The 138,663-nt window shown below is 43.7% G+C and overlaps 1 protein-coding gene and 1 non-coding gene across 2 annotated transcripts; both read left to right on the top strand.

The window, feature by feature from the left end:
- The first annotated feature begins 65,944 nt into the window (after positions 1–65,944).
- On the top strand, positions 65,945–66,046 carry LOC138431425 (U6 spliceosomal RNA). Its single transcript, XR_011253694.1, has one exon. It is a non-coding gene; the product is annotated as a U6 spliceosomal RNA (small nuclear RNA).
- Positions 66,047–77,212: 11,166 nt separating this feature from the next.
- On the top strand, positions 77,213–138,344 carry DRD3 (dopamine receptor D3). The gene is made up of 8 exons (XM_069554053.1): positions 77,213–79,501; positions 90,884–91,188; positions 102,348–102,460; positions 115,845–115,987; positions 127,183–127,379; positions 128,444–128,521; positions 134,453–134,798; positions 136,620–138,344. Exons 2-8 carry the CDS (start codon positions 90,919–90,921, stop codon positions 136,814–136,816), a joined length of 1,344 nt encoding a protein of 447 aa, XP_069410154.1. The 5' UTR covers positions 77,213–79,501; positions 90,884–90,918; the 3' UTR covers positions 136,817–138,344.
- Positions 138,345–138,663: the final 319 nt, after the last annotated feature.

The following is a 138,663-nucleotide window of genomic DNA, read 5'->3' as shown; positions in this document are numbered from 1 at the left end:
AATGAGAAATCCAAAGAAACTTAGACTAGGTTAAAGAATTGTTCTTTAAGCAATCAGTCCAAAGAAGAACGCAGGCAATTCTATTCTGATCAATGGTGCTCTAAACACCACTGAAGGTGGTGACTAACACCCTATGGAATGAAAGCTACCTGGGGCCAGAATTCATACTGGTTTGGTGATGTTGTGAAATTGCTCAACCTCCTGAAGCTTCAGCTTCCTCATCTGTTAACAAAAACAGTAGTGGCCCCTCCTCACCCCCACTCATGGGGTCATTGTGAGGATTCGGCGAACTGATGTCTGGTAAGGTATTCGGCACAGTGCTGAACACAGAAGAGATTACTAAATCAATGATAGTATTGCTGCAAACATTAATTGAGGAAGTGAAAGGAAGATCAGAGAAGAATAGCCCTGACTAAGTAGAGTATTTTGCCAGGAGTAAAACCCTAGTCTCTGGACTGCAAAGCCAGTGTTCTACAAACCTCTTCATTCTGGCTTAGGCATCTGATATCAAATAAAAGGATTATATGTTACTGCAGAAAAGTAGCCACTGTACCAGTCAAACCCTGAGAAGGCCTTGGAGGAAGGTGAATGATGGAAGAGTCTCCCCAGGGAACCTTCTGAGTTCCTCTGAAGCCTCCTCCTGGGACAACTCCTAGAAAGGTCACTGGCTGCAGCCAGAGCCGAGCGCCACAACCACAAGGAGCAGGTCTGAACTAACAGTTCCCCAAGCCACCCTGAGCCTTTGGGGCCCATTGGCAGTCCCTGCAGCAAAGCATGAACCCCTGTGGTTGTGTGCGTGCTAAGTCGCTTCAGTCATGTCTGGCTCTTTGTGACCCTATGGACTGTAGCCTGCCAGGCTCCTCTGTGGTTAGCTGGGCGCTAACTCATATTTGCATTTAAAGCTCTAAATGGAGCCACAGTACTTTTCCCCCCGACTTCTGGGGTTATGGGTTGGACAGGTGTGGTTCGCCTTGAGGCAGTGGGGTGGGTGAACCTACTGGGGAAGGGACTCCATTTGCATGTAAAGGGGGAAGAAGCCCTGGCCTGGAAGGTAAAACTCTCCCCAGGCCCTTCAGGTGCTTTCACAGCCCAGCCTTCCCTTTGCCCTCTAAGCCTCCCCTGAGCCCACAGCCTACTTCCCAACTTCAGCTGAAGCCCGTGGCCTGGCAAGCGTCACAGCACTGGACCCACAGGGCTGAGAGTGGTCACACTTTCCACAAGGCCATGTCTCATACATAGGAAACACAGCCTAGGTTTTTCTCGGGGCACAGGCCCATCTCTCAGCTGTGTCTTTGAACTTCAGACTCTCCGGAGTCTTCCTTCCGGCTCAGAAGGGGTGCGGAAGCCTGAGGGGTATCATGACTGTCTTCTCCCCACTCTCCCCAGCCTCTTACCAAGTGCAGCATCCAGCAGCTGCAGGGGCAGGCGCCTCCCCGGCCAAGTGCTCCCACTCTCTGCCTCACAGGCCGGCGCCTCCTGCTGTGGGCTGTACTGTGGCTGCAGGGTCTACAGAGAGCTGAGAAACTGGGGAGATAAGGGGACACAGCCACCCCGGGTACCCAGAAGAGCCTGCCCTGCCTCCCCCTCAGCCCCACACACCCTTTGCCACTGCGAAGTCATTTTACTCAACATGAAAGGACTATCTCTGACCTCATGGTCTTTAATAATTCTGTGAGCCACGAGGTTTGTGGGCGGAACAGCCTCAGGGCAAATGCAAATAGGAGGAACTCAGGAGTGGGATTGCTGTTGTTTGTCCAAGCCCCCTTGGGTGAGGTGACCCTGAGGACCTCCCCAACAAAGGCTGCCAAGGAGGTTCATGGATTATGGGAAATTCCCTTTGCCTTCCCAGCTGCGAAAATAGGACAGAGACTCCCAGGAGAGGCTGGAATGCAATCAGAAGAAAAGTCTTGGGAGGAAGCAGCTGATCTTCTGCCCTCAACTTAGGCCTCTCCGGTAGCCTCTCTCACAGCCCTCCCACCCACGGATATTGCTCCCCTCCCACCCTCCCCCATCCTGGATGTGATTTTCTTATCAGTCATCCCCTAGCCCTGTCTCCCACGGGAAAGATGTCCTCTATCCCTGGAAACTTACTTCCTACTTGCTACTACCTGCATGCCTCAGCATCCGGGACAAGGAAGATTGCGATAGAAATACATGTGAGTGTGTGGTTCAAAGAACATCTCAACAGTCAAGCATCCTCACTCCACCATCAAAACAATGCCAGAGCAAGATTGTTTCACAGGGGAACTATAACAAACCTGTAAAGAGAGGATAATTCCAATGCTACTTAAAATATACAGACATAAAACATAAAGAAACACTTCTAACTTTGTTTTATGAAGTGAATTTCAAGTTATTATAAAAATGATTAAGATTGCTCACAATAAAAGAAAATCAGATCTTAATCTCTTACCAATAGTGTGGGGGAAATTCTAAATAAAAAATGTCACAGAGATGCCAATAGCAAATTAAACAAAATACGTAAGCACCAGTTAGAGTTTATTTCAGGGTGAATAAAGATGTACGTGAATCATAAAAGGATGATTCAATACTAGGAAATCCTTTTATATTAATATTAAATACAAGTTCTACATAGGAAAAACATATGGTCATTTCCTGACACTAAAAAGAAAATTCAATCCCTATGACTGGCTGGAAAAACAAACCAGTCAGTAAAATAAAAATTAATTTTTTCTTAGCATAATTACACACACACCAGCCCCAGAGTCAACATCTCTTTTGAAGGAAAAACACTAGAGGTATTCTCAGTAAATTCAGAAATGAGACAAGGATACTCAGTATTGCCACAACTAGTCAACAAGTTATCAGAAGTATTAGCAAATGCAATTAAAAGAAGCAATTAGAGGAGTAAGAGTTACAAATAAGGATATAAAACTATTTCTAGTTATGTTATCGTAACAAGAGACTCAATGAGGGAAATATCACAAACAATAGAATTCTGTTAAATTGGCAGGATATAGCATTAATATAAATTAAAAAGTAGTCTTCTTATATATAATCATTAACTAGTTAGAAAATATTTTGGAAGAGAAATCTCACAGCAGCAAAAATAAAATATTCAGAAATAAATTTAGCAAGAAGTGGTCAAAAGCCATACTAAAAATCTTTACTCCAATGTATCAGCTATCCAAAGACATTTTCAAACGGAACCGTGTGTGTGCGTGTACTTAGTCTTTCAGTCATGTCCTACTCTTTACATGGACGCAGCCTGCCAGGCTCCTCTGTCCATGGGGATTCTCCAGGCAAGAATACAGGAATGGGTTGCCATGCCCTTCTCCAGGGGATCTTCCCAACCCAGGGATCGAACCCAGGTCTCTTGCATTGCAGGCAGATTCTTTACTGTCTGAGCCACTAGGGAAACCCATGATACTGGAGCAGGTAGCCAGTCCCTTCTCCAGAGGATCTTCCCCAGTCAGGAATCAACTGGGGTCTCCTGCATTGCAGGCTGATTTTTCACAAGCTGAGCTCCCAGGGAAGCTCCAAATGAAAACTGAAAGAAAATACGGGTAAATTCATTTAACACCTAAAAGGAGAACACTTTTTAAACTGTGATCAAAATCTGGACTCAATAAAAACAACTGGTGAGGAATTTGACTACCTAAAGATTTTTTTTAAAGAGTCTTTTACATTTAAAAAATCATAAAGGTCAAAAGACAACTGACAAACTAGGAAAGAATATTTGAACTTATTTCACAACCAAATGATTCATTTCCTTAACATAAAGCATTTCTAGAAATCAATATGAAAAAGACCAAAATTCATGAACTGAAAGTTCTTAGAAAAAGAAATACAGTATCCCTTAAACATTTCAAAAGTTCACTCTACTCAGTAAAGAGAGAGATACATTAAGACTATACTGTGATACCATTTCTACCCCACCAAATTGGCAAAAATCAAAATTTTTTCAATATATTCTATTGGTAAGGCTGTGGGAAAACAAATAATGTCATTTATTATTGTTAGGACTAAAAAAATCATACAACTCCTTTGCAGGAGAATTGGTCCATAGCTATCAAGATCACAGTACTGTTTACCCTTTGGCCCAGGAATCCCACTTCTAGAAGTGAATTCTGAAGACCTAACTGCCTAAGTAGGGAATGGCATGTGCACAATGTTATTCGTCGAGGCATAATTCACTAGCAAAAGCAAACAATATCAGGTAACAATCCAAACATCCATCAGTAGTTTCCTGGCTGAATAAACTGACACCCAAGTCCCTTATCAAATAAACTATGGTGCTGCCACATAATGGAGAACTGGGCAACCATGGAAAGAGTAAGTACAATCTCAATGTACGGATGTGGAGTGATGGCGAGGAGACTTTGTTAAATGATAAAGTGTGGAGCCAGAGTGTTAGTGTGCAGCCTTTATGGAATGGGGCAAAGGGAGCAAGAGGATGAGTAAAAATTTGCCTGTATCTTTAATAAGAAACATTAAGAATTGATCAAAATTAATTTTAAAACTTGGTTACTATTAGGTAGTCAGAGAAGGTATAGGAAGAGGGGGAATTGGAATGGAAAAGAAACTTCTTGGAATATAGCTTTGAACTTCTAAGACATATGAGTGCTTTACATATTCAAATGATTCATATTATATACAAATTAAAAAGAAAAACTCCATAAAAATCAAAGAAAAAAAGAAACAATCTAATCAAATTTAAAATGAATAACACAATCACACAGAGAAAATAATCAACTCTGTTTAAAACTTAGCACTTTGTATCTGCTCACTGGAATATATTCTAGGATAAAAACATAGTATTATAGTCCTTCCACTGTATTATAATTTTGAAATAATGATGCAACAACAAAGTCATTACATTAATATTGTTAGAAGCCAGGTTTTTCAGTGTAAGAGAAAACAGAAGTATAAATTCAAATAATTAAGCAAAACCTGGAAGGTTGAATTTGAAAATTTGATCAATATAAAGCCACAAATTATATATATAATATATATTTTATATATATATATACATACAGGGGAGCCTGGTAGGCTATAGTCCATAGGGTCACAAATACATAACTGAAGCAACTTATACAACACACACACATATAAATATGAAATCTAGTGTGGCCCATTGAAAGAGCCCCAAAACAACGATATTTCAGGAGTAATGAGTATCCCTAGAGGCAGAATGCTTTCTAAAACCATTCTGCATCTGAGGGCTTCTAAGAGAAACAACTGACTCCAAGTTTGTATCAAGGAGTATACAAGACAAGCCCAGGACATCTCACTCTTTCAAAGATTAATGGAATCATGTCAAGAAGACCAGACCAATTTGCAGGGGCTAAAAATGGCCAAAGTTGGGCCCACTAGCGTGTGACAAAGAAAAATGGCTGCAAGAATATTTTAAAGGCCATAGATCCACAAATGATACTCCAAAAACAGAAAATTCTAAACAAAGCAAGCCTCATTTGTCACTATTGGAGATAGTTACCACACCAACTCCTTGTTCTAAAAATTGGCAATTCAAGTTGACAGGATTTATCCTGTCTTTCTGTTTGTAACTGTATTTAAGGATAACTAAATAGCCCAGTTGGCTTCCTAGGTGGTTCAGCAGTAAAGAAACCACCTGCAATTCAGGAGACTTGCAGGAGATGCAGGTTCAACCTCTGGTTGGAAAGATCCCCTAGAGAAAGAAATGGCTACCTACTCCAGTATGCTTGCCTGGAAATCCTCATGGACAAAGGAGCCTGGCAGGCTACATCCCATGGGTGTCCCAAAGAGTCAGACACGATTGAGCAACTAAACAATAATAACAAAAAATAGCCCAGTTGATGAGGGAAAGCACTTGTTTACAGAATAATTCTAGCTAATAAATAGAGAACAAATTTAGTCAACCCTAATGGAATAGTTGATTCAGTTAAGGATCTCTGATGGAAATGAAAACCATTAGGTGAAACGTGATGGCAAAGCAGATGTTCCAAAGTGCTAAGGCAGCCTCACAGATTGCTTTCTGGTCACACGGGAGAAAGCGCAACAGCTCAAGGGAGGGATTAAACTATCCCCACTTTTTTCCCAGTGACTAATCTAAACAACACTCAAACTTGAACAGCTAGACATATTGTGCAATCTAATAGGACCCAAAATTAAGTGTAGCTGCCATCCATGAAATATTCATTCCCAAAATGCTTGTTGTTGTTGTTCAGTCATGTCTGACTCTCTGTGACCCCATGGACTGCAGCCTGCAGGCCCCCCTGTCCTTCACCATCTCTCAGAGTTTGCTCAAATTCAAGTCCATTGAGTTGATGACACCACCCAACCATCTCATCCTCTGTCATCCCCTTCTCCCTCCCTCAATCTTTCCCAGCATCAGAGTCTTTTCCAGTGAGTCAGTTCTTTGCATCAGGTGGCCAAAGTATTAGAGCTTCAGCTTCATCATCAGTCCTTCAAATGAATATTCATGGTTGATTTCCTTTAGAATGGACTGGTCTGGTCTCCTTGCAGTCCAAGGGACTTCCAAGAGTCTTCTCAAACACCACAGTTCAAAAGCATCAATTCTTCAACACTCAGCCTTCTTTATGGTCCAACTCTCACATCCGTATATGACTATTGGGAAAAACAAATGTTTAACCTGAGTCTGAGCAGACTTCTAATTTATAGAAAACACAGTACAATGTATAGGTGAACAGGTTAAATTACCCCCAATTACAGAGCAGAGAAAAATGTAAAATGCAAATGTGGGGCAATTTCTTTAAGACAAAGGCAAGGAAAAAGAAGGAGGGAGAAGGACCATTTTAGAGTAAAACAAATTTAGGAGACATAACAGCCAAATGCAATTCATGGTCCTCAACTGACCCTTCAGTTGAACAAAGACATTTGGGGAACAGCTGTCAGAAATCAAATACAGATTGGGCATTAACTATATTAATAAACTAATTATATTAATAAACAGTTAACTGTGCATTATGACCTGAATTGTGTCCCCTGCCCCCCACAACAAATTCTTATGTTGAAGTCCTAATCCTCAGCACTTCAGAGTGTAACTATATTTGGTGTGCTGGGCTTAGTTACTCAGTCATGTCCAACTCTTTGCGACCTCATGGACTCTAGCTTGCCAGATTACTCTGTCCATGGAATTCTCCAGGCCAGAATACTGGAGTGGGTAGCCTTTTCCTTCTCCAGGGAATGTTTCCAACCCAGGTCTCCCGCATTGCAGGCAGATTCTTCACTGTCTGAGGCACTAGGGAAGCCCATGAATACTGGAGTGGGTAGCCTATTCCTTCTCCAGAGGATCTTCCTGACCCAGGAATCAAACCCAGGTTTCCTGCATTGCGGGCAGATTCTATACCAGCTGAGCCACCAGGGAAGATGAGGTCTTTAAAGAGCTGAGTTAGTTAAAATGAAGTCTGAAGTGTGTGTGAGTGCTCAGTCAAGTCCAACTCTTTGCAACCCCCTGGACTGTAGCCCAGCAGACTGCTCTGTCCATGGCATTGTCCAGGCAAGAATACTGGAGTGGGTTGCCATTTCCTCCTCCAAGGGATTGTCCCAAACCAGGTACCGAACCCAAGCCTCCTGCATTGGCCAGCAGATTCTCTGCCACTACACCATCTGGGAAACCCAGAAGTCTTTAGGGTGGGCCCTTATCCAATATGATTGCTGTTCTTAAAAATTTAGAAATTTAGAAAAAGAGACAGATACAGACAGAGGTACACCCGAGTGAGCACACAGTGAGAAGGTGGCTGTCTATAAGCCGAAGAGAGAAGCCTCAGCAGAAACCAAACCTACGGAAGCCCTAATTTTGGACTTCTGGCCTCCAGAGTTCTGAGAAAATTACCTTCTGTTGTTTTAGCCACCCAGCTCTGTAGTCACAGAGAATTGGGCATGACTGAAGCAACTAACACTTTCACTTTCATTTTCAGTGGTATTTTGCTATGGCAGTCCTGATAAACTAATACAGTGTAACAATGATATCGTGATCATGTAGAAAGTTTTTCAGACATCTGCAATTTTTAAGAGTGAAATGTATTAATGTCTATAATTTTTAAATCCTCATATAATGAAGAATGGGTGGCAAAATGTGGATTGTTGAATTTAGGTGATGGGAATATAGGTATTAATCATTATGTGTCTCCATCTTTCTGAATACAAAATTTATAGTAACAATTCGAAATTAAATGCCAGGAAATGTTCAAGTGCGGCTGGAAGAATCAAGGCACCAGACAGGATGTGCAGGTAGTTTGGGGGAACATGAAGATGAAGGGGTCCCCTTCCAAGGAGACCCCTGCCTGTTGTGGGAATCAACTCAGGGCCTCTATCTCTCAAGCCATCTGCACGTGAGACTGGGTGATTAGAATGCAAAAGCACATTGCATCAGAGAAATTGTCAATAGTGAGGCTGTGAGAAGAGAACTATTAAAAATGAATCTGGTTTAGCTGTAAAACATTACTAATTTCAGTCACTTACATGAACTACTAAACATTTAGGTATAAATACTGTTCAGCATAATAATAATTATGCATACAACTGAAAAATACAGTTGAAAATATATAATTAATTTTAAATGTCATAATAATTAAAGGAGCTTTTCAGTATTTAGCCAAATTCCTCATATTGGATAGGCAGATCCTCGTCTGAGCTGAGGCTGGTTGATTCTGTCATAACAAATCTAACAGCCCCAACACATCTCTTCATGTCAATCAATCAACAAATATTGAGCACTTACTTTGCAAAACTGCTGTGCTAGGCATTATGGCTGAAGAAGAAAAAGTTTACTCAAGAAATTTACAATCGAGTCAGGAAGCTTTATACCCACACAAAAATAATTTAATATATAAGGTAGGTAATGGGTTGCAAAGGACTTGTACACGTGAACAAAGGTGGGTTTATAGGATAAGCATTTGTGTCAGGTAGAATGTGAAAGAGGTGGTTGTGTGGATGTAGCGAGAATGCCTCATCTCAGAGCAAGGAGATAAATAAAATAAAAGTAAATGCAGAAGCAGTAACAGCCATTGGCAAGCAGCCAGTGCCTGGACAGAGTTGCAATGACAGTGTTGATCCACACACCCAGATTCTTGTGCTCCTAGGCAGCACTTCTAAAAGGAGATGGGACACCCCACATGTTTAGACACATGTTTCCAAATATATATTAGGAAAAACAAAACATTATAAATGTGGATGGTGTCGTGGCTCAAAGGAAGGTACAGTAGAAGTCTCAGTGAAGGAGGGACCTATTAATTCAGGAGTCCCTGCCTGGTCTTATGGAGTCAATACGTGTGGCCTGCTGCTGACGTCCAGCAGGTCAAGTGTAAACACGATGCCAGATGCTCCCATAACATGGTGAGGGAGACTGTGCCCCTGTGGGGCCAGAGGGCAGGAGCTCAAGTTAGATTTCTGCAGCTGTGTGATGGTCAATGATCAACAGCAGATCTCCAAGGAAAAAGTCCCCCATCTGTAGCCTCAGTCAATGTCAGCGGTGTAATTACCCCACCATGGTGATTTCAGCTACCAAGAAGATATCACACAATGTAAAGTTAGGGAAGAGCCCGATCGTCTCGTCCAAGCCAGTACAAGCCAGCTCCAGCGCTGGATTTTTGAGCCCAAAGCTTCTTGATTAAGGTTTATTTTTCAGTTAATTCCCTTTCTTCTAGGGAACTGGTTTCCTAATTAAGCATTTTCTAATTAATGTGCTCCCTTTTCATTTCTCAAAGCCCTGCCATGGCTGAAGCAGATCTTTAGTTCTTCTGGCTTTGGTGGGGGCTTCCAGTCTGATACAAGAGCTGGATGCTCACCTGGGGTTTGTCCACTTGAGAATGAGGGTAGGGGGAGACAGAAGCCCTGCTTTGGCAATCCTAGCCCAGTGCCCTGCATCACAGATACGGGTGCATGCAGATTCACGAAGCCTCCATAAATGGGAGCTGGGTGTTAGATCTCTCCAGAACCCATGCCTCTGGCACTTCCCTGATGGTCTAGTAGTTAAAATTCCATGCTCCCAATGCAGGGGGCCTGGGTTCCATCCCTGTGCAGGGGACTAGATCCCTCATGTCACAACTGAAGATCCGCATGCCACAATGAAGACCTGGTGCAGTTAAAGAAGAAGGAAAAAAAAGAAAAAACCACGTTCCTTGACTCCAACAGTGTCTGCTCTCTGCTCCTCTCCCCACATGCAAACCCCAAAACCTGCATTAGTGAGTAGGAGGGTAGAGTCAAATGAAAGAGGACAAAAAAGCTTTTTAATGTGAATATATACAATGTAAATAGAGCATTTACTAGGTGCCAGGCATTGTCTCAACTGCTTTATAAAGTAGCTACTATTAGTATCCCCATTTTGCAGATGAGGAAATGGGTTTTGGAGAAGCTAAGACGATTTGCCCAAGGTCACCTAGCAAATAAGAAGTAATATTTGGGGCTTCCCTGGTGGCTCCGTTTTAAAGAATCTGCCTGCCAATGCAGGGGACACAGGTTTGATTCCTGGCCCAGGAAGATCCCGCATGCTCCGGAGAGACTAAGCCCGTGCACCACAATTATTGATCCTGTGCTCTAAAGCCTGGGGGCCACAACTGCTCAAGCCCTCCCGCCCTAGAACCTGTGCTCAGCAACAAGAGAAGCCACCGAAATGAGACGCCTGCACAACACAGCCAGCAAGCAGCCCCCGATCACCGCAACCAGAGGACGGCCATGCAGCAGTGAAGACCCATCACAGCCAAATAAACAAGTAAAAAAAAAAAAAAAAATGAAGAGAAGAAGTAATATCTGGATTTGAACCCAACCAGGCTAAGCGCAAAGCCCAGGCTTCCGGTGACTCACGATCGACCATCTACCTCTGCTCTCCAAGATCTCTTGGGCGGCTGATGCTGACGAGGGCGCTGCCCTGTCCTCAAGATGCTTTCCAAAAACTCACGGGCTCCTTAAGAAAGCAAGACTAATGTAAGTGAAGTAATTAGAAAATCTTAGCAGACAGCATGTAATTAGCTATAATGTAATATCCCCACGGCTAAGAAAAGTGCTTCCTGGTAGAGGCCATGAGACCTCACCCCTGCCTCCAGAGCTATAATCACTCTTTTAAAAAATCAGAATGTGGGTCAGATGGGGCCTTCAGCCTGTAATCTGGTGCTGTAATTCTCTCTCCCAAGGAATCCCACCTGACCAAATGATATCCCTACAACACAGCTGTTATATAAAGCTGCACTGTATGCACCGTTTTTCCCACTTTTCCCAGACTAATGAGAAAATATTTTTAAACCTCTGTTTAAAAGTTTCTGGGTGTTTTTTTTTTTTTTTGGTGGCTCTGCCACCAAAGCCTCAAGCCTGGACTCCAGCCTTTCACTCCATCCTCTCTCTCTCTTTGATGGTGTCAGTTCATCAAGGTTGCCCATGGTGATCCATCCTAAATTAACAAGTGTAAGAAACGCCGCGGGAAGAAGGAGCCACCCCTATGGACCGTTGATCAGGGCCTTTTATTGGGCGGTCGCTCTCGGGCAGAACTCCCGGGGGTGGGTAAGCAAGGAAGCGAGGGGGGGTCTGCGAAACAAAGGGAGTCTGTGGGGTAAAGGGAGTCTGCGAGGTGTGAGGGGTGGGGAAGGGTTTTATAGCCTGGGCCAGGGCTCCCATATAAGGAAGAAAACGCGGGCTCAGCGGTGATTGGTGTCCAAGGGCTCCGTGTCAGCTCCTGATTGGACGGCGAGGGCTTCGTGTCGACTCCTGATTGGCCGGCTTGGTTGCCGGCCCGTCTCCGGGGCGTGTCTGCAGCGCTCTCTGCCAGGACATGTCTCGACATGCCCGGGCATGCCCAGGCATGCCTCAACACGCCTGGCCTTGCCCTGACCTTTCATCCCGACCTTGCCCTGACCTTTCATCCCGGCCTTTTTGATATAGGACAAGGGGCACCGACTCTCTCTGGCTACTTCCTGCTGAACGGGGGCGACGAGGGGTAGGGTACGGCCGGGATGACAAGGGGGCGTCTGCCGTTAATCTTGCCACGGAGTGCTTGTTGGAAGCCCTTGGTACTGCTGTCGCATCACCATCAGCTGGATCGTGTTGAGCCGTTGTTTGATGAAGGCCAAAAGCCTACCTAGGATACAGGGCCCGAAAGTCAGGAGCAGTAGGAGAATGATGATCGGTCCCACTAGGGAAGATAGCAAAGTTGTCAGCCAAGGGGAGCTCTGGGAGCTCTGGAAGCTCTGGAACCAGGATTCGAACCAGCCCTGCTGGGCCTCTCTCTCTCACGCCTTTTGCCTTCCTTCCTGGCAGTTTCTGCCTTCGTCTCTCTCTCGTTTCCTTCGATTCTGTCTCTCTTTCCTCTCACTCTTTCAGTTTCAGTCTTTCTCTTCCTTCCTTCCCTCACTCTCTCCGCCACTCTATTTCTCTCTCTCCTACTTTCTTTTGCTTCCTCTCCTTTTCGCTCTTCAACTCTTCTCTTTCCTTTCTCTGACTTTCTTTTGCTTTCTCTGACTTTCTCCTCTTTCCTTCTCTGGTTCCATTCCCCCTGGTTCTTTCCTTCCCTCGTCTTCCTTCCTTTTTCTGCATCTCCTCCTCTGTCTTACTCCTTCTGTCCTCTCCCTCTGTTGCTCTCCCTAAGGTCTTCCTCCCTCTCCTCTTAATAAAAGATTTGGACGGTGGTTTCTCAGTCACTCAGGAATCGGCGACAGAGGGGTTCGGGTAATGGTCAGTTTGGTCGGCCCCGTGAGGGTGGAGCGGTAGGAGTGATCGGGAGAAGGGGTCGGGGCCAGGGCCACCCCTGTCTCTGGGAGACCCGGGGGGAGCTCGTTTGAGTCGGGTCAGGTGGTACCAGGGCTCGTGTCCCAGGAGTTTGGCTGCTGTAGGAGTGGTGAGGATTACAGTATGGGGTCCCGTCCAGCAAGGCTGTAGTGGGCGGGGACTCAGGGTTTTCAGCAGTACCTGATCGCCTGGTGCTAGAGGCCGGGTGGGCCCCTCGTCATCTGTCGGTTGTGGCAAGACCCGATCTGCGTGTTCCCTCAGCAAGGATCGTAGGAGGGAGAAGAGGGGGAGGTACCCCGCGAGTGGGGGAGCCTCTCCCTCAGGGAGGTGAGTCAGGAGATAGGGCCTGCCGTAGAGCAGTTCAAAAGGGGTCAAACCTGTTTTGGAGTGTGGTGTGGTGCGAATGCGAGTGAGCGCCAGAGGAAGGAGGTCGACCCAAGACAGCCGCAGTTCTGAGGCTAGCTTGGTCAGATGTGTCTTGATGATGCCGTTCACCTGCTCTACCTTGCCTGACGATTGGGGCCGATAGGGGATGTGAAGATGCCAGCCGATACCTAGGGCCGTAGCCACCTGCTGAGAGATCTGCGAGATGAATGCAGGCCCATTGTCAGACTGGAGAGAGTTTGGCAACCCAAATCTGGGAATGAGATGGGCCATCAAGACCTCCGCCACTGCCGCTGCCATCTCCCAGGCTGTGGGGAAGGCCTCGACCCATCCTGAAAAGGTGTCCACCAAGACCAGCAGATAGCGGTAGGCTTGATGTCTGGGCATGTGGGTGAAGTCTATCTGCCAATCCTGCCTGGGCATATGTCCCCTCAACTGGTGAGTCTCCTGTGGGGGTCGGAGTCCTCCTTGAGGAGAGGTGGAGGCACATGTTAGGCAGGATCGGTGGACAGCATATATGGTCTGTCTGGGATGTGGGGGAGAAAAGACAGGGCTGAGAAAGGAAAAGAGAGCTCTTGGTCCAATGTGGAGGGTATTGTGGATTTGGGATGTTATGGTCTTAGTCTGGCGCTCAGGAAGTACCGGTTTATTATGGAGTAGTATCCATCCCGACGGGTGCCTCTGAGCCCCTTCTTGCGCCAGCAAGGCTCTGGCTTCTTTGCTCGAATAATCTGGGTTGAGGGTGGATCTCAAAGGCAGCAGGGGCTCGGGGGCTTGTTGTAAGGTAATTTGTCGAGCCACTTGACCTGCCATGTTGTTACCCAGAGCGACAGTGTCATGGGTATTCTGGTGTCCCTTGCAGTGTATGATAGCGACCTCTTTGGGCAGGGATAAGGCATCCAACAGTCGAGTAATGTGGGGGGCATTACAGATGGGGGATCCTTTAGTGGTCAGGAAGCCCCGTTCTTTCCAGATTGCCGCGTGAGAATGGGCAATCAAGAAGGCATATTTGGAGTCTGTGTAAATATTGGCCCTTTTTCCTTCTGCTAGGTGTAAGGCTCTAGTTAGGGCTGTTAGTTCAGCCTTCTGAGAAGTCATCCCGGGTGGCAAGGGCTGAGCCTCCAGGACTTCCTGGGTGGTTACCACAGCATAAGCCGCCCTTCGGTTTCCATTGGGGTCTCGCTTTGAGCTCCCATCGACGAACAAAGTTAGCTCTGGATTTGGTAGAGGTTTGGAGAACAGGTTGTGGGGTGGTTGCATAAGGGACTCAAGGACCTCCGAGCATAAGTGGGTTGGGGGTTCTGAGGAGAGAGAGAGTGAGGGTAGTGAGGAAAGCGGGTTTAATTGTGGGGAGCGGCCCACGGAAACCTGAGGATTATCCAGAAATACCAGGTGAAATTGTTGGAGCCTGGACTCGCTGAGTTCAGAAAGAAATCTGGAGGCTAAAAAGTCACCAAGACGGTGAGGCGAGAAGATGGTCAGGGGTTGGTCATGAATCAGCTTTTTTGCATCAGCGTACAACGTTGTCGCTGCCGCCAGTGCCCGCAGGCAGGGGAACCATCCCCTGGCTGTGGGGTCAAGTTGTTTGGACATGTAAGTGACAGGCAGCAATTTGGGGCCAATCGGTTGCACCAAGGCTCCAAAGGCTATCCCTCCCTTTTCATCAGAGTATAGATGGTGCAGATAGTTGGGATTTGGGAGAAAGAGAGGGGGTGCAGCCAATAGGGTTGAGCGTAAAGGGTGGAAGCCCTGAATCACTTTGGTGGGAGAAGACAGTGGCCCTGTAGGAGTCTCTTTGGCTGCCGCATATAGAGGTTTGGCCAGGGTAGCATAATTTGGGACCCAGTGTCAGAAGAATCCCGTCAGTCCTAAGAAGGACAATATCTGGTTTCCGTCGGCCAGAGGGCAGATGGACCTGAGGAGGCTACACCGGTCTGCTGTCAGGGCTTTAGAGGTCGGAGTGATTTGGAGACCCAGATAGATGACAGAAGTCCGAGTCAGTTGGGCTTTGGATTGTGAGGCTCTGTAACCCTGGGAACCAAGGAAATTGAGGAGAGTTGTAGTATGTTGTCAGGAGGTCTCTTCTGAGGGGCTGCAAAGGAGCAAGTCGTCTACGTATTGGAGGAGGGTGCTAGGGCGAAGCGAGCACCTAGCCAGATCCTGGGACAGAGCTTGCCCGAAGTAGTGGGGACTGTCTCTGAACCCCTGAGGGAGTACGGTCCATGTGAGTTGTGTGGTCAGCTGGGTGTTGGGGTCAGTCCAGGTGAACGCAAAGAGGAATTGGCAGTTGGGGTGGAGTGGGATGGTAAAAAAGGCGTCCTTGAGGTCAATAACGGTGAAATGAGAAGTCTGAGGAGGTATGGAAGAAAGGAGGGTGTAGGGGTTAGGGACAAGTGGATGGGCAGGGATTACCGCCGCGTTGACCAGGCAGAGATCCTGCACTAGCCGGTAGTCTCCTGAAGCCTTTCGAACAGGGAGAATAGGCGTGTTACGGGGGGGGGGGGGGGTCCTGAGGATCAGGAGACCCTGTCCCATGAGACGGTCGAGGATGGGCTTTAGCCCCCTGAGGTTGCAAGTAGATAAAGGAAACTGGGACCGGGCTGGGAAACAGGTGGTGTCCCTTAGCCGGATGAGGACTGGAGGGTGGTGCCGAGCCACCACCGGGACTCGGGTGTCCCAGACCTCAGGATTAACAGAAGGGGTTGGAGGGTCAACCAGTAGCATTAGGAAGGCCCCTGACGTGGGAGCCGACCCTGGAGCTAGCTGAAGAGTGGCTTTCAGCTTAGCAAGTATATCTCTTCTCAAGAGAGGAGTAGGGCAGGAGGGGATGACCAGAAAGGAGTGGGTAAATAGACAGGAATCTAATTGACAGGATAGTGGTTGGGTTTGGAGCAGACACGAGGGTTGGCCGTCAATGCCCATAACCGAAACCTGGGAAGGACGTAAAGTGCCTCTGAAAGAGGAAAGGACCAAATAGGTAGCACCTGTATCAACCAAAAAATTGATGGGCTTACCCGCTACCTGGAGCGTTACCCTGGGCTCGGCTTGGGTTATTGGGGTCCCCGAGTCTGGGCGGTGTCAGTCACCGTTGAAGTTCAGCAGCTCCAAAGCCGAAGGAGGGCAGGAGATCTCCCTGGGGCGCTCTGGTCCCCAGCCCCTAGAGGTCGAGGCCCGAGAGGCCTGGGGACAGTCACTAGCCCAGTGTCCCCGTCGTTTGCACAACGGGCATGGCTTGGAAGGAGGTCGCGGATTGGGGCACATCCTGGCCCAGTGCCCTTCCTGGCCGCACTTGAAGCAGGCCCCCGAAGGGGGGTTTTGGTGCCCCAAGCCCGCCGCCGGCCGCAGGGCCGCTACCAAGGCCTGGGTTTGCTGGTTTAGGAGGCTTGCCTGAAATTCGGCCTTTTGCTTGAGCCTTGCCTTTCGGCTGGCCTCAGCAGTTTCCTCGTGGGCATGGTAGACCTTAAAAGCCATTTTTACCAGGTCTCGGATAGGGGTCTGAGGGCCGTCCTCGGCCTTGGCCAACTTTTTCCGGATATCGGGGGCAGACTGGGAAATAAAACGATTGGCCAAGGTGGCCACCCCGATGGGGGACTCAGGTGACAGCCTGGTGTATTGGACGAGGGCCTCGGTCAGCCGATTAAGGAACATGGCTGGGTTTTCGTCGGGCCCCTGGGTCACCTCATCTAGTTTGAGGAGGTTTACAACCTTATGAGAGGACGTTTCCATCCCGTCAAGGATACACTCGATCATATAGCATACTCACAGCTGGCCACCACCCCTTTCCTGGTAGTTCCAATCAGGGTCAGCGTCAGGAACCGCCTGAGCCCCTGGGGGGCCCTCGGGGGAGGGGTTGGCATAGTGCCACTGGTCGGCCTGAGCCTTGGCTGCCGTCCAGATGGCCTGCCTCTCCTTGGGGGTGGTGGTAGACCCCAGGATGACATATATGTCCTGCCATGTCAAGGCATAGGCACGGGTCAGACCAGTAAACTGCTTAATGTACTGAGCGGGGTTGGAGGAGAAGGAACCCAGTTTGGCCTCAATCTGTGCTAAGTCTTGGAGGGAGAAGGGGACATGGACTTGGGCTAGACCCTCAGCTCCAGCTACTTGTCGGAGAGGGAGTAGTGGGGCTGGGGGAGGGGGAGGGGAGGCTCCTGGAGGGTTGCTGTGGGAGCGAGTGTGGGAGCTAACCGGGGAAGGGGAGGGGGTGATGGGGGGAAGAGGAGGATACAGGATAGGGCTAAGGGCCGGAGGATCCGGGACCGGCGGTGGAGTCTCGGGGGCGGGAGCGGAGGTAGGAGAGTCCGGAGTGGAAGGGGAGGTAGCAGAAACCGGAGTGGAAGGGGTAAGGGCCGTGGGAGAGGTATAGGGAGGAGGGGCCACCAAATCTTCCGGGGGAACAGAGAAAGCAGAGGACTCAGAGACGGGAGGAGCTGGTTTGGCCCGGGAGGGTGGAATAGGCGGAGCCATGGTAAGCAGGATTTGGCGGGGAGTGCACGTGGTGCACAGGGTGGGGTGAGGGCGCAACGCCCAAAAGGCCTGAACATAGGGGGCCTCGGACCATTTTCCCGTTCTCCGGCAGTAGTTATCTAAATCACGGAGGACGTCAAAGTCAAATGTCCCTGTGGCTGGCCATTGTGAGCCATTATCTAGGGGATACTGAGGCCAGGCTTGTGAACACAGAAAAGTGAGCTGCTTGGAGCGGATATATCCCTTTAGTCTTAGGGTCCGCAGGTTAGCCAGCAGGCACTCTAAGGGGGTGGAGTATTGGGGATCGGGTTTGGAGGCCGTCGATCCCATGGCGATCACCAAACGTGGAGACAAACCCCCGCTGCCCAAACGTCTTCGGGTGCCAAGGGAAGCCGGAGGTCCGTACAGCCGTTCGGAACATCTTCCTCCCGTGCTGGGGGACCGGAAAGGCCGAAGCCGGGGGTCTGTACAGCCGTTCGGGACGTCTCCCTCACGAGCTGGTGACCGGGAGGGCCCAGTAAGTGGCCACTGGTTACCAGGTCCTAGGAAGTGGTCGCCAGGGAGGGCGGGCCCCAAAGCCGAAGGGACTTACTCTGTATCCTGCCGTCCGGGGGGTTGGTCAGCCGCCTGGGTCCGGGGGGCTACCGCGGCGGTGGAGCTCGAGGGGGCCTCAACGGCGAGTGCCGGAAGCCCTCACCTCGAGCCCCACGTTGGGCGCCAGATATAAGAAACGCCGCGGGAAGAAGGAGCCACCCCTATGGACCGTTGATCAGGGCCTTTTATTGGGCGGTCGCTCTCGGGCAGAACTCCCGGGGGCGGGTAAGCAAGGAAGCGAGGGGGGGGGGGGGGGTCTGCGAAGCAAAGGGAGTCTGCGGGGTAAAGGGAGTCTGCGAGGTGTGAAGGGTGGGGAAGGGTTTTATAGCCTGGGCTGGGGCTCCCATATAAGGAAGAAAACGCGGGCTCAGCGGTGTGTCCAAGGGCTCCGTGTCAGCTCCTGATTGGACGGCGAGGGCTTCGTGTCGACTCCTGATTGGTCGGCTTGGTTGCCGGCCCATCTCCGGGGCGTGTCTGCAGCGCTCTCTGCCAGGACATGTCTCGACATGCCCGGGCATGCCCAGGCATGCCTCAACATGCCTGACCTTGCCCTGACCTTTCATCCCGACCTTGCCCTGACCTTTCAACAATGTGGATAGAAAAAGAGCTATCCCTTAGAACAGGCATTTCAGAAGTCCAAGGAACTTACCTAGTGGTCCCGGGGCTAAGACTCCACGCTCCCAGTGCAGCAGGCCCTGGTCAAGGAACTAGATCCCACGAGAGTTTGCATGCTGCATCGAAGATCAAAGATCCCACATGCTGCAACTTGAACTTGGCACAGATAATTTTCTTTTAGAAAAGCTCAAGCTTGTTCCCATCCCTCTGGCTATAGAACAAAACTACCCCCAAACTTAGTGAATTAAAACAGTGCCATGTTCTTACCTGGAGAAGGCAATGGCAACCCCAAATCCCATGGACGGAGGAGCCTGGTAGGCTGTAGTCCATGGTGTCGCTAAGAGTGGGACATGACTGAGCAACTTCACTTTCACTTTTCCCTTTCACGCATTGGAGAAGGAAATGGCAACCCACTCCAGTGTTCTTGCCTGGAGAATCCCAGGGACAGCAGAGCCTTGTGGGCTGCCGTCTATGGGGTCACACAGAGTTGGACACGAATGAAGCGACTTAGCAGCAGCAACAGCATGTTCTTATCTCTCACAATTTCGGTAACAATTTCTTAGTTGGGTGAATATATTAGTTTACAAGGGCTGCCATAATAATGGACCACAGACTGGGTGCTTTAAAAACAGAGGTTAATTTTCTCACAGTTCTGGATTCTAGAAGTCTAAGACCAAGGTGTCGATTTCTTCTGAGGCTTATTACAGTAACAGATTAGGTCCCAGATGGACTCAGCCATGCTAAGCCCCATGTTTACAAACCAAAACTTAACTAAGTTTCTATGCTCAGCTCTCCCACAAAAGAAAGACCACGGTCAGCCCATGAGGGCTTGCCTGCTCAGTGTGAATTACCTGAATTTACTCCAAGAATCCTCTTTGCTTTGTGTAAGGAAAGCAACTCTGCTTTAACAAGTCAGCAAATGCCCCGTGTTCCTTCCTTGTTTCTGCTCACTTTGGTCTTAAAAAACTCCCTCTTTGTACAACTCTTTGGAGCCCCTTTCTATTTGCTGGATTGAATGCTGCCTGATGAAGCCTCCTAGGTCAGTAAATTGTGGAGAATTTTCTTATAACAGACCTCTCTCGTGGGCTTGTAGATGGCCACCATGTGCATACATCTTCACATGTCTTTCCTTCTGTGTGTGTCCTAAACTCGTCTTCCTACAAGGACACCAGTCATATTGGATTAGAGCCTGCTCGTATAATCTCGTTTTACCTTGCTGCTGCTAAGTCACTTCAGTCGTGTCCAACTCTGTGTGACCCCACAGACGGCAGCCCACCAGGCTCCTCCGTCCCTGGGATTCTCCAGGCAAGAACACTGGAGTGAGTTGCCATTTCCTTCTCCAATGCATGAAAGTGGAAAGTGAAAGCGAAGTCGCTCCGTCGTGTCCGACTCTTAGTGACCCCCATGGACTGCAGCCCACCAGGCTCCTAATCACTTCCTTAAAGACCTTATGTTCAAATACAGTCACATTCTGGGGTACTGGGTGGGAGTAGGATTTCAACATATAAACTTTGAGGGGAATACAATTCAGGCCGTATAGTGAGATTTTTGCTGATATCACACAGTACATTCACTGATATCACACAGTGGGACTTAGTTGTCAGCTGGGATGGCCTGGAGGGTCCAAAGTGGCTTCAGTCAGCTGTCCCAGCTCTAGGTGGGGATGACTAGAAGGCTGAGTTCAGTTGTGCCCATTGACTAGAGAGTCTTCACCTAGCATCTTCTCCCTGGCCACCTTGGAGTAGTCAGATTTCTTTTTGAATATTTCTTTATGTATTTGGCTGTGCAGGTCTCAGTTGCAGCACACAGGATCCTCCACCTTTGTTGTAGCATGCAGGATCTTTTTTTTGCAGAGTTGCAGCACTCAAACACTGTGTTGTGGCATGTGGAATCTAGTTCCCTGACTAGAGATTGAGCCCACATCCCCTGTACTGGGAAAACAGAGCCTTAAACACTGGACCACCAGGAAAGTCCCAGTCAGATATTCTACATGGAGGCTGGGTACCTGCCTCTGGGGAACCAGGCATGAGCCTTGTTGACCCAGCCTTAAGAAGCACATAGCCTCCGCCACGCTCTGTTGTTCAAAGCACAAACCCACCCAGAGGAGGGGACATGGACACTACCTCTCAATGGAAAAGTCGCAAAGAATCTGGGACCTTTCTTAAAACTTCTCCAAGCTGTTTATGGTTCAACCGCATCGTCCACATCTCAGTCATCCAGACACGGATGAAAAGAGCTTGATAAACCCCCCTATAGTTACTCTAAACCCTCTGGGTTCCTTTCTGCTTCTTGAGGCCTGGTGGAGATGGCACAATTCTTTAAGCACCAAATGGTCCCTTTCAGTCCATCTGACCTCATCAATCCTTCAGATCCTTTCCTAAGGGCCCAAACATTGCCAACTTGGGCTTCTGTGCCTGGTCATAGGAAATCCAGACTTGTCTCTGTCTTCATTCCCACCCCATCTTTTCATCATCGTGTTTGGAAGGCATTTTGTGATGCCTTCTGTTTTCTTTTTGAACTGTTTCCCTAATCCTCTACTTCAGAGCTACCATTTTATACCTTGCATGCTACTTGCCCTCCTCCAATCTCAGCTCCTTCTTTTTATTATAAAAATTGGAACCTGGATACATCTGACCCAGATGGGACAGGCCTGCCAGGAACCTATTTTCTGGGAGACTGACTGGAAAGCCCAAGAGACAAAAGTCAGCACAGGACACTGCTAGTCTGACTTAAGAACAAAACCTCAGCTCTCAGAATCGCTGTGATTGTCAGATCCTGAATGGCAGCTGTCACTTGGATCCATCCAAGCTCCTGGCCTTTAGACACAGTCTGGATCCTGAATTCTAGTGAGAGATAAGGCTTTAAACTGAAGAGGAAAGAGCTATTCCTGTCCCTACTTTATAACTGAGTTTATCACGAAGGAAGGGGCGGTGTTCTTCCACTTTTCCATGAAGGGGGCTTCCCAGGAGATCCTGTGAAATGCCTGTTTTCATGGGCAAAGCATCCATGTGACTCCCCCCACCCCACCCCCAGAGTGGGACCTTCAAGAAATCCTTAGGGGAATATGTTCCAGGGCAAGAAGTCTACTTTGACAGGCACAAGGGAGTTCAATTTGAATTATTAAGTTAATCAGCCCCTACTCGTGCCTACAGAGGAGGTCTGGGAAATCCAGGTGAAAAGAGAAAGATGAGTGCCTTGCCCCTTCCCTTGCTTTGTTCTCCTTTTCCACACCCGGGGGCCGGGGGCAAGGCCACCTCTGCCTCAGTTGTGATACTTGCATGTTACCAGCAAGCCGTTTCCATAAGACATAGTCAAGGAGGTGTAACTTCTTGCACAGACCCTGCCACTTTTACGTTTGTAACCTCATGCACTAGAATTAGCTGAACAAAGCTTCTTCATCCTTAAATTGTGAGTTATACCATTCATTAACCTCAAAGGGCCATTTTAAGAACCAAAATGTTTAAATGAACTTAAAATGAAGAGAATCACTACCTAAATATAGGTATTCTGACTATCTTTTGTCTTTGAATATTTTCTTTGTGACTTCAAGGAGCATGAAGCGATTTTAACAGCATCTTCTGGACTACACTCCCATCTGTGTACATCTCTCTTCCTCCACGTTGTAGACCTTCTGCATGTAGTGACAGTGACTTGTACATCCTCATATTCTCTAATACACCAACCACAGAGCTTAGCGAACTGGTGGGGCTTAATACATCAATAACCAACTTCATTTTAAACCTTCCACACCCTATCCTCTGTTACCAGGAGATATCGCTTAGATTCATAACCAACCATTACCGCTTTTCAGGATTAAGTCATAGCATTAGTGTTTAATCAATGAAATTTTAGGGGCTTCTCAGGTGGCACTGTGGTAAAGATCCACTTGACAGTGCAGGAGACGCAAGAGACGAGGGCTTGACCCCCGGGTCAGTAAGCTCCCCTGGAGTAGGAAATGGCAAGCCACTGCAATACTCTTGCCTGGAGAATTCCACGGACAGAGGAGCCTGGCGATCTACAGTCCATGAGTTGATGTCCACAGAGTCAGACATGACTGAGCTACTGAACACAATGAAATTTTAGCATTACCTCTGTGCGACTGTGGAGCCTGAGGTTGTGATCTCCTTTCCCAAGGATTGCCTTTACTATCTGGGGTTGTGGTGTGGCTCATACCTTCCCTGCTCCTGCACACAAAGGAGTTTCTGCCCCGCTTGGTAGCAGAGCTCCTGAGTCCTTCATTTGATATCTGTTGATCTATGGATCTGGATGCTGCTGGCTGCCATCTGCAGAGGGGCCTGGTGATCCAAGTCAGTTCAAGATTGCCTGGGCCATCAGAGAAAGGCACATGGTCCGGGCTCTTTCTGGCCATCATAGCACCTTCTGGAGGCAAAAGTTCCCTTCTTCCCTCAGCTCAACTAAAACTTGTGTCCTTTCCAGCTCTCACATAAGATGTCTGCTGTTGCAGCAGTGATTCATTCTTTCTCTCTCCTGCCAGATATTGAGGGGAATTTGGGGGCAAGTGAGGTTCTCCCATTTCGATTGTCTTAAAAATCCTTACCTCTGTTCACAGGTCTCAACTCAAGATGGGAGCTCCCTGAGAGTTTAATTTAATTTAATGTACTATATAGATACTGGCTTCCCAGGTCTAAAAAAGAAAAGAAATCAGGGCTCCTTCTTAGATGTGTAGCACCATGGAAAGAAAATGACTGAAAGGCCCTAGTTGAACCAAATAACTCTGTGCTCCAGGGGAAAATTATGGGTGAGTCATGACCAAATGCCCCAGACTCATTTGCATAGGACTGGGAGCCCCAGGGTGTCAGCCACATGCTAACTGGGTTCTAATCTACTACTTCCCCCTAGACAGCTCCCTTCAGACCTGGACAGCTGATAATGTGGGGGGAATTCTCTACCTGGGGAATCCACAGGCACCTCAAACTCACCATATTCATGGAGAAGTTAACATTTCCACCTTCAAATAAGGCCCTTCACCGAGCTCTCAGCCGATGACATGCCATGTACACAGCCACTCAGTTAGAAACCTACAAGTCATTCTTTGTGTGTGCGTGCATGTGTTTGGAATTGCCCACTTTATTTTTGACTGGAGGATAATTGCTTTATTATTATAACAATATTGTGTTGGTTTTTGCCATATATCAGCATGAATCAGCCACAAGTAAATGTATGCCCCCTCCCTCTGAACCACCTCCCTTCCTCCTACCCCATCCTACCCCTCTAGGTTAACACAGAGGCTCAGATTTGAGCTCCATTGAAACATATACATTACCATATGCAAAATTAGACAGCCAGTGGAAATTTACTGCATGACATAGAAGTCATTCTTGACACCTAGGTTTCTCTTTTCACTATTACCCTTAACATCAGTTCCCAAGTGATTGAATTTTCAGAATCTTTCTTCACCTCCACATTTCCAATGACCCCTGCCCACATGGAAGCCTCCCTCATCTTTCACTTGCAGTTAGCCCTTGGAGTGATCCACCTAAAACTCAAGTCTACACCTGTTATTTCCTTAAGTCACATCTGTAGCGCCTCTAAATCTACAAGATAAAGTCCAAAGATTTTTGTTAAGATGCTTCATCCAATGTTCAAGGTCCTCCATGGATGTAAGCCCTACTTACATCTTCAGTCTTCTCTCTCTTCATTCACTCTTGTACTTTATAATTCTGTCACTACATATTGATCATTGTTTTTCCTAGTATATTGGCTATTTGGCTGGAATGAGACGGGTATATCAAAAAGATGGTCTGGTCTATTAGGCTGCTCTTTTCCTGATCTTTTGATTAAAGAGAGAATAATCTTTAACCTTTTTTGTCTTTGCTTGTTAGGAGTTGTGGGTGGAGGTTTTCTCCAGCACCCTGCAGTTTGAGATATATTGGAGGAAAGCCCAGGGAACTCACCATTGTGTCTTTCCTCAAGTCCTAAAATTGGAAACAGTATACTTTCCCCTTCTGTCTTTCAGAGCGCCCCTGTGTTATTATGTCTGGGATTTTTTTTTAGTTGTAAGAGGGAAGACGATGAAAAATGGAACTATTCCATCTTGGGCAGAACGAGAGTCCGTTAATTAAGCCTTAATGAAAAAGTCGAAGAGGCTATTTAAGTAATATTTAGGGACCAGATCAGTTGAGTGTTTTAAAGAATGTATTCTCCTCTATTATGGAGAATGTTGAAGAGGGTTCCCCAGGGAAGTCTTGCTCCAGGGTTCTGGGATGTACTCGGAATGTCAGAATGAAGAAGAGCTATTCTCTATCAACATCTAGAGAAGAATTTCAGTCTGTGGGCACAATAAACACCCATAAAACTGAGCAGCACTTTATTTATTTTTATTAAATTTTTATTTTTACTTTATTTTGCTTTACAATACTGTACTGGTTTTGCTGTACATTGACATGAATCTGCCACGGGTGTACATGGGTTCCCAATCCTGAACCCCCCTCCCACCTCCCACCCCATATCATTTCTCTGGATCTTCCCCGTGCACCAGCCTCAAGCATCCTGTATCCTGTATCAAACATGAGTCTGGAGTAAGAGACTGTGCTGGAATAATTGGGCTTAAATATGCTTAGTTCCTGAGAGTAGCAATCAGTCCTACATCTGCCCAAGATCAAGAAAGTCCTATCGCATCCCCAGATGAGCTCCATTGTCCCCCTTATGGAAGGGAAGCCAAAAATTTTTTTTCAGAGGGACAGTTGAAATTTTCAAATAGTAACAGCCACATCTGTCCAGCCACTAATTGAAGAGAATTTAATTGGCAACTTCAGGCAACAGTATAGAGCAGACAAGAAAACAAGAAACTAGGACATGGCAACCCACTCCAGTATTCTTGCCAGGAGAATCCCATGGACAGAGAAGCCTGGTGGGCTTTGGTCCATGGGGCCGCAGAGTTGGACATGACTGAAGTGGCTAAGCATATCAACAACATGAGCAAAGGCTAGCATAACCCAAGATGGGAAGGCACTATTTAGGGATCCTCTACTAGACTTTAGCATGGATTGTATTCAGGGTCCTTCCTTCCTCACCTTAGCCCACGTGCTGTGGTTGGGAGTGGCTTATTGGGGAAAATGGGAATGGAAGGAGTTAGTTAAGGAGTTCTTAGGGATAGCATGATCATCCATCCAAAGGCTTAGAGACTGCCAAGACTGGACCAGACTTTTTGGCAAAGGATTTTGAGAGTTTTGGCATGGGAAACCATGAGATATATTGAGTTAAAAGGGAATGTGGTGGTCCATCTGGAGTTACAAACGTAATTATGATTCTATTAATTCACGAATTCTGCTTCTGACATTTTCAATATTCCCTTTCTAGTATGGGTATGTGTGTGTGAGTGTGTGTGTGTGTGTGTGTGTGTGTGTGTGTGTGTGTGAGTTGCTCAGTCGTGTCCGACTCTTTGTGACCCCTTGAGCTATAACCCACCAGACTCCTCTGTCCATAGGATTCTCCAGGCAAGAATACTGGAGTAGGTTGCCATTCCCTTCTCCAGAGGATCTTCCCGATCCAGGGATTGAACCCGAGTCTCCCACATTGACCCATGTCCTACAGTCTCAGTGAAAACCAACTGAGGTAGCCTAAATGTGGTGAGGGAAAAAATTCACAGATCAGAATAATCTGATCTAATCCACTCTTTTCTGTGAAGAAACCAATAAATCTGGGTCCACCACATGAGTTGTCAAACCCTCCTAGACCTAGAAGCAATGAAGCTTTCCCTGTTTCCAATTTCTGAATCTTTTTAGTGTGATGTGATAGAGTGAGACTTTGACATCTTATAACAACCTCTGAAGGATTTGCTGTTTGTGTGGTAATGGGAAATATGCCAATAAACAAATATTTATTTCATTACTTACTTATTTATTTATTTATATGAAAAACTGAGGAGTCAAGCACCCTGTCGGCAAATGACAGACAAGTAGAACAGATAAGAAGCACAAGGGAAACCTCCCGTCAGAAAGAATATCTTCTGAGGGAAACAGAAACTCATCATTCCCTACAGCAACCACCATGGGGAAGAGCTTCCAAATCTACTGGGCATCCAAGAGGCAGGTGTGGCGCTCCTGAAGCAGCCCCAGTTGCCCAGAGGCAACTCCCACGTGCAGAAAAAGGAAGAGGAGCCGGTCCCACGCTGTGGCCGGAGGAACGCTTTGCTTCTGCCTGGGAAGTGGACCGGCTCCCTTGCGACGCAGAAAGAGAGAAGTTGGCTCCCCAAACAGATAACCAACGGATACGCTTTACTGACTTCGACATTTCAGGGGTTTTGTTGATTGTTTGTTAGGCTTTATATTGTTTAAGGGCTTCCCTGCTGGCTTAGGTGGTAAAGAATCCACCTGCAATGAGGGAGACATGGGTTCGCTCCCTGGGTTGGGATGATCTCCTAGAGAAGGGAATGGCTACCCACTCCAAGATTCTGGCCTGGAGAATTCCATGGACAGAGGAGCCTGGTGGGGGCTACAGTCCACAGGGTTGCAAAGAGTCAGACATGACAACAACAACAATAAAAGGAATTAACTTGGACAGGATACGTATTTGCTCATGGCCCCCATGCAAGGCAGTGTTTCTTACTCCAGGAGACATAAAGGTGACTTTACAGGAATCCTGCTCCTGTGAACTGTGGGGAAAGTGAGGATGTGCACACAATCAGCCTCATTGCCAGGCAGACAAGAAGAGTAATGATGTGAGATTAAGGACAAAGGACTAGGGAAACACAAAGAGAGTTTATTCCTAGCCTGGAGAATCAAGGAGAATCCGCATTTGGGGGGTAAAAGGACACTGTCATTGGGCCTGGGACATTTAGAGAGGGAATGAAAACATTCCAGGTCGGGGCAAGGCACAGACAAGGAGGTGAAGGCAGGCGCTCGTGAGTCTAGAAAGGATGAGCACTTCAAGAGGCCTGATTCACAGGAGGAAAGAGCTAACTGAGTTAATCACTTTCTAGAATCTGGCAGACCACCAAAAGTGCCTAAGGAGATTTACTTGTTTCTTTGTTTCCTTTTGCTTTAAATACTGTCCTAAGCTTGGGCTTCCTTTCTCCATAAACTGGGATCAGGGAAAGAAGCAATCAAAAGACCATCAGCGCTTGAAGCTGTTTTATCTCACCTCTAAAAATACTACTGAGTGAAATGTCAGAAAGAGAAAAGCAAATACCATATATTACACATATATATGTAATTGGCGGGGGGGGGGGGGGGGGCTTCCCCAGTGGCTCAACGGTAAGGTATCCACCTGCAATGCAGGAGCCACAGGAGATGCGGGTTTGATCCCTGGCTCGAGAGGATCCCCTGGAGGAGGGCATGGCAACCCACTCCAGTAATCTTGCCTAGAGGATCCCATTCACAGAGGAGCCTGGTGGGCTGCTGTCCACAGGTTCGCAAAGAGTCGGACAAGAATGAAGCTACTTAGCACACGTGCATGTGGAATCTAGAAAAAAAATGGTACAGATGAACTTATTTGCAAAGCAGAAATAGCAACAGAAACATAGAGAACAAACCTATGAATACCCAGGAGGGAAAGTGTGGGTAGGATGAGTTGGGAGATTAGATTTGACATAAACACACTACCATATATAAAATAGCTAGCTAGTGGGAACCTACTGTTTAGCACAGGGAGTTCAGTTTGGTGCTCTGTGATGACCTTCTAGAAGGGTGGGATTGAAAGAGAGGTGGTAGGAGGAAAGTTCAAGAGGGAGGGGATATATGTATATGCATATGTGATAAAACACAGCTGATTCACACTGGTGCACAGCAGAAACTAACACAACACTGTAAAACAATTACGCTCCAGTTTAAAAAAATAAGAGAGAGAACTAACGAGAACCCACTGTATAGCATAGGGTGTGTGCTTGCATGCTCAGGCATGTACAGCTCTGTTTGACCCCATGGAGTGCAGCCCGTCAGGCTCCTCTGTCCATGGAATTTTCCAGGCAAGAACACTGGAGTGAGTTGCAATTTCCTACTCCAGAGGATCTTCCAGACCCAGGGATCAAAGCTGAGGCAGCTGGATTCTTTACCTGCACCACCTGAGAAGGCCCATAGCACAAGGACCTAAATGGAAAGGACCTAAATGGAAAGGAAATCCAAAAAAGAGGGGATATATGTATATGTATAGCTAATTCACTTTGCTGTACAGCAGAAACTGACACAACATTGTAAAGCAACTCCAATACTCTAAGAAAAAACAATTTTTAATAGCCAAAAAAATTTCAAGACATTTCCTTTTCATTAGACTTTCTTTTCTTTTTTTTTTTCTCTTTCTTCTAAAGGCAGAAAATGTGTCAGAATAAAAATATATCACTCATGTCACTCTCTTCAAAAGTTACTATTTTGATTTTCATTTTCCTGCCTAACAGTCAGGGGACCCTGTTGCTAAGAGCCCAGGGCCCATCCGCATTCTTGTTTCTCTTCCACAGTCTCCTTACTGAAGCTTAACCTTCAGAATAGCCTAACCTTCAGAAAAGTTAAAAATAAAAAGGGTTATATATGAATATCAGTATTATATAAAGTTTATGAATACATACATGCTTTCATATATATACTTAAATACAAATGTAGCAAAAGGATAAAAAAAAACTCAAGAAATGACAACAAATGATAAATATCAAATTCACCTCTAGCAAACAAGCTAGTTACTTCTAGAGGTGGTGCGAGGTTAATTGAATCAATCTGTAGGATTTTCTTTATTAAGCTGTGTCGTAAGTAAATGAGTGGTCATTATATTATTATCTCTATGCCTGAAATGAAATATTCTTTGAACATTTGAATATGGTTCTCATGTAAAAACAAAAATCTTATTGAGAACTAGGGTTCACATACATAAAATTTACCCAAAGTACACAATTCAATGGTCTTTAGTATATTCAGAGTTGTCCAAACTATCACAATATAACTTTAGAACATATTTCTCACCCTTCCCCCAGAAAACCCCATACCCCTTCGCAATCAATCCTCATCCCTTCCTCCCACCCCCACTCTAGTTTGTTTCTATAAATTTACCTATTCCAGACAACTCATATAGATAGAATCATATAGTATGTGTTCTTCTGTGGGTTGATTCTTTCACATAGAATAATGTTTTTAAAATTTAGTGATATTGTAGCATCTACCAGTACTTCACTCTTTGTGGCTGAGTAATATTCCAGCATTCACATAAATCACCTTTTGCTTATCCACTCATCCATTGATTGACATTTGGATTGTTTCCACTTTTTTGCTGTTATATATCATGCTTCTATTGACATTTATATATAGATTTTTGTGTAAACACATTTTTTTTTTCATTTCTCTTAGGTATTTCTTTAGGAATATAATTTTGGGGTCCTGTAGTAGCTTTATTTTTGTGGAACTACAGGCTGCTTTCCAAAATGGCTGCACCATTTTACATTCCCACCAGTGACGTATAAGGTTTCCAATTTCTGCTTATTTCATCAAAACTCATTCCTGTGTTCTCAATTTTAGTCATCCTGGTAGGTGTGAAGTGGTTTTCTCATTGTGGGTGTGATTTTCACTTCCCTGACGCCTAAAGATGCTAGTGCATCTTCTCATGTACTATTTGCTGTTTGCTTATCCTTTATGGAGAAGGAGCTCTTCTAATCCTTTGCTCATTTTAATTAAGCTTTTGTCTCTTGATTAATTTAGTTGTAAGAGTTATTTATATATTTTGGATACAAACCCCTCATCAAAAAAGCAATTAGCAAATATTTTCTCCTAATCTGTGGACTGTCTTTTTACTTTATCTGTGGTGTCCTTTGAAGCAGAAATGTTTTTAATTTTGATGAAGCCAAACTCAATTGTCCTTTTGTTGCTCATGTTTGCTGTGCCATGTCTAAGAAACCATCACCTAATCCAAGATCACAGAAATTCACTCCTATGTTTTCTTCTAAGAGTTTTATAGTTTTGGTTCTTATATCTGACAATAATGGGTCATGTCACTGCGTGTCAAAACCTTCAAATTTGCATCTCCTTCTCTAGTTCCAAGAAGAACCAGCTCCAGCATGAGCAGGGGAGGGCAGTGGGTCAAGGTGAAACTGCTCAAAATGCTGTCACCATCCTCCACATGACAGACAGTCTCCCCTCCTCACCAGTTCTAGAAGGACTTGGCACTGATGGGATCTTAGGTTTTTTGAAGATTCTGCAACATAATTTGGGCCCCCACCACAGTAGCAGCAGCAGCAGCTGCTGCTGCTGCTGCTGCTGCTGCTGCTAATTCGCTTCAGTCGTGTCTGACTCTGTGCGACCCCATAGACAGCAGCCCAACAGGCTCTGCTGTCCCTGGGATTCTCCAGGCAAGAGCACTGGAGTGGGTTGCCATTTCCTTCTCCAGTGCATGAAAGTGAAAATGAAAGTGAAGTCGCTCAGTCGTGTCTGACTCTCAGCAACCATGGACTGCAGCCCACCAGGCTCCTCTGTCCATGGGATTTTCCAGGCAAGAGCACTGGAGTGGGGTTGCCATCACCTCCGCCACAGTAGCAGACTAGCTGCTAAATATGTTCCATTCCTGAGAGAAGTCCTCTATCCATCCCCTTACCTGGACTCTCTCCAGGTGCCTGCTACAGTGAACCTTCTGATACATGTCTCCTGGAACCTGTGTGGGAAAGCTTTTCTTTGAAAAGGGCTTTAGGAGGTGAGGCCAAAACTTTTCAGTGTGGTTTGACTCACGACAGAAGCATCAGCAATGTAGAAGAGGTCCTGAGTGTTCAGCCTTTTCCAACTATGTAGTTGATTTGAACTGAATTTAACACCCATCCCCTGAATATGATGTGTGTCAGCAGATAAACTAAAGCAGTAAGTAGGGTTCTTTCTTTCCCTACGCCCTGCTGGACCAAATTCGTTGCATGCACGTTTGGAGTTTCTCCCTGCCGCAACTGGCAGGGATGAACTTCCAACCATACTTGTGAACTTCCTTCCAGAGTTACTGAAAATTCAATTCCCAGAGGAGCCTCTGGGACTTGTAGCCCCACGCCCTACCGTGCTGAGCACGTGGCTCCCTGGTATCCGTAGTTGAAGGTGTGCTCTGCACAGAGAGAAGCCCTACATGGGAGAGGCCCCACAAGTGCTGCAACTGTGGAAAGACCTTCACCTACTACTTTTTTTTTTTTCCCACATGGCATGACCCAAATTACACCGTGAGGGTAGAGACTGTGGAAACGGTTTTGACTACAGCTGTTCTCTCATCCACACTATAGGAGTTACAGCGGAGAGAAGCCCTATGAGCACAGGAGATGGGGAAAGGCCTTTGCCCGACACTCCGCGTTTGTCAGGTGTAATAAAAAGACCCATACTAGAGAAGAAACGGAGAAGGCGATGGCACCCCACTCCAGTACTCTTGCCTGGAAAATCCCATGGATGGAGGAGCCTGGTGGGCGGCAGTCCATGGGGTCGCTGGGAGTCAGACACGACTGAGCGACTTCACTTTCACTTTTCACTTTCACGCATTGGAGAAGGAAATGGCACCCCACTCCAGTGTTCTTGCCTGGAGAATCCCAGGGACGGGGGAGCCTGGTGGGCTGCCGTCTATGGGGTCGCACAGAGTCGGACACGACTGAAGCGACTCAGCAGCAGCAGCAGCAGCAGAGAAGAAAACCTCTGAGTGCAAGTAACGTGGGAAACCTTTCGTGACAGCTTTTCTCTCCCTTGGCATTTGCATGAGTACCCAGTCACATCATTCATGTGTAACTCGTAGCCCTCCAGGCTTCTCTGTCCATGGGATTCCCAGGCAACAGTACTGGAGTGGGTTGCCATGCCTTTCTCCAGGGGATCTTCCCGACCCAGGGATTGAACCTGCGTCTGTTAAGTTTCTTTACCACTAGTGCCGCCTGGGAAGCCCAGCTACGTCTTGAGCTACTGTTACATCCTGTCAACGAGGAACCAAGAGTTTTGGTTCCAGGAGCTGAAATACATATATATATGTATTCATATCTGTCTAGTGACAGGAGAGTTGGGCAGTTGAAGGCAGCTGCATAAAAATGTATTGAAAGCACTTTTTGTCCTAAAACAGTATCTCTAGTCTTGAGGAGCACAGGTCTTTGTGAGAAATAGAGCTTAAGTCACGACATCCTTGAAACTTTGAAGTATAGAATTCCCACGTTTATTAGTAAGAAATTAGAATATTAAAATACTGCCACATTTAATTATTTTATGTTTAAGAAGATAAGTATCCACATATGAATGGGCACATTTTACTGCATCATTCAAGACTACTGACATCCTTAAAGGGTTTTTTTAAATTTCTTTCTTCTTGTGGTTTTGAACACCCAGCACTTTCATGTTTCTTTTGATTCCGTATACTTGATGTGCTTTCTCAGGGATGTGGGGCTGCTCGTGGAGCTGTGTGTCTTTCCCAGGTGAGCCCTAACTCTTTCCTCCATAGTTTCCCAGCTTCTTCAGTCCTCTGCAAAGGGGTTTCTCCAAACCATGTCAGCAGTTTTCTAGAGGTTAACCTAAAACCACAACAAACTTAATAAAATCCAGCTAACTTTTAAGTAACAGGAAATTCAGAAAAAAAATTTAATTTTCAAAAATGCATACAATGCATTAAGATGTAAAACATGTAGACCCTTTGACATTTAATTCAATTTCTAGAAACCTAGCCTAGAGAACTTTTCTCACAAATGTGCAGATATGTGTGCAAAAATATAACTACTGTGACCTTGATTTTATATATGAAACACATTTTATATGGTTTCATTTTGAATATATTGAAAAAGTTTTATATTGAGAAAAATATAAATGTCCATCAATAGGGTAATTATGGTACATCCAGTCTATGAAATAGTAAAGTGTCTCTGTATGTAGTGATGTTTAAACATCTCCCAGATCCAGAGTTAGAAGAGCAAGTTGCAGGAAAGTTAGATCTGGAAGGATGAGCATAACATTGTTAACAGTGACTGTCTGTTGGGAATGAGATGAACCAGGCTTGTAGGGAGCTTTCAGTTTTTACTTTATATACTTCAGTATTGTTTTAATCTTTAAAAATAAAGAACAAATATTTTTCAATAAAAGTATTTTAATAAAAATGATACCTTAGAATAAAAGTGACTCCTATTATTTCTTATAAAACATAAATTTTATTACAGAATTTTTGTAAGTCCCTGTGTTATTTCCTTAAAAGAATAAAAACAACTTAGATCAAGGATTCAGAGCAGCTTGGCCACACTTAATAAATAAAGTAGTCTAAAAATAGAGTCAACATACAATAATACATGTGAAAAATGAGGGTTCAGCTTAGGAACTCTTCAAGGAACATTTATTTCCTTTAAAATCTTGGAGGTTATAAATGCCTTTTAGCAAGTGGTTAGGTTTAAGGTATCAGGTTTTTATCTCCTTGGAACTGATCACAAGGAAAGTACTTTGCTTGGTGTTACTGTATGTTGTGTACAGACACACATACACGAACACAATTGCTGGTATTGACTGATTTCTAAATGTTTCTTGCTGAATGAATGTGGTTTGGTGATACTGGATTTACTTTCAGACTTTGGATGTCTGTTAGTGTTCTGAATGAAGAGAAGGCTAGCTGCTTTTTTCCAACATAATGCAAAGTAATCAGATATATTTTGAATGTACATCTCTTATTTTCATTGATGCTGTTGAGAAGTCAGCTATCAGCTTATCATCATTCCTTTATAGGTTATTTTTCTTTTCCTGCTTCTTCCAAGGCCTATTTATCTTTGATATTCTATAATAGGATTAAATAAGATTAAAGTACCTAGGTGTGGGTTTCTAATTTATCAGGCTTGGTATTCATAAGGATTTCTGAATCTGAGGATTCCCGTATTTCACCAGTTCTGGAAACTTTCCTTCGTTATAACCTGGGATATGCCTTTCTGACATTATCTCTATTATTATTCCCATAATTCCAATTAGACATATATTCTACCTTCTCACATATCTTCTCTTTCTCTTTAAGTTACCTCCCATATTTTCAGTCTCTTTGTTCCTCCCTGCTTTCAAAGTAATCTGAAAATATCTATTCTCATATCCATTATCTCTCTTTTCACATGTATAACAGAAACTTCTAAATGCCAGTGGTTGCATTTTTCATTTATCAAGTTCTAATTGATTGTTTTATTCTTTTCAATAAATATTCTTGATAATTTCTTGTCTTTTCAAGACTTCTATTTACACATTATATTTATTTGTAGTACCTGAAGTTTTCAAAGCTCTGATTCTGCTTCTTGATGTTTCTTTTGGTTTCTTCTCCTGACATCTTATTTCCTCATTTATTTTGTGATTTGTAAATTTTGAGCTAATGTTAATCAGAATCATAACTTTCAGGCCTGAAATCAAACTGCATGCCTTCAGAGAACATTTGTGTTTGTTCCCATCTGGCACCTACAGGCACTACCCAACTCAGATTATTTTGAATTCTCAGTTTGGAAGTCTTCAGCTCATATTAATGATGAGATTTTTAGACTTAAATCCAATGAGAGTGACTCATGGTTACTAAGTTCTCAGGAGAAATTTACCCTTTCTCAAATCCCAAGGGTGAGTCAGGCAGTTTTATTTACTGGGCCCCCTTTGAGGGGGACTTCTTTTTTTCTAGTTTGTCTTTCCACCAAGGATGTCATCTTTGGGGAACACTAGCTTTAGGCAACAGTATTTGATCCTATTTTCCACCTCACTAACACCTTGAGATTTATTTCTTCTCTCCCAAATGTAGTTTTCTCCGATTTCTGCTTTCTTGTCATTTTTGGCCTCTAGGAATTTTCCTTTCTTGCCAATACAACTATGCATTTTTTAAAATATATAATTTTTCCAATTTTACATTCTTTTTTAGGTACTCTGCACCAGAAGGATTTTTTTTAATATCTAGTATTCCATATTGCCAGAAACAGAACTTCTATTTTTCATTTAGTTAGCTATATCAGGTTTCCTCAGCCTTTTGAATTTACCAAACAGTAAATTTTAACAAAAAAAGAATTGACAGACATAGACTGGCCAACTTTTTATTTTGTAAAGTAACACTTTAAAACAAACAAACAAACAAAAACCTAACTACCTCCTACTAACACGATCATTTCATAGTGGAAATTTGGGCAGACAGATTATGAAAGAGACAGCATTTAACTTAACTTTATTTTGCATTTTGCTAAGATTGATGACAACTCTGCCATACACCATCATTGGCCCATGGACTAGCATTTGGGAACCACTAAGCTATGTCACATTCCTTAAAGATGAATATCTGAAAGTATAAAATTTATCAACCAGAAGCTCCAACCACCAACATCAAGTCAATGGCCAACTGAACTAATGCCACTAAATGTATTTGCAATTGAGCAAGTAATTCCCAATTTATAAAAGAAAGAAATAAAGCAAAGGATGTGAAGTTTAAATCTTGAGTCCCACCTAAACTGGAAAATCACTTAACCTCTTAGCATCAGGTTCTTTATCTGTGACAATAATTCATTATGCATTTGTATATTCTGATGACTAATAGGAGAAGGGCTTATTGACTTTTCTGTTATTCCCCTCTCTTAGAAAATACAAAATGAATTCCCCCAAGAGGAGGAACTCCAAATTCCACTCAACACAACTCTCTTTTCAATATGGATCTAGAATAGGCAATGTTTTCCATGGGTTCCTTTTATTCCTATCATGGAGGAACAAGTCTGGGCCAGCTAAAGACTTTCAGGAGAATAAAATATGTTAATAAGAGAGAACCCAACCAAAATGTAAGCTCCACAGAAGCTGGGCCTTTGTTTATGGCTGTTTTTCCAGTACCTATAACAATGCCTGGCATGTTGCAATTGTTCACTAAATGAATGGGGAATAAGAAAACAAACCAGAGCCCTATTTAAAAAAAAAAAATGAGCCATAATAAAATTACTGCTAAGATGGGCCAACAGAAGCAGAAGACCTATATTCCACTTCATAGTCTTGCCTTCCTTCAACTCTCTTGCCCCTTCTCTGCCCTATCCTCCCCAGCAGGCAGTGCTTCTCCAAAGAGTTCTGCACAGAATCAGAGGCAGAACCTGACTTGAGAGAAAACAGGCAGAATTAGATTCAATATGTTGAACCACCTTTTCAGAGTCCTTGCAATCTGTGCATAAGTCTGTCATACAATAACTGTTGGTACCATGCTCAGTGCTGGCTCTGAAGGCCTGCAAGAGCATCCATCAACCGTATTATGGATGGTCAGCTAAAAGCTATGAATAATAATACTAGTTAACATTCACTGAGCAATTTCATTATGCCAGGCTCCATACTAATAGCCTTATATGGATTATCTCATTTAATTCTCAGAGCAACCCATCAAGTTAGGCACTATTTTTTCCCTGTTTTATAGATGATGAATCTAAAGCTTAGAAAGGTGCAATAGCTCACCTGGGGTCACATAGCTAATACTCTGTCTGTGAAATCCATGCTCTTCACTATGGCCCTAAAAAAATAAAGATTTTTATACCACTTCTGAGTCTTCATTATGGGTCCCATGTAAGCATATCCATATTGTGATGTAACTTTTATTAAATAAATCTATTTCATTTGCTTTTTCCTACACTAGGATATAAGATAAAAGAAATATGAAAACAAAACCAAGTCAAAAGTGAAAACAGAGTTTGAAGTGACTAGAGAGAAAGAACAAAACTGCTTTTCTTTCTTATACTTTCATCTTCCTCCTCTAAATAGTTCTGTCTCATCTCTTTCTCTCCTCTTCTTTATCACTATTACCCTCTTATTTATTATCAATTTTTAAAAACCTTGACTGGATAACTTCTTAGCCCTGCCAGTTTTATTTATTTATTTCGCTGTGTCAAGTCCTAGTTGAAGAACGCAGGATCTGTCACTGTGTCACATGGGCCCTCTAGTTGTGGCAGTGCAGGCTTATTTGCCCCAGGGGAAGTGGGACCTTAGTTCCAAGGCCAGGGAGCAGACTTGTGTTCCCTACAATGCAAGGCAGATTTTTAATCACTGACCCACCACAGAAGTCCCTATTATTATTTTTAAACTTCACTATCACTGCAAAGTCTTCCTACCTGCTTTTGTCCCTTCCCATTCAATCGAGAAAGAAAGAAAACATGAGATTGTTTTTTTTTTTTAAAAAAAAGCACAATCTGATTGTGTCCATCCTCCCACCTTAAACCCTTTTCGTGGCTTCCTTCCTTTCGCCCTTAGGAGAAGGTAAAACTCCCTAATGGGGCCAGGAAGACCCTACCATCCCTCATGCTACCTCTCATTATTCCCACTTCCATCACTTCTCCACCTAGGGGCCTCTGACTCATCTTCCAGGCTTCTTGCCAGTATATCACCATGCAGAGCACACACACGCCTACTGCACGACAGGGTTTGAACAGATGTGGTTGAGTGAGAGAATAAAGGAATGGCTCTAGGATGGTTCACATCCCAGGTCTGTTGGCACCAAGTTTTCATTTCGAATCCTCCTGAATGATGAGTCTGGAGCTCTTTCAGCTTCTGTCTCTACCATGATTGTCTCAGGATCCAGGTCAGACTGGGCCTCCAGGTGGGGGCTCATGACCCAATCTCACCAGGGAAGATAAAGGCAAGGCCTATCTCAGCAGGCAAGCTGCTCAGTGAGGTAATCAAAGTGAGTGATCTGTCTCTCGGGAAATCTCAAGGCTAAAATCAACCAACGAGCAGTCAGGAAGCTGGGAAGACACTGGCATGTGCTTAGTTCAGCAATGGCTCAACATCACGACTTCTAGCAGGTCAATGAGAATAACCAGTTGGCCATTCCTGGCTTCCTGCTCTTGAAATCTCAACAGCTTTGTCTTCTGCTGAGACTCTGCGCCCTCTCTGAATTCTGTATACTTGTTACCCATTTCACATCTCCCTAATACCCTGTTGGCTGTACCTGGCCCTTCCCAGCACATCCTCATCAACTCCAGCTCCCTCAGCCTCCTAAGTTCCCCCACATCCTTGACCCTTCAGGGCCAGAAGGATCCAATGTCCCATCCCCAAGTCCCTCATCTTATTAATTAACACAGTGAGAGCTGGATATGTTCTTTGGGCTTTCTGTCTCCTCATAGCACCTGGTTAGCCCTAGGAGAGATATTTTCCTGCAGCAGATACTAGAATTAGCTTGCTCCAGATTTATTCTAAGCTCCTCTGAGTGTGCTGAAGAATCCAGAAAGCCAAAAACTACATTTCCAGATTCTCTTGCAACTAGGATTCTGGGGAGACTCAAGTCTCACTGAAGAAATTTGAAAGGAGGGAGACAGAGCATCCATTCATTTGCTGGCATGAAATAAGACAGGGGTAGCATATTCTAGAATCAGCAGCTTCCTAATTAAGCAGTCTCCTGCAACAGAAATGCAACTATTATGATTATCACTCGGTCGTGTCCGACTCTTTGGGACCCCATGGACGATAGCCTACCAGGCTTCGTAGTTCATGGGATTCTCCAGGCAAGAATACTGGAGTGGGCTGCCATTTCCTTCTCCAGAGGATCTTCCCAACCCAGGGATCGAACCCAGGTCTCCTGCATTGCAGACAGACACTTTACCATCTGAGCCACTAGGCAAGCCCAGCATATTCTGGAATCAGCAGCTTCCTAATTAAGCAGTCTCCTGCAACAGAAATGCAACTATTATGATTATAATGAAGGTTTATATGACTTCCAGGACTGGAATTACTTTTGGAAGTTCACCTTAAAGCCAGTTCTTCCAGCCCTCAAGTAATTTTATAGCCACTAAATAACTGGTAATATTGTTGTTTTTGTTCAGTTGCTAAGTCATGTCTGACTCTTTGCAACACTGCATGTGTGGACTGCAGCATGCTACGCTTCTCTTCACTATCTCCCAGAATTTGCTCAAACTCATGTCCATTGACTCAGTGATGCCATCCAACCGTCACATCCTCTGTCACCTCCTTCTCCTCCTGCCTTCAATCATTCCCAGCATAAGGGTCTTTTCCAGTGAGTCTGCTCTTCAAATCAGGTGGCCAAAATATTGGAGCTTCAGCTTCATCATCAGTCCTTCCAAGGAATATTTAGGGTTGATTTCCTTTAGGATTGACTGGTTTGATTTCCTTGCATATTAGTATCTGATAATATTTCTGCTTAAATTAATAAATTTAATAGAATGGTTTTTGTTCTACGAAAATGAAATCACCGATACAATGCTTTAAGAATGAATTGTAGGGACTTAAATGGTGGTCCACTGGTGGGGAGGCCACCTGTCAATGCGGGGAATGCAGGTTTGATCCGTGCTCTGGGAACTAGGATCCCACATTCACAAGGAGGCTGGGGCCATGTGCCACAACTATTGAATCTGCACACTCCGACTAGAGAGTAACGCTCACGCAACTAGAGAAAGCTCACATACAGTAACAAAGACTCAGCACAGACAAAAAATATATATTTTAATAAAAAGGAAACAAACAAAAAAAAGAACAAATTGTAAGCCTCTGGGGAACTAGGCAGAGACATGTTCTATCAATCTGGAGGCTTTGTTCCAGGCTCAGGCCATTTCACATCTGTGACCATTAGTCCCTGGGCAGCATCCTTGAGACACCACGTAACACATTACCCTGTGCCCAGCTTTTAGAAACTGAAGGATCATTCCCAGGAATGCTCACCCACAGGCAGTTCTTACACTGTTGCTTCTAACTGCCTTTTTGCAATCCCTTGACAACAGCTTTGCACTTCCTCCCTTGTCTGCCCTATGAGTCAGCTCAAGTACTCTCCCAAAGAATTACTCATTTCCCCTACTTCTGAGCCCTGAAATAGTCTTAGCCACTTTTACCCATCACTTCTAATGTAAACAGAGACCCCTCTTCTGTGCCCCACAGCACTCTGCACACACTCTAACACAGACTTTGCCACATTGGCTTATATTACCTGCTGACTTTTCTATAACTCCCACCACACTGGACCTGCACGGGAGAGAGGTCGGCGCCTGTTCCGCACAGTACTGACTCCCAGTGCTGAGCACTTGCTTTCCATCCAATAGGGGCTCAGCAAGGGCTTCCCAGGTGGCTCAGTGGTGAAGAACCCACCTGCCAACACATGAGATGTGGGTTTGATCCCTGGGTTTGGAAGATCCCCTGGAGAAGGAAATGGCAATCTGCTTTAGTATTCTTGTCTGGAGAATCCCATGGACAGAGATGCCTGGCAGGCTACAGTCCATGGAGTGGCAAAAGAGTTGGACACGACTTAGCAGCTAAACAACAACAACAAAAACAGAGGTATTCAACAAACAGTTCTATAATTTGTTAACAAATGCATAAATGTCTGGTTTAATGTGATTGTTTCTTGCTAAATCCCAGGGTCTTTCCCTGACTCCTCTGACTAAATCCTCAGCTGGACAACAAAGCACTGCTACAGGGAGAGAAAAAAACTGCCAAAAGTTCACTGTTTAGGCAAATAGACTATTCTGAAATTGATCAATCATATAAAAAGTGCATAATTTCCCTTTTCCTCGGGGGAATATCAAAATTCTTTAAACGTAAGTTATTTGTAATGCTTGCAAAGCCTTTTCCCCAAGTTATGATTTTCTTGAGCTTGGAATTGAATATATCTCAATGTTGTCTATTCAGGTATAATTATAGTGAGATTTCTGAAATGCAAAATAAAATTCTTTGACCACATCAAAATCCTCCCTGGCAGCTCCTTGTCTTGAAGATTGGCATTCACAGATCTCCAGTTGCGCCCATGTTCCTGCTCATAGCAAGAAACACACAAACGAATAGCAAATGGTGTCAGAAAAACAATCCTGAACACCTGTGTGTGTTTGTTTGCTTTTGGCATTTCATTCAACTGCTAGCTATAAATTAATTATCCCAGTCAAAATTAATTTCTCCCTCTTCTGTTGCCCAATAGTACTTTCTTTATGCTGCAGTTATAGCACCTAGCAAATTTCTCCATGTCTTACAGAATCGAGTTCCTCAGTATACCTATTAGGGAACTACTACACCATTTATTCAAAGACTGGAAGAGAAAAACCAACATCTGGAAGAGAACAACAAACCATCATCGAGACGAGGGTCCTAGATGGTTAGTTAGTTTCACTCACTAGTTAATGACTAGTTCTCACGTACCAGGCTCAAAACACTTGAATTCAAATTTATACTATAGCAATATTATAAATGATATTTATTATCCCGATGGCTCAGCAGGTAAAGAATCTGCCTGCAGTGCAGGAGATAGAGGAGACATGGGTTTGATCCCTGGGTCAGGAAGATCCCCAGAGAGGGAAAATGGCAGCTCACACTGGTATTCTTACCTGAAAAATCCCATAGAAAGAAGAGTCTGGGGGCTACAGTCCAAAGGGTCACAAAGAGTCGAACATGACTAAGCAGTTAAGCACAGCACATTCATATAAGCTGTTACTTTACCACACTGTTACCCAAAGAGTGTGTCTCTAACCACTTGAGTCAGAATCAAGTGGGGTTAAAATTAATTAACATATGCAGATTCCCAGGCTCCGTGGTCAAGGTACCTAATCAGAAGTCCCACTGGGGAGAGAGGACAGGATATCCTAAGATACATGCTGGGTCCCATCTATCTGACAGGCCACTATTTTTTCAGTCCTAGGCCTGTGCCTCATAGTTGTTCCGTAGATTGTTTCTGCAGCTCCTTCTTTTAAATCCTTTTGCCCACTGATATTTGAAGACTGCTGATTAACTATATAACACACCACAATAAAATAAATAAGTGTAGGTAATAAAATCATATAATAAATAAGTAAACAAAATATTAATAAAGCTAAAAAAGAAAATAAGAGAGATAAGTATGAACAAAGTGTTAGGGAACACCAAAGTGGAGACAATCAATTCTGCATAGAAGGCTCTAGAAAGGCATCATAAAGCAGATTATAGCTGAATTGGTTGCACCAGAAGTAGTCAATCAGAGAAGCAACACAAAAACCCTGTGGGTGGAAGCACATGAGCTGGCTTTGAGAGGGAAATGTGTCTTGGGTGTCAGAGAGCAGCTGGTCTCGTGATAGCTTGGAAGGCAGAGGGGCGGAGTGCTATGGAGGGAAATTGGTAGGAGGTGAGGCTGTCATAACTGGGTCCACACCACGAGGCATCTGGGCCATGTGTGCCTTCCTCCGTGTTCTCAGAGCTGTAAGGGATCTCAAGAGGCAAACTGGCACAGCTACAGTCTAATCCAGCGAGAGGCAGAACTGCCCTCAGACCCAGAGCTGCCACATGTGAGTTAGCTCCTCAATGTGTAGTTGTCCCTGGACAGCATCCAGGTGACCATTTTCAGTGATTTGGAGGCCTTTACGTTACATTAACCAGTCAAAGCATGGACTTATGCTTGTCTGGCTTATGACTTATCTGAAAAGGAATCCCAAATGGGGCCACGAATTGCTTTCAGTGTCCACAGCTTTAGAACCCAATGGGAAATTCTGAGAAGCTAATTTCCACCATGGGCAGAATTCAGCTCCCAGTATCTAATCATTTGTTCAAGCTTCAGAATAAAGAAAGTTGAGGGAAGACTGGCCACATTTGCTAAACAGATTGCAGATCTTAGGGAAAGGGTAGACTGTCTTTGTCCCTCCCTCCCAGAGTAGGGTAAGGGCCCCTCCTCTTCAGAAACATTTAGACTTCATTTGCAAAAAGTTTGGCAGGAGTGAAGCCTGCAAGAGGAAGGAAAAACCTTACTGGACCACAAGAAAGGTGGGAAAGAACCCACAGGAAAGGGTTCCTCTGGACCTTTTCCCTGTGGCTTTACTGAGTGAGGAAAGCATGATGATCAAGATCCTACCACTACATTCATCTTCTCAACAGCAACTTTCTGCCTCCAGTTGGGTCCTATCCTTCCAATATCAAATAAAACAGCAAAGCATAGCCCTTTGCTCAACATCATCCCTGAGCTTGATATTTCTTGTAGAGAGGTCCACACTCAAACAGTCCAAACCAACACTTGCCCAATCCTGACCACACTCCTTACACAAAGGGTCTCACTTAATCCTCCCAACAGTCTCATAGGGTTCACACTCTTGTTATCTTCACATTACAAATTAGGAAGCTATGTCCCAGAGAGGTGATGTCATCCACCATGGTTATCATACATGGCAGAGCAGCAGAGCTGGGGTGTGAAGCCAGGTAATCTGACTCCAGACTTGTATGCTTAGCCTCTACAACAAGCAGGTAGAAATGAAGCTTGATCATGAAAGCAATACAGGGTCACTATAGGAAATTTGGAAAAACAGAAAAATCACAAAAAGGGAAGAAAAATCACCTACTATCCTAAAATTTCTGCCTTTGAGGAAAAGGGATAAAGTAAAAACCAAAAATCTCCTTCTTATTTCTGACTTCAGCTCTGAAAGCTATCCACTGTCCTTCTAGACTTTTTTCTTTAACATTTACAGAAATATGTATAGGCATAAACATCCACGTACAGTGGTTTTTTAAATATAAGACTGTGTTTGCATGTGGTACATGATTATTTTGCATATTGCTTTTTTTTACTAAATATAAAATCTATTCAAACCTTTTAAAATAATTGCATGTTTATCTACTGTCTGCTGAACCATAATTTATTCAACCAACACTGAAATAAATATCTCTGTCCATATAGCTTTATAGGTCTGGGCTAGTATTCCATAAGACCCATTGCAACAAGTGGCTCAGAGAGTGTGTGTATTTTTCAACACTAATTGTCAAATTACCCAGTGGATCTTTAGGATGACAAAAAAAAAAAGGGTTGTTGATAATAAATCTACATTATGTAATGAAAAGTACATGTGGCTTATTTAAGCATAATTGTATACAACACTGAATGAGTGACTTAAAGGGGTTTATACATTTCAAAGTCTTCCCCACTAAGAAACTGAAGAAATACCTTTGCTTGTTGTGGGTAAGACAATGTGGCCCTCTTCGGGTTCTCTGGAATTCTCCCCTCGGTTGAGCATTGCCTTTGTCCCACCTGAGTGCATGCCGGGGTGTATCTTTCTTGTGTATGTGCCGTGTTCACTGTTTCCCAAAAATGTACATTCCTGAATCCCTCACATGTTCAACGTGTACTCCAAACACCAAGTCTTTACCGACAACTCTCCTCAAACAGCTGTTCCCTCCAACACCCTTGCAAGATGCCGGTTGCTGGTTTTCTTGTTTGCCTGGCCTGCCCCTCTGCTCCAGAGTTGGCCAGGCTGATGGCTTCATGCATTCTGGTCGTCACAAGAAGGGCAACGTTACTGTTCTGTTTTGTTTTTCATTTCAGAAAGAGTAACTTCCCGATTGAGTTGGATCTGGTCCAACTCTTCAGCTTCCCTCGGACTACTGCCCACTGTCCCACTTAGCCAAGTCTGCCCTTCACTTGACCTGTGCCTCCTGATATTAAATATTCCTCCTGCCTGAGAAGCAGTGTCACCAAATGCAGAGCATGTGAGGCTTTGGAAGCAGAAATATGGGGATTTGGATCCTGACTCTTAACCCTGTTGGCTCTGTGAACCTCAGCAAAGCATTCAAGCTCTCTGGACTTCAATCCTCAATCATAAAGTAAGTAGTAATGAACTCACAGGACTGTTGAAAGCACTTGGTCTGGCACGCACATGCACACAGACTGGTGATGATTGCAGCTATTCTTAATAACAGCCAATCTTCTCGAATGAGAGTGCTCAAGCACTCAGTTGGTCTGTCGTGTCCGACTCTGTGTGACCCTATGGTCTGTACCCCTCCAGGCTCCTCTGTCCATGGGATTCTCCAGGCAAGAATACTGGAGTGGGTTGCCATGCCCTCCTCCAAGGGATCTTCCTGACCCAGGGATCAAACCTGTGTCTCCTGCCTCTCCTGCATTGACAGGTGGATTCTTTACCACTGAGCCACCAGGGAAGCCCCCAAATGAGAGCAACATCATATAAAATGTTAGAAGGGTTTCAAATCTGGGGATTTTACCGAGTGCCTTTCATACATCAGAGGCTCCAGCCTTGGAGTCCGTCCTCCCTCTGCTGGTGGCAGGTGACCTAGTGGGACACTTAAGCATGGCTGGAGGTAACGTGACTCACACAGCCTGTTCAGGGTCACACCCCCAGAGAGGAGACAGTCAGCATTTGCATTCTTTAAATACTTGATCAACCAAGAGAACTCATGCTGCCAGCCACCACCGTTTGAGAACCAGGAACAGGAAGGGGCCCCACTGAGGTCAGGCGGCTGGTGTGCAGGTTGATTTGCAGGGAGGACATTCTAGGCATGTTGCTGCTCATACTGGGGATCCAAGCCTGGGGAGGTTAAGATGTGTGGGGGGTTTTCAGTCACTCCAGCACCTGTGATGTGAGAGGCTCTCCTGACAGTAGTGGGTGGATCCACAGGCACCATATATCCTGCATTGCTTGGGTTGTGCCACCCAGAGAAGACTACCCTTCCCAAAGTGCCAATAATACTTCTTTTGAGAACCATCTGTAGACTTTAGACATCAAAAAGCCTTTACTATTGTTTCCCAACCTGGTAAAGTAGGCTTTGTCCCTTTCACCTGGAGGCTGGGTTGCAGTGACAGGCATTGGTCCCTGTGCCTCCTTGCCTGGGCACCACATCACCCTTACTTGGCCGCCAGTGTAGAGGGGGCAGGAGGCTCGTGCATGCTCTCTGATCAATAAAGCACTGACTTCAGACCGCTATGTGGTACCCTTGCTATTAACTGGCATTTGGCATCTTGCCTACAGGTCGATGCCCCAAAAAAGCCTGCTCAAGTAAAAACTCCTTGGGCTTTCCAAGGGGAATACAACCCACTATCTTTGAGGCCCAATAACGCCATTGTCCCTCTCCCAACTCTTTCCACATCCCCAGCGCTTGGAGAATGCCAAGTATGAAAGGCCCCTAAGTCTTGTCAGAAAAACAAAAGAAAATAAATTAATGAGTCAACACTATCTGTGTTCTTGCTATGGGCTAGGCTCTGTGCTAAGCTTTGTACATACCTTATCTCACTTCATGCCAAGTGACATAAAATAAAGGTCACTTTAGAAAAAGGCAATGCCAGTCATGCCAATCACACCCCTCAGTCTTTGTGGGTGAGTCTCTGTTAGACTGAAGCTGCACTTGGGCCACCTGAGTCCCCAGAATCCCTCAGGTCTCAGCAGCTGGGGAGGCAATGTGGCTAAATTCACATTTATTCCAGGGCCCACACAGGGATGACTTCTCTCTCACGTGTCTTCTGCCATTAACAGAGATAAATCCAGGGATTGTCATTACAGTAATGGCCTCTGTGTCTAAGAGGAGTTAAATAGAAAGTCAGCGAATGTCAAATATCTTGAAAAATCTATTCACCATGAAGTCACCTTCTAATGTGTTCCAAGGAAACAATAACATCCATTTTCACTCCAGACACTACTCTCCATGGTAAATAATATCACGAGGTGACTCTATCCTATAAGTCCCCAGAAATTGTTTCTAATTATTGTCAGAGGCACATCAATTACCAGTAGAGCCTCCAGGCAGCCCTCGTCATGGCTCTGATTAGAAACATGCTTTACTTCCATTTTTCCTGTCAAGCCTCTCAGCCCTCTACATATTTAATTGCTCCATCTTGGCAGTGGGCCTGCTTTCTTCACTCTCCAGAGCTTCACTCTGAAGCTCTCACGGCGAAGTCGGCGTCTCGTCCAGTCCCAGCCTGCACCTCACCCTCCTTGAGAAGTGCCTCAGCACCTGCCAAGGGCTTGCTCAGTCCTTTTAAAAACACTGGGCTCTAGTGACCCAGATAACTGATAAAACTGCTTCAATCATTAAAAACATACCACTCCAGGCCATGTACTGTGTCTTAAGCACATTTCATACATATTATCTCACTGAATCTTCAGAATGACCCTGTGAAAGAGATATGATGATTTGCTCCATTTTCCATTTGGGAAAACTGAGACACAAAGAGGTTAAATAATTCTCCCAGAGTCACTTAACACACAAACAATGGAGGACCTGCAGCCACCATGATGGAGGCTATCTGTCTGTCTTTGCTTCTGTTCTTCCAGAGGCCCTGTGTCGGGGGTGAGTTGGGCCTCCTCCCTACGTCCCCTCCTGATTGCTAACCTCTGCATCCCTCCCACTTACTACCTGAAGATTTTAATTAGTCAGACTCTTTCCAAAGCTATTTCTTCTATCATAATTCTTGGTGCCTTCCACATCCAACTAGACTTCAGGGAGTTGGGCTCCAGAAGACACCACCTATGTAAACCACAACAGGAAGTGGAGGTACCCAAGGGTAGCTGTCTGGTAGGGAGATGCTCCTCCCAAGGGCTGCCCCCCACCACGTTATTTCGGCTCCTCTCCTCCAGTGACTTTGCTGTTACCATCTTGGCCAGCCAGCCCATGTTCAGGCCCCTACCTGGACATTACCAGCTGCAATGCAATCCACTCTCTATTCTAGCATCTCCCTCTGAGACCATTGCCTCCTCTCTTTTCAGCTTATCTTTTCTAGACTCCCAGCTCCAACAGTTCTTGTACCACACCAGGACCAATGAACCATTGTTCTTGGCATCTTATTATTTCCCCTCACCCTTTCCCTACCTTCTGCCCTCTTACCCAACTTAGATTCCATCACTGGGTTACTCTCTGTGTAGCTCAACAGCCTCAACCTGCTCCTTCTTTGTTGTACCAGTTTAAGACAACTGTCCCTTTACTCCCTACCTGCATCTGAGCAGTTGAGCATGAGTGAAGGGAACAGCCTTGCTGACTGATCTCACTTTGGTCTTATCACAAGCCTCAAGGGGGCCCCCAGTGCTGCCTGGCAACCTGCTGTATTTCCCTCATCCACTGACTTTCCCAGAATCATTTCACCTGTTTGTCTTTCTCTTCAAACCTCCAGCACCCTCTCTTCCTCCTCAAGAATGCTCAGCTGATAACTTCACTTCCCGTTTCACTCAGAGAAAATCTGAGCAACCAGAAGAATCTGCACAAGCTTCTACTGTCACTTCTACATCTTTCCACACTTATGTCCATGTATTACCCTTAACCTTCCCATCTGCTGCTATGAACTGTCCATCTTCCTCCTAACGCCAGTCTCTCCTCTTTGCACTATATCCCCTCTCCTCATGCCTGCTCAATGGCATTGCTTTTGTACCAGTTTTCTTCTCCACTGAATCCGTGTACAAACATGACGCAATTTCTCCAACCAGAAACACAAACAACTCCCTTTGATCCCACATCTAAATCAAACTAAAGCTCTATTTCTGTTCCCCTTTACAGCAAAACTCCTTAAAGTCTCTTTACTCACTCTCTCCCATTCTTCTTTTCTGTCTTTTCTTGAACACATCACAAGTAGAGGTTTTTCCCTCCGTGCAACTAAAACAGCTCTCACCAAGGTCACCAATGACCACTCAATCTTAAATGCAGTGGCAAATTCTAACTTGACCTTCCAGCAGCAGATGACTCAGATGCTCACCCCTTCCTTCTTAAATGCTTGGTCCCCTTCCCTTCCAGAGCTCCACCCTCTCACCTGCTGGTCATCTCAGTCTCCTTGACTGGTTCCTCCTCATCTCCCTCATCATTTAGATGTTGGAATCTCTTAGGGTTTTAGTCTTCATGTTTTTTCCCTTCTCTGGCTACAGCCACACCTTGGGTGACAGCTCCAGCCTCTACCTCCCCTTTGACATCCAGACTCTTGTGGTCAATCAGCTTCCTCTCCATTCCTGGAACATGCTGAGCATACCTGCCCCCTGGGTCCGTGCCTGCTGCCCTCTCCTCTGAGATTCTCTCCCCTAGATGATTTGTTCCTTTCAGTCTCTACTAAAGACTCACTTCAGAAGTAAGCCCCTCACACCTAGCTGAGCTAACATGAAACTATCATCACCCTCCACTCCCATCCTCCCTGCCCACCACCCAAATGTATTTTTCTCTGTAGCATCAATCTCTACCTGGAATATTACAGGCTCAGTTGCTTATTTAGATGTGTCTCCCTTCCCTGGAAACTAAATTCCACAAGAACGCTTTCCTATAGTGTTTGATTCATACCAGGCACTCCTTTAAAATGCCCTTCTAAAAAAAAATATTTATTGGACTGCTCCAGGTCTTAGATGTGGCATGCAGGGTCTTACTCAATTATGCCATGTAGGATCTAGTTCCCTGACCAGGGATCAAACCTGGGCCCCTTGCACTGGAAGTGTGGAGTCTTGGCCACTAGACCACCAGTGTTAGTCTCTCAGCCATATCCGACTCTTTGCTACTCCACGTAGCCCACTAGGCTCCTCTGTCCACGGCATTCTCCAGGCAAATACACTGGAGTAGGTAGCCATTCCCTTCTCCAGGGGATCTTCCTAACCCAAGGAGCAAACCTGGGTTTCCCGCATTGCAGGCAGATCACTTTACTGAGTGAGCCACCAGGGAAGCCCCTTAAATGTACTTTGACTGAATGAATGAATTTGGCATTTGAACCCGTATCATCTGAATGTGGTGGCATTAGTCAGAACAGCAGAAGAGGGACATCCTTGTCATGGAGGACTCCAAAAACTATTTGAGAATTTGAAAGCTAGGAAGTCTCATCTTGTAAGGACAGAGCCAGAAAAGCAAAAGCTGTTTATTATAACTTTATTTTTGCTGCCTCTCTGGTGGGCTGAGAAGTCCGAGTTACACATCTGTGTCACTACAAGAGATGCAAAACACCCCTGAATCCCGAGAACGTGTAATATCATGTGACAAACTGCACCCAGAGATCATATGGGCTTCTTACGAATCTTTTTTTTGTAAACTCACCAATTTCAACTGACATATGCTCACCCTACCTCCTACTCCTGCCCTGAAGTATTTTCCCCATCTGAACACACCTGTGCCCATCCATGAGCAAATCTGGGCCCATACAGACAATACCATCTTGCCCTGCTTAGCTGGGAAATGTGTCCATAACACTATAATCACAACTGCCATCTGAGCAGAGCTAGATGGAATCAGTGCACTCATTGGTCTATTAAAGTAAGGATGGGTTTTTCAGCCCTGCTGCTCTCAAAAAAAAAAAAAAGAGCTAATCCTTTTTTTTTTTTTCCCCACTTTGCTTTGCATTCACCTAGATATTCGTGCCAGGACTTGCATGAGAAAAACACTTCTTTCTGACCCCTGTAGTGATCAACTGATGCCTTGAAGCAGGAAATTTGATTGCCCCCATCTCAGGCTGAGTCTCTGTTTTACCAATCACAGAATGACTCAACCCCTTTTTAAAAGCCAGCTGTGACCATTGACTCAGTGACCTCCTGTGGTGGTGAATTCCGTTTAAAAAATAATAATGAAGAAATCAGCAAGGTTATCAAAGCCATTAGGCTTCAATTCTCAATCCTTTGGGGGCTGGAGGAAATAAAGCAAGTTGGCCAGACCTGAGGAGTTGATGACAAACATCTCCCTCCTCCAGAAGCATCTTGTAACTCGTCCTACCCCCAGCAGTGACTTCCCAGGGCGGCTCTTCTCCCCGCTGCTCCCCATCAGCAAGAACGTGCTGACACACAGGCTGATGAGCGGCACCAAAGCTCAGCCAGTGTGCTCTTCCAGGCTCAAACCCCACAGCTTGTCATCTCCTGCGGTCACATGGCTCCTGAACATTCACTCACTGCTCACACGAATCGAAAAGATAATCAAAGGAAAAACTCCGCTGACTCACCCCTGCCTAGACCAGCACGGGGAGTGGTCAAGTGTGCGTGTGAAATATTAGCAGATTCTAATCTATTCTTTGCACCCAGCTCGCGCACTCGTGCTCTCACCCTCTCTCTCTTTTCCTCTCTTTCATTTTTCAAAATAAATAAATAGGTAAATGAATTTGGGGTTGGCTGAAGATTTCAGCTCAGTGACTGCTGTGCAGATGGATCCTGCTGAAGCTGGTGCTGGCTCTCTGGGGAGTAGCATGAAATGCTGGTTTTCAAAACCTGAGCAGCGTGTAAATGGCAGCTAAAAAGGAAATGCAGATTGGTGCTGAGTGTTAATTGTCTCTTCCTCTCTCCTTCACACACTTCAGAGGCTGTGTGCTGGCAGAAGACAGGAAAGCAGGCCTGCCCCCTCGTGGGGTGGGTTTTTTTTTTTTCTTTCAAGCTGGACTGAGAGAATAACACCTAGAATCCAAGTCAAAACATGGAACGGGTTTTTTTGTTTTGTTTTGTTTTTTCTTTTTTTTTTTTTCAAGTTCTCATCTGATGAAAGTCAGAGAGGTGGCACCAAGCACGTCATGAAAGTAAGATTCTGCTGGGAAGGAACTGATGAGATGTGACATAGAACGGGGAAGCAGAATGTCTTTGTTTTGAAATGACAGGCGATAAGCTACGGGGGTGCCTGGTGAGATTTTAGTCCATAACTAGGTAGCAACCTGTCAAATGCAGGCCCCTTAAATGCATCACAAGAATTCTCACTTGAGATGATTTCAATTCCAGCTCTGCGTGTGTGAGTGTGTGAGCACATGCACGCACACACAGCAAACATAATTGAATGCCCAAGCCCCAGGTACGTCTGTTAAGGGTGCAACGGTAATCACACTGGGGCCAGAGTTCTCATTCCTTCCCTCAGCTTCCTTGCTTAGGCATTGACAGGTCAGCTTCAGGACCACAGCCCAGGCTCAGCACCATTTATTTTCATCCCTGAAGATTTCTATAAGCTTTCTCCCAAGATTTTCACCAGGCAGAACCTCGATGATCTATCTTTTCTAGATGAAGTGGGGTTATTTAAATCTATGCAGCTCCAAAAAACATGAGGGCAAGGGCTTCCCTGGTGGCACAGCTGGTAAAGAATCCACCTGCAATGGAGACCTGGGTTCAATCCCTGGGTTGAGAAGGGAACGGCTACCCACGCCAGTATTCTGGCCTGGAGAATTTCATGGTCTCTATAGTCCATGGAGTCACAAAGAGTCGGACACGACTGAGTGACTTTCACTTTCACTTCCCTTTTCAACAGAGAAGCAATGGGGAAAATCAGTTAGCAAAGAGAAAAGAAGAATCTGGAACCTTCTCTTAAAAATCATAAAATCCCCAGGCCCCACCTGAGCCATGGTCCCTGTGTCTCCATGCATTAATGAAAAGGCTGTTTCTCCCTGCTGCTGTTGCCAGAGTGCCAACCCCACTCTGGCTTGCCAGTTGGAGGCAAAGATAAGCAATCATGAGTGAAAACAAGTTATTATCTGTATCCATTGTCCCCTGCATGACCAGGGATGTGCAGGTGAACTGCTCCCCACCCATGCTCTTCACTGGCAGGACCAAGAAGAGCATGTAACAGGCAGTTTCCAAAGACAAGGGTCCCTCCCGTTGCTGCCTTCAGCTTGGCTGAGCGGTGTGCTCCACACTCCAGCCTCTCCTAGCACCTTTCCTAACCAGGCAGAGAATGGTCTCTGCCGAGAATGGGAAAACGAAGAGACGGATCTTGCTCCAAGTACAAAGTGACCTCACTCAAGCTGTGTGTGTGAAGGAAGCAGATAAAGAATGTACTTTCAAGGAATTGGCAAGGACAGTTCTTATACTGCTGCTGCTAAGTCGCTTCAGTCATGTCCGACTCTATGCGACCCCATAGACGGCAGCCCACCAGGCTCCCCCATCCCTGGGATTCTCCAGGCAAGAACACTGGAGTGGGGTGCCATTCCTTCTCCAGGTTCTTATACTAGCACCCCAGAAAGAGCTTCCCAGGCTAGAAATGGAGCTCAGGTATGGGACATGGGACTAGACCACTGATCATCTCTCCTTAGAAGCACCTCTTAAACCCGAGTCCAATCAGTTACCTGCCATCTTCTGGATAAAGTCCAATTTCCCAAACCTATTTCCCTCCCTCAAAGGGAATGGCCACCATATACAGGTCACCTGGACAGAATGACCACAGTCACCACAATAAATGGGAGGCGTGATGGGTCGGAGAAGGCAATGGCACCCCACTCCAGTACTCTTGCCTGGAAAATCCCACTGATGGAGGAGCCTGGTAGGCTGCAGTCCATGGGGTCACTAAGAGTCAGACACGACTGAGCGACTTAGCAGCAGCAGCAGCAGCAGCAGTGATGGCTGCCACTGTAGACCGCGATGTTAGCTAAAGGGCTGTCGGGCAGGACTCAGTCTCCCTGGGAGACTCTGCCCCTGGAGGGGGAGCCTCAGCATATCTATGAGCTTATAACTCACTGTCCCCAGAGTAGGGGAATAGAATGGGGTGGAAGTTTTATTTTGTCTCAACATTTTCTTGATTACAGTGGTTTGTTAAGAGCCTCAAGCAAGGTCGGGAAGCTGCTTGAATGCCCCTCACTGCCTAGTGAGTGCAGACGTAGGCTGCTGTCACAGAGACACTGCTTCTGGTTAGTGACACAAGCTGGCGGCTCCATGTGTGTAGCCTGGTGCCGGATGACCGCAACAACCAAAAGAAGAGACATGGTCCCTGCTGCCAGTCCAGCCCCTCCCTTAGGTGACCAAAACAGAACCATCGTAAAGCCGTTTTCTGAAGCTATGGGACAAAAATAAAAACTGAGTATTTTGGGCAGGAAGACCTGCTTTTTGGGGGTGGGTGTTGATTGAAACAGGACATGGAGTGATGGAGATGCTCTCCATCTTGATCCTACGTGGGTTACATGAGTGTCTGTATTTGTCGAAAGTGATCAAACTGGGATTTCCTTGGTGCTCCAGTGGTTAAGACTTTGCCTTCCAGTGCAGGGGGTGCAGGTTTGATCCCTGATCAGGTAACTAAGATCCCACATGCCTCAAGGCCAAAAGCCCAAAACATAAAGCAGAAGCAATACTGTAACAGATTCAATAAAGTCTTTAAAAATGGTCCACATCAAAAAAACAAAAAAATCTTTAAGAAAAAGGTGATCCAACTGTATATTCTGTTTGTTTCACTATAAAGTGAAGTGCAGTGTTAGTTGCAAAGTCATGTCCAACTCTTTGTGACCCCATGGACTGTAGCCCACCAAGCTCCTCTGTCTATGGAAATCTCCAGGCAAGAATACTGGAGTAGGCTGCCATTCCCTTCCCAAGGGGATCTTCTCAATCCAAGGATCAAATCCGGGTTTCCTGTATTGCAGGGAGATTCTTTACAGTCTGAGCCTCTGAACATAAATTATAATTTTATTATAAAAAAGCTATTCTACTCCTAGAGGAGGCCACATGTGGGATAATTTTGATAGTCCTCAGCTTCAACCTACCTTTCTGGTACCAACTGGAAAAGGGCAGCCCAGAGGTTCCATTCCCGGCTCCCTGTGCCTTGCTCTGTGCAGTAGGTCACATCTAGGACTTGGAATCCAAAGCCTGCATCTGAAGCCTTGCATCACCCTCATCATGCCTGTGACTTCTGGATTGTCCCTCCATCTCTCTGAGGCTATATCTCGTCATCTTTCTAATGGAAGGGAATGACTCCTGCCTATAATATTATTGGAGGAAACAAAAAATAGTGTTTCATAAACTGGGAAGAGCTATAGGAATACAGATTGTACTCCACCTCAAAAAGATCATCACTATTTAGACACTTGCCTAAAATGGACAAGCTCCTTGGTATAGTGTTAAAAACTCCAACTGGACAGTCTGCTGTGAAAACCTCTACAAACAAGATATAACTAAATAATCAGAAGCAGTATGGGAGTATAAATGGTGTATCTGCCTTGGAGAAGAGTTCGTTCCTCAAAAAGTTAAACACTGAATTATCACATGACCCAGCAATGCTACCACCGGGCATACACAAAAATAATGAAATGAGAACTAAGACAAATACCAGTATGCAAATGTTCATAACAGCATTGTTCACAATAGGCAGAAACAACCTAAGCGTCCATCAACAGGTGAATGGGTAAGCAAATTGTGATACACAGTATACATATAATGGAATATTACTCAGCCCCAGAAAAGAATGGTGTTCTGAAACATACTACAACGTGGATGAACCTTGAACTTTAGGTGAAATGAGCTAGACATAAATTTTTTTAAAAATTGTATAATGTCACTTACATGAAATATCTAGCATGGGTAAATTCATGGAGACAGAAAGTCATTAGAGGTTGCCAGTGACTAGGGGAAGGGAGGAATGACCAGTTGTTCCTTAATGGGTACAGAGTTTCTGAGATGATGAAAAGGTTTTAGAAATACATAGAAGAGCTGATTGAATAACACTGCAAATGTAAATAATGTCATTAAATCACATATTTTTTAATTATTAAAATGGAAAATTTTTATGTTATGCATATTTTACCACAACTTTTAAAATAATGACTGTCTTATAGTATGGTAGGTACTCAATAAATTGTAATAGTAAATAACCATCAGCAGAGACTCACGTAGAAAATAACTTAAATGCCTTGGCCTATAGCCCTTTGGATCTGGGATGTGAAAAAGGTTATGGAGAGGATGAGGCAGGTCAAATTTGCTTTTATCTACAGCTGCTTTCAAGACCGCCATTTCTGAGGTGCTACATTATCCAAAATCTCATAGCACTACAATCAGAGAAAGAATGTAGGAAGACATTAATCTTTTCCTTATGATAGTTTGGGGGACAGACATAAGCTCAGGGTCTCAGGCAAAACTTATGCAAAAGTACAATTTGCCTTTATTAGATCATCTTCTTTCATTTTAGTTCCCTTCAGGATGTGAAGTGTTCCCAAATCCCTCAGGTGTCTTTTGCTAATGGCTACTTTCCCAAGACAATCGAGACCAGCGGTTAAGGGCTCAGGGCTTGAACCCAAGCCCTCTGGGATTTGAACCCCAGCCCTGCCATTCCTTCAGTAAGTGACCGTGAGCTGGTTACTCAACCTCTCTAATGCTTCGACTTCTTCCTCTGTAAAAACAGGAGAACAACGCCCAGCTCATAAGGTAGTGTAAGCTATAAACCCAAGAATGCACATAAAGGATTTAGGAAGGAGCCTGGCAAATATAAAAGAGTGCAATAAATGGCAGCTAATGTTATTTTAGAGCACTATTACTCTCCTACCAAGGCTTATAAACACCTGTCTGTGTAACTTTAAATGAGGGAAGAATGATTTAACTTTAGTTTCCAGGTATCTGATGAATAAAATAGGCCATTTATTTCTCCATTCAAACATTTAATGGACACTTGCTATGTGAATGCTGTTCTATTGTATGACTATACAATCTTGCTTTATTCAGCTGTTGAAGTAGGGTAGAGAAAGGAGGTGTGAACTGGATAATAGTCAGGGCTACCATCACTGTAAGAATTAGATGAAGTTCCTCAAGCAATTAAAATCTTCCTGGTAGCTTCTAGTATCCAGGTCACCTTATGTCATAAACGTTTTTGAAAAGTCAATATGACTGTGCCAAAATCTTTAAATAGAGCATAATGAAATGCTTCCTGGGTGTGAGTAATTATGAAGACCAAGTCTGTTCTAACCTTCTTGGTAGGAAATAAGACTCATTTTGGTACTGTTCATGACGATTATTCAACAGCTGGACCAGAAGGCAAAGTAACCGCTGTGTGAGTGTTCAAATTCTGTAACAGTCCAACAGACAGCTTTTCCTTCAAGAATAGAAAGAAATAGCAAGAGAGGGCAACTACAGATCTTTCTCAACTTGTGATGGGGTTATATCTCAATAAACTCATCATAAGTTGGAAAGTATCCCAAGTCAAAAATGCCTTTAACTACACCTAACCTACCAGTCAGAGCTTCACAGGTGGCTCAGTGGTAAAGAATCTGTCTGCCAATGCAGGAGATGTAGGTTCGACCCCTGGGTCGGGAAGATCCCCTTAGAGAAGGAAATGGGAATCCATTCCAGTATTCTTTCCTGGGAAACCCCATGGACAGAGGAGCCTGGCAGGCTACAGTCCATGGGGTCTCAAAAGAGTTGGACGTGACTTAGTAACTAAACAACAACAACAGCTTACCAAACATCACAGCTGAGCCTAGCCTGCCTTAAACCCACTCAAAACACGTTAGCCTACAGTTGGGCAAAATCATCTAACCCATAGCCTACTTTATAATAAAATGTTTAATATCTCATATAATTTATTGACTACGGTACTGAAAGCTCCCCCTTGCCCAAGTTCAGGGCTGGTGGCTGAGAGGAGCAACCCCACGTCCAAGGAGTAGCAGCTGTGCGGGCGCAGGAGGGCTGAGAGGAGCTACTCCACGTTCAAGGTCAGGAGGGGTGGCCATGAGGAGATACCCCTCATCCAAGGTAAGGAGCAGTGGCTGCTCTTTGCTGGAGCGGCTGTGAAGAGATAGCCCATGTCCAAGGTGAGAGAAACCGAAGTAAGACGGTAGGTGTTACAAGAGGGCATCAGAGGGCAGACACACTGAAACCATAATCACAGAAAACTAGTCAATCTGATCACACGGACCACAGCCTTGTCTAACTCAATGAAACTAAGCCATGCCATGTGGGGCCACCCAGGATGGGCAGGTCATGGTGGAGAGGTCTGACAGAATGTGGTCCACTGGAGAAGGGAATGGCAAGCCACTTCAGTATTCTTGCCTTGAGAACCCCATGAACAGTATGGAAAGGCAAAAGGTTAGGATACTGAAAGAGGAACTCCCCAGGTCAGTAGGTGCCCAATATGCTACTGGAGATCAGTGGAGAAATAACTCCAGAAAGAATGAACGGATGGAGCCAAAGCAAAAACAATACCCAGTTGTGGATGGGACTGGTGATAGAAGCAAGGTCCGATGCTATAAAGAGTAATATTGCATAGGAACCTGGAATGTTAGGTCCATGAATCAAGGCAAATAGGAATTGGTCAAACAGGAGATGGCAAGAGTGAATGTCGACATTCTAGGAATCAGCGAACTAAATTGGACTGGAATGGGTGGATTTAACTCAGATGACCATTGTATCTACTACTGTGGGCAGGAATCCCTTAGAAGAAATGGAGTAGCCACCATGGTCAACAAAAGAGTCCAAAATGCAGCGAAACTGAAAGTGAAGTCACTCAGTCGTGTCCAGCTCTTTGCGATCCCATGGACAATAGCCTACCAGGCTCCACTGTCCATGAGATTTTCCAGGCAAAAATACTGGAGTGGGCTACCATTTCCTTCTCCAGGGTTTCTTCCCAACCCAGGGATTGAACCCATCTCTCTTGCATTGCAGACAGATGCTTTACCATCTGAGCCACCAGGGAAGACATGCAGTACTTGAATGCAATCTCAAAAATGACAGAATGATCTCTGTTAGTTTCCAAGGCAAACCATTCAATATCATGGTAATCCAAGCCTATGCCCCAACCAGTAACACTGAAGAGGCTGAAGCTGAATGGTTCTATGAAGACCTACAAGACCTTTTAGAACTAACACCCAAAAAAGATGTTCTTTTCATTATAGGGGACTGGAAAGCAAAAGTAGGAAGTCAAGAAACACCTGGAGTAACAGGCAGATTTGGCCTTGGAATGCAGAATGAAGCAGGGCAAAGGCTAATAGAGTTTTGCCAAGAGAACACACTGGTCATAGCAACCACTGTCTTCCAACAACACAAGAGAAGACTCTACACATGAACATCACCAGATGGTCAACACTGAAATTAGATTGATTATATTCTTTGCAGCCAAAGATGGAGAAGCTCTATACAGTCAGCAAAAAACAAGACTTGGAGCTGACTGTGGCTCAGATCATGAACTCTTTACTGCCAAATTCAGACTTAAATTGAAGAAAGTAGGGAAAACCACTAGACCATTCAAGAATGACCTAAATCAAATCCCTTATGATTATACAGTGGAAGTTAGAAATAGATTTAAGGGACTAGATCTGACAGACAGAGTGCCTGATGAACTATGGACAGAGGTTGATGACAGTGTACATGAGACAGGGATCAAGACCATCCCCATGGAAAAGAAATGCAAAAAAGCAAAATGGCTGTCTGAGGAGGCCTTACAAATAGCTGTGAAAAGAAGAGAAGCAAAAAGCAAAGGAGAAAAGGAAAGATATACTCATTTGAATGCAGAGTTCCAAAGAATAGTAAGGAGAGATAAGAAGGCCTTCATCAGGGATTAGTGCAAAGAAATAGAGGAAAACAACAGAATGGGAAAGACTAGAGATCTCTTCAAGAAAATTAGAGATACCATTGGAATATTTCATGCAAAGATGGGCTCGATGAAGGACAGAAATGGTATGGACCTAACAGAAGCAGAAGATATTAAGAAGAGGTGGCAAGAATACACAGAAGAACTGTACAAAAAAGATCTTCATGACCCAGATAATCATGATGGTGTGATCACTCACCTAGAGCCAGACATCCTGGAATCTGAAGTTGAGCGGGCCTTAGAAAGCATCACTATGAACAAAGCTAGTGGAGGTGATGGCATTCCAGTGGAGCTATTTCAAACCTGAAAGATGATGCTGTGAAAGTGTTGCACTCAATATGCCAGCAAATTTGGAAAACGCAGCAGTGGTCACAGGACTGGAAAAGGTCAGTTTTCATTCCAATCCCAAAGAAAGGCAATGCCAAAGAAGGCTCAAACTACCACACAATTGCACTCATCTCACACACTAGTAAAGTAATGCTCAAAATTCTCCAAGCCAGGCTTCAGCAATACGTGAACCATGAACTTCCAGGTGTTCAAGCTGGTTTTAGAAAAGGCAGAGGAACCAGAGATCAAATTGCCCACATCCGCTGGATCATGGAAAAAGCAGGAGAGTTCCAGAAAAACATCTATTTCTGCTTTATTGACTATTCCTAAGCCTTTGACTGTGTGGATGACAATACACTGTGGAAAATTCTGAAAGAGATGGTAATACCAGACCACCTGACCTGCCTCTTGAGAAACCTATATGCAGGTCAGGAAGCAACAGATAGAACTGGATATGGAACAACAGACTGGTTCCAAATAGGAAAAGGAGTACATCAAGGCTGTACATTGTCACCTGCTTATTTATCTTGTATGCAGAGTACATCATGAGAAACGCTGGGCTGGAAGAAGCACAAGCTGGAATCAAGATTCTTGGGAGAAATATCAATAACCTCAGATATGCAGATGACACCACCCTTATGGCAGAAAGTGAAGAGGAGCTAAAGAGCCTCTTGAAGAAAGTGAAAGAGGAGAGTGAAAAAGCTGGCTTATAGCTCAACAATCAGGAAACTAAGATCATGGCATCTGGTCCCATCACTTCATGGGAAGTAGATGGGGAGACAGTGGAAACAGTGTCAGACTTTATTTTTTGGGGCTCCCAAATCACTGCAGATGGTGACTGCAGCCATGAAATTAAAAGATGCTTACTCCTTGGAAGGAAAGTTATGAGCAACCTAGATAGCATATTCAAAAGCAGAGACATTACTTTGCCAACAAAGATCCATCTAGTCAAGGCTATGATTTTTCCTGTGGTCATGTATGGATATGAGAGTTGGACTGTGAAGAAAGCTGAGCACCAAAGAATTGATGCTTTTGAACCGTGGTTTTGGAGAAGACTCTTGAGAGTCCCTTGGTCTGCAAGGAGATCCAACCAGTCCATTCTAAAGGAGATCAGTCCTGGGATTTCTTTGGAAGGACTGATGCTAAAGCTGAAACTCCAGTACTTTGGCCACCTCATGTGAAGAGTTGACTCATTGGAAAAGACCCTGATGCTGGGAGAGACTGAGGGCAGGAGGAGAAGAGGACGACAGAGGATGAGATGGCTGGATGGCATCACCGACTCGATGGACATGAGTTTGAGTGAACTCCGGGAGTTGGTGATGGACAGGGAGGCCTGGCATGCTGCGATTCATGGGGTCGCAAAGAGTCGGACACGACTGAGCGACTGAACTGAACTGAACTGAAGGTTAAGCAGCAAGAACAAAACTATTTTTTTATTTAAAAGAAAGAACATACTTTTTTTTTTTAGTTTTTTATTTTTTTAATTTTAAAATCTTTAATTCTTACATGCATTCCCAAACATGAACCCCCCTCCTTCCTCCCTCCCCATAACATTTTTCTGGGTCATCCCCATGAAGTAAATTCAAAAAAAATAAAATAAAATTAAATTTAATTTAATTTAATTTTAAAAAAAGCTATTCTACATAGCATTATGAATCAACTCTATTTCAATTTCATTTTTTTTTAATTTCTTAAAACTTAGTCTAATTGATGAATGGAAAAACAAAATGCAGTATATTTATACAAGAGAATATTGCTATTGTTTGTTGTTTAGTCACTAAGTCGCGCCTAAATCTTTTGCAAACCTATGGACTGTAGCCCACCAGGCTCTTGTAAAAAAATAAATAAATAAATAAATAAAATAAAAGAAAGAACAAAGTTTGAAACTTTGGAGGAAATTAATAGGGACAGGATGCTCTGAAAGGAAGAAAAATTAGTTTCAAGAGAGGAAAACTAAATCCGTCCCAGAAACAAAATTAAATCTAGTAATTAGGAAAGCTCAAAGAAACAACACAGGAATGCAAAACATTTTCACTTCATTTTCCTGAACTGTCTAATATTTTGCCTCATTATTTCAGAAAATGCTGCCTTTTCATTTCCATCTATTGTTCTAATCATGCAATGTCATTTACTTCATGTTTATAACATGACTTTATTATATGCGCTTAGTTTTCTCTGAATTTCTAATTGCATTTCTCTGTAGTTGCTGCTCTTACTATTTTTCATTCATAGAGATTTTTCTCCTTCATCTTATCAATGGCATACTTTCCACTTTCAGGTTCTTAACAATCAATTCATAATATATAGGACTCTCTTTATAGACATTTTTCATGGATCTTCTGATATTATAATTTAGACTTTAATTTTAGGCCTGCTAGTCAGATGTTAAATCAGAAGTTTTAAAAATCTTATTCAGGAGTTATTTCCAATAGCTATTAACATTTCATAATTACAGGGAAAAAAATCAATCAAAGTGACCTAGACTAATACAGATATTAAATTTGGCAGATGAGTGCATTAAAACCATTATTACAACTGTATTCTTTATATTCAAAAGAGTAAGTAGAGATATGCAAAAGTAAAGCAGGTAAATTGAATTTCTAGTAATGAAAACTACAATATGGGAGATGAAAACTTTATTGAATGAGGTTAATGGCAGGTTAGACATCACAGAAGAAAATATTAGTGAACTTGAAATAAAAACAAACTATCAAAAATGAAACCCAAGAAGAATTTTTAAATATACGTATATTTATAGAAAGACAGACAGAGAGCCAGAAGGAGAGACACAGAGACAGAGAGGCAAAGGGGAAGAGGGAAATAAAAGTTAGCCAGATTGGAAAGAAATAAAACTGTTATTATTTTCAAATGACATAATTATCTGTGTATAAAATCCAAAGAATCTACAAAAAAAAAAAAAATACCCCAAAACAAAGAAAAAATACTAGAACACCACCATTTGACACCACCAAATTTCAAGATTTCAGTTCAGTTCAGTTCAGTCACTCAGTCGTGTCCGACTCTTTGCGACCCCATGAATCGCAGAATGCCAGGCCTCCCTGTCCGTAACCAACTCCCAGAGTTCACTCAGACTCACGTCCATCGAGTCAGTGATGCATCCAGCCATCTCATCCCCTGTCGTCCCCTTCTCCTCCTGCCTTCAATCTTTCCCAGCATCAGGGTCTTTTCAAATGAGTCTGCTCTTCGTATCAAGTGGCCAAAGTATTGGAGTTTCAGCTTCAAGATCAGTCCTTCCAATGAACACCCAGGACTGATCTCATTTAGGATGGACTGGTTTCAAGATTTAGCTAGAGTAATCAAAAGTGTGTAGTTTTGGCAGAGAGAAGTAAGTCAGAAAGAGAAACACCAATACAGTATATTAATACATATATACAGAATTTAGAAAGACGGTAACAATGATCCTATATGCAAGGCAGCAAAAGAGACACAGATGTAAAGAACAGACTTTTGGACTCTGTGGGAGAAGGCGAGGGTGGGATGATTTGAGAGAATAGCATTGAAACATGTATATTACCATATGCAAAATAGATGACCAGTGCAAGTTCATGCATTGAACTTGGGGAGGGAAGAGGGAGGTGTTCATTATGGGGGGAACACATATACACCCATGGTTGATTCATGTCTATGTATGGCAAAAATCACCACAATATTGTAAAGTAATTATCCTCCAATTAAAATAAACTTTAGAAAAAGACTGTGTAGTATCGGTATCATGAAAGCTTTAATTGATAACAGATCAATGGAAAGATAGAGGGAAGCCAGAAATATACCTACACATACATGAACACTCATTTTTGACAAAGGAGCAAAGGCAATTCAGTGTTGAAAGATTAGACTCCCAAACAGACAAAGGTATGGAAAAAGTAGACATTGTGTGCCCAGCTGCTCAGTCATGTTGGACTCTCAACCTCATGGACTGTAGCCCACCAGGCTCTTCTGTCTGTGGAATTTTCCAGGCAAGAATATTGGAGTGTGTTGCCATCTCCTTCTCCAGGGAATCTTCCCAACCCAGGGACTGAACCCGCGCCTCTTGGGTATCCTGCATTGACAGATTCTCTACCACTGAGCCATGTGGGAAGCCCTTATGTAAAAATATGAACTTCAATCCATGCCTTGTGCCATAGACAAAAACTAACCCCAAATATAATATAGACCTAAATGTAAACTAAATACTATGAAACCTCTAGGGGAAAATAAAGAATATCTCTGTGACCTTGGGTTAGGCAAAATTTCTTATGTAAGAAACCAAAACACACTCCATTAAGAAGTGTTGACAAATTGGACTTCATCAGAATATTAAACCTTTAAATATTAAAACTAACCCTTCAAAAGACACTATTAAAAGAATGAAAAGACAGACATAGACTGGAAAGAATATATTTGCAAAGTTTATATCAGATAAAGAGCTTGTATCCAGAATGTATAATGAACTCTCACAACTAAACAATAAGAAAATAAATGTCCAATACAAAATGGAAAAAAGATTTGAATAGACACTTCACCAACACAAAAATATAGAGGTGGTAAATAAGCGCATTAAAAAATATGCTCAACACCATTATTCATCAGGGAAACACAACTTAAAACCTCAATGAGCTATTGCTTCATATCTATCAGTATGACTTAAAAATTTAAAAGGCTGCACATACGTTGTCATTAAGGATGAGCAGGAACTGGAACTTTCATACAGCTTTGGTGGGAACGTAAAATAACAGCCACTTGCGTGGTACTGCTTTACACCTATCACATGATCCAACCAGTCCACCCCTAGGAATGTATCCAAAGGAAAAGCACACATCTATACAAAGACATGTACGCATATGTTCATAGCTGCCTTATTTCTAATATCCAAAAACCAGATATGGATAAACAGCAGAATAAGACTCAGCATTGAAAAGCAGTCAATTATTGCTACAAACAACACCATGAACAGATAGAAAATAACTATGCCAAGTGATAGGCAAAAAAGAATGCGTACTGTATGATTCTATTTAAATAAAAATCCTTCACAATGTAAGCTAGTTTATACAGACAGAAAGAAGAGCAGTGGTCGCCTAGGGAAGGAGGTTGGAAGCAGAGAAGACAGTTGGGCAGGATTACAGACAGGCCCAAGGAGACTTTGGGGGTGATGAACACGCTGACTATCTCGATCACAGTCAAGGGTGTAAACTTATATTAAAAGGTATCACATTGCATACCAGTTTAAAAAACAAAACTCTAGGGGTGATCACGAAGCATAGCTAGCATGAGAGAGAGAGAGAGTTAGCATTAGTTCATAGATACAACGTGGCCATCCTGCTCAAATTATGCTCCTGTTCCACAGCAACACTGCAAAGGTTACAGGGACTGTCTGGGGGACAAAGGGAATATTCCCTCCCTGGTTTTGAGGACTTTTGTTTATACTGCCTAAGGTTGCACAGTTTTGAAGTTTTGTGAACATTTCCTTTACTTTAATCAGACTGCTAAATCTTTTTAAACTTATAATCCAATCATTTCCCCCAAAGACCATGAAGTGTGAAGGTAGTGTTAGTCACTCAGTCATGTCCAACTCTTTGTGACCATAAGTTTTGTCAAGTCAGATCTCCCCATCCTTTGCTTTTAGATCAATTGATATTTTACATGTGACAAGCATGTTTCATAATTTTAAACTGTTTCCTAGTATTATAAATAGAAATGCTTTCTATTTCAACCTTTTGAATCCTAGTTGAACTATCCAGCATTGCAATATACTAGCTATCCCTCCTCACTTTGAATTAACTTCAAACTTAAAAGTTAAACTTTCTAGATTTTCCAGCCACAAAATCAATAACTGTTAAAAGTCGCTTGAAGTCTTAAATCATATCAATGCTTTCTTTAGTCAGTCTACCAAGGCAATAGAAACAAAAGTGAAAATAAACAAATGGAATCTAATCAAGCTTATAAACTTTTGCACAGCAAAGGGAAGCATAAACAAAACGAAAAGACGACCTACAGACTAGAAGGAAATATTTGCAAATGATGTAAACAACAAGGGCTTAATTTCAAAAATATACAAACACCTCATAGAACTCAATAACAACAACAACAACAGAAAAAACCAATGCTTGCTTCAGTGGCACATATAATAAATTGGAATGATACAGGGAAGATTAGCAGGGCCCTTGCACAAGGATGACATGCAAATTTGTGAAGCATTCCATATTTTTATTCACGTTGAGGTTTGACAGAAAACAACAAAATTCTGTAAAGCAATTATCCATTAATAAAAAAATTTTAAAAAATCAATCAAAAAAAGGGCAGAAGGCCTAAATAAATATTTCTCCAAAGAAGACATATAGATGGCTAATAGGCACAAGAAAAGATGTTTAGTATCACTAATTATTAGAGAAAAACAAATAAAAATCACAAGTGTGAGGTACACTTGTCAGAATGGCCATCAATTAAAGTCTACAAATAATGTATGCTGGAGAGGGTGTGGACAAGAGGGAGCCCTTCTACATTCGGGAATGTAAACTGATGCAGCCACCATGGAGAACAGTATGGAGTTTCTTTAAAAAAAAAACTAAAAATAGAGTTTCCATACAATCAACAATCCCACTCCTAGGCATATATCTGGAGGAAAAAAAAAAACTGTAACTCAAAAGCATTCATGCATCACAACGTTCATAGAAGTACTATTTACAGTAGCCAAGACACGGAAGCATCCTAAATGTCCACTGACAGAAGAATGGATAAAGAAGATGGAAATACCTATACACAGTGGGATATTACTCAGCCAGAAAAAAGAATGAAACAGTCATTTGCAGCTATATGTATGGACCTAAATGTTATCATACTAAGTGCAGTAAATCAGAAAGAAAGCTATAAATACCATGTCACTTATAGTGAAATCTAAAATATGACACAAATGAATTTATCTATGAAACAGAAACAGACTCTCAGGTATAGGAAATAGACTTGTGGTTGCCAAGGGATGCAAGGGGTGGGGGAAATGACAGGATGGCAGGGGAGAGAGGGATTGGGAGTTTGGGACTAGAAGATGCAAAGTGCTGTATATAGAATGGATAAACCATAAGGTTCTACTGTATAGCACAGGGAACAATATTCAGTATCCTGTGATAAGCCATAATGGAGAAGAAAATAAAGCCACTTGACGTCTCACTGTGTCTTGCTGCCAGTCTTGGTTATTACACAAGTAATGAAGATGGCTATGGAACTCACTTTGCTTAGTGAACGTATAATTGAGGTATTTTCATAATGCTACACATTTTATTGACTATGTGATCACAGATATTTAAGCTCACCTCATTTCAACGTTCTGGAGAAGGCAAAGGCACCCCACTCCAGTACTCTTGCCTGGAAAACCCCATGGACGGAGGAGCCTGGTAGGCTGCAATCCATGGGGCTGCGAAGAGTTGGACACGACTAAATGACTTCGCTTTCACTTTTCACTTTCATGCGTTGGAGAAGGAAATGTCAACCCACTCCAGTGTTCTTGCCTGGAAAATCCCAGGGACGGGGCAGCCTGGTGGGCTGCCGTCTATGGGGTCACACAGAGTCGGGCACAACTGAAGCGACTTTGCAGCAGCAGCAGCAGCAGCAGCATTTCAATGTTCACACTTTCGCTAGGGTTTGTCATCATCCTTGGATGTGTCTGGTGACCCAGTACAATGTCACCTGACACCCTTTAACTAGACTAGGACATACTGCTAACTAGGCCAGGACATACTGGCCTTTATTTTACAGAGAATTCTGAAAGTATCTCCCAGTTACTGCAAATAATGACAAAAGCAAAACAAAAGGGACTATGCGCAATAACATTCTCCCCCTAGTAGTCAGGGAGTCATCCTCCAGAAGAGGTTTCCTGTTATTTAGCAGCAGATTCATAAGCTCCCTTATCGCCCCCCTTCCTCACCCACACTTCTTCCCTTCCTCCCCGCCCCCCCATAAGGACTAAGGCACTTGACAAGCCTCTGGCTCAGCCTCAAGTGGTTTCTTTTGAAAGAAAATCACTGATGAGTAGATTACAGCTGATTGGAGATACCTGCCTGAGGGAATTTCCTAAGAACTGAGCGCAGACAAGCCTCCCCCAAGTCTTAGGAAAGTTGCTACTTCTTCATTGTGGATGACTACATGAAGCAGATTTTGCTCTGAACATTAGTGATAAATGACTTGGAAGCAAGAGGAGACTTTCTTTTACTTGGGTGATTTCAAAAGAAAAAAAAAAATTCTTTACAATACACTCCAAGACTAAGTCTGTCTTTCCAGTGGAAGGAGGAAACGTAGGAAGTGACTTTTCTGAAACAAGACAGCATGCCTTCCTTCAAAGCAACAGAGAAATCCGGGTAGTAAGTCCAAGTTCACGGAAAACTGATGACATGGTTTTATAAGATCAGAAATTTTGGCATTCTCAACACGTCTGTAGAGATGTGAAGGGCAGAAAGAATAATGAATTCAGGATTCAGAGGGGACCTGGCAGGGAGTGTTATCTGAAACACAACTAGGTGCAAAACTACCAGTTAGATGGAAACAAAAAGAGGAAACCGAGTCTAACACACTGACTTGGAGATGGATAAAAGTCACATTGGCTGTGTCATTTGGGGATACCATTTAGGATATACTATCTCAGTCACTCGGATGAACAGGGACAGAAGCTTCTTGTTCCTCCTCACCCCCTCCACATTGCACCAAGCCATATAGGTCCTTACGTGCAGTAGGGATGCTCTGTGTCAGCAGGGCTGGAGAAAGAGAAGTCCGGTGTAGGCCCAGTTAACTTGGGAACCCCTCTGAGAGGTAGGCAGCAGGAGCCTTCCAGGTGGAGAAGCAGCCCTTCTTCAGTGAGGGCTGCCACTGCCTCTGATGGCACATGTAAGCATCAACTGTCTGCTACCCTCTTCATTTCCCTTCTCAATCCAAGTATTCTAGTGTTGGCTGCTGCAAGAAATCCAGCACCGTGCTTCTCCAATTCTATGTTAAGAAAGTTCGGGGTTTTTCAGGGTTTCCTTTAAATTTCCAACCCATACCTTGAACTGGTGAAATGAAAAAAAAAAAAAAGTCTAAAATTTAAGTATTAAGTTTAACAAAGATAAAATTATTTTGTCAAATTGTTACAAAGGTTTCTGAATGCTTACTCTCAATTTCTGTATCTATCTTGTCTCAGACCAGTAACAAAGTTCACCAAGTGGCCCCACTTGGTAAACCACGCCTTGAGCCCTAGAGCATGTTCTTTTGACAATTAGAATAGACGGACATAAAAATGTCATTAGACAGCCCTAGGTTAGAACTGAACATCAGCTAATATCTGTCATAAAATAGTCACCCAGGAGAGGTGAGAGCCATATGAGACACTGAAGGAAAGCTTAATCTCTAGAAGAAAACTGATGTTGAAACAGAGAAAGAAACGATGAACAGGTGAAAGAGATATGCAGGAGCGTGGACAAAGAAATATATAGACATTTATGCCTGCTTCAAAAATAAAAATAAGTTTAATCAAGATACTGAAAGACTGAATATATAATCAGACTGTGGCCAGACCATATATAAAAATAGAACCTTTTTTATATATGGAACTTGCCCACAAGTTCCATATATAAAAAACAGGCAGCAACCTGCCCACAAAGTCAACCAATTTACGATAAATAACCCCAGAAGACAGTTGGCTCTAAGTTAGACTTGTAGGAAGCCAGACTGCCATCTCTGGAGATAATCAAAAAGCTAAACAATAACTTAAATAACATTCACTCAGAAACAGACAGGACTTGATTAATAACTGACAGATTCCCTAATTTTTGTCCCTTCTTCATCTCAGAATCAACCAGAAGTCAGACATGCATCTCTAACTAATCACACAGGAGGCCCTGCTTCCCAGTAGCCCACTTATTGCTTCCCCAGGACAACAGCCACCAGTCAGGGCATTCCAGAAGCCTTCCCTTTGTTCACTATAAAGCTGCCTGCCTCTGGGTCTCAGCCTAACTTAGAGTCTCTACCAAAATGCAAATGTCCACGGCTGACTCCCTTGCCATAGCACGCTCTGAACAGTCTTTGGTTTTCTCATTTAGTTGGCCTTCATTTATTTCCACAAAATGCTTATTTTTGTTTGGAGACCTCAGGGCTGTTCATAATGGATAAGCATTTCATAGAAATCTGCACATTCTTAATAACGAAGTCCTATCAGGAAGTCCTGTCAAGCCTGTTTCTAAAATGTAACCCAAATGGATTCACTACTCCCCTATCCCCAGTCCCACCGCTGGAGTCCAAGAGACCAGCCATGTGCTTTGGATCGCCACAATGACCTCTTCACTGCTCACCGCTTCTTCTCTTGCTCATAAAGCAGCCAGAGAGATCTGCAAATCCAGTACATCATTTCTCCTCCGCTTAAGCCTTCAAATGGCTTCTATCCCACTCAGAAAAAAATTCAAACTCCGATAACATATGGCATACTCCCTCTCCAGCCTCACCTTGTTCCACCCCTCCTGTCATCCACAGCACTCCAGTTACACTGGCCTCCTCAAATGTGCCAAATGTGTACCCATCTCAGGGCCTCTGTGCCAGCTGTTCCCTCTGCAAGGAATATTCTTCCCTTGACCTCAGCATGGCTGGCTGCTTTCTGTTTAGATCTGAGCTTAGCAATCGCCTTTGCAGGGAAGCAAAGAAAACAGCTGCTCTACCGTAGTCACCCAGCCACTGTCACGTCACCTGATTCTACCTCTCTGGATAATGCTCACCACTACCTGAGACTGTGAATTGTTAGTCCGTTTGATTCTCTGTTTCCCTCTACCAGAGCAGGAATCTATCTGTCATGATTATCCACTGTATCCCCAAGCCCAAAAAAGGCCTAGAAGCAAACTGATGCTCAATAAGTATTTGTTGAACAAATAAATGAAGGAATTAAAAATTGAACTGCCTGAGACTTTGGACTCTGGTAGGTGAAACAAATTCTCCTTCATCACATCCCAGCTCAAATCTAACTCCCATTAACTGAAGCACCCAAATCAATTTCCAGCTTCTCTGGAAAGTCTTCCAGTTCCACTCAAAGGCTGTGCTTTTTTGCTTCCTCACATATAGCTCTGTCTGAAAGATTCATTTGAATTTGGTCACATCCACCTTGAAGCCTACTGCCTAGTCCTGTTAAACTCTTCCCTTGCTTCTTTTTTTCAAAATTACTTGATTATTTATTTGTTATTTTGGCTGCACTGGGTCTTTGTTGCTGGGTGCAGTTTTCTCTGGTTTCAGAGAGTCGGGGTTACTGTCTAGTTGTAATGTGCAGGCTTCTCTTGTTGCAGAGCATGGGCTTTAGGTACATGGACTTCCATAGTTGTGGCGCACAGGTAGAGTTGCCCTGTGGCATGTGGGATCTTCCTGAACCAGAGATCGAACCCTGTTCATTGGTAGGTGGATTCTTAACCACTGGACCAGCAGGGAAGTCCCTTCCCTGCTTCTTACTGTAGCACACGCACAAGTCCTACTCAGCAAACACACACTGCACTCCATAAAACAGTGCAGTGAGCATAGTGAGAACTCAGTGACCAGCTGTTGGATAGATTTTCTCAGATGCATATCAGGTAAAACTAGGATAACATAAGGCTAAGTTGTAAAGGACAGAGCCGGTGATGAATGAGGCCAAAGCAGAGATCTCAGAGCACTTCCTCAAATCCACATGGATTCCTTCTTGGGGTGATGGCCTGTGTTACCCATTGCCTGTTCACTGGTTTGTTCTGTGCAAAGTTATCTCATCTCTTTTCCTAAGATGCATTCTGTGCTCCAAAGGCAATGCCATGCATGGCTTAGGATAACATTATTAAGGACAGGCTTATATGCCCAGTGGGCAGCCAGCCAGAAATTGCAGCTTGAATGACATTTTTTTTTGTTTGTTTGGCAAAAAAAAAGCATTGCTTCACCACCCTGGAGCTCAAACACCAGTTCACCCAGTTGGTGAAAGCTTTTTGCTATTTTATTGAAATTATATTCCTGAAAACTCATATAGTGGTTGCTCCCATAGAGTCTGGTTTGTAATACCACTCTTTCTGAAGTATGTAAAAGAGCTAAAATAATGTTTTTAGGAGTGAATTTTCAAAAAAGATCAGCAATTCCACAGGTTACTCCGGCTTTTTTTCCCATCTGCTGTGACAGCAGGTGTGATTTCACAAGCCCACTCCCATCAATCATCCTCCCCAACCTGTCTCTGGTGCCTGACAAGGTGTTTATGTGCATAACATGGAAACCATCACTAGATCCTGCAAACGAGCAAGGCTGCCTTTCACAATCCTCTAAAGGAAGACTTCCATGGAAACCTCGGTGCTGAGCTCAGGTGGGTGATTTACTGAATCTCCACAGTGTCACCTGCTTCCAGGAGCTGCAAACTCAAAACCCTTCAGGGGCAAGTGGGTACTATGAAATTCGGAAGCATCCTAGTGTAAGACAACAGAGTGGAGAAAAAAGTGGCCAAAATGCATAGTGCATGCTCCATCTTAAAAAAAAAAAATGCATTCGCTTTACAGAAAAATGTGCTGGCTAAACCCAAGTTTAATATGGCCAGGCATCACCAGTTTTCAATCTTTATGCTTCTATTCAGTCAGTATCCTAGCCTGAGGCCCAAGCACAGATGCTTTCCACAGAATTTGAGAATTTATAAAATTATGGACAATGGAAACTGGAAATGATCTTAGAATTTACTTATTTCAACTTCATCTTTTCAAGTAAGGGAACTGAAACCCAAAAGTTGATAAACCAATCAAAGTGCGCATAGCAAGCATGTAGCAGTGTCAAGATAAAACTCTAGTCTCCAACTCCAAGTCTGATGATTTTTCAGCTACTTGCCATCACTTTTCCTATGTGTTAGTAACAACCTTAGGCTTCACGTTAGCATGCTTAAAGTGAATATTACTTTAAAGCTATTACAACATTAATAACAGTAAAAGATATCACTTTAAAGCTATAACAACAGTAATATTAATAACAGTGATAGTAACATCTGAATAGTAAAAGTTCAGATGACAGAGACTGGATTAAAATGTTATCGCATCCCTAGTGGCTCAGATGGTAAAATATCTGACTACAAGGTGGGACACCTGGGTTCTATCCCTGGGTTGGGAAGATCTTCTGGAGAAGGGAATGGCAACCCACTCCAGTATTCTTGCCTGGAGAATCCCATGGACAGAGAAGCCTGGTGGGATACAGTCCATGGGGGTCACAAAGTGTCAGATACAACTGAGCACTAACACTTTCAGTAATTTTGTCATTTAAGATAACAATAATGTTTAAGATGTGTTTCACAGTTATTTTACATGATAAACAATGACTATGAAATTAAAATTTCAACTATGCAAGAGTATGTGTGCACGTGGACAAAGACAAGAATGAAATTTGCAAAATGAAGTTAGAGTAGCATGATGATACTGTCATTCTTTTAAAAAAACATTTTAATGTGTAGTAATATTCCCCATGGCATTTTAGATTATTCTCTTTAACATGAGAATTCATTTTAATCTCAAGGGTAGTCATTTACCACTTCCTGTCTTCTTCCTTATTAGCAAAACCTCATATTTGGTTCAGCTATCTAGGAAAGGCCCAAGGAGAATGTCCTAATAGATCTGTCAAAAGCAATGTTTCCATTCCCTTTGCTACTGATTGGCTGAAGCACGGACATATGATAGAAATCTGGAAAGTGAAACACAAAAAGAATTTGTGTAGAACTACTTGGAATAGGTTTCCTAATCTTAGTAACAGGCCTCTTTCTCCACTTCTGGATGTTGTTTGAGAATACGAACACCTCTAGCTGCTGCAGCCATTTTGTGACCACGAGGCAAGCCAAACTAAGATCAAGACCTATAAACTGAGGCTGGCAGAGCAGAAAGATAGAAATGACCCCTAAAGAGTTAGTGTAAAGTCACCTACCTCTTGTACATATTTTCTTGTAGTAATCAACTCCTTATCATTTAACTCAGTTGAAAAGGAAGTTTCCTGTTGTCTTCCAAAGCCCCAGCCAAAATAATAAGCTTAATTCCCTCCTCTGTATTTTGGGGAGTGTAGCGGGATGCCTTTGTGGAGAGTGGAGCATACCTTATGTTTTCTTCTCCTTTCCTCTTGCTAAGGCATAGGCAGCATGACTACATTCAAATTCTCTGGTGCCTCATTTCAGGGGTGTGATCAAGAAGGATATAAGCACAATTCTCGTGCCTGAGCTATCAGTTATGGTTCTACTAAGCCCCCCAATATGACCAGAACCTGATGACCATCAGCACTTTAATCTGACATCTTTAAACCATAAGAGAGTTGAAACCAAAGTGAGAGAAAAATCCTCTCTTAAGAGAAAATAAGATAGAAAAGAGGAGGAAATGAGCATTTCTAGGATAGGCATGCCACCCAATAAATCTGAAATTTTAAAAACTCCCCCAAGAGCTCTAGTGATACCAAATATCCTTGTTTGGATGCGTGTATTTGTCCTATTTCAAACCAGCTAGTTTGTAATAATCCGTCATTTTTCTTTACTCTGAGAGTGACTGTATTTCAATCACAGTACTGCAGTAGGCTATCTGGACATCAATGACAAGTTTGCAAAGGGGCTGTGGAGGGGACAAAAGCTACCACTGAATGTAAGATTATTGTTATTAACATACAAAGTTCTACAAGTCTTGTCTGCTAGGGAGAACTGAACTTTGGAGGATTAGAAAATGTAACCCACAGAGAACAAACTGCAGATACATTTTATACATGCTGAGAATCTTGAAAAATCAGATATGAAGATAAAGGAGCTCCTTTGTGCTCGAGGGCAGGGATCAAACTATTATAAAGGCACTTACCCAAGAAAGGCATGGTGTGTGAACACTCAAACCTCAATTTATGACAATAATAATAGTTTATTTCTAATGGGAGAGAACATTTCCTCCTGGGAAATCCTAAAGGGTTTAAAAGAATTTTTACAAAATAAACATATATTTTTCATAGGCATTTGCAAAAAAAAAATAAAAAGCACAACCTATCCTATAACAGAATGTTATCAACTATGAAAAAGTTAAGGAACATCTATTAATCCTCCATCTTATTCCCCACAATGCCCTTCACCTCTTAATGTAAAACAGTTCAAACATGCCACACCCAGTGTAGGGCTTCCAGGCCCCTTCTGCTTTCTTAGGTATCTCTCCTTCTGTCATAACATTTCTCCTCCATCTCCCGCATCTCTACCCCCTACATACAGCCTCCTAATTTCCAGGAGAGTGGTAAAAACAAATGGAAAATAAATAACAAACTCTTCCTGTTGTATCTGTAACTTTTAGCAGGCTTGTTCTTTACACCAGTGCTTCTCAAACTTTAATGAATAACCTAAGAATCTTGTTAAGACAGTGTTTCTAGATTCAGCAAGTCTGGGGTGGTACCCAAGATTCTCCATTTCTAACAACTTCCAAAGTAAAGTTACCATTGCTTCTCCTGGTCCATGGCCCAATACTTTGAGTAACACTGTTTTATAACATCAGTTACATAAACAGCAGCTGAGACTCAAAAAAAAAACCCACTCTAAATAATTAAATGGCAATTGCTTCAGAATGTGATGGGATTTGATAGAATTTGAAATGTGCTGCTCTGAACACTAAATATGACAAGTGCTATAAAGACTGAACTCAATATATTACCTATTGCCATATAGTAAAATTATTGGCTTAAACCAGTATCAGACATTTATAATGCTCATGAATCTGAAATTTGGGCAGAGCTTTGCAGAGATAGCTTGTCTCTGTTGTACATGGTGTCTACTGGACAGCTCAACTGGAGATTAGAATAGCCACTTACAAAATGACTTACTCTTAGGGTTGACAAGTTGATGCTAGGTTCCAGCTGGAAGCTCAACCAGGGTTGTGGGGCAACTGTCTTTGGGTTGCCATTTCCCTCTCCAGATCTTCCTGACCCAGGGATCAAACTCACATCATCTGCACTGGCAAGTGGACTCTTTACCACTGAGCCACCAGGGAAGCCCTCTTTGGAAGATACAACCTGCCATACTCATCAACCCAAATCCCTTTTTAAATAAATGATGAGTTAAATTTTTCTAATTCTATTCCACCCCATTCCCATTTGTATGTAATTCGGGGAAGAAGAAAAGAAATCAAATATTGGGAAAAGTGAGAAAAAGGTTAAAGAATGAAAGATTATCTGATGGAGATAGGAAAAAACAAAAAAAAAAACAGGAAGAAAACAGGTAGAAAAGTGAAGACAGAAATATAAAAAGGGAGTAAGATGCAAGCAGACAAACTTGTGCTTGCATGCAAAAACAAAGGAAAATATCACTTATTTACTTCCTACTCTTACTCTCCTTCCTGAAAAACAGTGGAATGGGCACTAATCTGATTGGCTGGGAAGCTTATATTGTAACTTGCTGCCATTTTCTGATAGAAAGGAAGAAAGACTGGAGCACCGTTCTAAACAATAATAAATTAATTGAACTATTTTTCTCTTTAGCACATTTATTACAGTAGCAGAGTGAATTCAAACATAAAATCCAGGGCTTTCTCATTTATGGCAAGACCACTACATCACCGGTGAGGCATGGGGGCAGGGATTGGGACGATGCGACCATACTATCTGAACCACTTACTACGTTTGCCAGAGTACCTTTGCACTCTGCAACTGGAAGTCTGATTCCGGTGAAAGACATGCCAAAGGGCTATTCATTGATGGTATTTATGCAATTTAAGATCATCGTGACAATCAAATCTACCAGTTCACACTGAAAAATCCTAGTCACCTTGACCTTGACACCGAGAAACAAAATGTTCCTCTGTTTATACAGAGCCCTGAAAATTGACTCCCCACATTGCCTCATTTGGTCTCCACAGTGTCATGCTGAGTGTGAGCTCTGTGGCAGCTTAAAGTGATGTCAGAAAGTCATGTTGCACTCAGTGGTTGGTGCTGAAGGCAAGATTCCTGTAGAGAAACCGAAGAGTTGCCACCCTGGAGCCAAATTTCAAAGACTTCAAAGAAGCATTTCTACCACAAAATTCACACCAATTCCCTTTCAGACAAAACTCCTGAACACGCGAATGTATCAGAAACCTACCACCTTTTTAACTGTCGCTCTAAATCTCCCAGTTCAGCTTCAAAAGATGAAGACTTTCTTGATGAAGCACTGATGACTGGTACATGAGCTGTTCCAGTTATGCTATTGAGATGGGTTCCTGGAAAGAAAATGAAAATGATCTATATTTTTCTTGATTTCTGCCCAAGCATGTCTGTTTTGTAGGCGTCCTGGAGTCCTTCCCAGAAGGCAAATCTCAAAATCTTCAATGCCAATCATGAATAAGAGTTTCACTCACTTAAAAGAATGAAACTTGTTCAGTGTTGTATGAATGGAAAGTGCCAGATAAAAGGAGCAATTGCTGACTGTCACCTACACTGAAATCCTGAGAAAAAGGACCCCTCATTCATCCTCGCCTGCCCATTCTCTAGGGCACTGAGTTGACTGCTTAGATGTGTGACTTTGGGCATGTCAGTTAATTTCTCTATCTGCTGCATTATCAGGCAGGTTCTTACCATGGAGCTGCCTGGGAAGTCCTTGGATGGCTTCAATAGCATAAGTTAATTTTCCCATAATTCTGGAGGCTAGAAATCCAAGATCAGCTTGTTGGCAGGTCTGGTTTCTCCTAAAGACTCTTCTTGGCTTGCAGACGGCTACCTTCCTGCTGTATCTTCATGTGGCCTTTTCTCTGTGTCTCCCTGGCGTCTCTCCCTCTTCGTATAAGAACACCCATCAGATTGGATTAGACACCCCATAATGGCCTCATTTTTACCTCATCACCTCCTTAAAGATCTTATTTTCAAATAGAGTCACATTACGAGATTATAACTTGAAAAGGATACAATTCAATCCACAACAGTCTCTGTAAAAATGGGCATCATGAGGATTTATGTAAGATATAGATGGGAACATGAATTAGAGGATGCACTATAAATGATAAGTCACCATAATATTTTATCATTGAATATCATCATTTTTGTCATCATAATTATTATTCTGTATGACATATTGGGGGAAGATCCCCTGGAAGAGGGCATGGCACCCTACTCCGTTCTCACTTGGAGAATCCCACGGATAGAGGAGCCTGGTGGGCTGTAGCACATAGCATCACAGACTTGAACACGACTGAAGCGAATTAGTATGCGTGCACACATGACATACGTCAGACTCCTGAGAAATCTAAATATTCCACTTTTGAGACAACTGTAGCATAGCAGTTAAGAGAACGTGCTCCAGAAATAGTTGATGGCAAGATCCAGATCCTGGCTCTACTACACGTTAGCTGTGTGATCTTCAGAAATTCTCTAAGTCTCAATTTCCTTATTTATAAATTAGGGATGTAAAAACATTACCTACCTTTTAGAGTTGTTGAAGGGATTAAAAGAGAGATAGCATTAAAATGACTGGCTACTAGTACATGCTCAATAAATGATGGCTGCTGTTAATAGCCATACTTAGACCTTGCTGCTGCGGCCTTTCTCAGCCAGCAGAGATCTCTATCATAGTCAAACGAGGACTAGCTTCCCCATGACAGTCCACACTGCAGCTGCCAAACATAACCACTGCCAGTGGAGAGGGTAGTGAAACAGTTCCCACCCTTTCTGAAGGAAGGAAAAGAAGTCAAAAACAAGAAAGTAGGGGATAGTTAGGATTCCATGGTTAAACATTATATGAACAGGTGACCATGAATTAAGATTGTCTAAATTTTAGCGCTGCTTCAGAAACTGACTTTCACTGACTGTCCTTCATTGCGTCTCCCTTTAATCAATTCTAAATTTTTTTTTAATTACTCACATATACCTCAGAGGAGCCATAAGAATGAATTGGCAAATGTTATTGTAAAGTTCTCCGAAAACAAGTAGTGCCGCTAAATAAACATTTTCAATTTCTCATAGTATTAAGCTTATTTCATCTTTATCACCAGTTACATGCCTTGATTTTGCTTCCTCTGTAATATATTTCCTTTAACCTTCTTTTCCAAGACAGGCTTACACCTCCAAGTTCAATTATTCTGTCAGTTGTGTTTTAAATTGTACTGATTTCTATTAACCACTTGTGGTATCAATTTGTTGATCTGCTCATTCTTCTGAACCAATCATCTTTACACCCACCAAAAGCTGGAATGACAATTAAACTGAGAAAGGTGAGAATTATTCAAAAGAAATTAAAGCCATAGAAGTAAAGACAGTGGGAAACTGAGATTCAAAAGAGCATTGAGGGGAAAATACACATGTACTAAAAAGCATAGCACAAAGCACGTAGAGTCACAGAGGGAAAAGAGAAAAGCAAGGTAGAAAACGGATTCTGCTTCTGCCTGCTACACTTCTCTTTCAGCACCAAGGACAGAGCTTCTAAAGGGCTGACCCAAGCGACACTCAGTTTAGGGTCCCTCCCAAATCCTCTAGAGAAAGTGATGCATTTGAAAGCAGTCATGAAACATGCAGTAAGATCTAATAGGGAAGCTGGAAAAGCAGCACACAAATGATTTCACCTTAGAGGCAAAAATGGGTGATTTTATTTCTGTTCATTTCCACAGTTTCTGTGTCCTGAGAATGGCAAAGTTTGCTTTGCTTGGGCAAGTCTGCTGTTCGTAAATGGTTATAGGAGCTGAAGTGCTAAACCCCACCGCCTCCAGAAATCAGAAGAAATTTTCAGGGTAAGTAATTTTATTTCATTTCTAATTTAATACACAGTGTTTTCCTAAGAGGTTATTTAAGCAGCTTGGGGTTCTGTGGTTCTCTGAGACTATACATTACAACTCTGTACCCTCTCTCAAAGACCTGAACCCCTGAGGAAACTGTTTTCATTTTCTCCTCATTTTTTGGACAGTAGAAATGTATTTTCTTTCTCGTTTTTCCCCCCAAATTAGATCTTCATGGGCTCTAGAAACTATATCAAGGCAGAATTTTAAAATGAAAAATAAAAAGCTGTTACTATTCCTGAGATTTGTATGGAAGTTGATTATTTTCCTCTTAAGGGTTTTACTTAATTGAAAGGGTCTGTTATTTTAAACTCCCCAATTCAGCACCCTGGTAATCCAGAGCTGAGGGTTTGGAGAGGCACTGTTTTCAATGGTTTATTTTAAGTTAGGCTGCTTCCAAGTCAGAATCCAATTATTCCCAACAGAGATATGCAGTACTTGAGATGATGATTGTGTATATTTTCTTTAATGATGGCAGATGATTTTGAGGATATTGTTGTTTAATTGTGGGACTTTCATTACTTACAGTAGCTTATTGGGTCAATGGAAGTTGTTGCAATTAGGCATTTGTTCCAGTTCATGCCTTCAGTTTAATCAAATACTATCAAAATGAATGCACAAATAATAAGGCAGCAATAGCAAGTGAAACTTGGAATCTAGACACATTCTGCATCCTGCTTGAAATTTATAGGTGAAGCCGTTTGCTTACTGACACCGAAAGGTCAGTAAAATGCCTGTCCTTAGGTAAGAGTGAAGAATTGATGCTTGATACAGCATTGGATTTCTTGTAACCAAAGAGAAGCAGATACAATATGAGAAAGATTCTTACTCAGACACTGTTTATTTATAGTTGAACATTTTCAAGGGTCTGCTTGGCCAGCAGTGTGCAGAGGTGTTGAACAGAGTAAATACTGACAGCATCAAAATGCATACCTGATATTAATGAATCTATACAGAAGGCTGCTTATTATGGAATGTGAATTAAAACAAATGCCAAGTAGACTTTACCCAATACTAAACTCAGTTTCTAATACATTGCAGTTGTCATCAATCAATATTTGCTTATTGATTGACTAATCCATTGAGTTCCCCATTTTACCTCTGACTAAAATAGTAGGATATTCAGATATCAGAATTTGTGATGGAAAGTGGGGATGCTCTGCTTTAATGGGCAAGTTTAATGAAGAAAAAACTATATTACCTTAGCTACTGGATCTCAATAACCAAGCATGATTTTTCTCTGTATATTTGCCAACAATGTAAATGTGCCCAAATATATAAATAAGCTATGAATTTCAATTCACTTATGAATCTTCAGAAGGAAAATAAATTAGACACAATTTTGAAGAATAAAGTGCCATAGAAATACTAAAGACTATCTCTAATAATAATGACAATGTAACTCCCACGGTTCCTACGTGCAGTGTGCACCTGCGTTGTCTTCTCTGAGCTTGGTCAGGTCACATGCACAAGATACTCTGAAAAAGTGAGGTTTTAAAATTAGCCCCCATTTCTGGCTTGTCTCTCTCACCTGAATAATGGGGAAGTTAAGAACATGGGGCTCTGGAAACAGACAGCTCTTGGGTTGAATCAGCTACAGAATTACTGGTGTATGACCTCAGTGACATCCTTAACCTTTCTGTTACTTACTTTCTTCATCTGCAAAAATGGCGATAATAATAGCACCTATTTCTTTCATCAAGTTGTTATGAGGTTTAAATAAAATAATGCTTATAAATGAATAAATTAGTTATGATTATTAATTTTTTCAGGCAATATAGCAAGTCTGAATTGAATTCCCAAGCCAGAAAAGCCTTGGAAACTAGAGATCAGGATGTAACTGAGTGAAAGTTCAGAGATGGCAAAAGACAGGGATCTGTGACACAAGTAACTGGTCTTGCAACCCTGTTGTCACCTGGAAATGATTGCCCATAGCTACGGCCACCCCCAGAATGAAAGAAAGTGAAAGTGAAGTCACTCAGTCGTGTCTGACTCTTTGCGACCTCATGGATGGTAGCCTACCAGGCTCCTTCATCCATGGGATTTTCAATGGCAACCCATTTCCAATACTGGAGTGGGTTGCCATTGCCTTCTCCAGGAGATCTTCCCAATCCAGGGATTGAACCCGAGTCTCCCACATTATAGGGAGATGCTTTACCGTCTAAGCCACCAGGGGAACCAGCATAGATACATTAAATAAGTCACAAATTTTGGATTTAGGAAGACACAAGATTAAAGCTGGGCTCAACTCAGACCCCTATATTGTGCAATCCTGGGAAAGTTACTGAAATTCTGTCTCAGTTTCTTAATCTGTAAAAAGAAGATATCAGTATCCACCTTCAGGGTTATTATAAATATTAAAATGAGGTGATATCTGCAAAGTACTAGTGCCTAGTACAGAGGAGCAGCCAGAAGTGGTAGTGACTCTTATCTTCAGAAGGAGGTTAAGAACTCAAGGTGTTTTTGTTTTTGTTGTGTTTTGCTTACTCCATGTCCTCAAAGAAAGAAAACAAATAATTAAAACCGTATAAATCTTAATGAGTAACTTCCTAACAAACTCAAATGGGAGTCTGGTATGGAACCAGGAGCCCAAACAGGCAACGGACAGATATTCCAGGCAGACTGTGGTTCCACACTGAGGGACAGAATATCATCAAAGCAGAATGCATGTCATAGCTCATGGGGGCCTGACCACACAATGTCCCTCTGATTTTTAAAGCAGATTAGACACTCACTCAAAGAGATGCTGTATAATCATAAGGGATTTGATTTAGGTCATACCTGAATGGTCTAGTGGTTTTCCCTACTTTCTTCAATTTCAGTCTGAATTTCTCAATAAGGAGTTCATGATCTGAGCCACAGTCAGCTCCCAGTCTTGTTTTTGCTGACTGTATAGAGCTTCTCCATCTTTGGCTGCAAAGAATATAGTCAATATGATTTCGGTGTCGACCATCTGATGATGTCCATGTGTAGAGTCTTCCCTTGTGTTGTTGGAAGAGGGTGTTTGCTATGACCAGTGCGTTCTCTCGTCAAAACTCTATTAGCCTTTGCCCTGCTTCATTCTGTACTCCGAGGCCAAATTTGCCTATTACTCCAGGTGTTTCTTGACTTCCTACTTTTGCATTCCAGTCCCCTATAATGAAAAGGACATCTTTTTTGGGTGTAAGTTCTAAAAGATCTTGTAGGTCTTCATAGACCCATTCAACTTCAGCTTCTTCAGTGTTACTGGTTGGGGCATAGACTTGGATTATCATGATATTGAATGGTTTGCCTTGGAAATGAACAGAGATCATTCTGTCATTTTTGAGACTGCATCCAAGTACTGCATTTCAGACTCTTTCGTTGACCATTATGGCTACTCTTTTCTTCTAAGAGATTCCTGCCTGCAGTAGTGGATATAATGGTCATCTGAGTTAAATTCACCCATTCCAGTCCATTTTAGTTTACTGATTTCTAGACTGTCGACATTCACTCTTGCCATCTCCTGTTTGACCACTTCCAATTTGCCTTGATTCATGGACCTAACATTCCAGGTTCCTATGCAATATTGTTCTTTATAGCATCATACCACTGGTCATTCAGGTATGACCCAAATCAAATCCCTTATGACTGTACAGTGGAAGTGAGAAATAGACTTGAGGGACTAGATCTGATAGACAGAGTGACTGATGAACTATGGACGGAGGTTCATGACATTGTACAGGAGACAGGGATCAAGAACATCCCCATGGAAAAGAAATGCAAAAAAGCAAAATGGCTGTCTGAGAGGCTTTACAAATAGCTACGAAAAGAAGCAAAAAGCAAAGGAGAAAAGGAAAGATACAAGCATCTGAATGCAAAGTTCCAAAGAAAAGCAAGAAGAGATAAGAAAACCTTCCAGAGCGATCAATGCAAAGAAATAGAGGAAAACAACAGAATGGGAAAGACTAGAGATCTCTTCAAGAAAATTAGAGATACCATTGGAATATTTCATGCAAAGATGGGCTCGATAAAGGACAGAAAATGTAGGGACCTAACAGAAGCAGAAGATATTCAGAAGAGATGGCAAGAATACACAGAAGAACTATATAAAAAAGATCTTTGTGACCAAGATAATCATGATGGTGTAATCACTCACCTAGAGCCAGACATCCTGGAATGTGAAGTCAAGTGGGCCTTAGAAAGCATCACTATGAACAAAGCTAATGGAGGTGATGGAATTCCAGTGGAGCTATTTCAAACCTGAAAGATGATGCTGTGAAAGTGCTGCACTCAATATGCCAGCAAATTTGGAAAATTCAGCAGTGGTCACAGGACTGGAAAAGTTCAGTTTTCATTCCAATCCCAAAGAAAGGCAATGCCAAAGAAGGCTCAAACTACCACACAATTGCACTCATTTCACATGCTAGTAAAGTACTGCTCAAAATTCTCCAAGCCAGGCTTCAGCAATACGTGAACCGTGAACTTCCAGATGTTCAAGCAGCTTTTAGAAAAGGCAGAGGAACCAGAGATCAAATTGCCAACATCTACTGGATCATTGAAAAAGCAAGAGAGTTCCAGAAAAATATCTATTTCTTCTTTATTGACTATGCCAAAGCTTTTGACTGTGTGGATCACAATAAACTCTGGAAAATTCTGAAAGAGATGGGAATACCAGACCACCTGACCTGCCTGTTGAGAAATCTATATGGAGGTCAGGAAGCAACAGTTAGAACTGGACATGGAACAACAGGCTGGTTCCAAATAGGAAAAGGCATATGTCAAGGCTGTATATTGTCACCCTGTTTATTTAACTTATATGCAGAGTACATCATGAGAAACACTGGGCTGGAAGAAGCACAAGCTGGAGTCAAGATTGCCGGGAGAAATATCAGTAACCTCAGATATGCAGATGACACCACCCTTATGGAAGAAAGTGAAGAGGAACTAAAAGGCCTCTTGATGAAAGTGAAAGAGGAGAGTGAAAAAGTTGGCTTAAAGCTCAACATTCAGAAAATGAAGATCATGGCATCTGGTCTCATTACTTAATGGGAAATAGATGAGGAAACAGTGGAAACACAGTCAGACTTTATTTTGGAGGGCTCCAAAATCACTGCAGATGGTGATTGCAGCCATGAAATTTAAAGACGCTTACTCCTTGGAAGAAAAGTTATAACCAACCTAGACAGCATATTGAAAAGCAGAGACATTACTTTGTCAATAAAGGTCTGTCTAGTCAAGGCTATGGTTTTTCCAGTAGTCATGTATGGATGTGAGAGTTGGACTATGAAGAAAGCTGAGCGCTGAAGAAGTGATGCTTTTGAAGTGTGGTGTTGGAGAAGACTCTTGAGAGTCTCTTGGACTGCAAGGAGATCCAACCAGTCCATTCTAAAGGAGATCAGTCCTGGGTATTCTTTGGAAGGAATGACGCTAAAGCTGAAACTCCAATACTTTGGCCACCTCATGAGAAGAGTTGACTCATTGGAAAAGACTCTAATGCTGGGAGGGATTGGGGGCAGGAGGAGAAGGGGACAACAGAGGATGAGATGGCTGGATGGCATCACCGACTCAATGAACGTGAGTTTGAGTGAACTCCGGGAGTTGGTAATAGACAGCGAGGCCTGTTGTGCCTCAATTCATGGGATTGCAAAGAGTTGGAGACGACTGAGCGACTGAACTGAACTGAACAAAGAGATGCTACAATAAACTCTAAATACTGTGTAAGAAATTAAAAGGCTCATTAAAATTTGTAAGTAGTGTGATATATAATGATTCTTGAAAGACTAAGACCAGGAATAATCTTCTAATCCTTGCCTTCTCCACTTTCTCACTTCCATCCACTCTTAACTAACACCCTTCACTGAGGTCATCAGTAATCTCCTAATTTCCAAGTCCATTAGACACTCTGCAATTGTAGTTTATTTGACTCCTTCACCTATTCCCACTTGCCCTTAAACAATAAAAGCTACAATATTTTAAGTGAATTGTGCCAGACATGATGTTAGAGCCATGGTTCTCAATGGGGAGAGCAATTTTGCCCCCTCAAGGGACAGTGACAACGTCAGAGACTTGTTTCACTGTCACCTCTGGAGGGAGGGCCATGTTACTGGCATCTAGTGCGTAGATGTCAGGGATGTTGCTAAAAATCCTACAGTATAGAAAACAGTACCACCTCACCCCAACAAAGAATTTTCCAGCCCCAGTTGTCAATAGTGCCAAGACTTTGCATGTATAATTTTATTTGATCATTATAATAACCCTATAGAGTGGGTATGATTGTCCTCATTTTGCTGATGAGGAAATCAGGCTATTGTTATGAATTACTTAGACAGTCAAAGAATTGATGCTTTTGAACTATGGTGTTGGAGAAGACTCTTGAGAATCCCTTGAACTGCAAGGAGATCCAACCAGTCCATCCTAAAGGAGATCAGTCCTGAATATTCACTGGAAAGACTGATGCTGAAACTGAAACTTTGGCCACCTGATGCGAAGAACTGACTCATTTGAAAAGACCCTGATGCTGGGAAAGATTGAGGGCAGGAGAAGAAGGGGACAACGGAGGAAGAGATGGTTGGATGGTATCACCGACTCAATGAACATGAGTTTGAGTAAACTCTGGGAGTTGGCCATGGACAGGGAGGCCTGGCTTGCTGCAGTCCATGGGGTTGCAAAGAGTCAGACACAACTGAGTGACGGAACTGACTGACTTAGAGAGTGACTTTTTTTTCCCAGCTGGGCTGGGTCTTCATTGCTGTGTGTGGGTTTTCTCTAGGGGCAGCAAGAGGGAGCTACTGTCTAGTTGCGGTGCGTGGACCTCTCATTGCAGTGACTTCTCTTGTTGCAGAGCATGGGCTTTAGCCTGTGCAGGCTTCAGCAGTTGCAGCATATAGCTTCTAGAGTACGGGCTCAGTAGCTGTGGCACTCAGGCTTAGTTGCCCCATAGTATGTGGAATCTTCCCTGATCAGGGATTCAATCCTTGTTCCCTACATTGACAAGCAGATTCCTAACCAGTGGACCACCAGGGAAGTCCACTTAGAGAGTGAATATTAAGTTCAGAAATTCCCTAGACTCTTTACTTCTCCTACTGGAGAACAGTTTACTTGATGGCATATCTATCAAAAGAAGAAAGAAAAAAGAAAATCCAGCCCTGTTCTGTGTTATATAAGCAGTGCTGCTTAAAAAAAAAAAAAAAAAAAAAAAAAAAACCTAAATAAAATCTAAGGAGGGAGGAAGTTGAAACAATTAGCTGAGAAATAGGGAGTAACCTAGCATCTCAGTCATTTTCTGCTTTCATCTCCCATACCCACAACCCATCAGGAACTGCCTGGGCAACCAAGGCTTACCCCACAGCTATGCTAAAGAATCTAAGACTAGAGATAGTGTAACACAAAAAGTAAGTAAGTCAGAAATTGTAATGGTGATTCCAACATCAGGCTCAGAATTGATTTTCAGAGTCAAGGGTTTCCCTTCATATAATTAGTCACTGACACTCAGCTGTGCTATTTTTAAGCAGCTGCCAAACCTCAGCAGAGTAAAATGTCCAGCACAATGGTAACAAATATCCCAAGGTTTTATGCTTCCCTCCTATCCAAAAGATGAGATAAGGCCAAGACATCACTACCCAACTGCAGACCCCAGGAAAATGTGATTCCTGGCCACTGATTTCCAACATGGCCTAGTTGCAGAAGCAAAAACGTTCCAGGCCTGAGCCTGTCTCAAAGGTGAAAATATCCTTGAACAATCAGAAAGCTTTGTATTTTTCCAAAAGCTCTTGGCAGTAACAGTGCTATCTCCGGGGTAGCGGCTGCCCTTCTCCGAATAATGAGAAAATTATAATTATTATCAAAAATTATTATTATGCTTTAAAATATATTTAGTGCAAACAGTGTGCCAAGATAAAGAACATTTTTTTTTTTAAACAATCCTCTGAATCCATTCCAAACTGCTCGCCCCTTACAATTAATTATTTGTTCACTTTAACACTTTCACATTCCAGGCTGAAACATTCAAAATGAGATACAAAATGACAGCCAGGGATAAGCCAATCTCCAAATCAAAGGAGAGCTGCAGTTAGCAGAATTGAGAGCAAATGCTGGCCACCCAGCCGGGTCCTGGAGCAAGAATTCCCATGGAGGCCCATATACTACATGTCTACATAGTTCAGTTACAACTAACAAACAGTATTGAAGGAGATGCTTACTCCTCCTGCCTTAATAAAGGTACCTTTTCAAAAACCTGGAAGGCCAGGTTTGAATTTAGGATCCAGGCAAAATGTGAGAAGGCAGGAGAAACTACCCCACTCCTCATCCTGTCCCAGGCGCTCTGTCTTCTCTCCCCATCTCAGGCTACCTCCAAGCTATTCATCCAAACTCCCCTAAACAGCTACCCCGGGGGCCCATGGGTCCCAAACATATGCCGCAGTCTTCCTTCAGGGTGACAAATCCAAAATGAGGCTGGTGCTGCCCTAGAAATAGGGTCCAAGCAGTCTGGGCAGAGAATCCTGTGATCCTGATACCAAGAGTATGGTCTAGAGGGCCTCCCTGGCGGTCCAGTGGTAAAGCATCCTCTTGCCAGTGCAGGAGACACGGGTTCAATCTCTGGTCTGGGAAGATCCCACATACCACGAGGCAATAAAGCCCGTGCACCGAAACGATCAGGCCTGCGCTCTAGAGCTCGGGAGATGCAGCTACTGAAGCCCACTTACCCTGCAGCCTATTCTCTACAATGAGAGAAGTCACTGCAGCAAGAAGCCCGCACACCACACTACAGAGTAGTCCTCGCTCGCCACAACTAGAAAAAAGCTTGCACAGCAATGAAAACCCAGCACGGCTATAAATTAATAAATTAACTGAATTACATATTACACATGCATATATATACACATATACACATAGATAGATAGATAAAGAGCATAGCCTAGAAAGGGAGTGTGGGCTCTGGGTGGTTCTGCTCCTTAGTGCCGCAGGAAGGCACAACTTCATCCTCTGGGGAGGTTATGACTAAATGGGGTCCAGAGTGAAGGCCTCGGGAGCACAGAGCCCCCGGGAAGCACTCTGCCCAGGTCTCAGGGTCATGCTATAGGCTACAAGCTTTGTGCTTTCCCAGCATGTGGCATGTGGGATCTTCCCGGACCAAAGGCACTGCTACCCTTGGCACAAAGGCATTTCCCTCTTGTCCCCCATGGACACACACAGCTGGCTTTAAGGGCCCAGAGTCCCTTCTGGCCGCAACAGGTTGGTGTCGTTGGCCAACTGATGGGCTCTGTTGCCTTTGCCACTCTACGTCAAATGTCCCCACAGTTGGAAGGTTGGCTTTTCCTAGTGGGTCGTAATATGACTGCTACTATGGCTTTCAGATGCCAAAGAGCACTGGAAGGCCTGCATGCTGGTTCCCTAAGAAGCTGTATGATTTAAGATATGTTACTAATCTGTCTATGTCTCAACTTCCCTGTTTGAAAAGTGAAAGCATTGAACTAGGTCAGGGATCAAAAACTGGTGACATATGGCTCACTGACCCATGGATGCGGGATTTTTTGAAGGGGGATGGGAGACTTCATAAGGCTTAAATATTTTTTAAATTAGTAATGAGCCTTTAAAAATTAGGCAGCTTCAGCAATTCCCTGGTCATCTAGTGGTTAGGGGGCTTCCCCAGTGGCTCAATGGTAAAGAACTGGCCTGCAATGCTAGAGCTGCAGGAGACGCAGGTTCAGCCCCTGCATTGGGAAGATCCCCTGGAGGAGGGCATGGCAACCCACTTCAGTATTCTTGCCTGGAGAATCCCATGGACCTGGTGGGCTGCAGTCCATATGGTCACAGAGTCTGACAGAAAGCAGCTTAGCATGCACGTACTAGTGGTTAGGACTGGAATTTTCACTGCCGTGGTGTGGGTTCACTTCCTGGTCTGGGAACTAAGATCCCAGAAGCTGCGCAGCACAGCCAAAAATATAAAATGAAATAATTAGGAGGTTTCAAATAAAATTCCACACGTGGGTTTTTCCTAAATATAAAAACCGCTATACTGCCTCTAAACCCCGTTACTCTTCAGACTTTCGCCCATAACCCAGTCTCCAAAACCACCATGTCCTACTACCTAAGACGCAAGAGAAAGAATGGCAGACTGAAGGAAGTGAAGAGAGACAGAGGGAGGCAGGGGAGAAGGCCAGTGCAGGCAATGGGAGTGGGGTGGAGCGGGAGGGGCGGGGGGGGGGGGGGGTAAGGAAAGGGGGTGGGAAGCTACGAGAAAAGGACCAATCCGAGAAAAAGAGCTAACACGTTACTTTCTAGCTGTTGGGCATGGCTATCAATGTCTTACATATATTATAACTCATTTAATCTTCACAAAATCCCTATTTGGACAAGTTCCATTACTTCCCCATTTCACAGAGGAGGGAAATGAAGCTCAGCAAGGTGAAGTGATGTGCCCAAGTCCCCAGAGTTAGGAAGTGGTAGACTTGGGGTTGTAATCCTGCAGCGGCTACCCAGCTCACTCAGAGCCCAAGTGAGGTTCTTTCAAGGGCCCTGCATGACCTCAACCACACCCCTCCACTCTGCCCCTGCCTCACCTGGCTCCAGGCACTCTGGTCTCCCTGCAGCCCCTTCCCCCCACCAGCCGCTGCCTTCTGTACCTGCTGTTCCCCCTGCTTGGCTCTGTGCAGTCGGCTTCCTCGGGTCCTCCAAGTCATGACTCAGTGGTCATCTCCCTGAGGGCTTCCTGATTACTCAAGTTAAAATCTGTACTCAGAACCCTTACTGGGTGTCTAGTGTGGGAAAGTCACAATGTCCATCTAGATATTGGTATAGGAGAGAGACACTGTGACTTCCCCACACTAGCAGAGAATTGCACACACACACAATCCTCATCCTATGCTCACCTCCTTCCCTAATTTATTGTTCTTCAAAATACATATCATCATCGAACACACTGTTGTCGTTTTTTTTAGTCTCTAAGTTGTGTCTGACTCTTTTGTGACCCCATGAACTGTAGCCTATCAGGCTCCTCTGTCTGTGGAATTCTCCAGGCAAGAACACTGGAGTGGGCTGCCATTTCCTTCTCCAGGGGATCTTCCCCACTCAGAGATGGAATCTGCATCCCCTGCAATGGCAAGAGCCACGACTGAGCCCCCTGTGAAAATCTTCATCAGACAAACTACACGTTTGATGTACCTTACTGTTGTCTTCTCCTCTGGAATGGAGGTTTCACAAAGGCAGGAATTTTTATCCCTTTCCTCACTGCTGTATATCCAGGGCTTGGAATAGTGGCTGGCATATAGAAAGTGCTCAATAAAATATCTGTTGAAGAAATAAATCAAAAAATGTACCCAGGCAAGTCAAACTCCAAAGAGTCTAATTTGACTGACATTGTTTTCTATCTCCTCCCAGGAAACGTGTGGGGGTTACCCCGCTCCCTCCAGACGATGGCACCTCTCAACCAGCTGGGGGGCCACATCAACGTGACCTGTGCAGCAGAGAACTCCACAGGGGCCGGCCGGGCCCGCCCGCACGCCTACTACGCCCTCTCCTACTGCGCACTCATCCTGGCCATCGTCTTCGGCAATGGTCTGGTGTGCGTGGCTGTGCTGAAGGAACGGGCCCTGCAGACCACCACCAACTATCTGGTGGTGAGCCTGGCCGTGGCGGACCTGCTGGTGGCCACCCTGGTAATGCCCTGGGTGGTATACCTGGAGGTGAGTAGGTCACACGTGCAAGCTGCCCATGTGACCATGCTTGTCTTTGTCTTCTTCCCTGAGCATCTGGCGCCTGGGCTCAGAATGCTCCCTGCCATGATGCAGGGTCTGGGGAAGGAAGGAGAGTTCCTGTTACTCTCCCTTTCACGAGGGAACTGAAGGTCCTGAGAGCGGCATTTATTCAGCATTACTTGCCCACGCCAGAAACAGGGAGCCGGGAATGATTCTTCCCCGGGCCTCCAGCATCCAGGTGACTGGACCTGAGTAATGGGATTCATCCTACAAAATGCACCAGGTTTACTCCCCATGTCAGTCACGCTGCAAAGGCATGGAGGGTTGGGGGAGGCAGTCCAGTGGCCATCCTCATCAGTGTTTCAATATACAAATACCTAGGGGTGAGGATGTGCAGCAAGGGCAGAGGAATTCTTTTTTAATGAAATTTTTTTTACTGAATGAGAGGAAACAGGAAAGGGGGATGGGAAGGTAAGAGAAACAGAGCAGAGAAAATTAGGAAAAAAGAGAGAAAGAACAGTCTGTGAACAGATCAGACTTCTGATGGCTCAGTGGCCCTTGGACTCAGCACTTTCCTCCTGGGTACCAGCTCTCCACAGGAAAAGACCAAATTTTTATTTTCAATGCCTCCATTAATAGTACAGAGCCCTCACCAGTTAGATAATGCAGCAGACCCTGGAGAATTCTTCCAGAGAGAAACATTTCTTAAATTTGAAAGTATTTTCATTGGAAAGTGCAAAACAGAGTCAGGAGGTGATCAAGACAAAACATCCATTTGCTAACAAGGAGATCAGGGTGCCCACACCTGTTCAAGAAACAGACATTCCTACCAGGAAAACATGCAATTACTAAGGAGTCTTTTAAAAACACCTTAATACACTATTAATATTTCTCCTCTGCACTGTGTATCATCATTCTAAAGAGGTAGCCAATGAAGGCTCAAAATGATGCCATGATTAAGAGAAATTAAAATTCATCAAATTAATATCTCAGTTAATATTAATAGTGAAGATGACAGTTAATTAAGTATGACATATCACAGGAGAGCAAAAACCTCGAACACAGACTGCTTACCCGAGTAACCATATTAAAGAATGACTGGGAACTAAAATTAGACTTATGATCTCAACGGGGAGAGATAAAGGAACAAAATCAAGAAGACAGAAAAGGAAATTCAAGAATAAAAGCAACTAGGCTGACTAGGATAGATTTCAAGGCTAAGGGAATACTCAGAGTGAAAACTACGCATTTATTTTTCCATTAGGATGTTCCTGATGGTAAAGGGTCTTGTAATTATCTTGACTTTTCCATCAACTCAATCGCTGTGCTTAGTCACTCAGTCATGTCCAACTCTTTGTGACCCCATGGTCTGTAGCCACCAGGCTTCTTTGTGCATGGGGATTCTCCAGGCAAGAATACTGGAATGGGTTGCCATGCCCTGCTAACCCAATTAGAAACATTCTTGAAGTCAGAAGCCATGTCTTTGTGCTTTTTTTCCCCATAGTCCAAATATACTACTTGGCACATAATATGTGCTAAATAAATATTTGATGTATGAATGGTTAAATGAATCTGCTCTGAACAATATGCATTAAATAGACCATTTCTGCTTATACCATCGGCAGCTACATCTATTGTTACAATAAACTATTTACTTTAACTTTTTAATAATGATGCTGAAAAGGAGTTAGAAGCATATATTTCTGTTTAAGAGAAAGGAAGACTTTAGCAGCCATAACCCAGTGTGGATGGATCAGGCAATACTTCAGAACAACCCTACACCCCACTCAAAAGTGTTTCTGTCTGTCCTATACACTATAAGGATTTCTTCAGTCTTTCAGAAGGACGAATGTCAGGAAAAACTACAGGAACAGAACCTTCCCTCTGATGAGCATCTTTATTGCATCTGAAATAAAACCAGACTTTTGGTGTCTGTGCACTTAGGCCCTCTTTGGCTGTCCATCTGTGATTGTTTCCAGGACTCTGGATGGATCACGGTTGGAGAATCTCTGTAGATACTGGTATAGGAGATGGACAGTGTGACTTTCCCACACGAGACACCCACTGTATCCCCTTCTGGCCCCAACTGCCAATATGGCTGGTGCCCCCACTCTACTGCTGAGCATAGAGGAGCACCTGAGTCTGCAGAAGGCCAGCATGAATTCTCTCCAAAGGCCTTAGTGGACTCCCTGCAGGTTTTATCTGTGGCTTTTCTCCACTGGAAAAGCTCTTGTTTCTCCTTATCAAAACCAATACACCCTCTGTCCAACAGGTTATTTGCAACAAGCAGGCATTCAGCGGTCAAGAGGATGGTCATATAAGTCTGAAATCAAACCAGAAAGATTTGGAGGCTCAAAGCCATCTCTCCACTGGGAAATATAGGCTTTGTGACCTCTTTTTGGTCCTACCCATTCGCTTCAAGGCTCCAGTAAATGCAACTCAATAACTCTGCATCACTTTTTCCAACAGTCAACTAAGCGCCTGTCTCAACAAAAGACAAAATATGGCATTAAGTAACTATCATTAACAGACAACCAATTAAGACAACAGAAGATTCTATTCCAGAGGATCAGGTCTCCCTACCCCACCCCAATCTGTATACTTTCCTTAGTCTTAAATGCCAGCTTCCTGTGGACTTCAGAAGCAGACTGGGTGGTTAAAGAGAAATAAGAGCACTTTGAGCTCTTAAAGGAATCATGAATATATAAATCCATGTGTCTCAGGGTAGAACAAACTGTTACTCCCACTAGCTTGTCTTAATGACAGTACAGTTTGGGTAGCTGGTCTAGAAATTACAAGGTCATACCAAAGAGGAGAGAAGAGGGAAGGATACGGTGTTGACCGGAGAGACTACTGTGGACCTGGGAGTCCTCAGGGGGACAGGACGAACATGAGAAGACACCATGAGTGCGCAAAATTAACTGTCAAATTCCCAGCTTCCTGTACTTTGATTTGAATGCATCCATACTGTTTGAAGGGAATATTGGCTCACATTGGCCAGAACTCCTCCTTCAAAGGAAAATTGGCTCATCATGCCAGACACCAGTTTGTTTGAGTTACGAATGTTTTGGCTGTAAATATTGGAAAATCTGACTCACTGTGGCTTGAACAAATAGGAGTTACTTTTTTTACATAAGCAGAATTCTGGAGGAAGGGGTTGTGTGGCTATTAGGTCAGCTGCCTTAGGTGTCATCAAGGACCAGACTCTCCCAATCTTTCTGTTCACCATCCTTGGTAAACTGACTCACTTCTTCATGCTGCTCACAAGAGGGCTACTATTGCCCTCAGCATCATGGCCATATTCAAAAATAGGATGGGTGGGGACAGCAGGGAAAGAAAAAAAAAAATCCTTTCCTGGAGTAGCTTGAAGATCTCTCTAAGGGACTTCACTGAAGTCTAATTGGCCAGAACCGGAACATAAGGCCAATTTTAGCCACAAGGGAGGATAGAAAAGAAAAAGTGAAAATGTGGGTTTTATTAAAACAAGATGTGGGGGAGAGATAGGCAATAAAATGTCATATAACTTTGTGCTTCTGCTGGAATTCACTGGGATGAATGTTATTTTGATACAGTCATGCTACGAGAATGACTCAGAATTGGGAGTCAGAAGGCATGGAGTTACATGAATAAAATGAAAATGACAACTACACTTTCCCTAACTCAAAGGGTTGATTTAGGCTCAACTGTCATCACCTGAAAAAGTGCTCTGATAACTAAAGTGTGATCTGTAAGTATCTTAGTTAATACACTTTAATTTGTAAGTAAAAGAAACAACTCCAGTTGACTTAAACAATGAACATTGTTTGTCTTCAATGCATTGGCTCTCCTATCCTGCGGCAGGGTGGACTGCAGGCACAGTTTGAACAGGGTGCCAGTTCCATCTCTGTACAATTCTCTCAGCTCTGTCTTCTTCCATATTCTAGCCTTATCCTTTGGCAAAGGACCTCACATTGCACACCATGCCATTCACAGCAAGAGAGAAAAATCTATATCCCAGAATTTCTATTAGAAGTATCCAGATGTACTTGGATTGGATTGGTTTATGGCACACGATTTTCTGAATTAATCACTGAAGAGAATAATCAGTTTGGCACAGGTTATGTGTTCCTTCCGTAGAACACATCAACTGCTCAGGGATTCCAAGTGGAATCCAAGGACAATTGGAAAGAAGGAACACTGTCAGCAGGAATGTACCACAGGGGCTTTAATGGGTAGCGTTTTCATCGTGAAGGCACACAAGAAGGCTGGGCTTGGACAATATATTAAAAGGGACTAGAGGGGGCCAGTCACTATCCTTCTTCAGATTTCTCTGTCCTCAGGGCTGGCAGAGAAGTTGAGGATAAAAACCATGCAGGTGACCTCAGAGTACATTATATTCCAGAGGGCCCTGGCCATCTCTTTAATTCATTTTGCAGCATTTTTGTGAAAACTCTTTTCTGGGTTATACCAAATAGTTCTATCTCAGATTCCCTCTCAAGTTTTTAATTTCCTGCTTTAGAAGCTGCAATCTGTTTAGAGCTCCTTCTCCAAGCACAAACATCCCATCTTGTTCCACTTGGTTAAGCACCTTTTGTGTTGTTTAATGCACTTGTATCAGGGCAGAAAGGCAGCATAAGCAGCCAGGGGAACATCGAGAATACTAACCGAAGAGTATTTGGGTCCCAATGTGGACTGAAGGAAAGATTCGAGGGTTAGGTAATATAAACAAGCAAAAAAGTGTCAAGTGGGTTTAGGCAGGGGCACTCATCACAGAGAGCATGGTCCAGGTCAGAAAATGGTGACAGAAAAGAACAGCACTATTTTGGGGAGAGAGATGCCTTTGGACCTTGTAATGATCCTGATTATTAAAAATAAAGACTTTTTAAAGGAAAATTTCACCATTGTCAAAAAACCCCAAATGACAGCAATTTAAGCTCTAGAAACAAAAACACCAGGAGTCTTTTCACCAAACTCTAGATTTTGATGGAAGTCATAGACTATGAAAGCTGGAGGGGCTTGGAGAGTGTTTCTACTGTCATTTCTCTTTTTCTTTAAATATATATTTATTTATTTGGCTGTGCTAGGTCTTAGCTGTGGCATGTGGGATCTAGTTCCACCACCAGGGATCAAACTCAGGCCCCCTGCATTGGGAATGAGGAGTCTTAGCCACTGGATCACCAGGGACATCCCTCTCCTGTCATTTCTAAAGTGTCATCCAACCTCAAGAAGTTTCTGGCAATATCCTAGTGACCAGCATTCTCTGTGGGAATGGGCCTCAGGGTTGAGCTAAACCTTCATTACAGGAAGCTGCTTGTTCAAAATACAAACTGATGGGTCCACCCTAAATGTACCAAACTGGACTGTGGCAAGCAAAACTAGAGTGAAGAGGCTAATCAGAGAAGTAATTCCATATCTACCCCTTGGATATCACCCCAAAACAACTAAAATTCCACCCCTTAGAGCAGAAATTCTTAATCTGGGGAGTTCATCAACTTGGATATAAATAAAATTACTTCTTTATTTTCACTAAACCAAAATTAAGCATTTCCTTCAATTATGAATGTCAGCATCAAGCCACAGGAGAAGAAATCCTTTGTGTCACCAGTAGAAGTCACAGCTGTTTATATTTTCAAATCGCATTTCAGTTTTTACAGACACCAAAATAGCATTTACACTCATCAGTACTCTGAAACTATAGGAATTTGAAGCCTGCACCTAGGTCTTGTCATTTAATGCATTATTAAAGAATCACATATATTTTTAAAAAACTTGTAACTACAGTTTGATATAATTGGTATCCTTTGTGATTCATTGTATTTTATTTTATGCATTTAAAACACTCTTCTGAGAAAGAGCTATAAGGTCAAAGGCACCCAAGGGATAAAGGATGCTTCAGGAGCCCTAGGACAACCATTTCTTTTTCTTTTAATATTTTTTTATTTTATTAAAATACAGTTGATTTACAATGTTGTATTAATCTTTGCCGTATAGGAAATTGACTTCATTATACACACAAATATATTCATATATTATACATATATTCTTTAGGGACATATATACACACATATTCTTTAGGGATAACCATTTTGGAAGACAAAGTCATGCCCCGCCCTCCCACAACATCCTGTGGACCAGTATTTCCCAAACTTCCCAGGCAGCATGAATCACTGGAGGTATTTATTACCCTGAATTGGGCCTAAAAATCATTTTAACAAGAGCCTCAGGTGATTTAGAAAATGCTGCCTTATCAGTGAATTTGGGAAATGCTGCCCTGGCTGTGCCTGTTGAAAATCAACAGCCAACTTCAGTGCCTAAGACACTCTCCTGCTCCACCCCCTTCTGTATTGCCAAAGGGAGTCAGTCATAGTCATTAGCAAGTGAGAGTACCACCACCTGGTTGCTGTTTAATTCTGAAGTGAGTTATCCATTAAAATTTAGGGGAAAGGTAGAATCACATCTCTTAAAAAGCCTTAAGTCAATCAGATTTCTTTTTTCTGCTTTTCTCCTGCTTTAATTTCAAAAATCACTTTACCTTCCATTTTCTCCCAACACTGTACTCATCTGTCAGCACTTATCATAGATATTTTCTTAGTGTGTCTCTCCCGGGCCTTCAGTTCACCCCTTTCCATTCACACATGACTTCCTGCGCCCCCACCACCCCCTGCCATCCCCCTCCACACACGCACTGTATTCTGGCCTCACAATACAGTTTAATTCATCTCACAAGTTTAATTCATTTCAGTACACCCACCCCAGCAAAGCGTCAGCCCCATAATGGGCCCTCAATAAACACCGGACACGTGGGTGGATGGATGATGGACCAAGGCCAAGTCTTCCCCCTCCTGTGATATGAGAATGGAGTTAAATTGTACACGTCTCAGAGGCAGCGTGTCAAGGTGCTGACCTCTGAGAGGCTAAACAGAGTAACGGTTAACATTAAGGTTTGAAATTCCAGCTGCTTTTACTAGCTATGTGTCCTTAGGCAAATTATTCAACCCCTCTCAGACTCCCATTTCTTTTCTATAAATTGGGAAGAATATTTACCTCATTGGGTTGCTGTGAGAGTTACTTAGCATGTTCTTGGCTGCTACTGATTGTTCACTATTATTTACTTGGTGCAGAGGACTCGTTTTTTTTTTTAAAAAAAAGATATTTTCATTATACATACCACCAATTAGAGACACATCTTGACGAGCAAGCTCCAGAGAAGGCCAAGTGATGGCACCTTAGCGGGAATTACTTAAATAGCTAATCAGGTTGTTTTCTTCTTGACACTGAGCTGAGATCAAGGGGAGAGTGAGTATTTTGCTGGCAGAGTTGGAGACGGGAGGAGAGGAGAGCCAGAATGGGGTAGCACAGAGGGGGCCTGGAAGACAGAGGACAGCTTGAGGGCTTTGGCCCTGAGGAGCTCAAGAAACCAGGGACCTGCCCGGTATGTACTTTCACCAGCTCCAAAGTCAGCGGGCCCCCACTGTTTTGCACTGTTTTTCTGGAATCCTGGCATGCAAGCGATCAGAAGGTCTCCCATTCCCTGGAAGGGGGGTGATGTGGTCCGTCCCACAAAATTCCCTGATGAGCACATGGTTTTCTCTTCCTCCTTGTGTCCACCCACTTCCATCCCTTTCCAACAGCTGCCCCCTCCTCACCCGATACCCCCATACAGCGATGTGTAACAATCTACATTCCAGGGCCCCGTCTGTCTCTAGATCCATGCCTTCCTGGGCCAAGGTGCTGCACTTCATCAAACATTAGTCTCTTTCTCAGCAATGAAGATAACAACAGTCCTCTCTCACAGGACAATAACCAGCCCCAGGGGCCATGTATATAATTGTTAGTATTAACATAGATTATGTCAGAGACCCTTCATCCTGTCAGAATATATTTGCAGGCTGTGATTCCTCTAGGAGAGGGATGCAGCAGCAAACAAGAAAAACTCCTTGCTCCTATCAGATTGATTAAGTAGCAGTCATTTAATCTCCTATCAAATAAGTGTATAATTTGTCCTCAAAAAGTGTTGAGAGCACATACAGTTAAAAAAAAAAAAACTCAGGGATCAAGTTCCAAAGTTACAGAAATTTCTGCAATGGGTCATGTGGATTGAAGACCCACATAGACTGAGTTCTCAATAAATGTTAGCTTCTATTAATGATATTAACATCTCATGATGATCTCTATTTTATTTAGAATGCCTTGCTTCTTCAGTACTCTATAAGGATGGGGCCTGAAGAACTCTTTTTAAAAAACACATAATATACCCTCCTCTAATGAACTAATAGGAGTTTTGCAGGTACTTGTGTTATGGATGAATGAATGAATGAACAGGACGTCCAGCAAGCCTGGAGTTTGCTACTGTTCTAATGATCCTCTCTCACTTACACAGTCCCCCAACACACAGAAACAAACAGGCACTCACAATTTCACCCAAAAAAAATGGTTTCCCCCAATTTAAGTTATATAAAGAGATTAGCATACAAAGAGATGTTAAAAAAGATTTAGCATACAAATTCCCCTGGTGGCTCAGACAGTAAAGAATCTGCCTGCAATGCAGATTCTGCCTGCTGGTTAGATCCTGGAATTGGGAAAATACCCCAGAAGAGGGAATGGCAACCCACTCCGGAATTCTTGCCTGGGGAATGCCATGGACAGACGAGCCTGGTGGGCTACAATCCACAGAGTCACAAAGAGTCAGACACAACCGAGTGACTAACACACTACTACATACAAATTTCACCTTTTGCAAGAAGCTTTTATAGCAAAGAACTGTCCTATGGACTGAGCAAAACCCTCTTCTGTTCTCCTGGCTGCCTTAAACAGATGTCCCTTTAAAAATTTTTTCATTTTCAAAATTCCTCTGTATTCATTATTAGGCTTTTATTTACATAGCACTAAATGACTGGACTAAAAGAGAGAAAGTAAATCCACAACTAAATGAACAAAAATGATGACCTCAAAAATGATGACTAGTTTGAACTTCTCATTGTTGCTCTTAAAATACTTTTGGTAAGAGTTTCTCACAGTAGAGGCTGGAGATGACCGAATATAGGGAGAAGATCAAATGCTGAAAAGGAAATAATTCTATGGGGAAAAGTTATTAGTGGAGGGGAAACAGAGAGAGCCTTCCCGGAACGTGCATTAATGCCATAAAACAAGGATACCCAGTGAAGTGGTCTGGTGATAATAACAAGACTCTTGGATGAGAAAAATTAGAGGAACAACAGGATTTTCGTGCACTGTTGTTGGCAGTTTTTTCCTTGAGAAGCTACTTCAGAGGCTACTGAACCTATGTTTCACTCCCCTTTCTCTTAAATAGCCATTTGGCCTGCCAGCAGAGCTATCAAGAACACCCAGCTAAGCCTAGGGGGCCAGCCTCACAGGTTTCCCCTTAAGACCCATGGTGCCCAAGAATGGCAGCCCCAGGGGCTGGAAGCTGGCAAAAGCACAAAAGCCTCCGGGCCCCAAGAGCAGCATGTGTGCATGAAAGGGATAGTCTCCCTGACATCTCTCTCTGGCTGAATTATGTTATGCAAAAAATTTTTAAAAAATTAATAAAATAGAAAGGAGCTAGAATATAACTTAAATTATCTAAATCCCTGACTTATTTATATATGTTACTCGGAAGAGTTATGGAGCTCGGAACACATGTGTACATGCATGAAGTCAGAACCATCTTCTCTGATTCTGTGAGTAGTAAAGAGGATCTGGGCCCCTTTCCAATGCCCTGGACGCACCTTTCCCCCTACATCTTGGTGAGCAGGACCACGGTGATGAAGGTGGGGGCACTGGCACAGACTGAGTTTACATAGGCTCTTACAGATGCTGCTAAAGCTTCCAAGCTTTAAACCCAGAAGCCAGATAGACTTTTATTGTGGAGGGAAGGTTTACAAAAAATGTGTTCTCAGCTTATTTCCTGAACAGGGTGAGCTCTGCACTGGGTGGAGGGCTTCGAAGAGGTAGTCTTGGCACAGTGCACACATCTGGCAGTCACCCAAGCTCTTTTACCACGAGCTGTGCATCTACGGACACATCACTTAACCACGATGAGCTCAACCTCAGTCGTGTCCGACTCTTTGTGACCCCATGGACTGCAGCATACCAGGCCTCCCTGTCCATCACCAACTCCCGGAGTTTACTCAAACTCATGTCCATCGACTTGGTGATGCCATCCGACCATCTTAACATCTGTTGTCCCCTTCTCCTCCCACCTTAAATCTTTCCCAATGAGTCAGTTCTTCACATCAGGTGGCAAAAGTATTGGAGTTTCAGCTTCAGCCTCAGTCCTTCCAATGAATATTCAGCACTGATCTCCTTCAGAATGGACTGGCTGGATCTCCTTACAGTCCAAGGGACTCTCAAGAGTCTTCTCCAACGCCACAGTTCAAAAGTATCGAATCTTCGGCACTCAGCCTTCTTTATAGTCCAACTCTCACATCCGTACATGACTGCTGGAAAAATCATAGCCTTGATTAGAAGGACCTTTGTTGGCAAAGTAATGTCTCTGCTTTTTAATATGCTCTTCAGGTTGTTCATAGCTTTCCTTCCAAGGAGTAAGCGTCTTTTAATTTCATGGCTGCAGTCACCATCTGCAGTGATTTTGGAGCCCAGAAAAATAAATCAGCCACTGTTTCCACTGTTTCCCCATCTATTTGCCATGAAGTGATGGGACCAGTTGCCATGATCTTTGTCTTTTGAATGTTGAGTTTTAAGCCAACTTTTTCACTCTCCTCTTTCACTTTCATCAAGAGACTCTAGTTGAAACAGATCAGTGATTCACAAACCTTGGTGTGATGGGTGGGGAGTGTTCATTTTAAAAAGATGATTCATGGGCCCCAGATCCAGACACTGTGACTCAGTTGGTCCAGGAAATGGTTCAGAAATCTATGTCTTTAATGAGCACCCCACTGAGGACTGCACTTTGAGAAATGCTGGAATATTTGATTCAGAAGATCCATTTCAGTACTGACATTCTGCAAGTTTGACCTTTCTCAGGCAAGCAATCTTGGGCACCCTGACATTCGCTCAAGGTCTGCCTACCCTTGGTGATGAGGTTGTACCCACAGAGATGGCATGTCTACATCTGTGTGGGACAGCCCAGGGAAGGCAGTATAGTTGATTGGGTTGCTGTCCCTTTGTTGGGAGGAAACACTAACGTCCTTGTCTCTGATGCCCAGGTGACAGGTGGGGTCTGGAATTTCAGCCGAGTTTGCTGCGACGTTTTCGTCACTCTGGATGTCATGATGTGCACAGCCAGCATCCTGAACCTCTGTGCCATCAGCATCGACAGGTAAGGCTGGGCTTTCCTTCCAGGCTTAGGAGAGAGGTGACTAGGTCAGGTGGTGAGGGACCCCTCCTAGGGAAGCTGCCCTTGCTGTGTTGAAGGCGCGGGGTGGGCATCTAGGGCACGGGGCTCATTGTGAAGTGCAACTTAACACTGGGACATTTTCTTTTCTCTCTTTTTCTTTTAAACGGTGGTTTGTAGATGAGATGAAACTCCTGTGATAGGAGAGAAATAACTATTCTGGAAGTGTTCCTTTCCCGCAGATCCCTAAGGAGGATTCTGGTTTCACTTTTCCACCATCCTTGAGGCTTTCAGGACTCTTAACTTTGTAGCGAGAAAGCAGAGAGACAGGGAGGTGAGATTAGGAGAAAACGTTCCCGCTGCTATTTTGTTTGGTTTTGGTAAAGGGAGGGAGACAAAGGGGCCAGGGGCAAAAGACAGAGAGGAGAGAGAAAAGTTTGGGAGTATCTGTGAGGACAGAGAGAGGAGTGGATGAGGGAGAAAGGGAATTACAGAAAACGTGGCCATGACCTGTTTGTTAAATATTTATTTCCCTCATAGAGTTTAAGAAAAACAAGGATGATGTTTTGTAGAATTGCTTTTCGGTTGCTGGAGTGACTTCTACGATTTTGACTCGAGCCCGTGTGTATTCCATCAGAACAGCATCACTTTCCAGCCCTAAGCGAGCCCTGCCCCAGCTCTGGGTGCTCCGCTCCTCTCTTCCCTCCTCTTTATGTTTCCTCTCCTCTGTCCCTCCCTCCATCCTGAGTCAGATTTGTCATGGTTCCCATGGACACCTCCAGACCCGCGGAGCACCCTGGGAAAAGGAGGTCGCTGTCCAGCCTGTGGCCTCTGTAGCCGGTTAAGAGCCTCCATCTCCCCTTTTCCTACTCGCCATCTACCTCTTGTCTTCCTACACTCTTTCTCCCAGAACTTTATCCATCCACTCCATAGCTTCAACAGGTGACCCCAGATAAAATCTGCCATCTACTGAGAATTTACCACATTGTGCGAAGGCATGTCAAAACCTTAACCCATTTCCTTTTCACAACAACCCTTCAGCCAGTCGGTTCAGCCACTCAGTCATGTCCGACTTGTTGCAACCCCATAGACTGCAGCATGCCAGGCTTCCCTGTCCATCACCAACTCCCGGAGCTTACTCAAACTCATGTCCATCGCGGTGGTGATACAATAACCCTTAGGTAGTATTATTAGCTTCATTTCCAGCTTCTTGGAATAATGGAGTTTTCCCAAGTCACACAGCTAGTATGAAGCAGTGCCAGGATTTGAATTCATGTCGATCTGATTCCCAAGGTAATAATCACAGGCTTTGTGCTAAGCCTCCTCGAATCTCCAGCCTCACCTCTAATCTGATATCCAGACCACATTACTACCTGGATATACCACTGGCTCCTATGAGGCGAAATGTTAAAAACCAAACCATCAAAGCACCAAACCTTCTTGACTTGATGATCTCTCACTGGCGACATCATTCTTCTCAAATCTTGGATTTTGTTCAGCTCCCTTCTCTTCCTCATCTCCTTGTTTAGATACACTGATGTAGCTAAACAATCAGGGCTTATAGACTCTGTCTCTGAAATGTTTTCTGAATATGCCCCGTCTTTCCTTTCTTACCTCACCTGCTTCTTTTAGACTCCTATGACCTCCCACAGCTTCCTAAATGGCCCTTCAACCACGCTCAGAATTACTCCCCCAGAATTGGAGCCTGAATGTCCACTGCCCTACTCAAAACCCTTCAGTCACCTTGGCCTGAGGAATAGAAGTGGAAGTTACCTTCACAGCCTAAGATTCAAAGGTTTCCACAATATGGCCTCACTCTATTTTGCAATCTCATCTCTTTCTGGGTTGCCCTCCGGCTCTCTTATGCTCCAAGGCTGATCACACCAGTCCCCTTTTCTGCGAAGCCCTTCTAAATCGTCTACAGTTTAATTCAGTCACCCCTGACCTCCCATGGTACTTCCCCTGTAAACATGTTGTGGCATCGCCAGGCTCCTTTTGCAGGAATCCTGAGGCAGGCCCTCCTCACGGCCCCACGTGTGACATTCACATGACCCACAGTTCTGCCCTAAACTTCCCTGCATGTGTAACCAGTGACTGGACATGAAAACCCAACCCTCTGGGGATACTGCAAACCAACCAGCCAACTCAATGGTCTTGACTTTTATCATTTGATTGGCTATCACTTGACTTTTATTACTTGACTAGCTATGCTGAGAAGGAAAATCAAAGAATGTGTCTATAACGCTAAAACTAATACCATCAAAGAATGTGTTAAAAATAAAGGGGAACAGTTGTATAACTCTGTAAACATACCAAAAAACCCGCATTAATTTTATACTTAGATGAACTGTGTGAATTATACCTTGATAAAAGCTGTTAAAAAGTAAAAGGATTGTTAGAGATTTTATAATATTTTTAGCTCTCTGAGAACAGAATTCCTCCCATAGCATCTATGCCTTTTGTGTGATTGCTGGACATTTAGTACATGTTTTCAGAAATGTATGATTTACAGAAATAATGGACTGTGTTTGGTTTGCTACATGACCACCTCCACCACCCAACACACCATCCTAGCTCATCGCCCATGAATGTCCCTGCTGTACCTATTTCAGAGCCTTGAACAAGGAATATTAACCTGGATCCAGGGACCCCTGCCTGAGGATAGCCAATGTGTACACCACAAATATGCACCTTCAGAGAGGACATGAGAATGGAATCAGACCAGCCTTGGAGGAGTTAGGGAAGAGCTGCGTAAAGAGAGCTCCTAGGATAGGCTCTGGGCCTCTAGCCTTCTAGTTCCGACCCTACCCTCTCCCATCTTTGAGGGTGTGCCTATACACTCCTGGAATGCAGAGTCAAGTGGGCATTAGGAAGCATCACTATGAACAAAGCTAGCGGAGGTGATGGAATTCCAGTTGAGCTAGTTCAAATCCTAAAAGATGATGTTGCGAAAGTGCTGCACTCAATATGCCGGCAAATTTGGAAAACTCAGCAGTGACTGAATGGAAAAAGTCAGTTTTCATTCCAATCCCAAAGAAAGGCAATGCCAAAGAATGTTCAACCTACCACACAATTGCACTCATCTCACATGCTAGCAAAGTAATGCTCAAAATTCTCCAAGCCAGGCTTCAACAGTACATGAACCTTGAACTTCCAGACATTCAAGCTGGATTTAGAAAAGGCAGAGAAATCAGAGATCAAATTGCCAACATCCACTGGATCACTGAAAAAGCAAGAGAGTTCTAGAAAAACATCTACTTCTGCTTTATTGACTACACCAAAGCCTTTGACTGTGTGGATCACAACAACTATGGAAAATTCTGAAAGAGATGGGAATACCAGAACACCTGACCTGCCTCCTGAGAAATCTGTATGCAGGTCAAGAAACAACAGACAGAACTGGACATGGAACAACAGACTGGTTCCAAATCAGGAAAGGAGTACATCAAGGCTGTATCTTGTTGTCATGCTTATTTAACTTATATGCAGAGTACATCATGAGAAATGCTAGACTGGATAAAGCACAAGCTGGAATTAAGATTGCTGGGAGAAATATCAATAACCTCAGATATGCAGATGACACCACCCTTATGGCAGAAAGTGAAGAAGAACTAAAGAGCCTCTTGATGAAAGTGAAAGGGGAGAGTGAAAAAGTTGGCTTAAAACGCAACATTCAGAAAACTAAGATCATGACATCCATTCCCATCATTTCATGGCAAATAGATGGGGAAACAGTGGAAACAGTGCTGACTTTATTTGTGGGGGCTCCAAAATCACTGCAGATGGTGACTGCAGCCATAAAATCAAAAGACGCTTGCTCCTTGGAAGGAAAGCTATGACCAACCTGAAGAGCATATTAAAAAGCAGAGAGATTACTTTGCCAACAAAAGTCCATCTAGTCAAGGCTATGGTTTTTCCAGTAGTCATGTATGATGTGAGAGTTGGACTATAAAGAAAGCTGAGCACCAAAGAATTGATGTTTTTGAACTGTGATGTTGGAGAAGACTCTTGAGAGTCCCTTGGACAGCAAGGAGATCCAACCAGTCCATCCTAAAGGAAATCAGTCCTGAATATTCACAGGAAGGACTGATGCTGAAGCTGAAACCCCAATATTTTGGCCACCTGATGGGAAGAACTGACTTATTTGAAAAGACCCTGATGGTGGGAAAGATTGAAGGCGGGAGCAGAAGGGGACGACAGAGGATGAGATGGTTGGATGGCATCACCGACTCGATGGACATGAGTTTGAGTGACCTCTGGGAGTTATTAATGGACAGGGAAGCCTGGCGTGCTGCAGTCCATGGAGTCACAAAGAGTCGGACACGACTGAGCGACTAAACTGAGCTGAACTGGACTACACACTCCACCCACACACACTTTCACGCATGGGCTAGTAGGGGAGGTTGTGCCGGTTGTGGCTAGAGTGTGGGAACTGAATTCAGCCAGGGCTTCATGCCCAAGCCTGGAGTAGACCAAGAGAGGGTACTTTTTTACAACTCACCAGCCAGGAGAGGGTATCTTTTTGTAAGTTGCACAAAAGCACCATTTTGCTGGCAGCAGCCGTGCTTAACGCACACTTCTACTTGCACCACTTAGGACACAACCAACCAGAGCAAACTTTGCATTAGCTTCTGTCTCATACAGGAAGAATTTCCAGAGTACACAGCACTCACCTACCTGCAACCTGAGGGACAAGTTCCCATCTTAGACCCCAATGGACAAGGATGCTCCCCTCTTGGCTTGTAGGTCTAAAGGAACCAACCCTCACCAACCTTAAAATGTAGACTCCTCCCTCTTCTAGGACTGAAAATAGGCCTTGGAAAAGCTGTCTCTATTATCCTTCACAGCAGTTTGCAGTACACAGCATTAAATTCTGTTCATGGGATGCCAAATAGCCGGTCAATTCATTAAAAATGCAATCATTCATGCAGACCTTTGGTCTTCACACAATGCTAGTCACCCATCTGACAAACTTGACCAAATGGATTCAGCATTTTTTGGTCATGAAGCCCTGATCTGTAATAATAGGGTAGTAGGAGATAGAAAAGAAAAGGAAATGATAAAAGGGTTTTTGAAAGCAAGTAATACCATTGTCATTAGATTCTCAGGCATAGCTCTGGATGCTGGCATTAATGCTGCCTTTTCTTTTCTAAAAAGCAGAGTGGGTGAACACCACCCCCAGAACCCCCCTCCCTTGGCTCCTTGCCTCCCAGTGGGCCAACCCCTCCCGCCGCACCCTGGGTCAGAGCTAACTCGGGGAGAGGGCTGAGAAAGTGTCAAAGGAGGAGGACAAGATCCGCGCGAGCGGTGAGAATACGGGTCCTCCGCAAGGATCCCGGGAATAATGCAACCAAATTCATTCACCAGGGAGTTCTTTAAGTGGCTCTCAAATGGCACCCATCACACAGGCAAGCCTCCGCGTCTTTGCAGCAAGCACAATAGGTACCGGATGAGTCACAGGCACCTTGGATTTTTTAGTTTGCATCTAAATAAGCACTTTCTGTTTGCAATGGGCTTTCCAGTCATTTGCAAAAAGCTTTCTCCTTCAACAATTCCACGAGGGGAGTCCACAGAACTAAAGATTTATTGAGCCCCCTGTCTGACCAAATAAAAGGTGGTGAAAAGCAGCGCTCACAGAGCTGGGGGCTCATTAAACCCAGGCGGGGAGTCAGACTCAGGCCCTCCCTCCCGGCCTAGCCTCCTGCCGTCCCGCAGCAGCGTTCTCAGGACGCACTCTCCTCAGTTCCCACACACACACCTCCCACCAGTCAATAGGGCTCCAGGCCAAGGTCGAATTCTGTGAGGACCTGAGACCTTCAGTAAAGTGGCAACCCCACGAACCACAGTCACAGAATTGGAAGTCAGAGGGGCAGTAAGAGCTTAACTTGTTGGTGCAGGAATGAGTTAAATTAAATGCTCACCAGGGTCCCACAGCCTCTTAGTTCTGAGCCTAGAACCTGAATCTTCTGACTCACACACCACCGCTCTGTCTGTGCCAACGAGTGGCCCCTTCGTTGCTGGAGGCGAGGACGGGGCTCGGAGAGAGGGGCCTCTGGCCAGGCTGGCACCCAGCTATCTAGGTGCCATTTCCTGGGAGTAAGCCAGGACATCTCCTTTGTCTTCAGTGACCTGGCTACCACTCTGCTGATCCTAACATGAGTGAATCTAAAAGCAATAGCAGTAGAAATACTGCATTGGCCAAAAAGTGCGTTCAGATTTTTCCATACCATCTTAAGGAAAAAAATCACATGAACTTTTTGGCCAACCCAATAGCTACCGTTTCTTTAGCATGTATTACAGGCCAGGCACCAAGAGCTTGTCGTTTATGCTGACCCTCACAGCACCCCAGCAAGGCAGGTGTATTACCTGCATTCTGCAAGTAAAGAGTCTTAAGGCTAGACTGTGCAGGTAAGCTTGCCCAGCTCTCACAGCTGGTAGGTAAAGGAGGAAAGACCCAGGCAGCCTCTTTCTCTTCCAGCTCACTGCCTTTCTCAGAGGCTTAGCCACACTCTGGGCCCCCTAGCTCTGAGTCATGCCGCCTGGCTGGAAATCCTGGCTCTACCACTCCATAAGCTTCCCTGCCTACAGTGCAGGAGACCAGGGTTTGATGCCTTGGTTGGGAAGATCCTCTGGAGGAGGGCATGGCAACCCACTCCAGTATTCTTGCCAGGAGAATCCCATGGACAGAGGAGCCTGGTGGGCTATGGTCACAAAGAGTCCAACATGACTGAGCAACTAACACTTTCACTTTTTTTTACCAGTTCATAGCAATGTGACCTTGAATAAGTCAGTTAACCTCTCTGGGCCTCAGCGCCCTTCCATTTAGTGGGGTTCATAGCAAAAGTGTTGTTACGAAGTACAAATGAGTTAATATTTCTAGAGCACTTCAAACCGTTGTTTGACTCGAAGAAAGTGCTGTATACTTATTTGTTTGAGAAATAAATAAACTTAATGTTCCCTGATAATCAGGAATAAGGTGCAGACACCCGCCTCCCCAAAACTGATTGATATGAACAGTTACAGATGCCCTGGCTAGCACAATAATAATGACAACAATAATAATACTGTTTTTCAAATGCTTAATAGGTACTGGGCATTGTGCTAAAAAACTTCACAGAGATCATCTCATTCAATACCCAAAACAGCCCTATCGGGCGGAAACATCCCCACTGTGCAGATGAGGAAATTGCGTCTCAACGAAGTCATATCTCTGGTCCATGGCCCCACAGTTCACGCTAATCAGCCTGTTTTCCATCGCCCATCTGCTTACCACTGAGCACACCGCCAGTGTTCCCCGCCACGCCAGCAAGGACCCAGAAAGCTCAGAGCTCAAAGGGAGGGGACCTGGCCAGGCGCGCTGCAATCAGGACAGCGCACGCAGCGCATTGGCGCTTGGCTGAGGACCTGGAAGCGCCAAGGGAAGGCACGGGCCCACCCCCAGCCTGCCTTGGCCTAAGGTCGGTCATCTGCCATCGATTCGGGGGCAGACCAGAGGCTAAGCAGTCTGCTTGAGTGGGAATTCGGGGTCCCTGCAGGGCTGCAGGAACCAGGGGGGTCTCCCGAGCTTTCCCTCCCCATCTCCCCACGGTGCCTGGAGAGCCCCCAGGTGAGCCGTGAACTTCTCACCCCGCCGCGCTGGCGGAGCTCTTGCTGCATTCTGGCGCCCTCCGGTGGCCAATGCCGGAACAGCCTCTGGGTCTCAGCCCATTGTGGCAAGCTTCCTGGAGAAAAAGCCCTGGAAGCAAATTGGGGTGAGGGGGGTGCAAAGGGGTGTCACTTATTCTAAAAGTTTAATCATGTTTTAAAATTAAGAAAAAATTTTAATTTAACAATGGCAAGATGTAGTCTCATCTCTCACTTCTAACCCAAGTTCACAGGAGTTTTTGACACAGCAATGTTCCCCAATGCAGACTTTCTCCAGCTTGTCTAATTAAAAGAAACACTTGCTTGTTAAAAATACACACTTCTGGAGTGAAACAAATATCCAAGGGTGTGGTCTCGAAATATGCATTTTAACAGGACCTGCAGGAAATTAATAGAATCAAGCTACTTGGGGAACCTCAGTTCCAGGCAGCTGGTTGCTCTCAAAGTACAAAGCACCCTTCAATACCATGTTTCCTGAAGAAGCCCTTGTCCCCACAAGGCCTCGTGTGTGCCTGCTCAGTCACTAAGATGTGTCCAACTTTTTGCAACCCCATGGACTGAAGCTGCTAGCTAGGCTCCACTGTCCATGGGATTTCCGGGCAAGAATACTGGAGTGGATTGCCATTTCCTTCTCCAGGGGACCTTTCTGACACAGGGACTGAACCCACATCTCCTGCTTGGCAGGCAGATTCTTTACCACTGCACCACCTGTGAAGTCCCCACAAGGCCTCAGAGACTTGCAGTGCCCTGGAGAGGCAGCGGGGCAGCCAGAAGGGGCCTGGCCTCTGCCACCACTAGCTATGGGAAGTTGTTTCCATCATGTAATCATTCAGTGACAGTGCTCCCTATGTTTACTGACTCACTGAACACATTGGAACCTCCAAGAAGTTGCTGAACATTAAAGCCTATTTGGGAAAGTGAGCAACTATCAGTGGTGGGCTTGGAGTCAGCTCGTAATGGCCAGTGAGAGCTGATGGCAAAACTTTAGGAGCTTTTTGAGGCAGTTACTAAACCACTGGCGTAACTTGAAATGGACAATGGTGGGAGTATTTGTACCACATAAATTGACAAATGGCATAAATTAAGGTTCTTTTTCGCCTGCAGAGCCAGTTATTAAGCATTTAGCAGCATATCACTGAATGAATGGGATGGTCAGGTTCTTCTACATCAAAGGTAATTATGTAAATGAAGGCCTGGGTCCAGCTGCAGGTCTGAAGGGCAGGAAGTGCATCTTACCTTTCCTTTCTGACCCTCAGCAGGTGTTTGGCCAGGGCAGCTACAGGACTCAAGGCTCAGCCTCTCCTCCGAGGTGCCTCAGGGGATCACTGCTAAGGGCCAGGCCCCGGTAGATGTATTTGACTTGAAGCCCCAGCAGAGCCTGAAGTCCTGAGCAGAGTGAGAGCCCGGAGGAGTGCCAGGCAGTATTTGCCCGCCCCTTCATCTCCAAGTTAGGGATTCAAGGGAGGATTTGTAATGTGCATCAGGAGAAGGAAACTGGGCCATCATGGGCCATCCTTGGAGTTGCTGGTGGGATCTAAGTTTGACCTTACTAAATAAGGGCTCTGTTTCTCCTTCTTGAGAAAGAATCACCTCTGTCACATGCCAGGGTGCCAAGGCCAAGTTCTATCAAGTCTGCATCCATCCTTGCCCTTGGAGATGACTTGCAAGGCTCTTTGGGGAAACAAATGTTAACACATGAACTCTAAGGCCAGATTCACAAGAGGCAGATGAGTCAGAGAGCTGGAGCATTGGGGAGCACTGCCCCACCACCTCCAGCTCAGGGTCTGTCCTTCCTCAGCCCCAAGCCTTGGGGTGCACAAGAGGAGCTAAGGGGGTTCCTGCTCTGCATCTGACCTCCAGGTTCCCTGGATACCAAGAGGACCATGGAAATCTGAGCATATGTGCTATTTACAATAGCCAAGATAAGTGTCCATCAACAGATGAGTGGATAAAGAAGCTGTGGTACATATCCATAGTGGAATACTACTCAGCCATGAAAAGGAATGAAACAATGCTATTCACAGCAACATAGATGCACCTAGAGATTATCATACTAAGTCAGAGAAAGACGACTATCACGATACCACTTATATGTGGAATCCAAAAAATGGTACAAATGGACTTATTTACAAAACAGAAACAGACTCACAGACATAGAACACAAACAAGATTACCAGAGGGGAAAGGTGGGCGGGAAAGATAAATTAGGAATTTGGGAGTAGCAAATACACACTACTATATATAAAATAGATGAACAACAAGGACCTACTATGTAGCACAGGGACCTATGCTCAATGTTTTATAATAACCTATATGGGAAAAGAGTCTGAAAAAGTGTGTGTGTGTGTGCATGCTAAGTCGCTTCAGTGGTGTCCAACTCTTTGCAACCCTATGGACTGTAGCCAGCCAGGCTCCTCTGTCCATGGAATTCTCCAGGCAACTGTACTAGAGTGGGTTGCCATGCCCTCCTCCAGGAGATTTTCCCAAGCCAGGGATCAAATATGCATCTCTTAAGTCTCCTTCATTGGCAGGTGGGTTCTTTACCACTAGCGCCTCCTGGGAAGCCCATACACACACACACACACACATACACACACACACACACACACACAAATATATATATATATATATATATATATATATATATAAAATCACTTTACTATATACCTGAAATTAACACATCATTGTAAATCAATCATACTTCAATAGTAAATAAATGTTCAGCATTTGTAGACTCAGCTGTATATATTAGATCCCTTGAGCTGGGATAAAATTAGAATTGTCCTCTTTTGGGGTAGGACACCTACAGGATCCATGAGGCAATCAGCCTATAGCTTCTTACTACTTGCCTTGTGCAAGGACCTGTATGGAATACCAAGGCTCTAAGATGAGTTGAGCCATTAAGCAGCTTAAATCATACGGAGTCTATCTCTCTCCAGCCATGAGGTAAGTTCACTAGTGAGGCAAGACGCTGCATGCAGAAGAGCAATGTGACTGATAGTCGGAAGAGTACTATGCATTTAGAGTTAGAGGGCTTCATAAGATGGAAGGACTGGGATGGTTACTGAGAGCTGATCTGAGATTAAAGGGGAGAAAATATGAGCTACCTGGAGAAGGAAAAGGGACAATGGATTGAACAAAGACTATTGAAGATTACCCATCAGTAACATGGCTTACATGGCCAACATGGCCAGAGTTATAAGTTAGTGTCAGGGACCAATGGGAAGTCAAATTGGCAAGACAAGTTGGGGTCGTGTTGGGGAAGGCTTAGTATTGACACTGTATTTGTTTTCTGTTGCTATGTAACAAATTATCACAAATGTAGTGACTTAAACTGTATCCATTTTTTATCTCATGGGTCAAAAGTCTGTGCACAGTGTAGGCAGGTTCTCTGCTCAGGATCTCACGAGGCTGAAAATGGGTATAGGCTGACTTGTGTTTTCCTCTTTCAAATGTATTCATGTAGTCAGTAGAATTCAGTTGCTTGCAATGATAAGATGGAGGTTCCCACTTTCTTAGTGGTTGTCAGCCAGGGGCTGTTCTCAGCTCCTGTAGGCCTTATGCTGTTCCCTGCCAAATGATCTTTTCCCAAACGTGCCAAGTTGCCTCTTCAAGGCCAGGGGGGGAATTTCTCATGCTTTGACTCTCTCTTATTCAGGAAGTACTGAGTTCCTTTTACGGGCTCGCCTGACTAGGCCCAGCCACCGAGAATCATCTCCCTTTCGGTAATGCAATTTGTTGATCTGTAGTCTAATCCCAGGAGTTCTGCTCGTTCTACAGTGCATGAACCTTGGGCGCCATCTTAGAATTCTGCCCATCTTAGACAGTTGTCAGCTGAGCGACCGTGGGGTGGGGAAGACACAACGAAATCTATTTTGGAACCTGGCACAGGAAACCAGCCAGGAGGCTGTGGCCATCACAGATAGAAGGTGGTAGAAGTGCATGGACAAATAGGGAAGTTACTATAACGCATAAATTTACAGGACCTGCTATCCTTCTGCCTAAATGCTCTTCTCCTACCTTCCCTCATGGCTGGCTCCCTCTCACCCCACTCATTTCCTCCCATCTGGTGTCAGTTCGCCCCTTCTTTATATCCTCCTCTACCCTTAAACTGGAGAAGGCAATGGCACCCCACTCCAGTACTCTTGCCTGGAAAATCCCATGGATAGAGGAGCCTGGTAGGCTGCAGTCCATGGGGTTGCGAAGAGTTGGACACAACTGAGCAAATTCACTTTCACTTTTCACTTTCATGCATTGGAGAAGGAAATGGCAACCCACTCCAGTGTTCTTGCCTGGAGAATCCCAGGGACGGCGGAGCCTGGGGGACTGCCATCTGTGGGGTAGCACAGAGTCGGACACAACTGAAGTGACTTAGCAGCAGCAGCTACCCTTAAACATGTCACTCAACTTAATTCTTTCATGATAGTTTTCATTTTATATTAACATTTTTTTCATCCATCCACTCTACTTACCTTCAAGCTCAATAAAGAAAGAGACCATTGTCCCATTTGCACATCTTGGTATTTCCAGAATAAGGCCTGGATAATAGTAAGTGAAGTGAAGTCGCTCAGTCGTGTCCGACTCTTTGCAACCCCATGGACTGTAGCCTACCAGGCTCCATCCATGAGATTTCCCAGGCAAGAATACTGGAGTGAGTTGCCATTTCCTTCTCCAGAGGATTTTCCCGACCCAGGGATCGAACCTGGGTCTCCCACATTGCAGGCAGATGCTTTACCGTCTGAGCCACCAGGGAAGCTAATGCTGGATGAATGAAATGTTAAATGAATGGGTGAGCAAATGATATGGAAAGGCCAAAGAAATTGTCAAAAAGCCTGAGTGTTGGGTGTGGATGTCTTGAAGAAAGGCAGGAATTGGAGCCAGATTAAGAGATGTAGGGAAATAGATCTACTTCAGATAGCTTGAGTTTGGGACAACCATGGAACAATTGTACAGGTAAGTCCAATAAGCAGCTGGAAATGTATGTGTGGATATACTACAGAAAAGACAATATCCAACAAGAACAAAAAACAGCTTTGACCATCTAAAAGCGTGTTCTGCAGACTGAATGTTTACATCCCCCACCCCCAAACTCATATATTAAAATCCTAACAACCACTGTGATGGCACTAGGAAGTGGAACCTTTGAGTAGGAATCCACCCTCATTAATGGGATTTTCCCTTATAAAAGAGACTCCAGAGGGCTCGCCTCACCCCTCCCACCATAAGAGAACACAGCAAGATGGCTGTCCACCAACCAAGTAGTGGGTTTAACACCAGATACCAAATCTACAAGTACATTAACTCTGGAATTCCCAATCTCCTGAACTGTGAAAAATAAATATTTAGTGTTCAAGTCAAACAATGGTATTGAGAGTCCTTGGTCTGCAAGGAGATCCAACCAGTCCATTCTGAAGGAGATCTTTGGAAGGAATGATGCTAAAGCTGAAACTCCAGTACTTTGGCCACCTCATGCGAAGAGTTGACTCATTGGAAAAGACTCTGATGCTGGGAGGGATTGGGGGCAGGAGGAGAAGGGGACAACAGAGGATGAGATGACTGGATGGCATCACTGACTCGATGGACGTGAGTCTGAGTGAACTCTGGGAGCTGGTGATGGACAGGGAGGCCTGGCGAGCTGCGATTCATGGGGTCGCAAAGAGTCGGACACGGCTGAGCGACTGAACTGAACTGATCACATCTATTCTCTATCCCCTTCCTTTCACAGGTACACTGCTGTGGTCATGCCAGTTCACTACCAGCAAGGCACGGGACAGAGCTCCTGTCGACGTGTGGCCCTCATGATCACCGCTGTCTGGGTGCTGTCCTTTGCTGTGTCTTGCCCTCTCCTCCTTGGCTTCAACACCACAGGTAACAATGACAGTGTCACTCCAACAGCCAAGTGATTCATAGCGCATCTGAATGGCTGTGAGCGTTGTTCATCCCTGAAATGCCTGACCTCAAAGGCAGTGTACTTTGTAATCAAATGAGGATTCTATAGACTGCAAAGCACTGGCCTCTATTGATTATAAATAAAATAGAAAGCAAAATCTCTTTAATTAATGGTGCAGGAGCCACCTTCTGCCCCAATTAATGAAGTTTGGCTTACTCCTATTTTGAAAGAAATACCATTGTATTCATTTGAAGAAATATGCCAGTTAAAAAAAACTATGCTATATGAATAATTCAGGTGAGATTTGTTAATGAAAAGATGATAATTTGTAATGAATTTACAACACAAAGTAGCATATCATAAAAGCCCTTGAGCAGGGTATACATTTCTAGCTTTTTACTCAGTAACAATCATTTCTAGCATTTGAGAACTAGGATAGCATTTGGGAACTAGGAGGATGTATTTTATATTTTTAATATACAGAAATTTTTGACCATGGTGCTTGGCACATGGTACATCTTCTATCAGAAGGATGGATGGTTGGCAGGATGGATGGATGGACAAATGGATAAAAAACGTGTTTATCTGACATGTCCAGGACTTTTAAATACAATACTGATCCAAATCTACACCTCATGTGCTTCAGAACCTTCCATGTCTATTCTATGACCATCTTTCAGCCTCAGGAATTTCATGTGTTGAAAGAAAATTGTTAGCACATATAGTGAAGTTATAGGCATTGAGAGTAAACACTGAGTATTCACTAAGAGATAACTAATTAACTCCTGTTCTAGTGTTCATCTGGATTTCTTACTTTGTCCATTTCAATTGGTTCATTCAATTCCTGCTATGTTCCATTTTTATGAATTTCTGGCATACAGGTACAAGTCACGTAGCTATGTACTTATATGTACAGATTTATGTAACATATTACACATAAATTCAGGTAAATCTTAACTTATAAATAGTCTTCAAAGAGTCATTTGCTGGTCAATTATTTAGAAGTCAGAATACATTTAAGAAGGCAGAGGCCCTGGAGTCAGAAAAACCTAGATTCAAACTTCAGTTCTACTACTTAACAGCTGTGTCTGTTTGAACAAGTTACTTAACTTTTCTAAGTTAAGCTTCCTTATCAACAAATTTGGAGTAATAATATAGTAGAGCATAAACGAACAAAATCAAATATTTGGACTCAGTTCAGTTCAGTTCTGTTTAGTCACTCAGTCGGGTCCGACTCTTTGCAACCCCATGAATTGCAGCACGCCAGGCCTCCCTGTCCATCACCAGCTCCCGGAGTTCATTCAAACTCATGTCCATTGAGTCAGTGATGCCATCCAGCCATCTCATCCTCTGTCGTCCCCTTCTCCTCCTGCCCCCAATCCCTCCCAGCATCAGAGTCTTTGCCAATGAGTCAACTCTTTGCATGAGGTGGCCAAAGTACTGGAGTTTCAGCTTTAGCATCATTCCTTCCAAAGAAATCCCAGGGCTGATCTCCTTCAGAGTGGACTGGTTGGATCTCCTTGCAGTCCAAGGGACTCTCAAGAGTCTTCTCCAACACCACAGTTCAAAAGCATCAATTCTTCGGTGCTCAGCTTTCTTCACAGTCCAGCTCTCACATCCATACATGACCACTGGAAAAACCATAGCCTTGACTAGACGGACCTTTGTTGGCAAAGTAATGTCTCTGCTCTTCAATATGCTATCTAGGTTGGTCATAACTTTTCTTCCAAGGAGGAAGTGTCTTGGTCTATGTTTTTAGTTAGGAAGTTTTCAGCATTTCTTTTTATATATGGCCTCCTGCAAATAAGTGCAGCAACTTCATCTCTAAAATTACATGCTATGTTGAACTCTTTATAAAAGATGACATATTACTGCATGTGTCATATGTCTTTACTTATTACTGTTCAGGGTTGTAATCAAATCATATATATTTTTATATGTGATTCAGGGTGAACTTTGACTCTCTATAATTTTCATTGACTCTAGAATCTAAGCCTACATATGCTATAACTTCACTCCACCTCCTTCATGGAGCTTTTTTTTTTTTTTTACAATTAAGTGAAGATTAAATTGGGAAAATATACATAGACATGCTAAGCACATATCCCCTGCTCCAGGTGAGGCTTGTTTCTCTGCCATATTAGAGGTTAAATTGAGAAGTTATCCAATGAAGATGTGCCTGGTCAATTCAGGGTGTTCCTAAAATATGATGTTGTTGTCATCCTTGCATTACTTTTTACCGTTTCCCATTTCCAGTTACCAATGACACATTATATACACAAACACACACGTGCACACACATAGGCCAAGGCAACATTCTCTAACATAACAATAGAGGTTGACGCTGGCACTCAAATACCATTTCGATGAGTCTAAATGTGCTTTGGGCATTAGTCTGATAACTAAGCCACCCTTTATATCCACGTTTCTGTAAGAAAATGCATTCTAGACTTCCCTAGTGGTCCAATGGCTAAGACTGTGCTCCAATGCAGGAGCCTGGGTTCGATCCCTGGTCAGGGAACTAGATCCTACATGCCATAACTAGGAATTCTCATGCCACAACTAAGGCCCAACACAGCCAAATAAATAAATAAACACTTTTTCAAACAGAGAAAATACCTTCTAAGTTGGAATCTGCAGTATGGGGCACTCACTACCACTGCTAGACCAAAGTGGTCCTTACCTGGCCAGCAGCAAACCTCCAGCAATGTTTGCTGGGCAAAGTTATTCCTCTTACTCATTCTTGGAGGCTGGCAGGGGCAGTCTTACTCATGCTCACACACACACACACACACACACACAGGTAACAGTCTCAAAATCTGACATGAGACAGAGTTCCCAGTTAATGTCAACATGTAAAGTGAAGAAGAATGATGAGCTAATTGCAGTCTTGTTGCCACCAGTGAGATCATAATTGTTCCTGAAATAAAACTTTCCAAAAGAATTTTCAAATATAGAATTGAAAAGGCAAAAAAGACTTGTGACTTAGCACGTATAGGCTCGCTTCTCTCTCATCTCTTTCTCTTTTACTTTTAAATGTATTCATTAGACTATACCCACTCCAGTGTTCTTGCCTGGAGAATCCCAGGGACGGGGGAGCCTGGTGGGCTGCCGTCTATGGGGTCACACAGAGTCGGACACGACTGAAGTGACTTAGCAGCAGCAGCAGCATTAGACTATAGTAAGTGAAAGTGGAATTCTCCAGGCCAGAATACTGGACTGAGTAGCCGTTCCCTTCTCCAGGGGATCTTCCCAACCCAGGGATGGAACCCAGGTCTCCCATGTTGCAGGCAGATTCTTTACCAGCTGAGCCACCAGGGAAGCCCTTGAATACATCAGGGGCTTCATAAACTTGTGCTGAATGAATCAGTGGGTGAGTCCTCACCATCATTCTTTGCCCCTTAGCTGTTGAAATCAGTTGGCTTAGTAACCTCCTGGCCTTCCCTATTAGGCTTCAGTGCATGACTGCTGATGTTCTTAGGGAAAATGCTCCTCTGTACACGTTGCTCGTGGATTCATCATTCAGTAACTCGTGCTGACAGCACAGTACTGTTTCAGTTAAATAATCAAGACAAGGCACCTCGTTTCCTGGGGAAGCCTCGCTCTTGATGGGGGGGCTCCCTGCTCTCACTACGTCCTCGGGATCGAGCAGAGAGAAGCTTTCAGAACTGCACCACTGTGCGTGGTCCTTCACTCTTCCCTGCCCACAGGATGCACTCCCAGGCCTTGCCTGGAGGAGGCTGAGGCAGGGCCCAGCTCACTGCCCATCCTCCTCCAATGTCACTCTGCCTGCTGACAGGCCTCACCAGCCACATAGTGTGGAGAAATTGTGGGAGAGGCTTCAAAACTCCGTCTAAGCTCAGGCAGCAGGTTCTTAGGGAAGGAAGGACAGGATAACAAGGCAGGCTCAGGGGGTGTCTTCATTGCTCAGTGACCCCAAAATAACTATGGCTTTCTCTGCTCTCTCTTCACTCTGTTTCTCATACATATGCTCTCAATATTTCTAGTGGAAAATGCTTGCACATGGCAAAACATAAAGGGTAGTGATATATATATATACACACACACACGTATACTTACATGTAAAAGCAGGTACGTCTTCCTCTACCCTTGACTGCCAGCGCCCATCCCCTCCCTAGAAGCAAACACCAATCTTCTTAAAAGATAAGACTTGAAACAAGTGCATACACACACGCACCCATGCATGCATACATGAGTGTGTGTGAGTGTGTGTGTGTGTGTGTGTGTGTGTGTGTGTGTGTGTCCATTTTTACAGAAACGGAAGCATGCTATACCCACTTTTGCTCCTGGCTTTTTAAATGTTGTAGTTAATGTATAAAGTATAGAGGTCAGCCTCCCAGAACCCAGAGAAGGATAAAGAAGTGGAGAAGGTCTAGCTGGGGAGACTCATGGAGACCCAGCACACCAAGGATGGCAACCAGATGAACAGGAGGAAAGTGACTCTGCCACCCCTCTGACCCCCTCTCACTACAGACGTGGGGAGGTGCCTCCTCATTAGCGGAGACATGTCAGTCTCTGACAACAAGGGCGCTGATGGCAGGGGCGGGCTGGTCACTGCCAGCATGGCTCCTTATAGACTCAGAAAGACCACCAGGCGCCACCCTCTCCCCACCCCCAACCCCATTTCCCCAGATGACCAGAAATGCCAATATGGTGATCACTGTTCAGAGTCTTAAGAGCCATTTCCTAAAGGATGAAGATATAGGCTTTGGTGAGAGGATATTAATTTTCCTTGAATTTCACCCCCTCCTCAGAGAATCAGAGAATTTGGAGTGGCTCATAAAGGTTCTGGTGGCAGTGCTGTCATTAAAACGCCTCACTGAGCACTAAACACATTCAGTTTGGTTTGTTTTCATTCTTACCTGTTGGTCCCTTCTCTCCTCTACAAATACTGTTCTATACAAGTCTCTCTCCAAATTTTCATTCCAAGTGAGACCTTCCCTTTCAAGTTCAAAAAGCTCAGTTCAGTTCAGTCACTCAGTCGTGTCCAACTCTTTGCAACCCCATGAATTGCAGCACGCCAGGCCTCCCTGTCCATCACCATCTCCAGGAGTTCACTCAGACTCACATCCATCGAGTCAGTGATGCCATCCAGCCATCTCATCCTCGGTCATCCCTTTCTCCTCCTGCCCCCAATCCCTCCCAGCATCAGAGTCTTTGCCAATGAGTCAACTCTTCGCATGAGGTGGCCAAAGTACTGGAGTTTCAGCTTTAGCATCATTCCTTCCAAAGAAATCCCAGGGCTGATCTCCTTCAGAATGGACTGGTTGGATCTCCTTGCAGTCCAAGGGACTCTCAAGAGTCTTCTCCAACACCACAGTTCAAAAGCATCAATTCTTCGACACTCAGCCGTCTTCATAGTCCAACTCTCACATCCATACATGACCACAGGAAAAACCATAGCCTTGACTAGATGGACCTTAGTCGGCAAAGTAATGTCTCTGCTTTTGAATATACTATCTAGGTTGCTCATAACTTTTCTTCCAAGGAGTAAGTCTTTTAATTTCATGGCTGCAGTCACCATCTACGGTGATTTTGGAGCTCCCAAAAATAAAGTCTGACACTGTTTTCACTGTTTCCCCATCTATTTTCCATGAAGTGATGGGACCGGATGCCATAATCTTAGTTTTCTGAATGTTGAGCTTTAAGCCAACTTTTTCACTCTCCTCTTTCACTTTCATCTAGAGGCTTTTAGTTCCTCTTCACTTTCTGCCATAAGGGTGATGTCATCTGCATATCTGAGGTTATTGATATTTCAGAAAGTGAAGTCGCTCAGTCATGACCAACTCTTTGCGAGTCCAAGGACTGTAGCCTACCAGGCTCCTCTGTCCATGAGATTTTCCAGGCAAGAGTACTAGAGTGGGTTGCCATTTCCTCCTCCAGGGGATCTTCCTGACCCAGGGATCGAACCCAGGTCTCCCGCATTGTAGGCAGACGCTTTACCGTCTGAGCCACCAGGTGTTTTGATATTTCAGAGGAGGTATATAATAAATAGTAGTAAATGATATTAAAATAATAATAGCTGGCATTTAGTCTCACAACCTCTACATGAGACAGGATTTTTGTCTTTCACAGATAATGAAACTGAGGGTTTGGCATGAAAGTGAAAGTGACCTCATAGACTGTACAGTCCATAGAATTCTCCAGGCCAGAATACTGGAGTGGGTAGCCTTTCCCTTCTCCAGGGGATCTTCCCAACCCAGGGATCAAACCCAGATCTCCTTCATTGCAGGCAGATTCTTTACCAGCTGAGTCACAAGGGAAGCCTGAGGTTTGGCATAGTTAAGTAATAAACCCAAGGTCAGATAGTTAGTAAGTGGAGACCTGGGTCTCCCACCTCAGGCTGCCTGGGCTCTGCCTACATCCAAAGACCAGGAAGCAGAATGAGGGGTCCAAGGCCCTCTCTCATCAGTTCACGCCCGAGGCTACATCTTCTGAGGCCAGATTGTGGATTGGACAATCCCCACCCCTTCATCAAGATTGAGTGGGTGTGCCAACACCTGTTGATGATGGGACAAAGTGCAAGTTTGTTGTGTCCCAGTGGTAGAAGGAAGCAGAGAGTTAAAATCCTAGAAAGAACATTGGCTTTGGGATCAAAACGACTGGAGGAACCCATCTGGGCTCCACCCCTTTCAGACTCCGTGATGTTGGGCCACTTACTGAATCTCTCTGAGCCTTTGTCAGCTCATCTGAGAATAGAGACAGTAATGGCACCTGCTTACAATGATTAGGTAAGACAATGTGTATAAAGCCCTCGGAATCACCCAGAAGATATCAGTTTTCTTCCCTTTTCTTTTCCAAGGCGGCACAAGTATCAGGTCTCACTCTGGCTGTTGGAGGAATCTCAACATCTGCTAATGAAGACAAAGTTGCAGGGCCCTCCTAGAGAGGAGGCCCAGGAGCATTTCAGGACATAAAGCAAGGACAAGGATGTGCCTCAATTCACATCGTCCATGATGGCAACATGTTTACTGGCTCTTTTCCCATCGCACCCTTGAGCAGAACAGGGATTCCCTGAAAAATAAACTTGCCTGCCTGTATTCAGCCACCACCTGCCCCACACTTCATTCAAACTTGGAGACCTGGCATTCTCAGCACGGAAACCTTCCTCCTTTCTCTCATTGCATTCACTGCTCCTTTGATGGCCTCCACACCAGCAGGCCCTTTTCCAGGGGCTGCATCCCTCCTGGGAGCCTCTGCTCTGTTACTCTGTGAAAGTCCACCCAGCCTCCCAGGCCGCGTCCCTCTGTGACACTTAGCACAGCATACAGAGAGGATTGTCTGTCTGTCTAGACCGTGAGCTCCTTCAAGGGTAGACACCAAGTCTTACTCATCTTTGTAGCCCCGGTGTAGAGTGGTGTCTGGCATGTAATCATCAGTAAATTTTCTTTTTAAGTGAACTGTGAGCAGCACAAAGATGAATTAGATTTGCATTTCTCCAATATTTAGTGATGTTGAACATCTTTCCATGTATTTATTGGCCATCTGTGTAAATTGATACAGCCACGGTGGAGAACAGTATGGAGATTCCTTAAAAAACTAGGAATAAAACTACCATGAAAATGAAACATTAGTCACTCATTTGTGCCTGACTCTTTGCGATCTCATGGACTGTAAACTGCCAGGCTCCTCTGTTCATGGAATTATTCAGGGAAGAATACTGGAGTGGGTAACCGTTCCCTTCTCCAGGAGATCTTCCCAACCCAGGAATTAAACCTGGGTCTCCTGAACTGCAGGCAGATTCTTTACCACCTAAGCCACAGGGAAGTGAACTACCCCAACAATCCCACTACTGGGCATATACCCTGAGAAAATCATAATTGAAAAAGACACATGTACCCCAGTGTTCATAGCACCACTATTTACAATAGCCAGCACATGGAAGCAACCTAGATGACCATCAGCAGACGAACAGATAAAGACGATGAGGTACATACACACAATGGAATATCACTCCGCCGTGAAAAAGAACAAATTTGAGTCAGTTCTATGAGGTGGATGAACCTAGAACCTGTTACACAGAGTGAAGTCTATCAGAAAGAGAAGACATTATATTGTATATTAACACATTCAATATCACGGTAATCCAAGTCTATGCCCCAACCAGTAATGCTGAAGAAGCTGAAGTTGAATGGTTCTATAAAGACCTACAAGACTTTCTAGAGCTAACACCCCAAAAAAGATGTCCTTTTCATTATAGGGGACTGGAATGCAAAAGTAGGAAGTCAAGAAACACCTGGAGTAACAGGCAAATTTGGCCTTGGAGTGAAGAATGAAGCAGGGCAAAGGCTAATAGAGTTCTGCCAAGAGAACGCACTGGTCATAGCAAACACCCTCTTCCAACAACACAAGAGGAGACTCTACACATGAACATCACCAGATGGTTGACACCGAAATCAGACTGATTATATTCTTTGCAGCCAAAAATGGAGAAGCTTTATACAGTCAGCAAAAACAAGACCGGGAGCTGACTGTGGCTCAGATCATGAACTCCTTATTGCCAAATCCAGACTGAAATTGAAGAAAGTGGAGAAAACCACTAGACCATTCAGGTATGACCTAAATCAAATCCCTTATGACTATACAGTGGAAGTGAGAAATAGATTTAAGGGACTAGGTCTGACAGACAGAGTGCCTGATGAACTATGGACAGAGGTTCGTGACATTGTGCAGGAGACAGGAATCAAGACCATCCCCAAGAAAAAGAAATGCAAAAAAGCAAAATGGCTATCTGAGGAGGCCTTACAAATACCTGTGAAAAGAAGGGAAATGAAAAGCAAAGGAGAAAAGGAAAGATACACCCATTTGAATGCAGAGTTCCAAAGAATAGCAAGGAGAGATAAGAAAACGGTCCTCAGCGATCAATGCAAAGAAATAGGGGAAAACAATAGAATGGGAAAGACTAGAGATCTCTTCAAGATATTTAGAGATACCAAGGGAACATGTCATGCAAAAATGGGCTCAATAAAGGACACAAATGGTAGGGACCTAACAGAAGCAGAAGATATTAAGAAGAGGTGGCAAGAATACAGAGAGGAACTGTACAAAAAAGATCTTCACGACCCAGATAACCTTGATGAGTGTGATCACTCACCTAGAGCCAGACATCCTGGAATGTGAAGTCAAGTGGGCCTTAGAAAGCATCACTACAAACAAAGCTAATGGAGGTGATAGAATTCCAGTTGAGCTATTTCAAGTCCTGAAAGATGATGCTGTGAAAGTGCTGCACTCAATATGCCAGCAAATTTGGAAAACTCAGCAGTGGCCACAGGACTGGAAAAGGTCAGTTTTCATTTCAATCACAAAGAAAGACAATGCCAAAGAAGGCTCAGACTACCGCACAATTGCACTCATTTCACATGCTAGTAAAGTAATGCTCAAAATTCTCCAAGCCAGGCTTCTGAACCGTGAACTTCCAGATGTTCAAGCTGGTTTCAGAAAAGGCAGAGGAACCAGAGATCAAAATGCCAACATCTGCTGGATCATCAAAAAAGCAAGAGAGTTCCAGAAAAACATCTATTTCTGCTTTATTTACTATGCCAAAGCCTTTGACTGTGTGGATCACAATAAACTGGAAAATTCTGAAAGAGATGGGAATACCAGACCACATGACCTGCCTCTTGAGAAATCTGAATGCAGGTCAGGAAGCAACAGTTAGAACTGGACATGGAACAACAGACTGGTTCCAAATAGAAAAAGGAGTATGTCAAGGCTGTATCTTGTCACCCTGCTTATTTAACTTATATGCAGAGTACATCATGAGAAACGCTGGACTGGATGAAACACAAGCTGGAATGAAGATTGCCGGGAGAAATATCAATAACCTCAGATATGTAGATGACACCACCCTTATGGCAGAAAGTGAAGAAGAACTAAAGAGCCTCTTGATGAAAGTGAAAGAGGAGAGTGAAAAAGTTGGCTTAAAACTCAACATTCAGAAAACTAAGATCATGGCATATGGTCCCATCACTTTATGGCAAATAGATGGGGAAATAGTGGCTGACTTTATTTTTCTGGTCTCCAAAATCATTGCATATGGTGATTGCAGCCATGAAATTAAAAGACGCTTACTCCTTGGAAGGAAAGTTATGACCAACCTAGACAGCATATTAAAAAGCAGAGACATTACTTTGTCAATAAAGGTCTGTCTAGTCAAGGCTATGGTTTTTCCAGCAGTCATGTAAGGATGTGAGAGTTGGACTATAAAGAAAGCTGAGTGCCGAAGAATTGATGATTTTGAAGTGTGGTGTTGGAGAAGACTCTTGAGACTTGGACTGCAAGACTTGGATGGCATCACTGACTTGATGGACATGAGTTTGGGTGGAGTCCAGGAGTTTGTGATGGTCAGGGAGGCCTGGCGTTCTGCGGCTCATGGGGTTGCAAAGAGTCGGACATGACTAAACAACTGAACTGAACTGAACTCAACACATGTCTATGGAATCTAGAAAAATGATATTGGTGGACATATTTGCAGGGAAGGAATGGAGACACAGATATATAGAACAGACTTGTGGACACAGTTGGGGAAGGAAAGAGTAGGATGAACAGGGAAAGTAGCATCAACATATATACACTACCAATTGTAAAACAGATAGCTGGTGAGAAGTTGCTATATAATACAGGGAGCAGAGGGGTGTGATGGGGGGATGGGAGGGAGGCTTAAGAAGGAGGGGATACTTGTGTTAATATAATCATGGCTGATTTGTGTTGTACAGCAGAAACCAACACAACATTGTTAAGCAATTTCCCTCTAATTAAGAAATAAATATATTTTTAAAAGATGAATTAGACCTCCTACAGAGGACAAGTGGACAATGTGGGTGTCTGAGATGGGATAGCTTCCCCCACAGCTTAACAATCAGGCCATGAGTGCTAATTACACAAAAGTGGTGACAGTAGAAAATGTGGGGCACAAAGGAAGTAGGAGTTGCTTCTGACTGAGAAACTCGGGGCAGGTAGCCTTCTCAGAGGAGGCAGCATGTAAACTGGGACGTGCGGAGGAGGAGACAAGACCGGCTCCCAGCACTTCTCAGACTTCCACTGCGGACGTGATGGTGGAGATGCCACATGTGGTGTGCAGCCTATTCTGTGCTCGCCTCTGAATCCCATACTTGGCCAACGACTTTGCTTTCTCCACTTCTCTCATGCACAGGAGACCCCAGCATCTGCTCCATCTCCAACCCTGACTTTGTCCTCTACTCTTCAGTGGTGTCCTTCTACCTGCCCTTCGGAGTGACTGTCCTCGTCTATGCCAGGATCTACGTGGTGTTGAGACAGAGGAGACGGAAGCGGATCCTCACTCGACAGAACAGTCAGTGCCTCAGTGTCAGACCCGGCTTCCCCCAACAGGTGAGCATCCTGGAGCGGCAGAAGGAAGACACGGCCTCCCAGCCTTGTGTCCAGCAGTGCATGCTTTTGCCTGTTCTGCCCATCGGGGACACACAACTGCCACCTTTTAACCTGCAGATATTGGCTAGGCCTTGGAGGAAATCCAATCTCAACAGTGCACTGACAGTCTTCCCTAGAGCACCCTTTCTGGGCTTGTTCTGCTTCCTTTCAAAGTCTCTCATTGCCCTCAATGAGAGGGCTGTTCAGATATCACACAGGTATGAAATTTCAGTGTAGCAGCTTTACCATTCACTGCTGCTGGGTTTCCAGGAATGACGTTTTGGCCAGACCATTCACATCAAGAATCACTAGGGGTCTGTTGAAATTTCTTTTCCTTTCTAGATCTGCCTCTGTGTCATGGCGCTAACCAGCTGGTGGAATGGGATGCTGATGGCACATTTTGTTAGGTCTTTTGAGGCTCTGAAAAGGAAGTTCATTGAAATATTCCAATTGCTTGGGCTGTAAATTCTGCTTATTCCAGTGCCTAGTACATGGTTCAAGTGTATTCATTTGAAGCATGAATGGATACATACCTATCACTAGCAACTGCTAAGCAAGAGACAGCAGGGATATTATACAGCCTCTACCTTCATGGAGTTTAAAACCTTAGATAAGCAAATAAAACACACCTACACCCAAAATTAATGAGCAGCCCCAAACTGAATGGAATGTTTGCCAAAGTGAGATGAAGACAACTAAGCACATAAATATTAAATGCTGGAGACGTTATGAGAAAATAAAGTCAATATGCTCAGAAAAGGGCTTCATAGAATAAGAACTGAGTGTGATCTTGAAGGTAGGTCCAAACTGGACATGTAGATCAACCTGTAATGACTTGAGTGAGAATCATAATCTCAAACTGAACGTCCCAAAGCTTGGGTGGAACAGGAATATTAGCCCCCGTGAAATAGGAGGTCAGGACCCAAGACTGAGGATATGAACACATTGTATTCATATAGCGTCATCTATATGACCCAACTATATAGAGCTTAACACACAACTGTTTCTCCTTCAACCCACCCTAGTCTTCGTGTCTACGGTTGCACCCCATTCGGCAGTTTTCAATAAGGGCCAGATTTCCATCAGATGCCACAGGGAAAATGGTAAGTAAGCCATGCCTTTGGTTGTAGTAAAAGAATAAGAGACCCCTTCTCAAGACAATGGCTTGACTCGATTCTACTTCCACCCCAAAATGAATTTGGCCCCAGTTTCCTACTTGGATTTATGATAAATAACAAACCTGAGAATCTGTCAAATTTAAGCTTCAGAATAGGCATTATCAAGTGATATTCCAGAAGCATGTGACTCTTGGGGTAGAGCCCAATGACTGGAGCCAGTGACTCTTAGATGTGTTGTGGAGTTTACTATCCAGAACCACCTGCATTAGAGGGAAAGGATATCACTGAAACAGACATAGGCAGAGCCAAGAAAAGTAGAAAAAGGAGACTAATGGGAGAATTTCGTGTGCCCAATTGCCATCAAATATGGGGAAAACCAAGACATTTTCATAGCTGCCCTAACTCTTATCCTTCCCATTCAAACCAGCCCTGACTCCCTAAGCAAGCCAAGTGCCAAATGAAGCCTAGAAGTGTTAGATAAAAGACCAGTATCCCTCTCCCTGAACTCCACAGCTAAGTAAATATTAGGAATAAAGCTTCAAAAACCCATAATGATGAATGACAGAGCCTTGTTTAATTTCTGTATAGTTCAGTCTCTCAGTCGTGTCCAACTCTTTGCAACCCCATTAACCACAGCACGCCAGGCTTCCCTGTCCATCACCAACTCCCGGAGTTTACTCAAACTCATGTCCATTGAGTTGGTGATGCCATCCAACCATCTCATCCTCTGTTGTCCCCTTATCCTCCCGCCTTCAATCTTTCTCAGCATCAGGGTCTTTTCAAATGAGTCAGTTCTTTGCATCAGGTGGCCAAAGCATTGGAGTTTCAGTTTCAATATCCATCCTTCCAATGAATATTCAGGACTGATTTCCTTTAAGATGGACTGGTTGGATCTCCTTGCAGTTCAAGAAGTCTCAAGAGTCTTCTGCAACACCACAGTTCAAAAACATCAATTCTTCAGCACTTAGCTTTCTTTATAGTCATGTATAGTCACATCCATACATGACTGCTGGAAAAACCGTAGTGTTGAGTAGATGGATGTTTGTTGGCAAAGTAATGTCTCTGCTTTTTAATGTGCTATCTAGGTTGGTCATAACTTTTCTTCCAAGGAGCAAGCGTCTTTTAATTTCATGGCTGCAGTCACCATCTGCAGTGATTTTGGAGCCCAAAAATATAAAGTCTCTCATCGTTTCCGCTGTTTCCCCATCTATTTGCCATGAAGTGATGGGACCAGATGCCATGATCTTAGTTTTCTGAATGTTGAGTTTTAAGCCAACTTTTTCGCTCTCCTCTTTCACTTTCATCAAGAGGCTCTTTAGTTCTTCTTCACTTTCTGCCATAAGGGTGGTGTCATCTGTATATCTGAGGTTATTGATATTTCTCCCAGAAATCTTGATTCCAGCTTGTGTTTCATCCAGTCCAGCATTTCTCATGATGTACTCTGCATATTAGTTAAATAAGCACAGTGAGCATATACAGCCTTGACATACTCCTTTTCCTATTTGGAATCAGTCTGTTGTTCCATGTCCAGCTCTAATTGTTGCTCCCTGACCTGCATACAGATTTCTCAGGAGGCATGTCAGGTGGTCTGGTATTCCCATCTCTTTCAGGATTTTCCATAGTTTGTTGTGATCCACATAGTCAAAGGCTTTGGTGTAGTCAATAAAGCATAAGTAGATGTTTTCTGGAACTCTCTTGCTTTTTTGATGATCCAGCGGATGTTGGCAATTTGATCTCTGGTTCCTCTGCCTTTTCTAAATCCAGCTTGAATGTCTGGAAGTTCTGGGTTCATGTACTGTTGAAGCCTGGCTTGGAGAATTTTGACTACTACTTTGCTAGCATGTGAGATGAGTGCAATTGTGTGGTAGTTTGAACATTCTTTGGCATTGCCTTTCTTTGTGATTGGAATGAAAAGTGACCTTTTCCAGTCCTGTGGCCACTGCTGCATTTACCAAATTTGCTGGCATATTGAGTGCAGCACTTTCACAGCATCATCTTTTAGGATTTGAAATAACTCAACTGGAATTCCATCACTTCCACTAGCTTTGTTCATAGTGATGCTTCCTACGACCCACCTGACTTCACATTCCCACCAGAATTTGTCTGGCTCTAGGTGAGTGATCATACTATCATGATTATCTGGGTAATGAAGCTCTTTTTTGTACAGTTCTTCAGTGTATTCTTGCCACTTTTCTTAATATCTATATAGTTTACTAACAATTTTTAAACAGGCCTTATATAGCAGTTACAGACTCTTGCTGCAAATGATTTTTTTTTTTTTTAGTAGATAGGAGGTTTAAAGTTACCTACAACAAATCCAAGGTCTGAGAAGGCTCCAAGGGCAAATGAAGGAAACATAGTGACTACGTAGGAGAGATTGGAGAATCAAGAAGCTGGCATTGTCTGGAGTGTGGAGAATTAGACTCTGTCCTGCCATCTGGGAATGGAGGGCTCTGCCAGCCAGATCCCAAGGAGTCCAGTGTTTCTTCATGTCAGCCAGAGAGGTAGTGATAAAAGTTTGCAGAGAGAGCTGAAAAATATGCTCAGTAATGTGAGAACAGGAAGAATCACTTTCCTTCTGTGGGACTGAATTTCCAAATCTGTGAAAGGGAGACAGGCTGCATTAGATCAGTGTTCTCCAATGTGAGATTTCATAAGCACTCTCAGAAATTTGTCCCTGGCCCTTTCGTTTCAGAAATAATGCACCTTTTAGAAGATCACTAGATGTCAGCTCAGTCATAAATATAATCTTATAAATGGTAGGCTGGATACATCACAATGTACTTATATTAATTATTAGAAAATTCTATCAAAATGAAAACCAAATTTTTAAAAAACATATTATGATAGAATCCCTACAAACACATCTGTGAGCAGTTTATAAAACACGAAATTATCTTGAAGGCCACTTGCATTCATTCATTCATTTATTCAGCAATGTTTCTGAGTGTGTGTAGTACACTGCCCCTGAGTATTTGGAAGACTATGATTCCTTGAACTAAGGAGAGACCAGTGAAAGTTCTTGGTTGTTGACACTGACTAACATGTAAAACAGGAATTTACTGGAAGGATATCAAGGAGCTCAAGCTTAACAAGAAGGCTAAAGAACAGCTTCCGAAGATGCTGTTCATGCCTAAGGAACAGTCTGGGTAGAACAGTGAGGACACTGGATACTGACTGTCACCACTGCTAGATGAATTCTGAAGTCTTGCTTCATGAGCAAGTTCAAGGTTGTAGGTGCAAGTCTCCAACTGGCTGGGCTTGGTTCATGTGTTCATGAGCCAGAGTTCTAGCTGCCCTGTGGGGAGGTCAGGGAGAGTGAATATCTGATTTTCATGGCTTCAGTACAGGTATTGGGGAATCTTTCTTCTACTCAAGATTTACACAGTATCTGAGTTTTCAAACGTGGAAAGAAGTGCTGTTGTTGAGCACACACATCCTCAAAATACCCAAAACATCTGCATATCATCAATTTTCTACTCTGAGTCTGCTCACCCCAAACCTATTTCTTTTTATTTTTTTTCTGTTTTATAAGTGAGGCTCAGAGACATTTAATTAACTTGCCCAAGGATGCATCTAAGTAGTAGGAAGCTGAGATGAAAATCCTGAGTTTTTAAACTTTCTGTTATTAAAAATTTCAAAAGTAAAAAAGTAGAAAGACAAATATAACTAAGCCTTCAGTAGCCATCAGCCAAGCTCAGCAATTATCAGCTCATGGCCCCGTCTTCTTTCAACTACATGCCTACCTACATTCATACACCCCACTGGATTGTTGTGAAGCAGATTGCAAACATAATAACATTTTAACCAAAAATATGCTATAAGACTCTATACGCCAACAAATTTGGAAAACTCAGCAGTGGCCACAGGACTGGAAAAGGTCAGTTTTCATTTCAATTCCAAAGAAAGGCAACGCCAAAGAATGCTCAAACTACTGCACAATAGCACTCATCTCACATGCTAGTAAAGTAATGCTCAAAATTCTCCAAGCCAGGCTTCAGCAATACGTGAACCATGAACTCCCTGATGTTCAAGCTGGTTTTAGAAAAGGCAGAGGAATCAGAGATCAAATTGCCAACATCTGCTGGATCATGGAAAAAGCAAGAGAGTTCCAGAAAAACATCTATTTCTGCCTTATTGACTATGCCGAAGCCTTTGACTGTGTGGATCACAAAAAACTGTGGAAAATTCTGAAAGAGATGGGAATACCAGACCACATGACATGCCTCTTGAGAAATCTGTATGCAGGTCAGGAAGCAACAGTTAGAACTGGACATGGAACAACAGACTGGTTCCAAATAGGAAAAGGAGTACGTCAAGGCTGGATATTGTCACCCTGCTTATTGAACTTATATGCAGAGTACATCATGAGAAATGCTGGACTGGAAGAAACACAAGCTGGAATCAAGATTTCTGGGAGAAATATCAATAACCTCAGATATACAGATGACACCACCCTTATGGCAGAAAGTGAAGAGGAGCTAAAAAGCCTCTTGATGAAAGTGAAAGAGGAGAGCGAAAAAGTTGGCTTAAAACTCAACATTCAGAAAACTAAGATCATGGCATCTGGTCCCATCACTTCATGGGAAATAGATGGGGAAACAGTGGAAACAGTGTCAGACTTTATTTTGGGGGGCTCCAAAATCACCGCAGATGGTGACTGCAGCCATGAAATTAAAAGACGCTTACTCCTTGGAAGAAAAGTTATGACCAACCTAGACAGCATATTCAAAAGCAGGGACATTACTTTGCCGACTAAGGTCCATCTAGTCAAGGCTATGGTTTTTCCTGTGGTCATGTATTGATGTGAGAGTTGGACTGTGAGGAAGGCTGAGCGCCAAAGAATTGATGCTTTTGAACTGTGGTGTTGGAGAAGACTCTTGAGAGTCCCTTGGACTGCAAGGAGATCCAACCAACCCATTCTGAAAGAGATCAGCCCTTGGATTTCTTTGAAAGGAATGATGCTAAAGCTGAAACTCCAGTACTTTGGCCACCTCATGAGAAGAGTTGACTCATTGGCAAAGACTCTGATGCTGGGAGGGATTGGGAGCAGTAGGAGAAAGGGATGACCGAGGATGAGATGACTGGATGGCATCATGGACTCGATGGACGTGAGTCTGAGTGAACTCCAGGAGATGGTGATGAACAGGGAGGGCTGGCGTGCTGTGATTCATGGGGTCGCAAAGAGTCGGACAGGACTGAGCGTCTGAACTGAACTGAAAGGATATGGGCTGTTTTATAAAACATATAACCACAATACCACATCACACTAACAAATTTAATAATAATTTCTCCCTGGTGGCTCATATGGTTAAGAATCTTCCTGCAGTGTAGGAGACCTGGGTTCAATCCCTAGGTCTGGAAGATCCCCTGGAGAAGGGAATGGCTACCCACTCCAGTATGAGGAATCTGGTGGGCTACAGTACAAGGGGTCACAAAGAGTCAGACACGACTGAGCAACTAACACACACACAATGTTAAATGTTCATTCAAATTTCCTCAAATGTCAGGTGAATTTTTATAGATGGTTTATTTGCATCAAAATTCAAGTAAGACCCATACTTTGCAACTAGTAGGTGTTGTTGTTGTCATTGCAATTTATTTGTTGAAGAAATTGAGTCGTTGGTCTGTACTTTCCCATATTCCAGATTTTTCTCCTTACCTCCTAATGGTGTCATTTAACATATCCAGGTCACTCTACCTCAGAAAGTCCAGGCTATAATTCTATGCTCCCCTCCTCAAGGGATTATTGTAATTCTCAGATGTTCTATGTGTGGTAGGTGTTTTTGGTTGTAAAGGCACAAGCACATTTTGTTTACCATAACTTCCCATGAGCCCACCACTCTCAGAAGCACCCTCTGTAGGTTTCACAGAATGATGGTTTCTTTTTCCTTCATTGCACTATTTCCCTTTCAGGAACATTCAGAAGATAAACAATATCCCCAGAAACGTCAGGACCCACTCCTGTTACATCTACAGCCCCTCTCCCCTGGCCAGACACACATGGAGCTGAAACGCTACTACAGCATCTGCCAAGACACTGCCTTGGGAACACCAGGCTTCCAAGAAGGAGAGGGAGACTTGCAAAGGGAAGCGAAGACTCGGAACTCCCTCAGCCCTACCATGGCACCTAAACTCAGCCTAGAGGTTCGAAAACTCAGCAATGGCAGGTTATCCACATCCCTGAGGCTGGGGCCCCTGCAACCTCGGGCAGTGCCACTGCGGGAGAAGAAGGCAACCCAGATGCTGGTCATTGTGCTTGGTGAGTTTGAGTCATGTTAAGCTGGGATAGGTTGGATTACGTTGGGTTAGGCTGAATTCAGTGGAGCTGGTAGAGGATACTTGGGTAACCATATTTAACAGAAATTAGAAATCTGACAACTTTAATACTTGTAAATGTTAATATTTATAAATGTTTAGAATGTAAAGAGTTTGTGAATACATCTTAATGCTGATGGAAATTCAAAACACTTAGACCGAAATTTATGAAACCAAACAAGTCACTTAACTGAGCTGTGTTTTGCGTCTATCACTGAAATTATAATGGATAAACCAAATAATAAATAAGACAACAATTCAATAAAACCATCTGGCACATATTGGATATTTACTAAATGCTTACCTATTTTAAAATATTGAGGAGGGAAATGAGGATACAAAAAGACTACTGTCATGATATTATAACATCTAGATTAAATATAAAGAAAAAAAGACTGAAAATTAATTCACTCAGATGTCAAAAGTGATTGACTATATGCTGCTGCTGCTAAGTCATGTCAGTCGTGTCCGACTCTGTGCGACCCCATAGATGACAGCCCACCAGACTCCCCCGTCCCTGGGATTCTCCAGGCAAAAGAACAGTGGAGTGGGTTGCCATTTCCTTCTCCAATGAATGAAAGTGAAAAGTGAAAGTGAAGTCGCTCACGTGTCCGACTCTTAGCGATCCCATGGATTGCAGCCTACCAAGCTCCTCCGTCCATGGGAGTTTCCAGGCAACAGTACTGGAGTGGGTCGCCAGTGCCTTCTCCAATAGTGGTTGATTATTTTACTTTTTTTACTTTTCCATATTTACCAAGTTTTCCATAATGTATGAAACCGGAACTAGTTTTTATAGTAGAAAAATACAAACTTTATTTAAATAAAGAAATTAAAAATTGATAAGTTGCAGATACCATATAGAGTTAGTTAAGGTAACCATAGTCTGTTCCAATGAGTCAGTTCTTTGCATCAGATGGCCAAAGTATTGAAGTTTCAGGTAACCATATTTAATAAAAATTGGAAATCCAACAACTTTAATACTTGTAAATGTTAATATTTATGAATGTTTAGAATGTAAAGAGTTTGTAAATATATCTTAATGCTGATGGAAATTCAAAATTGACTCATTGGGAAAGACCTTGATGCTGGGAAAGCTTGAAGGTGGGAGGAGAAGGGGATGACAGAGTATGAGATGTTTGGATGGCATCATCAACTCGATGGACATGAGTTTCAGTAAGCTTCGGGAATTGATGATGGACAGGGAAACCTGATGTGCTACAGTCCTTGGGGTTGCAAAGAGTCGCACATGACTGAGTGACTGAACTGAACTGTATCCTGTTCACTGTCAGAGACAAGCCCCCAACTTGTCATATCTTAGGGACTTCTCATATCCAGGGAATCCCTATGTTAATCTCCTTAACAGCCTTAATTATGTCAATTGCATCTTCAAGGTCTTCCCCTATCAATGCCAAGAATCATATCTTTCATGGATAGACATAAAATAAACATTTGAATTGAACTGAGAAGTAGACAAGTCTAATGAAGAATTATCTAAAGATCAAACTAGAAAACTGACTTGGGAGAAAGGTCTAGGATGAATCAAAGATGTAAGGATCTAGTTTTCTCATCTCAAAAAAAAAGAAAGAAAGAAAGTGACTAATCATACCTGTTTCATAGGTTTGGTGTAAAAATTAGAAGTTTAAAAGTAAAATTAAACTTGCAGCACACTGGCTGCCATTAAGTAGACAAGTGGGACTCATTTTCATGCTGCAACAAAGGAAGTAAACAAATCCCTGACCCAGTTTTTTTTCCCTTTGCAACCTAGGGACCTTCATTGTCTGCTGGCTGCCCTTCTTCTTGACCCATGTTCTCAATACCCACTGCAGAGCATGCCACGTGTCCCCACAGCTCTACAGTGCCACCACGTGGCTGGGCTATGTGAATAGTGCCCTCAACCCCGTGATCTATACCACCTTCAACATCGAGTTCCGGAAAGCCTTCCTCAAGATATTGTCCTGCTGAAGGAGGATAGGAGAGAAGACTCCCTGTGCCCACCTTTAGCTGCCAGGCCACAGTGCTGCTGGCCAAGACCTGCTCAGAATGATGGTGCAATGTTTTCTGAATGGGGAAGGAAGGAGATCCCTGGAGCAAGGATGTCCCTGTGTGGCAGGTGTCACCAACTACTTCTTCCAGAACAGCATGTTCTACCTCCCCAGCTAAAATCTGACTTCAGTCTGGCAATCTTGAAGTGGTTTAGGGCCCCTGAATGATAAGCAATAAGTCAGAGAGAAGCTGATAGAACACGATTCTACACACAAACACAATTGTCATCAGAGGCAAGATTCATTACAGTGAAGGAAAAAATGAACAGAGCTCATAATTTTCAGCTTGCCAGGGGTCCTTGAAATCTCAGCCAGTAAACCATCTAGCAGACAGCCAGTCTCTCTTCCTTCAAATTTCTAATTAACTGTCAGGCTAACCTTGTACTTTCATGGGCCCACTCTCTCTGGTCATTCCTTTCATTCACTGCATCCTAAAATATAACAGTGCTTCCACCTCTCCATAGACTCTGACTGGCTACATTTAGTTTGGGAAATTCCTCATCCTGAGAGAGACATGGTCCTACACTGGGACCTGGGATTCATTTTAAACCCTGCTACCCCTGTATTTTGGGCTTCCCTGGTGGCTCAGTGGTAAAGAATCCACCTGCCAAGCAGGAGACATGGGTTCGATCCCTGGGTCAGGAAGATCCCCAGAAGAAGGAAATGGCTACCCACGCCATTATTCTTGCCTGGGAAATCCCATGGGCAGAGAAGCCTGGTGTGCTATGGTCCACGGGGTCACAAAAGAGTCAGATATGACTGAGTGACTAACAACAACAATCTCTGTATTTTAGCTCTAGCTAAGAAGCCCCTTTGACTCCATTCCCTTACTTTCAGAGTGTCAGCTTCAGAGTAATTCAAGGTGCGAGTGGAGTGAAAAAGGAAGGACAATTCTCTCTATAGTATCACTATTGAAACGTATGGTTCAGAACAAGCTTTGGATGTGCTTTTCATAATCTCATGTGAGGTTTTCCTATGCAAACATCTCCATCTCCTGCTTAACAGAGATCCAATACTTTCAGACTCGGAAACCCATTGAGTAATAAGTGTCCACAAGGTGCCATTCATCTCCCAGATTCTGAATATATGACAATGAATAATATAGCTCCTGCCCTCAAGGCGCCCACCACCTGCTCCAGTGTTTGACTGTTCACTTGTCTCAGGGTGGTAGGGACTCACCTAAGCTACCAGAGGACCCCAGAACTGAGACCAAGTAGCTGTCCAAAGTCATCATAAGGACAGTCTTTGAAAAGTCCTAATGCAGATGCTAAACATTATCCTCTGACAATTTAGATTAAAGGTATAATAGAAACAATGTGTAAATGTCATTCAAAATTGCATTTAGAAGAAACTTGAATAGTCTCACATTTACCTTTTCACCTACAGAAGCTCTTTCTTATTGATGACAGGATCAATAAAATCTGTGGATAATTTATGAAACATTATCATCCTGAGCTTCAATAAATTTATTGTTAAGACCTGTTAGTGCATAGGCATGACAGATATTTGCTGCAATGCTGTTAAAACCTTAAAATGCACAGGAACTCTATATGGAATCCAAGGCTTCCTTTGCCCCTTCTTATTCCTTTAACCCGTAAGTGTATATAAGGAGGCAATATACACCCCCGCCCTGGGGCCACCCCAGTGAATCAGCTACTATTACTCCTCAATGCTTTAATTGCCAATATTTTAAAATATTATTGTCCATAACAATGCTGTCTGCCCACTAGTTCTTGTACCTGACGCCATCTGGCACAATAGGTTTAT

The sequence above is a fragment of the Ovis canadensis genome, chromosome 1 (assembly GCF_042477335.2).
Source record: "Ovis canadensis isolate MfBH-ARS-UI-01 breed Bighorn chromosome 1, ARS-UI_OviCan_v2, whole genome shotgun sequence".
Lineage (NCBI taxonomy): Eukaryota > Metazoa > Chordata > Mammalia > Artiodactyla > Bovidae > Ovis > Ovis canadensis.
Note: the sequence above shows the minus strand (reverse complement) of the source record. Positions and strands in the feature narration are given on the sequence as shown.

Coding starts and splice junctions, on each gene's coding strand:
- DRD3 (XM_069554053.1), top strand. CDS start 90,919: ATGGCACCTCTCAACCAGCTGGGGGGCCACATCAACGTGACCTGTGCA. Junction 115,988..127,182: donor CCTTGGCTTCAACACCACAG/GTAACAATGACA, acceptor TCTCATGCACAG/GAGACCCCAGCATCTGCTCC. Junction 128,522..134,452: donor CAGATGCCACAGGGAAAATG/GTAAGTAAGCCA, acceptor TTTCCCTTTCAG/GAACATTCAGAAGATAAACA.